We start from the raw sequence: 144,179 nt of genomic DNA, 5'->3' as shown, positions 1-144,179 counted from the left end.
AGGGGGGACAGGAAGGAGATGGGAGGAGGGAGGGTATTGAATGGGGTAAATCTCATTACACTAAGAGGTACAAAATACCTATGTTAATAGAGGGGAAGAAGGGAGGAAATGAGAAACACCTGAATCTTCTTCTCATCAGATTTGGCTTAAAGTCAACTTACACATACTTAGTTAACTTAAAAAACATATAACCTTTAAAGTATTAAAAGGGGAGGGGTGATGGAGAAAGGGAGGGGGGTGGGGATAAAAGGAAAACTAACAAAAGGAAGGGAAGGGAAAGGAAAAGGGAAAAAGAGAAAGGGGAAATAAAGGGGAGGGGTAATATAGGAGGGCAAACACAGTGAAGGGGTGGTATTCAGAAACAAAATATTGGGGAATATGGATAAAGGTAGGGGGAAGGGGGAAAAATACAAACAGAGGGAAGAAAGTATGGAGGGCAATAAAGAATTAGTAATCATAACTTTGAATGTGAATGGGATGAACTCTCCCTTAAAAATGTAAGCAAATAGCAGACTGGATTAAAAACCAGAATCCTACAATATGCTTCTGACAAGAAACATATCTGAAGCAGAGAGATACATATAGAGCCAAGGTAAAAGGTTGGATCAAAATATATTCTGCTTCAGCTGAAGTAAAAAAATCAGGGGTAGCAATCCTTATCACAGGCAAAGCAGCAGCAAAAAATAAATAGCATTAAAAGAGATAAGGAAGGAAGCTTTATCCTCCTAAAAGGTACCATAGACAATAAAGCTATTTCAATAGTGAATATATATGCACCCAATGGGACAGCATCCAGATTCTTAGAGGAGAAGCTGAAAGAACTACAGGAAGACATAGACAGCAAAACTCTACTAGTGGGAGACCTCAACCTCCCACTCTCAGATCTAGATAAATCTAACCATAAAATAAACAAGAAGGAAGGTAAGGAGATAAATAAATTGTTAGAAAAACAAGATATGGTAGACTAGATATAGAGGAAGTTGAATGAGGATAGAAAGGAATATACCTTTTTCTCTGCAATACATGGAATTTATACAAAAATTGACCATGTACTAGGACATAAAAACCTAATGATCAACTGCAGAAAGGCAGAAATAGTGAATACATCTTTCTCAGATCACAATGCAATGAAAGTCATATGCAATATTGGGCCAAGGAGATATAGACGAAGAACCAATTGGAAACTGAATAACCTCAATTTAAAGAATGAGTGGACCAAAAAACAAATTGTAGAAAGAATTAATCATTTTATTCTAGATAATGATAATAATGAAACAACATACCAAAACTTATGGGATTTACTCAAAGTGGCTCTCAGGGGATATATTATAGCTTTAAATACTTACATGAATAAATTGGAGAAAGAGGAAATCAATGAACTAAACATACAACTAAAAAAATTAGGGAAAGAACAAATTAAAAATCCCCAATTAAATACCAAATTAGAAATTCTAAAAATTAAAAGAGAAATTAATAAAATCAAAAGCAAAAAACCTATTGAATTAATAAAGCCAAAAGTTGGTATTATGAAAAAATGAATAAAACTGATAAACCCCCTGGTCAATTTGATTAAAAAAAGAAAGAAGAAAACCAAATTGCTAGTATCATTAATGAAAAAGGTGAGCTCACTACCAGTGAGGAGGAAATTAAATTAATAATCCAAAATTAATTTGCCCAACTCTATGCCAATAAATTTGATAATCTAAGAGAAATGGATGAATATTTACAAAACTATAAGTTGCCCAGGTTAAATGAAGTAGAGATTAAATACCTAAACAACCTTATCTCAGAAAAAGAAATTCAACAAGCCATCATTGAACTACCTGAGAAAAAATCTCCAGGGCCTGATGGATTCACAAGTGAATTCTACCAAATATTTAAGGAAGAATTGGTTCTAATTCTATATAAACTCTTTGGAAAAATAGGGAAAGATGGAACTCTGCCTAACTCTTTCTATGAAACCAATATGGTGCTGTTACCTAAACCAGGAAGAGTTAAAACAGAGAAAGAAAATTATAGGCCTATCTCCCTGATGAATATAGATGCAAAAATCTTAAATAAAATCTTAGCAAAATGATTACAATTTATCACTAGGATAAAACATTATGATCAAATAGGATTTATCCCAGGAATGCAGGGTTGGTTAAATATCAGGAAAACTGTTAGTATACTCAATCATATCAACAACAAACCTATCAGAAATTAGATGATTATATCAATAGATGCTGAAAAAGCTTTTGACAAAATACAGCATCCATTCCTACTAAAAACACTAGAGAGTGTAGGAATAAATGGACTGTTACTTAGAATAATTAGCAGTATCTATCTGAAACCATCAACAAGCATTATATTCAATGAGGAGAGATTAGAGGCATTTCTGATAAGATCAGGGGTGAAACAAGGGTGACCATTATCACCACTACTATTCAATACTGTATTAGAAATGTTAGCTTCAGCAATTAGAGAAGAAAAAGAAATTGAAGGAATTAAAATTGGGAAGGAAGAGACAAAACTCTCACTCTTTAAAATGACATGATGGTTTACCTAGAGAATCCCAAGAAATCATCCAAAAAACTACTGGAAACAATTAGCAATTTTAGCAAAGTTGCAGGTTATAAAATAAACCCTCATAAATCCTCAACTTTTCTATATATGTCTAGCAAGATACAGCAGGAAGATCTAGAAAGAGAAATCCCATTCAAAGTAACCTCAGACAATATAAAATACTTGTGAGTCTATTTGTCTAGACAGACTCAGAAACTTTTTGAAAACAATTATAAAACACTTCTCACACAAATTAAATCAGATTTAAATAACTGGGCAAATATCAACTGCTCATGGATACGTAGAGCTAATATAATCAAAATGACAATTCTACCGTGCCCTTCCAATCAAAATTCCAAAAAATTACTTTAATGAATTAGAAAAAAAAATTGTAAGTAAGTTTATATGGAGAAATAAAAAGTCAAGAATTTCCAGAAGCTTAATGAAAAAAGTGCAAAAGAAGGTGGCTTAGCGCCCCCCCGATCTAAAATTATATTATAAAGCATCAGTCATCAAAACTTATTGGTACTGGCTAAGAAATAGAGTGGTTGACCAGTGGAATAGACTAGGTGCAAAAGCAGGAGATGATTATAGTGATCTGCTGTTTGATAAACCTGAAGAGTCCAGCCACTGGGATAAAAACTCCCTCTTTGATAAAAACTGCTGGGATAATTGGAAGTTAGTATGGAAGAAACATAGATTAGACCAACACCTAACACCCTTTACCAAGATAATCTCCAAATGGTTATGGGATTTAGACATAAAAAAGAATACTATAAGAAAATTGGAAAATCAAGGACTAGTTTACCTGTCAGATCTATGGAAAGGGGAGAAGTTTATGACTAAGGAAGAGTTGGAGAATGTCACCAAAAACCAATTAGTTGATTTCAATTACATTAAATTAAAAAGCTTTTGCACAGATAAAACCACTGTAACTAAGATCAAAAGAAATGTAGTAAATTGGGAAACAATCTTTACAGCTAATGATTCTGACAAAGGACTCATTTCTAAAATATACCAAGAACAGAGTCATATTTTTAAAACAAAAAGCCATCCCCCAATTGACAAATGGTCAAAGGATATGCAAAGGCAATTTACAGATGAGGAGATCAAAGCAATCCACAGCCATATGAAAAATTGTTCTAAATCGTTACTTATTAGAGAAATGTAAATTAAAGTTTCTCTGAGGTACCACCTCACACCTCTCAGATTGGCCAGTATGACCAGAAAACATAATGATCATTGTTGGAAGGGTTGTGGGAAATCTAGGACACTATTACACTGCTGGTGGAACTGTGAACTCATCCAACCTTTCTGGAGAGCTATTTGGAACTATGCCCAAAGGCCACAAAAATGAGCATACCCTTTGACCCAGAAATACCACTACTGGGTCTATACACTGAAGAGATGATGAAAAAGGGTAAAAATATCACTTGTACAAAAATATTTATAGCAGCCCTGTTTGTGGTGGCAAAGAATTGGAAATCAAGTAAATGTCCTTCAATTGGGGAATGGCTTAGCAAACTGTGGTATATGTATGTCATGGAACACTATTGTTCTATTAGAAACCAGGAGGAACGAGATTTCAGGGAAGCCTGGAGGGATTTGCATGAATTGATGCTAAGTGAGATGAGTAGAACCTGAAAAACACTGTACACCCTAACAGCAACATGGGAGTGATGATCAACCTTGAAGAACTCACTTATTCCATCAGTGCAACAATCAGGAGCAATTTTGGGCTGTATGCAAAGTAGAATATCATCTGTATCCAGATAAAGAGCTGTGAAGTTTGAACAAAGTTCAAGGACTATTCCCTTTAATTTAGGGAAAAAACCAGATATCTTATTGTCTGATCTTGTGACCTCTTAGACTTCTTGTCTCTTCCTTAAGGATATGATTTCTCTTTCATCACACTCCATTTGGATCAATGTACAATATGCAAACAAAGTAAATACTGACAGATTGCTTTTCGTGGGGGGGGAGTAAGTTTGGGGGGAAATTGTAAAACTCAAATGATATCTTTAATAAAGAAAAACAAGAAACAAAAAAAAGCATTTTAATCATTCTGGATTCACAAGCCATTTATAACTATTATGCTATAAGAAATGACAAGCAGTCAGATTTCAGAAAGACCTGGAAAGACTAATATGAACTAATGCTGAGTAAAGTGAGCAGAACTCGGAGAACATTATACACAGCAACAGAAACATAGTACAATGATCAGTTGATAATAGACTCCAATGGCACCAAAAGACTCATGGTAGACAATGCTATCCACATCCAGAGATAGAACAATGGAATCTGAATGCAGACTGAAGCATACTTTTTGCATTTTTTTGTTTGTTTTATATTTGTGTTCTTTCCCTTCATTCTATTTCTTTCTTTCATAACATGACAAATATGGAAATAGTTTTAACATGATGGCACATGTGTAACCTATATCAAATTGCTTGCCAATGGGGCAGCTAGGTGGCGTAGTGGATAAAACACTGGCTCTGGAGTCAGGAGTACCTGGGTTTAAATCCGGTCTCAGACACTTAATAATTACCTAGCTGTGTGGCCTTGGGCAAGCCACTTAACCCCATTTGCCTTGCAAAAACCTCAAAAAAAAATTAAAAAATATTGCTTGCCATTATGGGGAGGGGGGCAAAAGAGAGGGAAAATTTTAAACTCAAAATCTTATAAAAATTAATGTTGAAAACTAGTTTTCATGTAATTGGAAAAAATAAATTGCTATTAAAAATGAATGACTTTGAGTGAATAAGTCATTTTGATTATTAAAAATACCGACATTAACTAAAGATAAATGAATAAGGTTGCTGTCTGCATCAAGAAATAATTGATAAGTTGAAATATGTATAGAATAAATTTACCAAAGCATAATATATATGAAAATATATGTTTATATGTGTCTATATACATGCATATGTATGTGTATGCATTTGTATACACACATCTGTTTGTGTTTAATGGCAACCATCTCTGGGGGAAGGGGAAGCTAGGTAGGAAAAAAAGAAAAAAGAAATTTGCATGATAATTTTGTTGTATATATGAAAGAAATGGCAAATAGTAGATTTGCAGTTCCCCTGTGCAACCATCTTTTTATTGTACTGTGTTATGAAAATGCTTCTTTTATTCTATAAATTAAAAATTAAATAAATAAAACAAAGGAATCCAACAGTGAGATACTGAAATTGCTCTATTTTTGATGGCAACCCCAGTCTTGTTTCAAAAATTTATCACACCATATGTTTGTTTAAGTGTACACCTGTTAACAAAGTAGGCCCTAAACAAAACTGTGAAGCACAACTTGGTTCTCAATTCTCCTAACTTCCTTTCTTATATGTCCCCTTAATCCTCTCAGTGCCCTTGTGACTTCCTCCCCAACCCCAAGAATTTCTTGCTCTGCCATGTACCTCTGCCCTCACCCTTGCTTCTCTGCTAGCTAATTCTACAAAGTAATCTTTGTTAAAGTAGTAATGCCTGGTTGTTCTGTCATTGTGGTTGTATTCAACTTTTCTTGATCCCATTTGGGATTTTCTTGGCAAAGATACTGAAGTATTTTGCTCTTTTCTTTTCCAGCTCATCCTACAGGTGAGGAAACTGAGGCAAACAAGATTAATTGATCTGTCCAGAATTACACAGCTAGTAAGTGTGTGAGACCAGATTTGAACTTAGGAAGATAAGTCTTCATGACTCCAGGCCCAGCACTCTAGTTGCTCTACCACCCAGTTGCCCCAATGAATTCAGAAATAAGGACTTATTAAAATATCTTTTCAGTTTTTATATTTTATTGGAGATTTTTTTATGTATATAACCCAACCTGACTAATAGAAAAAATATTAGACCCTGTGACAAGCCTAGGAGAGAGGAGAAAAAGAATGTGGGAAATAGATTCCTAATTTCTTTTAATGAAGAAGATACTAACAACCTCTTGGTCCCACAGGCTCCAAATCTTAATGTCATTCTTTACTCCTTACTATTTCTCAATCCCCTCCAAAATTAATTTGTTGCAAATATTTGTTGATTTTACATCTCTCCTATATACTCCCTTTCTCAATACCCTAGTTCTTTATCACTCCACTTATGGACTTTTGAAATATCCTACTGGTTGATCTTTCTAGCACAAGTCTCTCCCCTCTCCAATCAATCCTCCAGTCAGCTGTCAAAGTGATTCTAAGTCATAGATCGGAATGTGTTATCCCCCTACTCAATAACTTCATTGGTTAACTATCTCCTTTAAGAACAAATATTAATTTTTTTTGGTATTCAAGCTCTCCTTAACATGGTCTGCCCTATCATTACAATTTTTTGTTTCTTCAACTTCCCTATCCCTCCCCTCCCCTTGCACAGACACACAGACTCTTTAATCAAATGACACTGGTTTCCTTATACAGCACACACTTTCCAGAATCTGGGCATTCTCACTGGTTATCTGCCATGACTGGACTGTTCTCTCTCCTCATCTTCATTTCCTGACTTCCAGACATTCATAATGTCACAGCTAAAACTCTATATTTTGCAGGAATCCTTTCTTGTATCACTTGTCAAGATACAATTAGGAGATACCCTGTTTTGAAAGCCAAGGTGAGCAAGCAAATTGTGTCTTGAATTTGGCATAACAACAAACCCCATCACAACAATTCACTTGTAACTGCCAAGTGAACAGAGCCAAATGCCTCTCAGCTACTCCTGGCCTTACTATCCTTGCTTCTGTGCCCTACTGAACAACCACAAAGTTCATTGACCCTTATCAACTTGGAGACTATTTGTTGTAGTCTAGTAATGAACTTAGAAACTGATAACTCAAGATCCAAGAATGCTTGGATTGTGGTCCAATCATTTGTGGTTTCAGCACTTAAAAACTCTGCCCTTGCCATAAATGATTAAACCCCAACTCTTTAGGAAGGAGGATTTCATTTGCTATCTACTTCCTTCATTTTGAAATTTTAAAGTTCTGTTTGATTCCTAGCTATCCTGTCACTAATCTGCTCAGTTTGGCTCTGGTTATGCATAGTTTGAAGGTCATTTCTGTCCGGTTGACAATGTTAATATATTCCTTCTAGCCCTACCAATCAAAATTCCAAAAAGTTACTTTAATGAGTTAGAAAAAATTGTAAGATAATTTATATGGAGAAATAAAAAGTCAAGAATTTCCAGGAACTTAATGAAAAAAAGTACAAAAGAAGGGGGCTTAGCCCTACCTGATCTAAAATTATATTATAAAGCATCAGTCATCAAAACTGTATGGTATTGGCTAAGAAATAGTGGTGGACCAGTGCAATAGACTAGGTGCAAAAGCAGGAGACGATTATAGTAATCTGCTGTTTGATAAACCCGAAGAATCCAACTATTAGGATAAAAACTCTTTCTTTGATTAAAACTGCTGGGAAAATTGGAAGTTAGTATGGAAGAAACTTAGATTACACCAACACTTCACATACTTCACTAAGATAAGATCCAAATGTTTACAGGATTTAGACATAAAAAACAATACTATAAGCAAATTAGAAGATCAAGGACTAGTTTACCTGTCAGATCTATGGAAAGGGGAGCAGTTTATGACTAAGGAAGAGATGGAGAACATCACCAAAAACACACTAGATGACTTCAATTACATTAAATTAAAAAGCTTGTGCACAGATAAAACCACTGTAACTAAGATCAAAAGAAATGTAGTAAACTGGGAAACAATCTTTACAACTAATGATTCTGACAAAGGACTCATTTCTAAAATATACAGAGAACTGAGTCATATTTTTAAAACAAAAAGCCATTCCCCAATTGACAAATGGTCAAAGGATATGCAAAGGCAATTTACAGATGAGGAGATCAAAGCAATCCATAGCCATATGAAAAATTGCTCTAAATCATTAATTATTAGATAAATGCAAATTAAAGCTTCTCTGAGGTACCACCTCACACCTCTCAGATTGGCCAATATGACCAGAAAGGATAATAATCATTGTTGGAAGGGTTGTGGGAAATCTGGGACACTACTACACTGTTGGTGGAGGTGTGAACTCATCCAACCTTTCTGGAGAGCTATTTGGAACTATGCCCAAAGGGCAACAAAAATGAGCATACCCTTTGACCCAGCAATACCACTACTGGGTCTATACCCTGGAGAGATGATGAAAAAGGGCAAAAACATTACTTGTACAAAAATATTTATAACAGCCCTGTTTGTGGTGGCAAAGAATTGGAAATCAAGTAAATGTCCTTTAGTTGGGGAATGGCTTAGCAAATTGTGGTATAGAGATGTCATGGAACACTATTGTTCCATTAGAAACCAGGAGGGACAGGATTTCAGGGAGACCTGGAGGGATTTACATGGAATGATGCTGAGTGAGATGAGCAGAACCAGAAATACACTGTATACCCTAACAGCAACATGGGGGTGATGTTCAACCTTGAAGGACTTGCTTATTCCATCAGGGCAACAATCAAGAACAATTTTGGGCTGTCTTTGATGGAGAATACCATCTGTATCCAGATAAAGAGTCATGGAGTTTGAACAAAGTTCAAGGACTATTCCCTTTAATTTATGGAAAAAACAGATATCTTATTGTCTGATCTTGTTATCTCTTAGACTTTTTGTCTCTTCCTTAAGGATATGATTTCTCTCTCATCATACTCAATTTGGATTGATATACAACATGGAAACAAAGTAAAGACTGACAGATTGCTTTCCGTGGCAGGGTGGGGGGAGGGAAGTAAGATTGGGGGGGAAATTGTAAAACTCAAATAATATCTTTAATAAATAAATAAATGTGTGTGTGTGTGTGTGTGTGTGTGTGTGTGTATTCCTTCTAAAATTATCTTGAATTTTATCCTTCACATATCTTCTTTGTACAGCTGCTGGTTGGTCTTTCTGGCACAAGTCTCTCCCCTCTCCAATACATCCTCCAGGCAGCTATCAAAGTGATTCTAAATCAAAGATCTGATCATGTTATTCCCCCTAATCATTATCTATCTCCTTTAGAATCAAATATACACACATTTTTTTTTTTGGTATTCAAGCTCTCCTTAACATGGTCTCCCCTATCATTACAGCTTTTTGTTCTTTCAAATTCCTCCATCCCACCCCTTCCCTTTCACAGACACACACAGAAACTATAATCAAATGACACTGGTTTCAATGTTCCTTATATAGAGCCACAACATCACTGTTTTTGCATGTTATTGCTCAATTAGACTATGAATGCCTTAAGAGCAGAGACTGCCTTTTTCCTTCCTTTTTATCTCTGGAACTTAGCCTGGCACATAGTAAATGCTTAAGAACTATTTATTTACTGAATGATTGATTAGCAAGATACCATTCTTTTTAGCCCATGTGTAAGACCTGTTAAGGCCAAATTTAGGGAGGATAGGAAATTTAGAGAATAAGACAGTCCATCACAGATAAGTTTTTAAGTTGGAACTTTGTAGTTAACTCATTAGAAGTTCATTGTCTTTTTAAAAGTTAAATCATAATCTTATACATTTTAAAATTAATCCAGTTACATTTAACATAAATTTGTGAAGCCCTACTTGGTACAGGGTAAATAAGATGATGCATTCATGAAGGTGAAGTGATACTCTCTGCAACTCATGCTAACTATAGCATCAAATAAGAATCTAAGAGATTTGGAATATATATGATAAGTTCAATGCCCTCTCCTTTCACCAAATGTTTTAGACTGCAATTGAGTTTGGATATTTTGGGGTTTGGGGGAAAAGGAGGAGCAGGGGATAGTGGGGTTATAGAAAAGGATGGAGTTCATCTTTAAAGAAATTCTATTTTTAGCAACAATAAAGGTCTACCTCAGAGTTAAAGAAGACAGCTCATTGAATAAAATATAAACTCTTGATGTAAGCATTCAACATTCCCCCCCAAAGAATCTGAATTCAACTTAACTCTTCAACCTGTATTATTCTAGCTATATTGGGTCATTTTCCATCCCCTATTTAGCCCTTTCTGGAAGTCAGTCATTCAGTCAATAAGCATTTATTAAATATCTACTATGTATCAGACAAGGTGCCATGCTTATTCATATTTTTGTTCTCTTACCCATACCTAGCATTAGTTCTCCCGATCTCTCCATCTGTATTTTAATACTCCTCATCCTCTCAAGGCCCAATCAAAGTCCTATCTTTTTCATGGATCTTTACTTGACCCTTAAGTCCCTATCCTCTACCACACAAAAGTGATTTCTCCCTCTGCAAATATATTATAGTACTTTGGACATCTCCTTTGCTTCCACATATTTTTATAGCATAATTATTTATTTTTATAACTTCTCTTAATTAAATAACAAATGCATTAAGAAGAGAAAGATCTCTGGCATTTATATACATATACATATATATATATATATATATATGTATATATGTTAACATTCCCAATGCTTAACACAAAATTCTGTAGATATGTCTCTTCATATACTTTTTGTGTGTGAATGAATAAATACATGAATGAACCAATATGGCTAGCCAAGTCAAGGGAATGGAATAACTTAGCAATATAAAGGTTCATTCCCCACTCAATATTCCAAAGAGCAATATAGACCAATTTCCGTTTTCCTCCTAAAATCTATCATTTTGTTCAAATGGAATTCCTGGGAAGATTTATAAAGGGAGGAAAGAAGTTCAATTTAAGATTTACTCACTGATAAAACATTCTATAAACAATTTCCAGGCTTGGCAGATTAATAGAATTGATGGTTCTACATTTAACATTCTTGGCAGCTTTATTCATTGTGTTGATGACTTTTGCAGCTTCTTGAGATTTCATGCACCACAACAGAAACCACACAAGGATTATTTCATAATCACATGACCCCAAAGAAATTGGTTTAAGGACATAAGCAAAAACAGTAGTTAAAAAATATATTCTAGCTGGAGTCAGAAGTAGTTGCACAAAATCAATAGCAGGCTCTATAGACTGCCAGAATGCAGGAGACTGAAAGTTAGATTTAATTTTTTTCCAATATGAAATAAATTATGTTTTAGCCCTGGTCTGACTTATTCCAACTCTATATCCAAAGAGAAAGTTTGCACTATGTATAATTGACCTACCCTATGAAGTTGGAAGCTGTCCAGTAGTTTAGGGAATTTACAAAATCACTGTCCAATCCTTTATGTTGCTAAATTATTCCATTCCCTTGACTTGGCTAGCCATATTGGTTCATTCATGCATTTATTCATTCACTAATACCAAGACATTTATCATGGATACTGTAGGTGGGGTTTGTATTTTGAGTAAGTGCTGGATATGGTAACAACAATGCTAAATCCTCATATTTATATAACCTTGAAGAATCTTTTCCAATCTAAGTCTATGATTCCTAGATTTTCTTCATTGGTTACTAATCCAGAAATATTGACTCCAAAGCACTATTGATAAGAAAATTAAAATAAAAAATAACCCTGAGGTTTTATCTTGCATTCATCAAATTGGTGGGAAAAATCATTGTTAGAGGGGCCATAGAAAGATGGAAACATTACTGATGCATTGTTAAATCAGTCCAACCATTCTGAAAAACAATTTAGAATTATATGAAGAGAATGACAAAAATATCTATATTCTTTGACCCAGAGATGTGACTGCTACCTGTCGTCCCAAGGAGATCAATGATGAAAAGAAAGACTCCATATACATTGTAATATTTATGAGCACCCTTTTGTCCAGACAAAGAACTAGAAATAAAGTGAACTGAGTCAACAAACAGTGGTAAATTAATGTTACAGAATCTTATGGAGTTTAACAATGTAGAAAACAGAGAAGCATGGGAAAGCCTATAGTGTATGAATTAATGCAACATGAAGTATACAGTCCCAAGAAAACAATATACATCATGACAACATTCTTAATGGAAGAACAAAAACAACAAATATTAAAACATTGAAATTTGATTCACAGGGGCAGCTAGGTAACGCAGTGGATAGAGCACAGGCCCTAGAGTCAGAAGGATCTGAGTTCAAATCTGACCTCACTTGATAATTACTTAGCTGTGTGGCTTTGGGCAAGCCACTTAACCCTTGAAAAAACCTAAAAAAAGAAAAAGAAAAGAAAAGAAATTTGATACACTAAAATTATAATGAGCAAGCTAAGCTTTAAAGAAGAAACACAAAAAAAGTCTTCCGTGATTCTTTGCAGAAATGAGTTGCCATAGATATAGAACATTACATATGATGTCATCTCTTTGGAAAAGAAGAGATGAGGTTGACATAAAAGAATAAGGTGTGGGTGGCAAGGAAGGGAGCTTCAGTCTTTGGAGTCAATTAATCAAAATCACAGAGATTTAGAGTAAAATAATATTTTATTACCTCTTCTCTTATTTTTCAAAATAATAAACATCAAATTATTTCATTATCAAGCCTTGAAGAAGTAGAAAATAGGGGGAAGGACAGGGAAGAAGGTGTATATATAGTTCAATACAATTTGTTTGCTTTATCATTTTTTAAAATGTCTCCACCTTTAGACTCTTTTAAACTAATGGTTTATCAGGCTAGTCTTACTTTTCTTGCTTTAGCTGTCCTATTTTCCAGTGACCACATACCAGTTTAATTTTGGAAGAAATAGCCATCCCTGAACAAATATAGTCAAGCTAAGACTGGCAAAGAGAAGAATTACTTTATATGTTCAGACGAGGAGAAAAAAGAGAGAATGAAGAGATAGAGAGGTTGTGCGGTATGGAGAGGAGCTAAGGCCACTCATGACAGATGACCTAAATCTTTTCAGGTCATCAGCTCAGAGATGTCCACATTTATGTGGGAGAATAGCACCAAGGTTTGCAAAAAGAAGAGAAAGTTTGCAAATCCTCACATTTGTCTGAATTAATCTGTGTAACCTGCTTTGGAAGAAAAAAAATTACAATTTTTTTTCTTTCTGACATGAAAAAAGATCTTTTATTCACATATTTCATTTGTTCCAGCCTAACAATGTTTGTGATATGATTTACTGTCCACAGTGAACTTTCAGGTTGCTACTTTTTTTTTTTTTTAATCTTTATTTATTTATTTATTTGAAAGGCAATGGGGTTAAGTGGCTTGCCCAAGGCCATACAGCTAGGTAATTATTAAGTGTCTAAGAATGGATTTGAACTCCGGTCCTCCTGACCCCAAGGCCAAGCTCTATCTACTGCGCCACCTAGCCACCCCTGGGTTGCTACTTTTTGAAAGCAAATCTCTCTCTATAATTTCTCCCTATAATTTCCAAGTCTCTTTGACATTACCACTTTCACAATATTTTCCTTTCTAACTTAATGAGATTACATATTATCTTTTGCCAGATACATTAGTTTGTAATTGTGCAGGTAGGATCCCTGTTGCTTTTTCCCCTGCTCATATTCCTAAACTCTCTACTTTTGTTTATGTGATTTTGCTGCCCTTTCCAATATATGTGGAACCTTCTAATTTGGTACCAACAGAGAATTTAATGAAAATGCTGTCTCCTTTCTCTGCTGGACCATTAATGAAGACATTAAATAAGGTTTCTTTTCTTTTCTGTATCAGGAAATAGGTTACAAACTAATGCAATTCAAAGAGTACTACAATTTTAATGGCATAAATTAAAACAATAAACAAAAAAAAGGGAAGAATCTATACATAGACTTATAATAGATTGTTTTAGGGATTTCAAAATGTTTATTATTCTTCACCCCTCAGATAAAATTTAAAAAGCATTGGTTTGTTTAAAGTTGATAGGTCTAAAATAAATAGATAGGAAAATTATTTTCCTTAATGATTCCAAAGATAGTGAAATAATATCAGTACTTAATAGTTGGCTCTTGTCCTTCATTATCAGAGAAAACCAAAATAACATCACTATGTGTGAGACAAATTAAAGTATGTCCCACTGTGGCCAATCAGACCAATATGAGCACGTAATGTCCTGCCACAGGTTGGGCACATATGAACACCTGGGGTGGGTAGGTGGTTTTCCAAAATTTCAGATATCATGTTTCTTTTGAGCTGTTTCAATTCTGCCTTCCTCACAGAGTTCAGCATCCTCACTGATGAGGGCACACCATACTGGGCAGTTCTGTGTCAGGGTCCCCCCATGCTGTACGATCAATTCTAAAGTTCTTCAATGAGACCTTCAGGGTGTCTTTGTATGGTTTCTTCTGACCCCCTTGTGAGCACTTGCCCTGTATGATTTCTCCATAAAATGGTTTTTTTGGCAAGTGTACATCTGGCATTCTAACAATGTGTCCACCCCATCATTGTTGCATTCTTTGTAGTAATGTTGGAATGCTAGACAGTTTAGCTCATGAAAGGACCTCAGTGTCTGGTGTCTTCTCCTGCCAGGTGATCTTCAGAATCTTCCTAAGACAATTTAAGTGGAAGTAATTCAGTTTCCTGACATAACACTGGTAGACTGCCCAGATTTTGCAGGCATATTGAAATGAAGTCAGCACCAGGGCTCTGTAGACCTTTAGTTTGGTAGTCTAATATTTCTTCTCTTCCACACTTTCTTTCAGAGCCTCCCAAATACTGAGCTAGCTCTGGCAATGTGAGTGTCAACCTCATTGTCAATGTGTACCTTCCTGGAAAGGACAATCCCAAGGTAAATGAACTTGTCCACAGTACTCAGAACTTCTCCATTTACTGTAATTGATGGTTTCACATATGGATGATTTGATGCTGGCTGATGGAGCAGCTGGGTTTTCTTGTTAATTGTTAGGCCAAAACTAGCACAAATAGCAGAGAATACATCCATACTTTGTTGCATCTCAGCTTTAAAGTCTGCATTGAGTGCACATTCATTTACAAACAAAAGATCATGCACCAATACTCTCTCCACTTGTCTCAACTTGTAGTCTTTTCAAGTTGAAGAATTTATTATTGACCTTGATTCTGTGCTCATCCTCAGTGAAAGCATTTGATAACATGGCTGAAAACATCATAAAAAGCATGACAGCAAGGACAAAGTCTTGTTTCACTCCATTGGTGACCGAAAAATCTTGAGAGAATCATCCACTATCCAGAATTCAAGCAAGTACCCCCTCATGAAACTGATGTACAATACTGATTAACTTCTCTGGGCAACAAAATAAATTTCCATAACCTTCATGACTGATGGCATCAAAGGCCTTGATCAGATCTACCAACATTGTTTACAGGACCTCTGTTCTGCTCCTGCCATTTTTCCTGGAGTTGTTGGGCAGCAAACATTGTTTTGACTGTCCCTTAATCTAAAGCCACACTGGCCTTCAGGGTGGTAACCATCTTCCAGAGGAAAGATTGGTCTATTGAGAAGGACTCTGGCATGAATCTTACCAGCAAAGACATTGTCACAGGATAGTCTATTCCCTTTACTTTTATAGAAATGAATGATGGAGTCATCCATGAAATCCTGGGGAATAACCTCTTCATGACATATGACCTAGAAAATTCAGTCAGCTTTTGGATGAGCAATGACCTTGTAGATGTCAGCTGGAATAGAACCAGCACCAAGTACTTTGCCACAGGAAAGAAACTTAATGGCATTCAACCTCTTCTTTAATTGGAACTTCAGCTAGGGATGAATTGACTTTAACTTGAGATAAATGGTAAATAGTATCTGCATTGATTGATGATGGTCTGTTAAGAAAACTTCCTTAGTGTTCAACACATCACTCTAGGAACATGTCCCCTATCATTAATCAAAGTGACTCCATCAGCGCTGTGTAGTTGAAATGTACCATAGGTTTTTGGCCCATAAATAGCTTTCAGGGCATCATAAAAGCACTTTGGATTGTTATTATCTGCATAAAACTGTATTTCATCTGCCTTCATACTGAGTCAAGACACAAGGTGCGTTCATGGAAGTCTAGTACCTCTGATATGAGGACTGTTTTTCATCTTTAATGTTCAACCTGAGCCACCTAATTCTCACCTGTGATTCTAAGAAGTTGAAGTATGTACTGCAGCCACATTCCAGTAAACCATTTTGTCAGATGGGCTAAACCAGACTGAAAGTAACCGAGGGAGTCTCAAACTCATCAGTGAGTTGGGACAAATGAGAACACTTCATTCCAACAGAAAGTATCACAGATTCAAGATAAATAGCTTCCTTTTACCCTGGAAATGTCAACTGATAAATGGTCAAAGGATATGATTAGATAGTTTTCAAATGTATGAATCAAAACTATATATAGTCATATGAAAAGAATGCTTCATATCATTATTGATTAGAGAAATGCAAATTAAAACAGCTATGAGGTATCACCTCATACCTCAGTTTCCTCATCTATAAAAATGAACTGGATAAGAAAATGGCAAATCATTTCAGTATCTCTGCCAAGAAAACCTCAAATGGGACCGTAGAGAGTCGGCCAAGCCTGAAAATAATTGACCAACAACAATCTGACTTCAAGGAGGATAAATCTATCCTTGGAGTTGTATCTGTGATATCTGACTTCAGAGAGATTATATGTGATTAAATCTTGTGGGATCTAGCAATAATCAATCATTTCATGGACTATGAACAACCTTCCTGAAAAATTATTGACTTCATCTGATGGTGAGCCACAAATTGACCTGTTGGTCTCTGTAGGTTTGCCTTTTTCAGCAGTTCTGACTCAGCTCAGAAATGTGGTGGTCGTATTTGTGTAGTTTCCCTTGCAACCAGTACCATTTTCTTGTCCTGGACAATTCAGGCTATTATTGTATAACAGATTGCTGTTCCACAACAAGGAACAAATGGGAAGAAAGGAGAAAACATGAAAGGAATAATCTGATCTTTGTTCCACATCAATAGTAAATTTGAATTATCCTCATGTTCACAATACTCAACTTAGATTCTGAACCAAACACTCATTGTGCTCGGCTGTGCTACCCATATAATCCTGTGTGGACCCATTGTGTTATGGGAGAATGAGCAGAAAGTGAAAAAAGCATCCTCTTATTCCCCTTCCTCATGATTTTCACCAATTTTCTACTCAGAGGGACAGGGGTAGAGCAGATGTACAGTCTGGGATGTCTTCCAGATCTGAATTTAAGGAGAAGTTCAATGCTGGCAATAAATAGGCTTCAGGATTCTGCCACCACCAACTGAGAAGCTCTGCTCCTGGTGACGCATCAGGGACAGTGGAGCCCTCAACTAGTCTGCTGCATTTGAATGAGGCAGTCATAATAGAAGGTTCCATTTTTAGTGAATCAAAGATGTTTGACCCCTCCAACTTCTCTGCTGCCTATCCCAATTTCTATAAATTTTTCCTTTTTCTTTACTCAGATTCTCTCTCTTTGTCTTTGATGACTCCTCCCTAAAATATTTAATGATATCTTTTTTTTTTTTGGCAAGACATTGGGGTTAAGTGACTTGCTCAAAGGCACATAGCTAGTTAATTATTAAGTGTCTGATTCCCAATTTGAACTCAGGTCCTCCTTCAATGACATAGTTCAGTGGCATTAACAAATGACCCTCAGGGCAGAAAAGAAAATAACTAAACTGGAGGACACTCTGCTGGGACCTTTGCAATATTTTTCTTTACTTCTTCCTTTCCTTCCCTCCCTCTGATGCAGGGAGTGGTAAACATGAGGGATATTGTGATTAGAAACAAATTATGTAGAAGGAAAATTATTGTCTATGCCTATCTGGGGAACTCCTTTTGTTCAGAGTGACTCCATTGTTGAATATGAATTCATAAAGATGGGAGAGACTTTGTCTCATTCCCCTTCCTCCAGCTTCTGGTTTCCAATCTACCTATCCTTGGCCATTGATGGGTCAAGTTTGGGCTGGCATGACAGGAAATGATGTATTGTACTTAGAGCTCATGCACCTTGGGACAGGAAAGAACAACAGTATCTTGCCTATTGGAGAATACCAGGTATTTTACATTTTTCTAATTATTTAGATCTGACATTATTTGGGTGATATGTGCTTTAAAATTGTGTTCATACAGTTTCTAGGTTTGTCTTGGGAGGTAGATTACCAAGTATTTAATATTGTCTGTGGTTATTGTAAATGGAATTTCTCTTTCTATCTCTTGCTCTTGGGCTTTGTTGTTCATATATAGAAATGCTGATAATTATGTGGGTTTATTTTATAACCTATTATTTTGCTGCATTTATTAATTGTTTCAAGGAGTTTTTTAGATGACTTTCTCATGTTCTCTAAGTATACCATCATATCATCTGCAAAAAGTGAAAGTTTTGCTTCCTCATTGCCAATTCTGGTTCCTTCAATTTTTTTCCTTCTCTTTTTGCTACTGCTAGCATTTCTACTATACTGAATAGTAACAGTGATAATGGGCATCCTTGATTCACCCCTGATTTTATTGGAAATGCTCTGAGTTTATTCCCTTTACATATAATATTTGTTGATAGTTTTAGATAGATACAATTTATTATTTTAAGGAAAACTCCATTTATTCTTTAAATTTCTAGGTTTTTTTAAAATAGGAATGGATATTATATTTTATCAAAGGCTTTTTCAGCATATATTGAGATAATCATATGATTTCTGTTGGTTTCACTATTGATATGCTTAATTATATTGAGAGTTTTCCTAATGTTGAACCATCCCTACCTGCTTGGTATAAATCCAACCTGATCATAGTGTATCTTCCTGGTAATAACTTGTAGTCTCATTGCTAAAATTTTATTTAAGATTTCTGTATCAATATTCATTAAGGAGATTGGTGTATAATTTTCTTGGTTTTGGTATCAACAACATGTTGGCACCATAAAAGAACACTGGCAGAACTCCTCTCTCTCCTGCTTTTTTAAAAAATGGTTTATATAGAATATAAATTGTTTGGTAGAATCTACCTGTAAGTCCATATGGACCTGGAGACTTTTTCTCAGGGAGTTTATTGATGGCTTCTTCAATTTCTTTTTCTGAAATGGTGCTATTTAAGTAATTTATTTCTTCTTCTGTTAATCTGGGCAGTTTGTATTTTTGTAAATATTCGTCCATTTCACTCAGGTTATCTGATCTAATGGCCTACAGTTTGGTAAAGTAGCTCTGAATTATGTCTGTAATGTCCTCCTCATTGGTGGTTAGTTCATCCTTTTAATTTTTGATACTAGTAATTTGGTGTTCTTCTTTTTTTTATCAGATTAACCAAAGTTTTGTCTATTTTATTGGCTTTTTCATAAAACGAACTCTTAGTATTATGAGATCAATAGTTTTCTTACTTTCAATTTTATTAATCACTCCCTTGATTTTCAGAATTAAATTTTTTTTTATTTTTATTTTTGTAAGGCAATGGGGTTAAGTGACTTGCCCAAGGTCACACAGGTAATTACTAAGTGTCTGGGGTCAAATTTGAACTCAGGTCTTCCTGACTCCAGGGATGGTGCTCTATCCACAGCGCCACTTAGCTGCCCCTAATTTTCAGAATTTCTCATTTGGTTTTTAATTAATTAAATTAATTCTGTTTAATTGGGGACCTTTAATTTTTACTTTTTCTAGCTTTTTTAGTTGCATAACCAATTCATCGATCTCTTTCTCTATTATATTCATAAAGGCATTTAGAGATATAAAGTTTCCCTTTGTATCCCATAAATCGTGGTATGATGTCTCATTATTATCATTTTCTTGGATATAATTATTGATCATTTCTACTATTTGCTTTTTGATCCACCAATTATTTAAGACAAAATTATTTAATTCCCAATTACTGCATGATTATGGATATTAGACAATAATAACCTCCATTTTTGCTAAACATTTTCTTCATTGTAGTAGTTGCAGTAAGTAAAAATAGTGATTAAAACATATTCATAGAGTTGAAGAAAACTTAAGAGGTTATTATGAGGAAAACTTTCCAATAATATGACCTACCCCAATGTAGAATAACTTGCCTTGAGAGTAGTGGGCTCCTTCATTAAAGAGAATCTTCAAGGGTCTTTAGAGATTAATTGACCATTATTTATTAAATATGCTATTAGTGGGGATTCCTTCATGTGAATTAGATGACCACTGATGTCCCTTCCAAATCTCAAATTATGAGAATGTCTGTGTATATGATCTAAAACACAACTTCCTCATTTTACAGGTCAGGAAATGGATGAAGGATATGCTGGTGTCAGCGCATAAGAGCTGATAGTTAAATTTTCAGTGTGAGCATTTATCCACAGATATCAGCAAATGTTACAAATCAATTTTGTTTTGTCAATTTATAGACTTAGAGAAGTAATGGAGAAAAGATCAATAATTTAGTCCATGCTTAAAAGTGTGCCATAGATTTGGGGGTGGGGATATTAAATTGTGGGGTGGTCAGTATGATGCAGAGAACCTTGGGCATTGGCAACATTGAAATTAATTGTAAAGAAAATGTTGTAAATCTTTATTCTTCCACTCTGTTAAACACTCTGTCTTGACCTCCAATCTGACCTTAGCCACATTCTCATTGGTAAAGCAAGCTAGATTATGCAGGCTCTGAAACAACATCCAAAACCACCCAGGCTGAAATTCCAGACCCTCGGAATTAGAGACCCTCACCAAAAGTGAAACTCTCCAATTCAGGAGATGTTTCTTCTTTTTCCCCTGGGGTTAATGAGGGAGAAGGTTAAGAGTTGGTGTGACTTGGGGCCAACAGAGGTGTTCATCCAGATGTGGGGTACAATTGACTCAAGGATTAGCATTCCTGTCAGGGTTTTTGAGCCCACATTAGTGTGGTTTTTGTCTCATATGTTCGAAGAGGTACCGAGTATATGCATAGAAGGATTTTGATTGTAACACACAATCAGTGTGTTATTTGGCTTGGGTATAATCTAAAAAGAGATGAAAAATCAATCTATGGCACTCTTGGGACAGCTAGATGGTACAGTGGACAGAGTACCAGCCCTGGAGTCGGGAGGATCTGAGTTCAAATCCAGTCTCAGACACATAATAATTACCTAGCTGTGTAATCTTGGGCAAATCACTTAACCCCATTGCCTTGCAAAAACCAAAAAAATAATTCATGACATTCTTAAACATGAAGTTATCATAGAATTAGACAAATTTTCATAAAGACAGGGAGAATTACAGAAGCTATTTATTTATATGCTAGTTATGTACAAGCAAACCACCCAAGAACTTGTCAAAAAAGACAAGGTATTAATAACAAAATTCCCTCTAAGTGAGGAAAGCTTAGAACAGAAAGATGTCCTTGATGACCTAATATTACACAAAGTCCCTCCCCCAGCAGCACCCACAACTCCAGCAGTTCCCCAAACTCCTGTGTCTTCCCTAACTCTTAGCTCTGCCAAAACCCTGGAGCATTTCTTCTGGCTTGAAATTCTCAACCCCCCCCCCCCCAACCCAAATCCAAAACACCCTAGCATCAAAATTGAGTGTCCCTTACAACTCAGCCCACGAAGCTTTAGCAGAAGCCTTGGGAACTCCCCCTCCATAAGCTCCTCTCAGACAAAGAAAGACCAAAATCTGCCTAGCTCAGGTTTAGAAATCCCACCTAAAAGGAAGATTGCCTCCAGGCATGAATCTGAGCTGACTCCTAGCCTGGAGAAGGATTTAAAAGGTTTAAATTTTGAATTGAGGCCTTCTTGAACCAGGAGAGGAAGGAACTGTTTACCTCTTACAGCCCCAACAATCACTTTCTCCCATACCTCTGATGCCTTCACCTCCAGCAATCACAGCCCCCGACACCCCCCCATCCCCTCCCCCACATCCTTGGTTCATCCAGCAATCTCTCTACCTTCCTCTTCCTCTAGCTTTCCCAGTCCCTCATCCCATCTCCCCTTCACTCACTCCTTCAACATCCCTTATCCCCCTGAGCCTGCAGCTCCTCCTTTTGACCTCTCTTCCCTAAATAACCCAGACAACCTAATTCCTCTACCTCAAATCAAAAAGAGATTTTTTTCATTCAACTGTACCCTTTGAGAGAAATCCCAGATGCTCAGGGAACTCGAGTCCATGTTCCCTTTGCAGTGATGGATTTGAGCCAGATAAAAGGGAAATTTCACTTTTATTCAAAAGACACTCAAAAGTTTGCTGAAGAGTTCAGAAAAATTTCTCTTCAATATGAATTATCTTGGGGAGACATAAATATTATCTTTTCTTACTGTTGCTCAGATGAAGAGGAAACAGGATCTGGAACCTAGGTCAAAGGGAGGCAGAATCTATCAGTGAGACAGGGGAAAAGAGCTGGATAGGTTCTTCCCTGAGGCTTTAGCAATTCCAGTAGCTGACCCCAGAAGAGATTTCCAGACCAATAGGGATAGTGAAAAGTGAGACCTTATAATATCTTGTTTGATAGAAGGTATAAAAAAAGAAATTTAAAAACCAGTAAACTATGGCAGATTGAAGGAAATAACTCAGGGTTCTGAGAAGAACCCAGCCCTTTTTCATAATAGACATGTGGAAGCAATGAAGAAATATACTAACTCCAATCCCACTTCTTTTGAGGGGAGTGTCATCCTAGGCATGCATTTTATCAGTCAGACTGCACCAGACATATAAATAGGAAATTTAAGAAGTTTGATTTGGGTCCCCAGACACCTATGTCCTAATTGCTGGAGGTGGAGTTTGCAGTGCTCAGTCATAGGAATTCTGCCCTGGCAGAAGAAAGGTCATGCCAAAGAAAAGGCAGAATTGTTAGCAGCTGCCAATCAACAGCAAACTGCCAGATCTTGGCTACCCTAACAGTGACATGGATCAAGCTGGTGATAAGTCCCCCAAGAATATGGTCTTTTTCCGGTGTAATGGCATGGGCCATGGCTACCGGGAGTGTCCCTCTAGACATATCCCAAAGAGGTTTCTTGGTTGCTGCAAAGCTACCATGGAAGGGGTCATTGGCGATATGAGCCTCCTCCACCTGAGTCACAGAGGTTTCAACTCAGTGGCTAGCTCATCCTTCCTCCCCGAGGGCGAATTAACTGGAAGCAGGCTTCATCCTGGACTCCTCCCATATCACCATGGTTGAACCCTGAGTTACACTGGACATTGGAGGTAAGTTAATTAACTTTCTTATTGACACTGGAGCTACCTATTCGGTTTTGCTTCATCATTCCGGTGAACTTCCACCCTCTATTCATACAATTATGGGCATTGAATGTTTACAGATGAGACCTCTCCCCTATCAGTTTGAGGATCTATAGTTTGAACATATCTTCCAAGTTATTCCCTCCTGTTCTGCTGGGAAGAGACCTGATGGTGAAATTGGGAGCTTAATTATCTCTTGTTAAGCTTCTTATTCCACTTTGTCCCCTACTAGACAGACCATCTCATATTCCCTCAGAAGTCTGGGAAGAGATAGCTCCTTAGGTCTGGAATATAAGTGTACATGGAGGGGCAACATATGCCACTCCAGTTTCAATCTGCCTTAAGGACCCTAACTCTTTTCATCACAGACCTCAATAGGTTTAACTGTGATAAGAGAGGGAATACAGCCTCTGACAGTCTTCTGTTATTCTACTTATAATAGTCTAATATTTAGAATTAAGAAGTCTAATGGAGAATTTCACTTAATATAAGATTTGAGAGTTATAAATGAAGCAGTAATCCCAATATACCCCAATTTTCATTCAGATATCAGATACTCAGTGGTTTTACACCCTGGATCTTTAAAATGCATTCTTTTGTGTTCCCCTTCATAAGGATTGCAAAAATATCTTTGTTTTTGAATGGACACCTCTTGGGAGATTGCCTCCACAGAAACTGCTGTGGATTGTACTACCACAAGAATTTAGGGATAGCCCCTAACTTTCTGGTCAAGCATTAGGAAAAGATTTAAAGACTTAAAGTTAGATGACAGCACCATGATCTAGTATGTTGATTATATTCTGATCTGCAATCCAAAACAAGAATCTGCTTTGAGATCTGCTACCCAAACCCTAAATTTTCTAGGATCAAGAGGATAGAGTCTCAAGGAGTAAAGTTCAAATAACCTCTCAAACTGTCAAATTTCTGGGTCAAGAGCTCACCCCAAACTCTCCTCTCACTAGAGAGAAAGCATTCTATTCATCCCTCCCCCTTCACTAAGAAACAGTTGCATGGGTTTTGTATAATCTGAATACTAAATTTTGAGGGAATTGCTAAACCTCTTTATGATGCAATAGAGATCCCTGACAATATGCCCTCCAGATCAGGCAAAGGTTTTTGAGACCTTAAAATGTAAACTGACTCCTTCAGCACTAGCATTACCTAACCTGGATAAGCCCTTCTCTTTGTATGTAGATGAGAGGTAAAGTCAGGATCTAGGAGTCCTTGCTCAGAAAATGGACCCAGATTTGAGACCTGTGACTTCTTTCTCAGAGCAGAAAGATCAGGTAGCTCTGGGATAGCCAGCATGTCTTTGAGCAGTTGCAGCCACAGTCCTTTTGATAAAAGAGGTTACTAAACTCACTCTAGGCCAACATCTGGAATCCTTACTCCCTACAGAGTACAGAGTATCTTGGAGGCAAAAGATCATCATTGGCTCTTGGGTGATAGACTAGCTATCTGATCCTTCTATTGCTCAGGGTCTGCCATAGCCTCAACTGGCACCCCAGCTCCCCAACATCACCAGCTGATGGCTTAATTCATGACTGTGAGGAGACTTTAGATTCAGTGTATTGCAGTCAACCTGACCTAAAAAACATCCCTCTCACTAACCCAAATGAGGAATGGTATATACAGATGGGTCAAGCTTTATTTTAAAGGGAGAGAGAAAATCAGTATATGTAATTGTCAGCCTCCATGATATTATTGAAGTATAATATTAATATTTGTGTAATCCCTGTATAGAAGGAGTCCTTGACACTTTTCTGGGCCCCAGAAAAGTCCTCAGAAATATAAACTTGGCTAGGCACCTTTGAGTCTGAGAATATTCTGACATGACCCAAATGATTGACCCAAGGGTCACAAGGTATACCATGAATTTGTCTGAGATTCACAAAGCACTCTTGTTAACCTAATCATTTTGTTGTATCTGTAAAATTCCTGCTTCCTCCCAAGACTGCCTCCCCTTCCCCTAGATGCAGCTGTTAACTATAAGACAGTAAATTCAACTCCCTTAAACCTGTGGGAAGCCCATGAATATGTGACTCCCTCTGTCTGGGGAAATATGGTCAAACATAATGCAAAGACCCTGACCCTCTTCCATCCTTGTCCAGCCCCCCTATCTATACTAAACCATGTTTGCATATGTTTATAGTAGTCTGACAAGAAAATATACATCTAACCACTATCTCTGCTTCTGTATCCTGCTTGCTCTACCCCTCAAAACACTATAGTGTTTTTATAAAAACCCTATCCTCTGAACACTCAGATACTGTCTGAGGTGGGCTCTTGACCTCCCAGGCAGTCCCTGGGGTAATAAATAATCTCCAATTTAAAATTTATCAAATTTTGGTCTCCATCTCGCTCTTTGTGTTTAACACTTTAGAAGTTAAGCCTCTCCCACTGGGTCTTCTGCTTAGAAAACTGAATTGATTTCACTCACTAGGGCTCTAGAATTAAGGAAAGGAAAAAAAGACAAATATTTTTACTAACTTCGAGTGTGCCTTTCTAATTTTACATACACATAAAGCTATTTGGAAAGAAAGGGGTTATCTCACAGTAAAAAAACTCCTCTATTAAGAACAGTAAGGAAATTCTAGATTTTCTCCAAGCTGTTCAGAAACCCCAAGAGGTAGCAGGCATATTTTGTAGAGGTCATCAGACCTCTACATCAGATATAATTATGGGAAATAGGCTGACTGAAACAGTGGCCAAGCAAGCAGAGCAGCCCGTCAGTTGCTACATTGGCTCCTCTAATTCCGCAATTACCTGAAACCTTTTCTCCTTCCCATAGCCCTCAGGAGCAAGCTTGAGCCAAGGACAGGGGATATACTCTCCCCCATTCTTGTGGGTATCAAGCACTCTCAGACCAACCTCTCATCCCAGGAGAGAGTCAGTGGAAACTCTTCTTTGGATTACACCAGATCACTCACTTGGGAACAGACGCCCTTTATTCTCTATTTCTACAAGCCTCAAGCTAAGGGAGACTGTCAACCAAGTCTGCAGAGCCTACTCCCTTTGTCCTCAAGTAAACCTTGAGGGTAGGATTAAGCCTACTCTCTTAAAACCTGTACAAAGGAGAGGTACTTATCCTGCAGAAGATTGGCAATTGACTTCATCCATATTCCCCCTTGCCAGGCTTTAAGCTCCTCCTTGTCTTGGTGGACACCTTCCATCTCCAGGGTGAACTGAGAGAGCCCAGAAAGTCTCCAAAGTCCTTCTGAAAGGGATAATACCATGCTTTGGCCTGTCATGCTCTTTGCAGAGTGATAATGGTCCTGCTTTTATCTCTCAGATAACTCAGGGAGAAACTAGAACTTTGAATATCACAAGCTTTCTTTGCTCAGCTTGGTATCCTCAAGCATCAGGAAAGATAGAAAAGATGAATGACACTCTCAAATGCACCTTAGCCAAACTGTGCCAAGAGATTAAGGAAAACTGGATTGCACTACTTACAGTCAGATTGTTGAGAGTTTGTATTGCTGCATGGGAAAATATTAAGCTTAGTCCTTTTGAGCTGTTATATGGCAGATCATTCTTGACATCAGATATTCTTGTGGATCCAGAGCAACACTTAGTTACACAGTTTGCCACACAATTGGGTGCTGTCAGAACAGCTTTCCCTGAGCGTGCTAACAAGCATCTCCCCAAACCTGGATTGCTCTGGGGAAGTCTCTCTTATAAATCCAGGGGTTGGTATATTTAAAATCCTGGAAGGTTCAGAAACAGATTCACTGGGGGGGTAAAATGGAAGGGACTATATCCAGCAGTGATCCAGTAATGATCCAGGGACCATTATCCAACAGCAGTGAAATTGGAAGTTCTCCCTAACTGGACACACCTTTCTAGGATTAAACCTGTTCCTCCCCCAGCTTCTCCTCCAGGTGACACCAGGTATTCTTGATAGCTGTTGGAATACTTGAAGTACCTGTTTAAGCAAGCATTCTGAGGAGCTTTGAAGATAACTGTCCTTAGGCTTTACTTTCTACCTAATTCCTGGTCTAGTAAAAGAAAGGGAGTTCACCTTTTGCCTTCTGGATAAGAGGCAAGACATAAAAACCTGAGATGGACTTCAGCTCAGGGCCATAGTCTTTTCTACCAACCTGTGATCCAGTCAATGCTGCTTGGCTGTCCTTTTATCTCTCTCTCTCTCTCTCTCTCTCTCTCCCCCTAGTAAATTTTTGTTTTATTTCTACTCTTGCTTTCCCAAGTCTGAATACTTATCCCTCATAGACAGAACTGAACTCAAGTAGCCAGTGGCTACACAACTACAACCCAGAAGAAATTTTAGGGACAAAAATGTTTATTTAAGTATTGCTGTGATTAGCAGAAACTAGGGAAAGAAAGACAAAGGAAGGAAACCACTGATCTATAAACAACCTAAGCCACCATGAAAAGTTGACCAGTTCCATAAGCTGCCATGAGAGGATGAGCAAATAAGGAAAAGTACAGGATCAAGAGAGATTTCATTATAAATTCCAATCCCCAAGAAAAGATTAGCCTCAAGAAATACAAGAAAATCAACAAATGAGTGAGCTATTAAGGACTTGGGGAGATGTAGGTAGAGGATGAGGTAAGGATAGATGTGTTGATGAGGGGGAAGTAGCTCAAAGACTTAATCCTTTCAGGCTAGGGCAGGGACAATAGTTTTATTAACAATTTCAGGGAAGGACATTGCTCCCATCTCAATGACTTGAACAATGGGATGGGAGTAGGGGAAGACATAAGGTCAGTAAAGAAGACACAGATTAATAATTATAAAACATATTCCCTAATATTTCTTCTACTTCAATAGGATAACTTACAATTAAAAATAAATCAAATTTACTTTTAGGAAAGTTTTTTTAAAATGAGAGCTATAGAGAACCTTAGAGAAAAAGATCTGATTTTCTCATTTTATAGATAAAATCCCTTGACACCAAGGTATTGGACACAGTCTCCATTTGCATGTTAATAGTCCTAGAGAAATTAAATAATTTGCTCCAAGATCCACAGATGATTTGTGGCAAGATCAGGACTAAACCTCACATTTCCCAATGTCTGATTCAGTATTCTTTTTTTTTTTCCCCATACCCTTTTTTTTATACTAATAAGAGCTTGGCAAGAATCAGGAGATAGAATTTTGGGTCAGAGGTAGTTTGGATTTGAGAGCATCTAATTGGTCTCATAACTTTAATAATTTCCCTCTCCAATCTGTCCTCTATGAGTGCTAAACTGATTTTACAGAGGACTCTGAGGTTCAAATAAGTAAAATGACTTGCTTATAAGGTCACAAAAGTAATTAGTGGCATTGTTTAGTTTCAACAAATAGATTCTTTGACTTTGAATCTAGTGCCCTTCCTCCTTGATCACACTGCTCAGTTATAGTCTTTCACGTGCCATAGAGTGATTTTGTGACTATAGGCAAATCCTTTGGACTCTCAGCAACTACATTTCAGAGTTATGTTTGTTGCTGTGAGTTTGGTATTCCCCTGTGAAGAATCACTCTTTGATCCAGGAATTCAGGTGCAAAAAGAAAAATAGAGATTTATTTTAAAAAAGGAAGTTACAACACAAAAGAAAGTGATTGAGAAGTTAAGAAGAGATTAAAGAAAAGCCACTTGGATTGTTAATTAATCTTCTCAGGCCAGTTTTTATGTCTTACCTCTCATCCAGAGGGCAAAAGGTGAACTCCCTTTCTCTTACTGGACCAGGAATTAGGTAGAGGGTAAAGCTAAGGAGATCAGGATACAAATTTTATGTTAAACAATGAATCAATGGTACCTCAAGAATGGGGGAGGGGAGGGGTCTCCACCCAAGCAGCCTTTAACATTACAATTGTTTCTGTTACAATCGTAATTCTCTACTTCTTGTCAAATCAATCTTAAGAGTAGGTGGGAGTCAATTTACATCTCCACCCAATTTCTACATTCACAATTCTCTTCATCTTTCCTCTGCATCAGTTGGTCTTTTACATGAATTCTTTCATGTTCTGTCCAAACCTTTAGCTGACCGCATTTTCCCTGACAATAATATCTGTCTTTTAAAGTTTTCATCTTTTACATTTTACATGATTCTGCCTTTGTTAAAATTTGAGTGGTTCAAACACTTAAATGTGGAACTCCTCTAAGGATATAATAATAACAACAATTATATCTGATATTTATTTAGCAATTTAAGGTTTTCAAAATACTTTATAAATATCTCATTTTATCATGACAAGCACCTTAGGAGGGAGGTGTTATTACTACTTTCATTTTATAAATAAGGTAATTGAGGCAACTTGCCCAGGGATTCATCTATAACTACCAATGAGCTCTCAAAGCAATTATTCAACTGTTGAAGAAGCTTTCTGTAGGAATGTCTCCATGACTATTGGCTATTCTTCAAATTAAATTGAGATTGATTTTCTTGATAATGGGCTAATCCAGGTGAACTCATCTATTTTACTGCCCCTACTTGTGATTCAGGCCTTGTGGGTAGACTGTCTAAGAAATTGTACCACCACTTATCAGAACAGTAGTACCCCAACAAAGTCCCTTTATTTAATGCAGAATCAGGTGATCAGGATGGGTTCTCCTCCCTCTTATTGACCTCATCAGCTTCTATGAAATTTATTATTATCTTTTAACAGATGATGCCCAAGTTTATATCTTGCCTAGTGTTCTTCCTGAGCTTCAGTTGTCAAGTAAGAAGACAGAAATAGAAATAATGAGTAGAAGCTACCAAGGGGCAAGTTTAGATTTTATATAAAGGAAAAAACAAAAACTTTGCTACAGTTAAGATAATTCAAAAGTGGAATGAGCTTACCTGAGAGGTGATATGTTTCCCTTGAAGTTCTTAAAGCAAAAGCTAGATGACTATTGTTTTTATAGTAGTTTTATTTTGGGGGAATGAATTCTGAGTTCCCTTACAACTGAGCTTTTCTGAATCAGTGAACCCATTACATGGTAAAAGGGAACTTCATTGCCTGAATTCATTTTGCAGTGAGGTTTGTTGGTATTCTTTAATAACATCTTTAATAACATCAGGCTAGAAGTGTTCTTTTTTTCCCATTTTAAATTATGTGGCATATTATTCCCCTCCTGTTCCCCAACCATGGTTTAGATTTATGCCTGAATTTTTGGAGTTGAAAGTATTTTAATTAGAAGGAGCCTCAGGGAGAAAAGACCAAATGTTAAAGCTAATTTGGGGGATATAGTTATCAATGTTTATCATAAGAGAAATGAGGAAATCAATCTTTTTGCCATAACTTGAGATTAGAAACAGATCATATAATCTTACTAATGGGAATCAGAACAAGGGATTTTTAAAAAATGAATATAGTAGACTTTATCATTACATCAATGAAAATAGGGTTCTTCTCTCTCTCTCTCTCTCTCTCTCTCTCTCTCTCTCTGCAATAATTGTCATTCCTGTACTTTACCATGCTGTTAGGCAGTGATACTCAAATTTCATTAACTGCTGATTTCACTTATTTATTTTATATTTGTGCCAAAACAAAAATTGACACCAGCAATAACAATTCTGATGGTGATTGATGATGACTATAATGACTGGGAAGATCTTTATGGACTGATAAAGAGTGAATAATGAAGCTGATAGACTACTGGACTTGGAATCAGGAAGATCTGGGTTTAAATCCAGTAGTAGAAACATTATTAATTGTTTCACTTCAGGCAAGTCATGTGTTTGCCTCAGTTTCTTCATCTGTAAAGTGGGAATAATGTAGGACAAAAAAGTCATTATCTTGTAAAGAGATATTTGTATGTAGTGCTTTGTAAACCTGAAAGCAATACATTGATAGTAATTATTTTTTATTTATACGATGACAATAACATTATAAAGAAAAGCAATTTTGAAGGACTTAAGAACTCTAATCAATCATAATGACAAACTACAGTTTGAGAAGATTAATGATGTATAGTCCTTACTTTCTAACAGAGATATGATAAACAATATGCTGAATGAAACTTATTTTTAGAAATGGCTAATGAGAGAATTTGATTCACCTGATTACTCATATTTGTTATAAATGCTTTCTCCCTCCTCTTCCCCCTCCCCTCCCCTCCCCTTCCCTTCCCCCTTCCCTCCCCTCTCCCCCTCTCCCTGTCCCTCTCCCTCCTCCAGTATGGATTAGCATCACTTCTTAATTTTATGAGAGTGGGGATTTGAGGGAGGAGGTAAGACGTTACAGTAGAGTTTTCAGGATGGTAATCAGTAAGGAAACAAGGTGCTTTTTGTTTCTTTAATTCCCATAATTATCCTTTTTGAATTTGGAATATTGTAATTGGTTGAAGGGACAAAGGAGGGAGAAAAAAAAGTGGGAAGAGAATGCCAGTCATTTCATGACTGATTTTGGACCTTTTCTACTTAAAAGCTAAAAGTCTGCTCTTCATGATGATACATACAAAGAACAATTATGTCAAAGTCCATCTGGAAATAAGCTAACATTCACTTAAAGATTTTTGTTCAGTACTTCATATATTGGGGGTGTCTCACATCTGAATTTAGGCTAGCACGAAATTTCAATTTGAATAGGTCCAAACCCAATATGACAATTCATTAAAGAAATAAAAAAAATAAAAGTGATTCTTAATTAGAAAAAAAAGCTCTTCTGCTGCCTGGGGGGGGGGGGGGTAGAGAGGAGAGGGAGAAGTAGAACCAGAGGATACCAGAAATCATATATTCAGACTATATACAAACATTAATTTTACTATAGGTAATGAATTCCATGCACTCCAGGTAGAACCAGACTATATCCTTATTAGTATGCCTGACATAAATGAAATCAGAAGGTATAAAATATTGTTGCTGCCAAATGGATGCCTAAGTACTATATCATGAACTATTAAAAGGAACCAGAAGTTTCCAGAGTGTTGGACAAATCTTCAATAGAAGATTTATGGAAAGATATGGGTAAGCAGCACACAAGATGCTTAATTTATGACCTGAAAGGAGAAAGGGCTATCTACACAAGTGGAATCATGGATCCAATGAGGAATTGAAGAAGGGGAATTCTAGAAAGAGAGAGATATTATTTTTCCCTCTTTTTCTGTATTGTTATTATGTTATTATTCTTTCCTTTTTTTCTGTTATTTGTTCTGTTATCATCTTTCTACGATACAAATATGGTATTGATATCTAATCAAAGAGAGAAAAAACAGATTACTACAACAACATGAGAAAGATAATAAATAATGACCATGAAAGAAACAAGGGACAGAGAATTAATTCAACATAAGGAGGATTTATGTTGAATATAATATTATATAAAATATATATCAATGTCATGCAAATAATATAAATAATAAAATTCATCTTATTCTATCATTAGATACTTAAAAGGATTTGACAAAATTCAACACAATTTCTATTGAAATCTTTAAAGTTTATAAGAATAAATAGATCTTTCCTTAATATAATTATATTAATAATAACTAGTAGTAATAGTAGTATGGTATTAATATTGCCATCTAGTAATAATAATAGCAAAAAAGTTAGAAGTTTTTCTAATAATATCTAAAGATGAGCAAAGATTTCCATTATTCCTACTACTATTTAATAAAATGCTATAATTGCCACCTAAAGTCAATATAATAAATAAGACAATACTTTGTAAATTGATTTGTTTATTCAATAATATATCAGACTTCCAAAGGGATGTTTATAGTGCTAGAAAAAATATTAACAAAATTTATACAGAGGAATAAAGGGTAAAGAATTTCAAGAAAAATAATTTTTTTAAAACTAGAAAATTAGATATCTCAGTTCAGGAACATATATCAAACTGCACTACAAAGAAGTCATCATCAGAATGATTTGATCATTGCTACAAAATAGGGAGATCAGTCATGAAACAAAGAAGTCATGAAACAGAGAAGAAAACAAATAAAATACTGTTCAATAAATCCTCCCTTCCCCCACCAAAAAACCCCCCAATTAAACCAGTTACTGGAAAAGGACACACTATTTGAAAAAAAAACAAACCACTGGGAAAACTGGGCAATAGTCTACCTGAAAATTAGTTTAGACCAACACCCTATATTAGGCATATGTCTTAGATATAAAAGGTTATCTCATAAACAAATTAGAGAAGCAAGGAAAAAAAATACTTTTCAGATCATTAAATAGGTAAAGAATTCATGAACAAGCAAATAATGAGGGAACTACATAAGGTAAAATAGACGATTTTGATATTAAGTTTAAAAAAATTGTGCATGCAAATCAAATATAATTAAAGTAGAGAGACATGTAATAAAGCTATGGGGGAATCTCAGTAGCAAATTTCTCTGATAAATAAAGTTCTCATTTCCAAGCTATAAAAGGAAGCAATGTATTCAAATTCATAAGAATAAGATATATTCTCCAAAGAATAAATGGCCAAAACATATGAAAAGATACTTTTCAAAGAAAGAGCTCTAAGTTATCCATGATCCTATTAAAAATATCCCATATCAGTTACTAAATAGATAAGCTAAAATTAAAAAAAAAATTGAGATTCTACCTCAAATTTATCAGCTTGGCAAAGATGAAAAACAAGGAAAAGGTCAACTATCAGAAGGATTGTGTTAAAACAGTTATGTTTGTGCACTTGTAGTAGAGCTATAAACTGCTCCAATTATTCTAGAAAGTAGTTTAGAACTATTTATGGTTTTCAGTCGTGTTCAGTTCTTTGTGGACCCATTTGGGTTTTTTTTTTTTTGACAAGGATGTTGGGCTAGCTTGCCATTTCCCTCTCTAGTTCATTTGACAGATGAAAAAAGGAGGATTAAGTGATTTGCTCAGAGATGTATGGATACTAAGTGTCTAAGTTGAGATCTGAACTCAGAAAGGAGTCTTTTTTTTATGGTTTTTGCAAGGCAAATAGGAGTTAAGTGGTTTGCCCAAGGCCACACAGCTAGGTAATTATCAAGTGTCTGAGATCTGATTTGAACCCAGGTACTCCTGACTCCAGGGCCAGTGCTTTATCCACTGTGCCACCTAGCCACTCCTAGAGGAGTCTTCATGACACCATATCTAACACTATTTTAACATGCTACTTAGCTACCCTAAATAATAAAGAAGAGTTAGAAGAACTAAAGTTAGTTTGAAACTCTGAATACTTACTAAACTATGCTTAACCTTTGATCCAAATTATGGCGTTACTTGACCTAAATCTTAATGAAATCAAAGAAAACAAAGAAGAACCTATTTTATAGAATTATTCATGGATTATCCTCTGATGGTAGCCAAAAATGGAAAACAAATGGGATATACTTCTATTGAAAAATAGCTAAACAATGGTATATGAATATAAAGGAATATTATTATAAGAAATATTGAAATGAATAGCTTTTTGTGACTTAGAAATCAACATAGTAATATATACAATACATTTTATTATATTATCTCTTCATTCCTACAATAGCTTTGACCAGTTTTGCATTATCAAAATTATAAATATAAATAAATAAATTATTACATGGGGACATAACATATTCATGATAATTTGGGATCTTTTCATTTCTAACTGTCTGTGAAAACTTTCTATTTGAACTTTAATTTTTATTATTATTATTATTATATTTATTTATCTCACGTTACTAGAATAGTCTTGTAAAAGTAATTATAAATCCCTCCCCTCTCACAAAGAAAGAGAAACTTCAAGAAAAATAAAGCGAGAGAAAAAAAGTGTTCTTCTGTATATATTCAAATACCATCTGGATAGCATTCTTTATCATTAGTCCATTAGAGAAATTACTTCAATATTTTTTCTCCCACAATTTCTAATGCTAGTTGTATTTTCATCCATCCTATTCCTCCTCATTCCCATTTATTCTAATCTCTCTCTCCTTTCATCTTGTCCCTCCCCAAAAGCATGTTCTATTTGACTACCCTCTCCCACAATCTTTCCTCTCTTCTATTACCTATACCCCCCCTCCCCTTATTGCCTTTCTTCCATCCCTTTCCTCTTCTATTTTCCTCTAGGGTAAGATAGATTTCTATACCCAACTGAGTGTATATGTTATTCCCTCTCAGAGCCATTTCCAATGAGAGTGAAAGTTCATTTATTCCCTCTCACCTTCCCCACTTCCACTATTTTGCAAAAGCCTTTTCTTGTCTCTTTTGTGTAAAATAACTTAGTCCATTCCAACTCTCCATTCCCTTTCTCCCAGTACATTCCTTTCTTGTCCATTAAATCCATCTTTATAATATATTATACCTTCTTTTCAGCTCCCTCCTGTGCCTTGTCTATATATGCCCCTTCTAACTGTCTTAATAAATGAAAAAGTTCATATGAGTTATTAATATCATCTTCCCATGCAGGAATAAAGGGAGTTCAACATTATTAAATCCCTCATAATTTGCCCTTCCTGTCCACCCTCTCAAAGCTTCACCTGAATCCTACACTTGAAGATCAAACTTTCTGTTCAGTTCTGGTCATTTCAACAGGAATGTTTAAAAGTTCCCTATATCATTGAATGTACAATATTTCCCCTGAAAGAGGATGTTCAGTTTTGCTGGGTGGTTGATTCTTGGTTCTAATCCAAACTCTTTTTCCTTCTGGAATATCATATCCCAAGCTCTATGAGCCCTTATTGTAGAAGCTGCTAAATCCTGTGTAATCCTTATTGTAGCTTCATGATATTTGAATTGTTTCTTTCTGACTGCCTGCAATATTTTCTCCTTGACTTGGGAGTTCTGGAATTTGGCTTTAATATTGCTTTTTTTATTAAAGATTTGATTTATTTTGAGTTTTACAATCCCCCCCAATCTTACTTCCCTCTCTCCACCTCCCACAGAAGGCAATTTATCAGTCTTTATGTTGTTTCCATGTTATACATTGATACAAATTGAGTGTGATGAGAGAGAAATCATATCCTTAAGGAAGAAACAAAGTATAAGAGATAACAAGATCAGACAATATCAGGGTTTTTTTCCTAAATTAAAGGAAATATTCCTTGAACTTTGTTCAAACTCCATGGTTCTTTTTCTGGATACAGATGGTATTCTCCATTGCAGACAGCCCAAAATTGTCCCTGATTGTTGTACTGATGAAATGAGTCCTTCAAGGTTGATCATCACCCCCATATTGCTGTTAGGGTGTACAGTGTTTTTCTGGTTCTGCTTATCTCACTCAGCATCAATTCATGCAAATCCCTCCAGGCTTCCCTGAAATCTCATTCCTCCTGGTTTCTAATAGAACAATAGTGCACCATGACATACATATACCACAGTTTGCTAAGCCATTCCTCAATTGAAGTACATTTACTTGATTTCCAATTCTTTGCCACCACAAACAGGGCTGCTATGAATATTTTAGGACAAGTGATGTTTTTAGCCTTTTTCATCATCTCTTCAGGGTATAGACCCAGTGGTGGTATTTCTGGGTCAAAGGGTATGCTCAGTTTTGTTGCCCTTTGGGCATAGTTCCAAATTTCTCTCCAGAAAGGTTGGATGATTTGACAGCTCCACCAACAGTGTAATAGTGTCCCAGATTTCCACAACCCTTCCAACAATGATCATTATCCTTTTTGGTCATATTGGCCAGTCTGAGAGATGTGAGGTGGTACCTCAGAGAAGCTTTAATTTGCATTTCTCTAATAATTAATGATTTAGAGCAATTTTTCTTATGGTTACGGATTGCTTTGATCTCATCTGTAAATTGGCTTTAATATTCTTAAGAGTTTTTATTGTGGGATCTCTTTCAGGAGGTGATTGGTAAATTCCCTCAATTTCTATTTTATTTCAGGGAAATTTTCCTGGAGAATTTCGGAAAAATGAAGTCTAGGCTCTTTTCATGGTCCTGACTTTCTGGATCTGTTTTCTAGGCCAATTCTTTTTCCAATGAAATATTTCACATTTTCTCATTTTTTTAAAAAAATTTTTTATTTAAAGCAATGGGATTAAGTGACTTGCCCAATATCACACAGCTAGGCAATTATTAAGTGCTGAGGTCTAATTTGAACTCAGGTCCTTCTGACTCCTGGGCCATGTACCTGCCCCAATATTTTTCATTTTCTTCTAATTTTTTATTCTTTTGCCTTTATTTTATTGTTTCGTGATTTCTACATTTGAAGAAATTATTTTCTTCAGAGAGCTTTTGTATTTCCTTTTCCATCTAGTCAATCCTGCTTTTTAAGACTCTCTTCTTCTCATGGATCTTTTGGACTGCTTTTTCCATTTGACCTAAACTGGTTTTTAAGATGTTATTTTCTTCACTAATTTTTGTATTGCCTTCACAAAGCTGCAGACTTGATTTTCATGATTTTCCCACATTGCTCTCATTTCTCTTCCCAAGTTTCCCTCTACTTCCCTTACTTTATTTTCAAAATCTTTTTTGAGTTCTTTCATTGCCTAAAATTCATATTTTTCCTTGGAGGCTTTGGATATAGAAGCTTTGACTTTGTCATATACTGTATGTGTTTTGATACTCTATGGGATCAAAGTAATTATCTATAGACAGATTTTTCTTCTGTTTTTTGCTCTTTCCCCCAACCCATGGTTTGATTTTAACTCTTTGTTAAAGTGGGGCTCTGTTTTCAGAGTGGAGTATGTACTTTCCCAAGTTTTGGAGGGTTTTTTGGCAGCTGTTTTCAGGGACACCCACCAGGGATCTCAATTCCTTCAAGGTCTTTTGAGAGGCTTTGCCTTGTCTGTGCTCTGGTTTGTTGGATACCACAAGTACTCCTCTCTGTCCTGAAACTGTGAGGAGGATCCCTGCTTCACCATGGCAATAAAGTTCTTTCTGAAACTGGGATCTGAGTATGGGTAAAGCAACAAAGTCCTGCCTCAGAGATAGCAGAGAGAACTCTGCAGTCTCCCCAGATGCCCTTACCACTTGTGGGCTAAGTGTTCTGGAAACAGCAGTCAGGTGGCTTCCTGCTGGGTGGCTCCCCAGGCTTGTTTCTGGTTTCTGGGGCTGTGGCTGCATTGAGGACTGTGTGGGTTCTGGGTTTCACACTCACTCTGCTACAGCAGAGTTTTCCTGCTGGCCTTTCAATTGTCCTTGTCTGGAAACCACCCTCACTGCCATAAACCCAGGTGTCCCCAGGGACCCAGGCACCCTGTAGGCTGTTTCTGAATGGCTGAAGCTGGTTCGTTCAGGCATGGTGCAGCCCAGGTTGTGCAGCCCAGGTTGTGCAGTCCAGGTTGTGCTGCAGGCTTTTCAAACCCTGGTGTAACAGACTTTTTCCCACAGATTTTTCCAAGTTGTCTTGGGTGGGAAAACTGTTTCACTCAAGTCTTTCTGTGAGTTCTGCCACCCTAGAATTTGGTTAAACTAATTATTTAAGGATATTTAGAGTGATCTAGGGGAGAACTGCCAGGATTTCCTGCCTTTGCTCCACCATCTTGCATCCTGAATTTTTTTTAATAATATTTTATTTTTTACAATTACATGTAAAGAACATTTTTGACATTCAGTTTTTAAAAAATTTTGAGTTCCAAATTTTCTTCTTCCTTTTCTCCTTAAGACAGCAAACAATTTGATATGTGTCAGTCACATAAAACATATTTCCATAATAGTCATGTGAAAGAAGAAATAGAGCAAAAGGAAAAAAAACACAAAAAGGGAAGTGAAAATAGTTTGATTCAATCTGAATTAATTTTCCATCTGTTCTTTCTTTGGATGTGAATTGCATTTTCCATCATGAGGTTTTTGAAATTGTCTTGTAGCTTTGTAATACTGAGAAGAGCTAAGTCAATTATAATTGATCATTGAACAATGTTCCTGATACTATATATAGTGTTTCCTTGTTCTACTTCACTTTGCATCAATTTATACAAATCTTCCCAGGTTTTTCTCAAATTTGCCTGCTCATCATACCTTATTGCACAATATTACTATTATGTAATGATAATGAAGAAGATCATGACTTCAGGGAGTTGATACCATGACAAGCAAGTGAATGGGATTTGAGTGAGGGAGTGCTGTGCTAAATCACTAGCCTCTCTTTATCCTCTGGAGTCATATGAATCAGGATGCCTGGAGGTGACACTGGATAGTATATTACATATACTACAGCCTGTTTGGTCATTCCCCAACTGATGTGCATGCCCTCAATTTCTAATTCTTTGCCACCTCTAAAAGAGCTACTATGAAGTGAATAGTTTCTAAGGAAACTCAAAAGACCTCTGTGAACTGATGCAGAGTGAGGTAAGAAGAATTAAGAGAACAATTTATACAATTATAGCAACATTATGGAGAAAAACTACTTTGAAAGACTTTTATATCTGTGTTAAATGCTATAAAGATGAAACACACTACTCAGTTCTTGCTAAGTTCAAGTATGTTAAGGAAAAATAATAGGGGTCAGGGGAAGGTAAAGGAAAATGCCCTTGTAGTATTAGATAGTAAACTATAATAATCATTAAAATTACTCAGTGTTTCTTCAAAAATAGAAGAGTTGATCAATCAAACAGATTAAGCATAGACCCAATCGACAAGTAGCATAGTGCTAGAAAATCATGACAGTAACTAATGAGGTAAAGATTTCCTTCCAGAAGCTTAAGTGACTAAAATTTTAACCACTCCATGTGGTCCTTGGGGAGAGAAGAAAGATGGTTTTATCCCCTTTTCTATCCTTCAAAGAATAACAATGGTATAGTTGAGGTAGCCATCTGTGTCTTTCTAATGAGTCATTCATTTCCTGTTGTAGAGATAATTGGGTTCAATATACAGTTGTTTGCTGAAAATGATGCCATATAACACTGGGGAGAGAATATAGTAATCTGACATAGAATAAAAATATGCCTTCCTTTCAAATAAATATTCTCACCATGATTTCCTATAGCTATTATTCAGTTACCAGAAAATAAGCCTACTGAACAGCCCAAAGGAACTATATTTCAGGAATCTAGCATTTCACACTAAAATAGACCTCATCTGCCTTAGGCATGCCCTAGCTACAAAGGTACCATTTGAAAACAAAGCAATCCACAGATACATTTTCTTCTCCTGAGTATGAATAGTAGTGTTAATGAGCAAGAATAAGAAATGAAGTATCAATCACAAGAAAAGAATGTTTGCTATGGAAGCAATTGCATTTTAACCTTCCATGGGAATACTATTTTGCTTTTATGAAACAAAGCTGAATTGGGGTTTTAGAATTGCTATCTTTTCCTTTTTTCCCTTACATTAAATCCATTTTCAATACCTCAAAATGTGATGGTAGAACCTAGGGAAATTTTTATCATTTGATTAAATATCATTATTTTGTAGTACTCCACTTCATTGTTTTATGTTTAATCTTACATTATACTCACCAATATATCTCATATGGAAAACCAGGAGGGAGAAAAGAGGCAAGAAAGGCTAAAAAACTTTTAAAATATTCTTTTCAGCAATGTGTTCAAAAAAGTTGTTTGATAGCTCCTTGAAAAAAATCATTTAAACTTTTACATTATTACCACTTGAACAGATCAGTAGAATCTAGTTAGAGGATCAAAATGACATCACTATGTTGGGGGCAGGGTATATGTCCAATTGTGTCAATCAGACTAATATTAGCTCAGAATATTTTTGTACAGGTTGGGCACAAATAATCCATATGAAAATTTGGAGCAGAGATACTTCTAAATTTGTGCATCTCACTTTTTTTTTTATTAAGGCATTGGGTTAAGATGACTTGACCAAGAACACACAGCTAGTAAGAATCAAGTGTCTAAAGCTGGATTTGAACTCTTGGCCTTTCTGACTCTAGGACCCTGCTGGATCCACTACACCACATCTCACATTTCTTTTGAGCTCATAGAGCTCCCACAACTGTCCCAATATTTCCATGTCTCAAAATCAGTTTCAAAGTTCTTCAGAAAAACCTTGAGAGTGTCCTTGTATTGCTTCTTCTGGCTTCTGTATGAAGGCTTGCCTTGTGTAGAAAACAAAATAAGAATTATTTACCTAATTTAAAGACAGCGTTCCCAGAAACCTTATGTGGCCAGACCAAGACACTAAATAGAGCTGTAATCTGGCATAAGAAACATTTTTCTGCTCTGTGTATGTGCTTCTCAGGAATGAATTGCATAGAATTATCATTTTATTTGAAATCCAATGAAGTATCCCAATGGAACTGCTTAAAGGGCTTACTGGATTTCCCATCTAGAATGTTCTTTCTCTTTCATATTTAAATTGTGCTCCTTCCTCAAGTCCATCTCTGTCATGAAATCTTTTGAGGTTCTGATAGTTCCAAACGCCTGTGATTCTCCTTAGAAACTTTACTCATCTAAGAAATGTGAAGACCAGAAGAAAAAATAATTGTAACAGCAACAGCAAAATTCAACACAGAATGTTAAATGAAGTTTCATCCACGAAGTTTCTTGGCATTTATCAAATGATTCAACAACAAACACTGATATTACTTTATCAGAGAAAATGACAAAAAAGAAGAGGATATTAAGGATATTAAGACTTTTCATATAACTGACAACTGAAATTTTCTATATCTGTTTGTCTTCTATTTGTATTCTCAGCATTTATCATATTGCTTTGTACATAGATGTACTTCATTCATTCATTCATGCCCTGTTTATTTTCCTACCAAAGGCTTTCACCAAATATGTGCCCCTCCCCCCAAAATGATATAACTGATGAAAATGAAAACATATATTCTTCAATTTAAAATGGAGTATGATCAGTTCAAATGGAAGGAATAACTTAGGAAGAAAACTAGGAAAATATAGGTAAAAATGGGAATTTCCATCTTACTCCCATTTAATATAAATAAGAAAGTTCAGACATCTATTGAATTAATAAATCAAATTTTGAAAAATAAGTATTGAATTTCAAAAAATCATAAGAGTTTGGAGTTATTTAATAAAAGCAAAGTGATGCTACAAAAGAAACATCTTTTGAGTGGTTGAATAACACACAACTTTGGTCCTATCATAGCAAAGTAAATCAGTTCAGAATTAGATATTCAAGAAATAGGCCAGTTGAGTGATGTTAGATGTACTAGTTGTTCTTGGTGGGGTGGGAGGGGTGGAATTTTTTCCCCTCTTTCTTCTCCCAATCCCAACCATTAATCAGTTCAGATGAACTTAAGAACTTTCAATTTGGAAAATCTAGAGTTCCCAATAGTGACAGCAGCTGAACCTCTGGAGCAATAATAATGTTCCTAGATCTATAGTGTTTCCATGAGGAGGAAAGGCAGCTCCAAAAATCCTACAAGAAATAGCAGAGAACTGTATCTGATGAAAATGTCATGGTCATTCCATGAAAGGAAAAAAAAAGATTTTCTATTAGGCAGAATCTGTGCATTTGTCTTTTTGGCTATGAATGCTTTCTGAGTTTGAGCACATTCTCTCTAGTGATCTTATATTTTCAGTAGAAAGTAAATTCCTGTATTGGGGAAATATTTCTGTAACAATTCCTCTTTCTATAACTATATGATAAATATCCTTCTTTAAAAGCTAATTAAATTTACTAATAATTACTAGGGAGTATCTTGGTGGGGGCTCAGGAGCATATTGATAGAAACTCAGTCCCTTTGGTGTTACTTCAAAGACTTTGAGGAGAGAAGTAACCAACCTCTGAGAACCTGGTCTATCAATGTGAGTGGGTATTGGTGATTTGATCATATAGGAGTTGTTACACAAATATTCTAAGATGGTGAGGAGAATTTAAACTGGTCTGAGATAGTAAGCAAGTATCTAATTCAAAGGAGTAAGAAACTAGTACTATACAAAAAATATGGAATTCTGTTTCTGGCCTTTATGAAAGAAGGTGAAGGAGAAGATTCAAAGACATGATCTGAATAAGGAGAAGCAAAAGATTTGGTGACTAGTGAAAAATGTCAGAAATTGGCAAAATTTTGGGAAAATTGCAGAAATTTTGAAGGAGGCTTTCCATTTCCAATATAAGCTCTATGCTAGTCTTAGAAAAGTAAAGAAAATGAGGGGGGTTGAAGAATCAAGGACAATTAAGGAGGCTATAATAGTATTAAGGAAGATTAAAGAGGATCAATGAAAATTATGGAATATAAACTGAAGAAATACAGAATAAGGAAGGATAAAGATAAGGTAACTGTTAAGACTAGGCCAGATAAGGGGATCTTTGTGGGTAGGATATATTGCTCCCAAAAGGAGATTGGTTAAAAAAAACAGAAGGGAAGATAGACATGGATGAGTATTCATTCAATTTAATAAAAGAAGGTAAATGAGGATATTGAGAGATAATATTTGGCTATAAAAATATTGAGAGATAAAAATTGGCTATAAAAGTTTTAACTAAGTATGTAAGGTTGTTATATAGACAATCACTTATAGTTGAAAAATAAAAACAAGCCAAGATTGAAAATGAGAAATATTATTGAGTAGGGGGAACTATGCATTAACTTGTATCTTGTATTTCTCCCAGAACCAAATGACATGTTTTAATAAAGCAGGAGATATCTTGAGACAGAAAAATGTTGTAACCATTTTGAATTTGTAATCTTGTAATCTTGTAATTTTCCTGTTTGATTGTGGGGGGGGTTGTTTTCCATTCTGTGTTGGCTCTTTGTGAACTCCATTTTCTAAATCACTTTGGACTTTAACAGTAAGCCTGACCTTGGTCCTGCCCTTTAGGGCAGGAGTATGCCCAGTGGATAATGGACAACACTCACGAGCTGTACTAATGAATGCTGCTTATATGCAATGATTGATACTTCGCCTCAGGTATTAGTCACTCCTTAAGAGCCACCCCTGTGTCATGTGGAAAGACACACCTATACCAGACAGGTGTTTAAAGCACTCTTCAAGTATCACCTTTGCTCCTCCCATCACAAAAAAGTTCTTAAGGAATCATTACTTCCTCAGTGGACTCTTTGCTATTCACCTCCTGGCTGGACTGCCTATCTTCCCTTTCCTCTTCCTTTTTCTAGGCTGAATCCACCTGCTCAAGCAATTGCTGCTGAACTCATGTGTTCCAGCTCTATGTGGTAGAACCACATCTATCCCTTGTTTATCTTCCTTAACAGTCTTTTGTATTCTCCCACAACTGTCTCTTTAAATTATCTTCTTTGCTTTTGTCCCTCAGCCATCTCCTATCTCATTAAAGTACCTAAACTTGATTCCCCACGATTACTCTCTCTCAGAGTTCAGTGGTTTACTGCCTTCACTTTAGCCATTCTATCCCTCAACTTCTGCTACTCACCTTGTCCTTTAAGAAACTCACTATATTGCTGCTTTTCCAAAGAACCTAATTCATAAACTTTTAAGTAAAGAGAATATTTTATAACTTGTGAAACTTTTGTGCAACTTGTAAATAAAAGTCTAAGTCTTTCTTACCTCCCTGAGTCAGTTCTGTGATTTCCTCACAAAATGAACCACAACGGTCCTCCTCTTTGGCAACATCATCTATGTCCCAAGTATAGACTAATCTCCCTATGGAGAAGGTGAAGAAATGGAAGAGTTTCTCATATTCTAAGTGACTGACTAGCAAAAATTAAGTATTTCTAAGAGAAACAGAAGCAAAAGGAACAATGGTGAAAAGACTAAACTAATGTGGAGGAAAAGAGACTTAGTCCATGTTAGAGAGTGGAAAATTGTTAAATAGATGGGAACAAGAAAAAAAAGTACAACTATCAATCAAATCTTGAAAACAGATTTGAGTCTCCCCCTGAAATGGTTAAGTTGGATATTCTGAAGAGGAAGAAGTTTCTTGTCTTTCAAAGAATAATAAAATAGAGCCACAAAAGCTATTAGATGAGTCATCGAGCAGTGGGTATCAAAGGAAGAAGAGATTAATATATTGTAGGGTGATTACCAGTTTAGACACTGAGGCATTTGTTAATCTATTAACAATAGGGAGGGATGTTGTCTTCAGTATCCCTATCAATATTTCCTATTGCTATTATTTAGTTACCTGAAAATATGGTTTCTAAATTGCACCCCACCCAATCGCCATCTCCCATGTATCCAATTTATAAAAGGATTTCCCCAAACTTATCAAAATGGAAGACAACTACCCATTTCTGTGAGCTAAATGAACACTAATTTCACTGCCACAAATAACCTAACATTATAGACAATTATTGTAAAATCTTGGATAGAGATTGAAGCCCAAAGGGGCACAATTTTTCTCATTGGTTTTTCGCTTGAAGGCAAGGGATGAAGTAGAAAAAAATAATTTGGGAAGTAAACAACTAGTTAAAGATGCTATAATTGAGGATGGTATTTATATTTCTGGACCATGGTTTAAAAATCTAAGATGACTAGATTCCAACCCAGAAATGGAATGTGCCTAATAAAGACCTTAACAAATAACCTAACAAAGGGCAATCTAATAAAAAAGAACTTTAAACTAAAATGAAGGAAGAAGAGTGTCTATATATTTTTTCCAAGTTACCTGCCATAGAATGTAGATACAAAGAAAGAAAGACAATTGAAATATTTAGACATTTACAAGACAATATCCAAGAAAAGAGCCAGTAGTCAAGACAACAAGCATTTAAATGCCTACAAGTCATAAGACACTGTGGCAATACAAAAAGGCAAAAAGACAATACCTGAACTCAAGGAGAAAAGTCTAAAAAGGGAGACAATATGAAAACAACTATGTACAACCAAAATGGAGAGGGGGAAGTTAAAGATAATCAACAACACAAAAAAAGTTTCTAATATTAAAGGAGTTTGAAAAAGGCTTCTTTGAAAAAGGTAAAAATTAAATGAGGCTTGAGGAAAGCCAAAGAGAATATTCAAAGCATGTGGAATAGACAGTGAAAAATAATCAGTCAGTAGATGCAATATCTTGGTTGAGGAACAGCAGGACCAGTGTTCCTGGTCACAACTTAGGGGTGAGAGGAAGATATATTCTTGAGAATGAGAGGAGATCAGATTTATGAAAAAGTCAGTAAACTAGACAAACTTTTAATTAATCTGATTTTTTAAAAAAAGAAAGAAAATAACCAAATTACCATATCAAAGCCAGAAAAGGGAGGAGGAAATTAAAGAGATAATTCAGACCTACTTTACTGAACTGTATGCCAATAAATTTAATAACCTGAGTGAAATGGATAAATATTTACAAAAATACAAACTTCCCAGATTAACAGAACAGGAAATAAAATACTTAAATAATCCCATTTCAGAAAAAGAAATTGAAGAAATCATTAATAAACTCCCTGAGAAAAAGTCTCCAGGTTCAGATGTATTTATAAGTGAATTTACCAAACATTTAAGGAATAATTAATTCAAATTTTACATAAACATATTCTGTATAAAAAATAAGAATTCTGCCAAATTCCTTTTATTACACCAAAATGGTCTGATACTTAAACAAGGAAGAATCAAAACAAAGAAAATTATTGACCAATCTCCCTAATGAATATGAATATTGATACAAAAATATTAAATAAAATTTTAGAGACTAAAGCAAGTTATTATTAGGATAATATCCATAATCAGGTAGGATTTATACCAGGTAAGCAGGGATGGTGTAATATTGGAAAAACATTCAACACAATTGAACATATCAATAACAAAACCAATAGAAATCATATGATTATTTCAAAAGATGTTGAAAAAGCCTTTGACAAAATACAATATCCATTCCTATTAAAAAATATAGGGTGGCTAGATGGCGCAGTGGATAGAGTACTGGCCTTGGAGTCAGGAGTACCTGAGTTCAGATTCGGCCTCAGACATTTAACAATTACCTAGCCATGTGGCCTTGGACAAGCCACATAACCCCATTGCCTTGCAAAAAAAAATAAAAATACTAGAAAGTTTAGTAATAAATGGAGTTTTCTTTCAAATAAGTAGTATCTATCCAAAATCATCAACAAATATTATAAGTAAAGGGCATAAATTCAGAACATATCCAATAAAATCAGGAGTGAAATATGGATGCCCATTATTGCCATTACTATACAATATATTAGAAATACTAACTTTAACCTTAAGAGAAGAAAAAAGAAATGAAAGGAATCAGAATTGGCAATGAAGAAGCAAAGTTCTCACACTTTGTAGATGATATAATATACTTAGAGAACCTGAGAAAATCATCTAAAAAATTCCTTGAAATAATTAACAAATTCAGCAAAGTAGCAGGATGTAAAATAAACCCACATAAATCATCAGTATTTCTATATATGAACATCAAAGCCCAAGAGGAAGAGCTAGAAAGAATATTTAAAGACACTAATTACTTAGGAATCTACCTCCCAAGAAAAACCCAGAAACTGTATGACCACAATTATAAAATTCTGCTTACCCAAATGAAGTTAGATCTAAATAACTGGAAAAATGTCAATTGCTCAAAGTTAGATTGAGTTAATATGATAAAAATGACAATTCTACCCAAATTAAATTACTTATTCAGTGCCATACCAAACTACCAAATAACTATTTTACTGAGCTAGAAAAAATGGTAACAAAATTCTTCTGGTGCAACTAAATGTCAAAAATAGCAAGGAAACAGTCAGTAAAGAAGAAGAGACTTAATATAAATGGGAGCATGGGGATGATAGAAGGGGAAATCTGTTAAAAATGAAATGAAACAGGATCAAATATAGGTAAACTTGCCTTGGGAAGGAGCATCATTAGATGAGATGGGTGAAGAAGATCTTGTCAAAAGGTATTTAAGCATTGTGAGATAAGGACAATATAACAGAGCTATTGACAAATGTCCTTGGGGTTTTTTTCCAGTGAAATATGAGACAAGGTTCTCATCTTAGTGTGTGAAGGAAACATAGGAGGTTTTAGGAGAGAAAAAGTTTTGGAAAAATCACCATGGTGAATGGGATAATGAGACAATTAAAGAAATATAAAAGCCAACTGGACTTTGATTTCTGGGAACATTCTAGAACACATTATTTTATTACATTAATTTGTTTTTATTTTGATACAGAAAACATATTAAGAAAAACTATCTTGCAACATTTTCTTTTTGTGCCTCATAGGTTTCAGAGTAGTGGGCAATTAGAAATTGAGACAAGGGAAGAAAAGTGTTAATGCTTTTGATGTGGACCAAATGAATGGGAGTATGTAGTAAAATACAACAATCATTTCTAATAATAAAAACTATAGTATAATTTTTAGTGTATAAACTTGATATAACTGAGGACATCTATTGTTTCTTGTAGTTTAGTGCCTGTGGGAACTTCATCTGTGGGAAGAAAGGATTTCTTAGACTTCTATTTATGGGCATCCATGAAGTAAAAATCATTGCCTTAATTCTCAAGAACATGGACACAACTTTAAAGATAGTCATAAAACATCAAGAAAAGATGCTGTGCTTACAAAGAATAAATAAGGCTTCATTAAGAATAACTCATGGCAGGGACAGCTAGGTGGTGCAGTGGATAAAACACCGGCCCTGGAGTCAGGAGTACCTTGGTTCATATCTGGTCTCAGACACTTAATAAGTACCTAGCCATGTGGCCTTGGGCAAGCCACTTAACCCCATTTGCCTTGCAAAAAAGCAAACAAACAAACAAAAAAAGAATAACTCATGGCAAGCTACTTTCATTTCCTGTTTTGATAGGAATTAATTAACTAGTAGATGAGAATTCTGTGAATATATTTTACCTGAGTTTTAGAAAAGTTTTTGATAAACTATCTCATAGTATTCTTGTGGAGAAGGTACAAAGATGGATTAAATGAGGTTACAATTAGATAGATTCAGAATGGGTTGGATAGATGGACGAGATACATTCTTTAAGGTTTAATGTGTATATCAGTATATGGCAGAATGTCTCCAGAGAGACTTGGTGGATAAGAAATAAGCATTTATATTGAACTTACTATGCACCAGGAACCATGCTAATATGCTTTTACAAATAATTATCAAATGAGATAACAATCTTATAAGAGAGGAGCTTTTATTATCCCATTTTTATAATTGAGGAAATTGAGGTAGATGGTCCAGGGACACAGCTAGTAAGTATCCAACCAAATCTGAAATCAGATCTTCTGACTCTAAGCCCAGGCCTCTATACAATGTAAACATTACATAAAATCTGTGCTAATACCAGAGCTGTTTAATATTTTTTATCAGTTACCTAATAAAAGTATAAGTATCCTCATGTTCTTCAAATCTGCAAATTACAGAAAACTTGTAGGGCCAAATAATAAGATGGATGACAGGATTTGAAAGGATCTTGACTGATATCTAACAAGATGAAACTCAATAGGGAACAATGTAAAATCCTTGATATTGAGTGCAAAAGCTCAGCTTCACAAGTATAGTATAAGATGGAGAATGATTTGACAGCATTTGTTTTTTTAAAAAGGCTGGATTTGAACTCATGTCCTCTTGACTCCGGGGTAAGTGCTCTATTTATTACATAGTTGCCTTTCACAAATATATATATACATATATATATATATATATACACACATATATATAAATATATATAATTATATATATAAATATATATATATATACATATATAAATAAATATATATACATATATATGTATATGTAGTTTTATTATTACTAGCTGGTTAAGATAAGGGTGGGGAGAGAATTGGGGTGAGGTGACTTGTCCAGGGTCACACAGCTAATAAGTAACTAAGGTCACATTTGAATTCAGATCTTCCTGACTCCAGGGCCAGCACTCTACCTAAGGTTTAGTAAAGCCATTGGATACCACCCCTTTGTTCTTTTAAAAAAAAAATTCTAAACTTAAGAAATAAAGTAAGCATTTCCTTAATGCAGTGGAATAGAAAAAAAAAGATTTCTTCTGATCATTATTACCACCAAAGGATACTTCACTTTCCATGTGACCTTGGACCAGACACTAAACTGCTCTGAGTCTCAGATTCCTTATTGACACGTGATAGAGTTGTATTATATGTCTTCTGAGGTGCCTTCAATTCTAGATGTATGACCGCATGATCCTAAGACATCAAAAGTGTATCTCTGCTGGCTCTGAAAGTCCTATATAGAAAACTGAATATGTGAAGGGACAGATACTGTTTTTATTTCTTCTTTTAACTTCTGTTTCTTTTGAAAAGAAAGAAGGATATGAGAGGAGTACAAGCTATCTAAACAGATCATTTCAAAAGTCAGCATTCAGTTTTCTGGATCATGGCTTAATGATACCAAAGTGGTGAGCTCCTGGGAAGAAACAGGGTGTGTTCCTCATTAGTAACTGAGAAGCACTTGTTGATTTGATCATTAGGGTTTTAAATGGAAAATAGAGAGGGAGGGAAAATGTCAAGATAAAGGTCTCAAACAAGATATTTTAGAAGATACCTACTATGATACAGAAGTTTATCATATCTGGGAATAAAATGAGACTATAAGGAAACTAATGACTCCTGTTTAGAGCTTTGAAATTTGAATTGACTTGATTTTTTGCCTGAACCTATGATTTTATCCATGTAGGGATCCTCTCAAGGAGAAAATTTTCTCTGTCAAAGCAGATTGTCAATTTGTAGTCTTAGAGTGTTGCCTGGGACTTCACCTCATAGCCATGATATATCAGAGACAGTTCAGGTTATCTTCAATTAAAGACCAGCTTCCTATACACTATCCCACTCTGCCTCTTAACTCCCAAATATATTATTGTTACATATAACAACATATTTCCATGTCACTCAACAGTTTTCTGATTCATAGCAATTGATGAGGACTGAAATTCACATAGCACCTTATTTTTTTATTAACTATTCAATTGTGATCCTCCCATTTGATCTTCACAAAATCTCTGTGAAGTAAGTAATACAAGTGGTCATGTCTATTTTATAGATGAAAAAATTGGGGCTCACAAAGTTTAAACACTTGTTCAAAATCTCAAAGCTAGTATGTGACAGAGCTGCAACTCAAATTCATACTTTCTGAGGATAAGTCCAGTTCTTTACTTATTATGCCATATTGCCTCTTTTGATGATACCATACTTTTTGAGTATGAGCAGTAAACAAAGTAAACCTAATATTTTATCACAAGGAGATAAAAACATATAGGTAACAGTAAAATTTAGTAGATTGGGATTCCTAACTTGAATGTGGAAATAGGCAAGCTAATTTTGTTTAAAAGAAAAAAAGGTAGGGGCAGCTAGGTGGCATAGTGGAGAAAGCATTGACCCTAGAGTCAGGAGTACCTGGGTTCAAATCCGTCTCAGACATTTAATAATTACCTAGCTGTGTGGCCTTGGGCAAGCCACTTAACCCCGTTTGCCTTTCAAAAACCTAAAAAAAAAAAAGAAAAAGAAACAAAGGTAGTGATATGATGCAATGGATTCAGTGCTGGTTCTGAAGTCAGGAAGACCACAATTCAAATCGTGCCTCAAACATTGACTACTTGTGTGACCCTGCTCAAGTGACTTAACCACTATCTCAGTTTTTTCATCTGTAAATGAGGAATAATAATGACACCTATCTCCCAGGGTTTTGGTGAGAATAAAATGAGATAATATTTTCAAATTACTTTGTGAAATTGAAAGTACTACATAAAAGCTAATTATTATAAAAGAAACATCTAGTTAAAAGAACAGGAATTAAGTACATTGTATGTCAACATATTATATAGTTACATGGAAAGATACAAATCTGAAAGTGAGGTCCTGGTGGAGATTATTGGATGAGAATAAGAGCTTTTTGTTATGGAGAGCTAATCATATCAAACTCAAATAGAAATGGTATACATATTGACTTGGAAACCACAAATTAAAATTATTCATGTTATATTGAATTTGTATTTATTTCGTTAAATATTTCCTGATTTTATTTTTAATCTGGTTTGGACTGTTCTCCATGGCTTGCTATAGACTAATGATGCTTCCTTAATATAAATGATGAAATGAACACAGTGGCAAGATACGACAGTCATCTGAGGTTTTGATCCTCTTGGGAATCTCATTTTATTCCTAGACAGCATCTGATAAATTCTTGACTTTCATTACTGACAATTTTATTTTGCAGAAGTCAGAAGGCACAAGGAACTGCTATGCTAGAATTAATTATAAGCAACTAAGATAGAATCTTGAAAGAAAGTGGCCATGTCATCATAGCATTCATAATATACAAAAAAGGAAACATTGGGAATTAACATACTGTAATGGAAATTAACATTGGATTTGTAGTCAAAAGATTTGAATTCAGGAGGCAGCTAGGTGGTGCAGTAGATATAGCACTAGCCCTGGAGTCAGGAGTACCTGAGTTCAAATGGCCTCAGACACTTAATAATTACCTAGCTGTGTGGCTGTTGGAAAGCCACTTAACCCCATTTGTCTTGCAAAAACCTAAAAAAAAAAAAAAGATATGAGTCAATTCTTGGTCTAGTGAGTTTGGCCAAATAACCACTCAGCATTTTTTTCTTTCATTTATAAATTGAGATGATAATACTAATTTTGGTGGTGATGTTCAGTCATTTCAGTCATGTCTGATTCTTTGTGATCCCATTTGGGATTTTCTTGGTACATACATTGGAGCAGTTTTCCATTTCCTTCATTTTACAGATGAGGCAAAGAGAATTGTGACTTGTCCAGTATCACACAGCTAGTAAATGGGTTCTTGCCACCAAACCTGGCACTCTATCCACTGTACATTTCATAAGAATGAAGTTTTTTAAGCAAGGATTCAGCCTCTTCAGACCAATGCTGTAAGAATATCAATTTGGCAGCTGGGAAGAAGATGAATGAATGATCAGAGAGACTGGAAGCAAGGCAATCTGTTTGGAGGCTATGACAGTAGTCCAGGGGAGAAATAAGGAGAGCCTGAACTAGGGTCTTGGCTGCTCTGAGAGGAGAGAAGGCTTCAGATGTGTGAGATAATGTTGAGATAAAAGAAGAGAGACAGAAACAAAGAGAAATACACACACACACACACACACACACACACACACACACAGAAACACACAGAGAGACAGAGAGACAGAAAGGAGAGAGTGACAGAAACAGAGAGAGAGAGAGAGGGAACTCACAGATTATACAACTTGCAATTCTGGATGAATGGAAGGATAGAAATGTCTTCAATGGAAATATGTAATTTAGGAGCAATCAATTTATGGATAAATATTATGAATTCTATTTTGGAAATGTTAAATTTGAGATACTACAATAGAATCAAATGGAAGTGAATAGAAAGTAGCTAATGATGAAAGACTCGGGAACTCATGTGAGCTAATAAGATCACAGAGAGAGTATATATATAGAAAAGAAAAAGATTGCATTGGGTCCCTAGATTTGGCAATTAAAAGATAATTGATGATTTTGAAGAGAGCATTTTTTATCAAATGATAATATCTAAAACTAAATTGGGGTTTTGAAGCATCTTCCTTATGATCTCTGGATCCTATTCATAAACTTGAATCAGGATCTCAAACTGAAATGGACACTTATGAACAAATTCAATAATCTGATGATATGTGACAGTAAATTTCCCAACCTCATATCCATAATAAAGGCAATATTTTAGAACCAGGGATTATGGATGCATGAATTCCACTTTTGTTTCTTACTTTCCTCATTCCCTTTCATTAAATGAAGCCAGAGGAACTTGAGGTTGAGAAAATTATAGGGTTTGAGATCCTTATAATTCTTATGTAGCTTCTTTATTTCCATTCTGCAATGAATTTGCAAGAACAACAACCCATGAGAGACTTAAGTAAGACTTTCTAACCCTAAGTTTTCTTGGCAAAGATACTGGAGCAGTTTGCCATTTCCTTCTCCAGATCATTTTACAGATGAAAAAAATGGAGACAATGTTAAGCGACTTAGCTAGTAAGCCTAGATTTGAAGTTGTTTTCTTGACTCCTTGTCTGGTGCTCTTTCCATTATACTACCTAGCTATTCTGATTGGATTGAGTGATATTTAAATCCCTTCTAAGTTCAAATTGCCAGTAGTATAATACTATCAATTTTTCTCAAACTGATTGTCTTATAATAACATTTCTTTGAATTTACCTTCTTAGAAAATGAAATCTTACTGTTCTTTGGAAATTATGAAAAAACATTTTTAAAATGGAGTACATCTATCAGGCATTTCACTCCATGGTAAAGGTTGTTTAATTACACAAAGAAAAACATAATTCTAAAATATAAACTCATTTGTAATTGATTAGTGGAAGATTATGATCATTATCACCTCAAAAACAGTAAGTGGTAGTGGAAAGGAATAAAATGTTTACAGAAAATTTGGTGAGGAACTCAATCATTATAGATCATTCTTTTTTATGTTTTTGACTTTTTTTAGGTTTTTGCAAGGCAATGGGGTTAAGTGACTTGTCCAAGGTCACACAGCTAGGTAATTAAGTGTCTGAGGTAGGATTTGAACTCAGGTACTCCTGGCTCCAGGTCCGGCGCTCTATATAGCCACATTTTTGAGGTCATTTAAGAAGGACAATGGAGACATGAAAAAATAAAATAGTCGTGATTTTTTGGGGGGAGGGAAAATTCTTTTCTCCATCAGTGTCAAGGTAGCTACCACTTTTGGGCTCTACCATCATAGACACACTGTGATGTATAAGGAAGAGAAAACTACTTCAGCAAACAAAAGCTGAGAATAAAAGTTGAACTGGGGAGAGGGGAAGGGGAAATGACTAATCCTTTATATAGTACCTATATAGCCAGACACTATCCCAAGCACTTTTACAAATATTATCTCATAGGATCCTCACAATAACCCTGCAAGATAGGTGCTATAACTATCTCCATTTTATAAATGAGGAAAGTGAGACAGTAGAGGTTGTAACTTATCCAGGATCACACAGCTAGAAAGTATCTGAGAAAGGATTTGAGCTCAGGACTATTGATCTAGCTTCTCCTACTGCTCATTTTGGCAGGGAAATTACCAAGGCTTACACTTTCTAATAAAATGGAAGCCCTCCAGGTCTATTTGCATACCCTGCCTGTTTCTGGGTATTTCTATTTATCTGACTCCACTGAAAAAAGTATTGAGATCTCTGGGTGTTTCTCCTATACCATTTCTCTGAAATATCCGTGTAAAATTAAATTATTTCAGAACAAAATACAAAGTGATTTGAAGATTGTGGTACACAAAAGATAGAACTCCTCAATGCCAATTTCCTGTCTGTTTCATGAAAAAATTCCCCTAAGAAAACTTACTTCTCTCAAAATCCAACTAGACTGTTGCTACACCAGAAACCACCATTTAATTGATGATCCACTCCTGGGTATTGCCGTGCACTCTTCTGACCTTTAAGAAATTTTTTCCATTTACCCCTCAGTTGAACTCTGTTACATGCACCATATCCCTAAATTAAAGTGTGTGCTACTTGAAAGCAGGGACTGCCTTAATTTTCTATTTGTATCACCAGAACTTAGCACAGGGCTTGGAGCATTTTAAGCATTTAATAAATAAATGTGTTTCCATTCTTCCAGAGAAATTGCAAATCCAACAAAATAGCAAGCATTTATTTACATGACACTGAAGTTATCTTTTAAACCTGAAGTACTGTAGAGCAAAACCTACTTGCCTATTCATCAGAATCCAATGTCATCTTTTAAAGCAAAAGATTTTTTTTTGAAAATCCAAAAATGATAAGGAAAAACTCTGTGCTTTGAGTAGATATTACAAAATGGCATGGACCATTTTAAACATATAATTGTATGCTAGGTTGGCCATTCAATTTTTTTTTTAGGCTTTTGCAAGGCAAATGGGGTTAAGTGGCTTTTCCAAGGCCACACAGCTAGGTAATTAATAAGTGTCAAGGCTGGATTTGAACTCAGCCACTCCTGACTCCAGGGCTGGTGTTCTATCCACTGCACCACCTAGTCACCCCCATTCAATTTTTAAGTTCTGATAAAAGCTTATGTTCTTCCAAATACCCAGGACATTTTGAAAAATTAAATGACTTAATAAAATCAGGTAAAATTATTTGTCTGAACAAGTCTTTTGTTCATACAGCAAAACCAGTAGCGCCTAGCAGGACTTAACAAGTTGAATTTTCAGTCTGACAGTAAAGAAACCTTTATTAAGTGCTAAGTTTGGTTGGAACAACCACTGTACTAATTATCAATACAAATCAATAGAAAGACAGCTCATTCCATCAAGGAATGTGCCTTCTGAGGAGGCAAAGATGATATAAAAGGGGGACTGAAAAGCAGGAAGGGTTAGGTAAAGGGCACGATAGTGGAATCTGAGAATCAAAACTACATCCAAAGAAAAATGAGGGATGGTCCATTTAGGCCCCTTCTCAAGATGAAGGCCCTTGAATAGGAGAAGACAATGGGACATAGTGGTAAAGATCAGTCAGAAGCAAGAATCAGGAGAGGAACTGAGGAATTTTTTAAAATTATAGTTTATTTATTCTTACAATTACGTGAAAGAACAATCTTTAGCATTTAAAAAATTTTTTGAGTTCCAAATTTTCTCCCTCTTCCCCTCCCCTTTTTTTAAGCTTTGTTACCTTCAGGAAAGCTAGTTTGTAAAAAAGACTCTCTTTGGCAGTTTAGGTAACAAAGCCTCTCTCCTTTGGTACCTACAAGAACAGAAAGATGGGTATAAGGCTAGCAATCTGATATAAATTACACATGTAGTACTAATGTTTTTCAGATACTCTTCCCCTCAGAAATGGATGGAGGGAATTACAAGCAGCAACAGCAACTGTGGAAAAATATGGAAGTTACTTCTCTAATGGACTTACAATAAAGAATGCAATCCACCCCAGAGACAGAGCTGATGGTATGGAAACACAGACTGAAGCATATTGTTTTTCTTTCACTTTTACTTGTGAGATTTTTAATTTTTGTGGGATTATGTTCACTCACAACAAGACTATTTTAGTAATGTGTAAATAAATTAAAAAATTAAAAATTAAAAAAAAGAAATTTCTCCCCTCTTCCAAATTGAAATTTTAAAATTTTACATAAATTGCAGTGGTTCTCCCAGTGTTTCTCCCAATCTATCAGTAGACTTTGTCACGCTATGGAGGATCTCTAGATCAGCGGGGTTTGTGCCATTACTACAACTTCAGGAATTAGCAAGTCTGGATGCAGCAAAGGAAGGAGTATTGATCACAGAGCATGGTGATACCACCAAATGCTACCCTTCTTCAAGCTGATATATTTTGGGTATCTAAGCCAAGCTTTTTGTATTTTTCCCAACAGCTCCATTAAAGAGAAGATGAAGATCATAAGCCAAGGTGGAAGTTTTCCAGTCTTTATATTCATCAGGCTTATTTCCAAAACAAGAACTTGAAAGGCTCTTTCTACTTCTGAGAAGCTGTGATGGTATTTCTGGTCCTCAATATTCCCTTTCTGAGGTCTGCCTGGTAATATACCCAGATACAGATACCCAGGATAGAGCTCTAGAAACCACTCTAGTCCCCAAAACATAGGTAGGTTCTTGCTTCCAGTAGCTTCAACATGACCACTGATCAAGTTTTTAGGAACACAAAATAAATGCTCTTCTGAAAATATTGGTTTTTTTTACTCTCCTCTGGATTAGTTTAGAGCCTTGAATCCATTTTCCTTTTTGTAGGTCTTTTAAAACCAAAGTAGTGAGACTACTTACCTAAATCTGCATCTATTTACAAACTAGCTTCCTTGAAAGCAACAAAGAATCAGGTGTCTTCTCAGTGGCTAAATCATTATTATTATCAATTTGCTTCCTAGGGCCATCTTTCATGTAATTCAATTTTGGTACTTTTACCTCAGGTGATTTATTGCCTTTAGACGCTTTATTCCAACTACCCTTTTGAGCTACCTCTAACCCAAACTGGAACTCTTTATTCTCTGTGTATTTTTTGAGATGTTTCTCTATTCCTCTGGTTTGGAGAGTTTTAAACAAAGATTTACATAATTGTCTGAGAAGCATGATCCTATATTTCTTCTTTGGGTTTCAGAGTTATTGTGTGAGGTTTATGAGTTTTAGGGCTTCTGTCGTTGCTCTGTAAAGTTTCATAAGGATTCTGACTCCTATCAAGACTTGGAAAACTCTCAGAGATAATGAAAGGGAAGTCTAATGTTTTTGTCAGTAACTTCTGTCCTGGAAGCTCAAAACTGCTATTATTTAACAAGCACGAATAATGTTTTTTTTTATCTTCATTGGTAGAAGAATGCTTAAAACGGTTGCCCCCCAAAATTTCTGAAAGATTCTTGATCTCAATTTCTCCTTATTTAGGTAAATATATTATAAATTTTGCTTTTGAATATTTTTTTTTTGCTGCAGAAAGCAAATGCCCATTCTTAGCTGGAAATATCACCCTCTTTGGTCTAGGGTGCTTCTGTGTCATTTGGGGGTAATTTTAATTTGCTTTTTCATATCTTTCATTTGTCTTCACATTGGTTCTCATTTCTATGTTAGTACTCTGTCTGGCCTTTATAAGGTTTCCATTTCTTTTACATAAATTTTAATTATTTAAGGCAATGGGGTTAAAAGACCCCTCCAATGTCACACAGCTAGGCAATTAAGTGTCTGAGGTCAAACTTGACCTCCTGGGTCAGTACTCTATCCACTGCACAACCTAGCTGCCCTTCTCTTGCTTATTTTATGTGTGTCTTCATCATCACATTTTTACAGTTTTTCCTTTGATTTTGGGGCTTGGAACAAAGCTTCCTTGGAATCAGTGATGTCTGAATTCAAAGGAAGAATGACTTCTATCTTCTTACACTTAGGTAAATGAGACTTTAATCATTTAAATTGTTTCTTACAGTGGGGAAATGTAAGTTGGGGTAAGATGTCTGCCATCTTCCTGCATGTAGTTCTTGAACTTCTTGTTGCTTCCCCCTTTTTTCTAACATCCTTTTCTTTTCCCTCTTTAGGTTTCATTTCATCTTCTATTGATTACTTGGAGAGCCCCCTGCTTCTCCTCCAGAAACAGAGAACTTGGGAAACTCTCAGAGGAATTTTTTTTAAGTAAAATAAAAAAACCTTCCTATAAACATTCATCTAAATGAAGGAGCTAGGTTCTGTAATGAGATACTATTCAAACCTATCAGATACCTATTGACAATGTTATTCAAGTGGAGTAGCTTGACATAAAGTCAAAATATATTTCCACTATATATTTGTACATCATATACTTGAATGAAAAGAAGAAAAGCACAAACTTTCTGTCTAAAAAGATCTCTGTGGAGAAAGGTCATTATAAAATAAATGAAACTGCTGTTCAGTCATGTCCAATTCTTTGTGACCCCATGGATGATAGTGCACCAAGTCCTTCCATTTTCACTATCTCTTGAAGTCTTATCCAAGTTAATTTTCATTGTTTCCATGATACTATTTATCCATCTCATTTTTTGCCATCTCTTTTTTTACCTTTATTCTTTCCCAAATTAGAGTCTTATCCAATGAGTAATGTCTTATTATATGGTCAAAAGTTTTTAAGTTTCAACTTCAGTAGTTGACCTTCCAGTGAATAGTCTGAATTGATTTCTTAAAGAATCTTAAAGATTACCTTTTAAATTTTCTATGCTGGGTACCCTTGGAGATAGTACTTGGTAACTTGATTTCATTAACTAAAATTGACATTCCCTGCTGTCATCTATAATTATTATACAACCTCAATCCACCAGAGAAGTAAAATATAATTATTAATTTAGAGTAAAATTTTTAAAATGTTTTTAAGATCTAGACCTAATGAAATATAGAATTCCTGAATACCAATTTCTTGTCTGTTTTGTGAAAAAAAAATCTCAAGACAATTTTACCTTCTTTCTTTTGGTGGGTAGAAGGGGGATGCAATCTCATTTCAAAAAGTTTCATCAGAAGTATAAAATGTATTTTCCAGGGAGAAATTGCTGTTCTGTTTATGAAAACAGAACCATCACAGTAACACCGGTGCTGGAAGAAGCTGAGAAATGAAGGTCAAAGAGTAAAGAGTCTGTCTGGCAAGGCAGGTTTCTGAATGATGAATCAATACTCATATAATCAGAACCACATCACTTACTGGAGGCTGGACATGAGGGAGGAGAGAGGCACTGTGAAAAATTCACTGTCTTAAAAGAATAGCTTACTTCTTGCTATTTTTTTCTGTTTGTATTTATGGAGTTTGGGTGAAAAGTGATTATTGCTTTGTTCTCTTTTTTGATTTGAAGAAGTCCAGAGGGATGAGGGATGGAAATATGGGAAAGACAGACAAGAGAAGGTTGGAGAACTGACTCTAAATCATTAAGGGGACCAAAAAGAAAACTAAATGAGAACTAAGTAAAAAACAAAATTAATATCATAGATTTCAGTAGTGGAAGAGACTTCAAGGTCACCTAACTCAGCCCTATATTCTAGATAGGGAAAAAAGAAGGATCAAAGAAGCTATATAACTTGCCAAGGTCATAAGTTTCATGAGTAGTAGAACTGGAACTACCAATCAGGTTCTCTGTTTCTAAATAAAGGGCTCTTTTCACTAAAGACCAGGACTTCTCAGACTTTTTTTGATCTTAACATTTCTTTACATTCTCTAAAATTATTGATGTCTACTCCATTTCATGCTATTTTCCAGGCAAAAGAACACTTGTTTATGTGTAACCAGTGGTGTACTGTTAAATGTTTAAGAATTGATTCTCAAAAAAATTAAAATGAAGATGCATAATGCACTGTTGAATTTAATACATCACTTCCTTAAATCTAGATAATCACCAAAACCAAATAATAAATCAAGCCTAGATTTGTAGCAGTTGCCAATTTGTGATACACACACACACACACACACACACACACACACACATACAAATATGTATTCATACCAAAACCTTAACAATATTCTCATGAGCTAGTTACAAATTAGCTCGTGGTTATATCTGGTGATGCTATATTAAAAACAGATACATCTTAGTATTATAATAAAAATAATTTTGAGCACATGAACAGATCATGTTTTCATAATTGTTTGGCACACTAGATTAATCTGTTTCTAATTATTGAGATAAACTACTCTGATGTGTACAGGATTTTTGAAATCTTTCACTCCTTCATTCTACATTTAAGGAAACTGAAGCCAAAAGAAAGATTTGTCTAAATTTAAAATTTACAAGATTTTGTTCGAGTGTAAACCAGAACTATGTTAGATTCAAAGAATCACAGACTTGGGGTTGCAAATTCATGGGGGTCCATCTAGAACAAGGGTTCTTAACCTAGAGTTTGTGGACTGGCTTTAGGAACACTGGATAAGAATAAATTGGACGGCAATAAAAAAAAGATTACATCTCTTTTTTCCCTATCTTCTTATTGAAATTTAGCAGTTCTTGTAATCATCAATGTAGGCACACACAAAAATCTACAGTAAAGTAATATCAATGCTGGAACTTTGTTGCTTAAAGAAATTATTGATGTTTTCATTTCATATTAATTCAAAACTGATAAAATAGCCAACATAATATGAGTATAGTCTTATCAAAGACTACTCACAACTTAATGTTCTTTCTCATTAAACAACAATAAACTTCATGATGATGTCTTTAAAAAATAAAATTTAATCTAAACCTTCCTATATTTTAAATACCCTTAATACATTACATTAAAAGACATATATCACCATATCATAACTATATTTGTGATGGCAAAAATTTTTGCTAACTGAATTTTGAAATAATGAACTTAATTAATAATTCCATATATTTTCTTTTATTCATCATGACCAAAAATAATTAAGAACTGCTGCTTCTAGAGCAACCCTTACTTTAAACGTGAATTGCCTTTATATTTTCTCATCATTCATTTGGAGACCTCCTTACAGGTACTTCTGAAATAGGATTTAACCACTGAAGGGTACTAGAACTTCTCCAAGACAAACAGAGGCCTACATCCTACCCTACATTCATAAAAAATTCAAGAATTCTTGGAACCTGATGCTATTCATGAATATTGTGAGCATTTATTTTCTATACCATCTTTGCTTTACAGCTAGGAGCATGCTCATTATCTTATCAAGCTAATGGCACCTACAACAGGGGCTTGGTTAACTGTAGAACTAGTCTTTCCAAATTACTGGGTAACATGAGAAGACAGGTAATCTACGACCATGAAGGGACAGCCCCAGTTACCATATCCTCATATTTCTACTCTCTTAATTAAAAAAAACAACATAGTATTAAGAGCAGGATGCCCTTGTAAAGATTGCCTTGCTTATCCCTTCAACTTACTAAGCTTCCATTTGTCACCCATTTGCTTTTGTATTCCCTTTCAAGGAATGTGATCTTTGGATGAAAAATGAAAATACTAAATTATTATCAGAGAATTGAAACAAGGTGAATAAATGGATCACAAGAGTGTTTAGTTATCTAATGTATTCAAATCACCTGACCCAAATTAACAACATTCCAGAATATCAAAAGAATTTACAGATGTGATCACTGAACCATTTTTGAAAATCTTTAAGGAATTCTGGGGAATTTTTTACAGAACTGGAGATGGGCAAATAGCTTAATTTTTCAAGAAGAAGTAGAAAGTAGAATCTGTAAACTAATAACTGATGGAAAAAAATTCTAAAATATATAATTCAAAGAATGACTATTAAGCACTTTTAAAAGAAAGGTGAGATTCCCCCATGAGTTTATTAATTTAGAATAAGTCATGGTTAACTAAGTATTTCCTTTTCTGACAGGCTTACTAGACTGGTAGATCAGGATAATGACAATATATAATTTACATGATCTTTTCAAAGCTTAAAGATACCTCTTCTCTTTGGAATTCTATGGAGAGAGGTAAGCTGGATAAGAGTACAGTTGGAACTGGTTGTAAGACAACCCAAAGAGTGTTGTTGAATGCATTAAACTAACATGGAAAGGGATTTTTCTTTAGTGAAGTACATCAAGTCATTTATCAATAACTTGTGTGAAGGCATATATATATGTTTATCAAATTTACAAGTGACATGAAACATCATGGGATAACTAATATTTGGGTATAGAATTCCAAAAGAAATCTATAAGCTAAAATATAAAATTATAAGATTTAGAATTGTCTTAGACATCATCTTGTCTAATATCCTTACAATGGTCCAAGTCTAAGAATTTAAATTTTCAAGTATGTCATGTAAATATTAATCAACTTCATAAATAGAAGATAGGGGAAGCATTGATAGACCATATCACATATGACAAAAACCTAGGACTGAAAATTTTTGTTTTTCCACTTCATTTAAATTCAGGAAACATTCATCAAATGCTTATTATGTGCCATTTTTTGTTGTTGTTATTGTTCAGTCATTTTTTTCAGTTGTGTCTGGCTCCTTGTGACCCCATTTGGAGTTTTGTTGCAAAGATACCAGTATGATTTGCCATTTCCTTCTCCAGCTTATTTTATAGGTGAAGAAGCTGAGGCAAACTGGGTTACTGACTTTGCGCAGGATCACACAGCTAATAAGTATCTGAGGCCAGATTTGAACCAGGAAGATGAGTCTTACTCCCTTCATTTCAGTTTGCAGTACAGATATCAATATTCCCAATTGACAGATAAGAAAAATGAAATTGAGAGAGGTCAACATTTAACAAATTGCTAAAACATATGGCACTCTGATTCAAAGGCTACTGACTACTCTTTCCATGAAATCACTTTGCTTATAAACTTTAAATAAATTCAAAGTCATTTATTCTTCAAAAATCTAAATCCTTTCTAGAGGCAATTAGGTGACACTGGGTCTGGAGTCAGGAAGAACTGAGTTCAAATTTGACTTCAAATACTTAACCTGTGAGATCTTAGGCAAATCATTTAATCTCTGTTTCAGTTTTCTGATTTGTGAAGCGGGGATAATAATGGCATCTACCTCTCAGACAGTATTTATAAAATGCTTATCAAACTGTCTGATCCATAGCCAGTGTTTAATAAATCCTTATATCCTACATATCCTCTAGAAATAATTTTTTTAAATTTTACTGACTTCAGAGTGGCTTTATCTATGGGCAAGATGGGATTGTTAGAGCCATAGGAGGCAGAGTAATGTGGTGAATTAATAATATCATCTAACATTTTATATAACAATAGCAACTGATATTTATATAGAATTCAACATTATAATTCCCATTTTATAGATAAGGAAACTGAGGCAAACAGCAATTACTGGCTTTTCCAGCATCATACAGCTAAGTGTCTAAGCAGGATTTTGAAATTAGGTCTTCCTGATTCTAGGCCTAATACTTTTACTCTCAGTCACTTAACCTGCCTCTAACTGAAACTGAATTGAAAGTTTACCTCTTAAGTTTTCATTTCTTCATCTGAAAAATAAGGAAATTTTATTTTCTTAGTGGATGCCCAAATTAGAATTAGCTTGACTTCCAAAGTGAAAATGCTATAATTCTGAGTGAACAAAATTAAAAACAAAGCAAAAGAAAAATTTCCAGCAGTTTTGATTAATTTATTTATTTGAATTTCTTCTCTTTCTAAATGTATAGGTGTCAGTGAGACAACAGCACACAAATTCTCCCTAATCTCTATCTCTGCATATTCTTCCTGAATGCTATCCAGTTAGAAAGATGTTTTACAAAGATTCATAGGTCCCAGATAATGATTTGAGCATGGATATTTGTTCATTTTGATAGAAACCCATCTAATAGGGGATTGGAAATATCTTGGGGGCATGTTGAAAACTTAATGCTAAACATTCTTAGATACTGCTTTGGAAGTCCTATGGTATTAAATTGTTAAACTCTGGAAGCTAGTGCCTACTAACCTTGCTAAATTTCAAAGAAAGACCCTATTATTAGTTGATTGATAAATAAATGATTCAATCAATCATCAAGCATTTGTTAAAGATTACTATGTGCCAAATTCTGAAGTAGGTGCTGGGAAAACAGACAAAAGTAATGTAGAGAATGCATAGAGTTGAACTTTCTAATATATTGAACCTCCAAAATGAGATTCTGAGAAAGGTAAGCTATGAAAAACTAGGGGAAAAGGTCATGTGGGAAAGCTTCTTAAAATCTAAATGCCAAAAGATTCAACTACAGCTAGGGTTGTGAATATGTGGATGAATTGTACAACCTTTTCTTCACTTCTGTAAATAGAAAGTTCACATTTCACTGATTAAGATCCTCAAGATGAGATTTCAATATTTCAGTCAGCTACTGACTACTCACATGAACTTAGCAATAGTTTTTTTTTATAAGTATTGGACTTCCAATTAAAATGGATGTCAAGGGTCATAGAGAAGCCAAACTCTCCCATAGAAACCACAACAGATATCTTTTTTTAAAAAAAAGAAAGGACCTAGAAAGGCCAATAACAAAGAAAAGAAATTTCTCCATCTAGTTCAAGATTGCACAAAACACATTCAGGAGAAGGTGTAGGCTGGTAGAAAGGTCACAAACAGCATTACAGAAAGAGCCTGGGTAAATGAGGAAACAGAAGAGAACAGGAGGAAAGTCCCACCAAGGAAACAATACACTTTCTGGGAGCCAATTCGGGAAAATCAAACTTGAGGAGCTGAGTCAGAGTGAACTCCCATGAGTAACCTCAAGTCCATCAGAGCTCTGAACAGGTACATCATAAACCAATACCCAATTATCAGGTACTTAAAACCTGATTTGTTATCTCCTTCTGCCAAGCACATTATGGGCAAGTAGCTATTTATTGGAATTGAATGGGATTATAGCACACAATTAACCAATAATTTGGTGTAATCATAATATCATTTATATGAATTCCTCCTATATTTATCAAAATTGCAATCCATCCATAGCTAATTGTCCAGGGCCATTGCAGAATCCTGCATAATTAGTACTTTTTAAAAGAGAAAAGTAGCCCTGGTCTGTCATAGCATAAGCAAGAGGACAAGAACTTGTTCATATTTATCCCTTTGCAAAGAAATAGGGTCTTGTAACATACTCCTCAGAACACGGAGAACCATGTCAAGAGACAGTTAAATGTATAGATACCAGTGCTGAGCTATTGACCTAGGAACAGTTTAAGCAACAAATGATAATACAGGGCTCTTTCAAGATCCTATAATTGGAATGAGTTCACTTTAAATCCTTCAACAAAGATCTATTGGAGGGCAAGTCTGGTTCCTGCAGTTGTGGTAATTCCAGTGTATATTGAAGTTGTTACAGTTAAAAAGCTTGTGATTGGATCTTGGAATTGAGCTGGCAGTCAGTCACAAGACTGGCCACTGAATGCCCCAGCCCCTGCCTCTGGGAACCCCCTCAATAATCTTAAGTTGAAAAAATTAGAGTATTTAAAGCAGGGATACCCCAATTAGTAATAATGGAATAGGATCCCAGTTCTATTTTATTGGTTTTCAGAACTGGGGTCATAATTAAGAGGGATGGCTAGGGGCATTCTTATTGTGCCACTAGAAATTCTTTGACCTGCATAAGCTGGACCAGAGCAAAAGCATTTGCCAAAAATATTTTCACTAATCAAGAATGAAAGTTGGAGGTTCAAAGATAATCAGAAACCAACATAGTTCTGAAAATGAAAGAATCAGAGAAGTTGACATTATTCCCATGATCCACTGGGCACTTCTGGGAAACCTAAGTTTTTGGGTTCTAGAGGGAGTATGGTTTGTGAAGCTGAGTATCATAGACCATCAAATAACAGGGTAGGTTTGTCCTACTGTTGAAAAGTTGTTGCTGTAAAAATTATCATACAGGCCATTAGACCATCAAGAGACAGGTTAGCTTTACCATACTGTATAAACTTGTTATCATAAAGACACCATACTGTCATTCTGCAAGATACTCTAGCTCCATGGTGCCTTGATTACATGGGAAACACCTACATCTAAAAGGTCTTGGTCTCCCATTGTATCCAGACCCACACCAGAAATCCTGTTTCCTAGACTGTCAGGCCATTGAATTAATTGTTTGTCCTTCATTCTCAAAGAAGACCATGATATCAGGGAAGTGATGTCATGATGAGCACATGAATTGTATTTGAGGGAGGGGGTGCTGTGCTAAGGCACCAATATCACATTCTCCTCTAGCATCATCTGGGTTCAGCGACCAGATATGAATCAGGATGACTAGAGATGGCTCTGGATATGAGACAATCAGGATTAACATGACTTGTCTAGGGTCTAGGGTCACAGTGTCTGAGGTCAGATTTGAACTCAAGTCTTTCTGACTCCTAGGGTCAGTATTCTATCCACTGGACCACTTAGCTAGCCTTCACTAGGTTAACTAAGCTAGTTCTGGAAGAGGCAGAGAGGATAAAATTTTACAAAATACCTCCCTCACTTTAATCAATATAAAGTGGATGTCTTATCTTCATTCACTTGATGTCATGGTCTTCTTTGATTAAAAAGGATTACAGTCATCAATTGACAACATCCCAGTAGGGTTTGTTGGAAATATAGCAAGGGCCCAAGTCCTAATTGATCATCATGGAAAGAAGGCAAGAAAGTGACCAGCTTCAGTGGACCTAAGACAGAAGTCAGAGATTGAGACAAAGGGTAAAGTCTAATATTGGCTATCCAATACAGATTAGTCATGGCAGAAATAGCCACAATAGAGAGAGCACAGGACTGAATAAGGCTTACACAATCAAACCAAGGATATTGGATGGGATTGGTCTAGACACAAAATCCCAGTCCAAGAAATTAGACTGAAAAAACAAAGAAAAAATGATATCAAACAGAATGAAGAAATTCTAGTATCTGCATTGTATAGATTAAAAAAAACAATGCTCACAAAAGTAAAAGTATTCTCCAAAGATCATACAAATGTTAATAGTCAGGGGAACAGCTAGAATTCAGGTCTCTAAGAATTTAATCCATTATTCTACCTTATGTCATACCATCTTAGTCATCTTCAAGCCACTTTCAACAAGGGTCTTACTTGAACCATATAGGAGTCATCCTAGGTGCAGCTAGGTGGTATAATGGATAAAGTATCAGGCCTGGGGGCAGGAAGACTCATCTTCCTGATTTTGAATTTGGCCTCAGTTTATCTGTATGACCCTGGGCAAGTGACATAACCCAGTTTGCCTCGGTTTCCTCATCTATAAAATAAGTTTGAGTAGGAAATGGCAAATCACTCCGGTATCTTTGCCAAGAAAATCCCAAATGGAGTCATGAAGTGTCAGACATAACTAAAATGATTGAACAATAGCAACAATAAAAGTTGTTACCTTGTGTTAAAAATCTTTCTTCCTCTTAATTTAGATATGATTTTTTGGAATTACCCCCAAATCATTTCAGAAGTGATTATAGTATAGCATAATAGATGGGATACTGATTTGGACTTGGAACAGGGTTCAAATTCTATCTCTAACACTATATGACCAAATCACTTAACTTCTCTACATCTCAGTTTCCTCAGCTATAAATTGAAGGATTGGACTCAGCTCTCTTTCATAATCACATAATCTTATGATAAAAATGAATGATCAGATTGGGTAATCTGAGTCAGGTGAGAAAGCAGCTATGACTAGTAAGTAACAAGACTATCTCATATGTAGCTTGTCAGTTGACTTTTATGGCATTTCCCAACTTCAGTGAAGTTCCCCAAAATAATCTGAATCTTGCTGGTTTCACAGTAATAAATTTATCCTTTCCCAAGTTGATGGTTTTAAATATTTATTGAATGGTGTAAAAAGGTTCAATCAAATTAACAAACATCAAGTCAGTATGTCATATGTGAAATGTTTACCGCAGAAGTATAAACTAGATTTAGTCTTAAAATACTCCTGATGAAATAACAAGTATTTTTGACTTAAGATCTGCAAAGGACTCATTTGATACTAAAAAGGGGGTCTATGTGAACCTATCAGCTATGTGATCCTAAATAAATTACCTAACCGTTTTCTTACTCAGTTTTCTCATATGTAAAATGAAGGTAATAATAACATCACCCAGGCTTGCCATGAGGATACCATAAATTAATATTTGTAAATTAAAAGTGCTATGTAAATGCTAGTTATTATCATTATCAATCATTATTATTACTATTACTTGTAACATAGTTGAGCCAAGTGTGTTTTCAAATGAAATAATACTGAACATCACAACAGTAGTAAAAGCTATGTGATGTGATCCTGGCTTATAAATGCACTGAAACTTTTGGAAAAACCTATATAAATGGCAATTTATTACTGCTATTCTTAATAATAGTCTTGCTCTTTATACCTCTCACTGTCTCATATAGAACCTTACACTTGGTCAGTGCTCAATAAGCATTTGATATCTGATGAATTTACATTAGCTAATGTCTTTCATACTGAGAAATTAAATCCACAGTAGTAAATTAATTTTTCTATTTGCTAATTAGATATTTTCTTGACTTAATTTGGCCTGTATGCACAAAATCAACTATGTTTGAGTAGAAACACTACCTTGAATTTACTTTAGATATCTAATTAATGGATTTAGAATGACTGTTGAACTTAATACTACAGAATTCATTACCAGATTAAATGTTGTAGTTATATAAAATTAGGGAGTTAGGATGGATGCTTTCTAAAATTTCTTTAAATCTAAAACCAATTCTCTTTATTTATTAACTTCCTATTTTGCATTTACCAAAGGTTCTTCTCTATTTTTAATCTCTCTCTCTCTCTCTCTCTCTTAAGATACTCTATTATTCCAGAGTGCTACTGTGGGGGGGACCACTTGTCTCAGAGTCGAGATGTATGTTATAGAGTCAAAAGATCTATGTTCTGGGGCCAGCTGTGCTAACAAGAAACCTTGGAAAAGTCATTTGATTTTTCCGAGTCTCATTGTACTCATGTGTAAACTAATAATAGCATTTGAGCTAAATGTTATAAAATTTCCCTTGCAAGTCTTGCAATCTATAGTAATATTGTTTCTTACCATTTAGGATTTTAAATTTCACTTCTAAATCTTATAAATCATTGTAATAATACATCTCTTAGGAGTTTGTCATTTTCTTTAAAAGGGCATGAAGCTACTGTTGACTGCTTCATTTTCTTTCTCTTTATTCCCTCTTAGACTACTCTGGCATTTCCTATCTGCACCTCATTGTGCCTATTTCCTCAATTGATAAAATGATAGGTTGTATGATCTTTTGACCTTTAACATTCCATTACTGTGTTCAACATCAGCTTCTCCCAAGTCTTCCATTTGTAGTATTTCTTCTACTTGAAAACACATATTTAATTTGATTCCTTAGGATCAGAGGATTTGTGACTGGAAGGAACTTTGCAATTAATGCAATTCAGCTCCTTCCTCTTTAAAAAGAGGAAACCAAGACCCATTTAGTTTAAGTGACTTTCCCAGGGTTCTCAGGAGAACAAAATTCACATTCAGTTCAATGACTAAAATATGGCTCTGAGAGGTTATGCTTTATTTGATGGGGGGGGGGGAATGAATAAAAGAGGCCAACATTAAGTTGAAAAGATATATTTTTGGAAAGAAATCTAGAAACAGTTTCATGGTGAGAGCAGAAGGGCAATGTAAGGTCAAAAGCTTAAAGCTGGAAAGAGCTTCTCTTATTTGGGTTCAAATTCTCTTTTGTCTTCTCCATTGAAAAAGCAAGAAATATGTTACCCATATGAAATCATGTAAAATAGTTCTGCATTAGAGATGTTTTTTTGGGAAAAACATAGAAAAAGATATTTTAATATTTATTCTTAGTTATTAGTTCTGTATTTGGAAACTATTTTTCATCATCAGTCCTTTGGAATATCATTGTATTGGTCATAATACTAAGTCTTTCACAACTGATTATTTATACAATGTTGTTTTTACTGTGTAAATAGCTCTCCTTGTTCTGCTCATTTCACTTGCATCAGTTCATGTATGTAAGTCTTTCCAGGTTTTTCTGAAATCTATACCTTCATCATCTCTTACAGTATAATAATATTCTAGTAAATTCTTGTATCATAATTTGTTCAGTTCATTGATGGGCATCCTTACCAGTTGGATGGAAGTTTAGAACTCATCTAATGCAACTCTCTCATTTTACAAATGAGAAAGCAATATCACACAGGAAATTAGTAGCAGAGCCAGAATTTTAACTTAGTACTACGAGAGTATTAGTGTAAGAATAAATGAAGAGAGAACCAAAAGAGATTTTTGCAGTGAGAATACCTAGAAAGAAAAGGAAATCAGAGAGGGGGTTTAGGAACCCAATAAAACCCCTTTGATAGAAGCATGACATGTGTAGTAATGAGACTTCAATAATGTAGATATTTGATAAGAGGAGTTTTTCTTTGTCAAAAGAGGAGTTGAGAAATGTATGAGTTATAGTAATGATAATCATATCCCTCGTAAGTTAGAAGTGATAAAGGTTTTTCTGGGCCTGGTTCAGATTAACAAGGTGGATATGGTTGCTGGAAGAGAACTAATAGTAACCTTGGGGGTGAGTGACTTTCACTTCATCATAGTTTGTGATAGAAAAGAGAAAAAAATTGATCAAAATTTAATGCTTTGTAGAATTCCGAAAAAGCTATTTTCAAAGGGTTCAGAGAAAGGATAGACAGGATACAATGACCAATTATTCTTTCAAGAGAAATGAAAGACTCTTAAGAATGACAATCTGAAAACACATAGAAATGATTCTAATAAGGAGGAAAGGGGGAAACTAGCAACAAAGATGGATTTGACTGTACAAAAAGTTCATTAACTCAGTTTTGTGCTATAGAAATGGAAAGCAAGGGTGAATGACTGAGGATAAATGAGGATAATAGCAAGATTTGCTAAGAATGGTGTCACAAGGACTTAAGCCTAGCAGCAAAGATTAAAGATAACAAAAATATTGTTTTAGTTATTTTGGGTACAAAAAAGGGGAAAAGAAGGAATGTATTGTCATTAGGAATGAGATGAATGAGAGTATATAATGATTTTGAGATGGCTAAACTTTTCCATTCTCATTTTGACATGTGTTTTCTCTCAAGAAGTGACCTATGACCTAAGCAGTATAGTAATAAAATGGTTGACAGAGACTCAGAATTAAAGATAAATGAGAACATGATAGTAGAGCCTCTGGATGTTTTAAATGAATCTAATTCACAGAGCCTGGGATCATCTATCTCCTAGAGTACTGCACTAAAATAAATGGCAGATGTGATTATTGAGCCACTGTCAGTGATCTCAAATATTGTGAATGAATAAATGATACATTAAGATTTAACCAGGTGAGAATTAGTTCATACACTTCTCACAGCCATGGGGAGAAGATGTATTTTTAACCAAATAAGAGAAAAAAGTAATTACAAGATTTAAAATAGATAACTTTGATTCTGTGAAAGTGAATGGTTTCTACAGACAAAAACAGTGCACAAAAATAAGAAGGGAATTGATCAAAAAAAAATTTGTTATCAGATTTCTGTTATCAGAGTTTGGTTTCCAAGATATCTAAATATAATATATCTAGATCCAAGATATCTAAATTATATATATACATACATATATATATAAAACTAATAAATATTCCCCAATAAATAAGTAGTCAAAAGATATGACCAAATAATTCTCAAAGGAATTGCACCACCTGAATGTTCCAAATTACTAATAATAAGAGAAGTACAAATCCTAAGCCTGAGATTTCACCTCACATACTGCAAATTGGTAAAATGACAAAAAAAATGGAAATATTCACCACTGAAACAGTTTTGGAATAGTAAGCACATTAAATCATTATTGGTGGAGCTCTAAAATGATACAAATATTTTGGAAAGCAATTTGAAATTATGCAAATAAAGAGACTAACCAGTGAACCAATGATTCTATTACTGGGATTATACCCTAAGGAAGTCATTAATAAGAATATAATTACCAGACATACCAATATATTTAGAGCAGTACATTTTTGTGATAGCAAAGAACTGGAAACAAAGATATTTGAGGAATGGCTAACCAAATTGTAATACATGAGTATAATGAAATGAATTTTCAAAAGATTTACATAAACTAATGCAGAATGATACAAGCAAGCCAAGAAAACAATATACACAGTAACTACATGAATATAAATTGGAAGAACACATACCAAAAAACCCCACAATGAATGCAATAAAATTATAAACATTAAGATTGACTTGAACAGTCACTGGAAAAGAACTTGATGTTGGAAAAGATAAAAAGCAAAAAAGAGAATGAAATGCAGATAAGATGGATAGATTGTGTCATGGAAGCAATGAACATGAACTTGGACAGACTTTGGGAGATAGTAGAGGATAGAAGAGTTTGGTATGCAAGGCCTGTGGGGGTCACAAACAGTAGAACATGCCCAAACAACTGAACACAACACAACAATGACTAGGATGGAGAGATAAAGAAGACAGCTACAACATATCCCCTTGTGGGAAGATATAGGAGCTCCAAAGTTGTTATACATTGCAAGTTTTTGATTTTGTTTTGTTTTGTTAAGCATCAGTTAAGCTGTTTTTTGTCTCTTTAAAAAATACTGTCATGAAATGGAATGTTTCCTTGTGAGGGGGAGGGGAAAGGATACTGGGATAAATATAATGATATATGAAACAGAAAACATCAATAAAAACTTATTTAAAAAGAAGCTAGCCAGATACTGTGTTGAGTGTTTGGAGATACAAATATACAAAGGAAGACAATGTCTGTACACAAGGAACTAAGTCTAATAGAAAAAGACAGTATATATCTATATTCCTAGGTGGTACAGTGGATAAAGCACTGGCCTTGAAGTCAGGAGGATGGGAATTTGAATTCAGTCTCAGACACTTCCCACTTACTAGCTATGTGACCTTGGGCAAGTCATTTAACCTTGACTGCATTGCATCCAATGTCATTTCCAGTTGTTTTAATTCATATCTGGCCACTGAACCAGATGACTCTGGAGAAGAAAGTGAGACTGGTGACTTAGCACAGCACCTTCTCACTCAAATCCAATTCATGTGTTTGTTACAGCATCACTTCTCTGATGTCATGGTCTTCAAGAATGAAGGACAAACCTAGCTGTGTGGCCTTCTGCAAGCCACTTCACCTCATTGCCTTGAAAAAACCCTAAAAAATTAAAACAATGGAGGATAAACATCTAAAAATATTTATAACTATACATATATGCACATGCATATTATATATATATATATAAATATATACATACTTAAATTTTTATAAGTAATTAGATATATTTCTGTATATATATATATATAAAATCATATATCTGTGCATATACATTTACTCATTTACACATGTATAGATGTGTATTATGTATTGTATATAGTGGTATATGCATTTGTGAATATATATACATATAAATGTTTACATGTAAATACATCCATATATTATGTATATTGCATGTATATTGCATGTGTGTATAAATATGTATGTGCACACACATATATGGGATGGTAGCCCCATGTATATGTATGAATAGGGAGGGAGGGGATATTTTGATCTGGGAGATCACAGGGATCTGTGTCAGTATTTGATTAGGTTCCCAGATCAGAAGGGAGAAAGGAGGAAAGGGACCAGAGAATTGTTTCCTTGAGTTGAAACCAGGCTCTTGGAAACTTCTTTCAATTGTTTCTAGTTCTACTTATGTAAAACAGAAGCAAATATTCCATGATTGTCCTTCAAAGGAAGACAGTAATAATGCTCCTTTTAATCTTTGTTAGGTTTTCCAATTTCCTCATCATTCTGGTTGCTTCTTTCGAATGTTTTCTTCTTTGTTCATTGCTACTTGTCCTGACTTATGTCTTACCCCTGGACTCAGATGACATGGAGAAGAGGGTAAATCTAATGATTTTGCATAGCTTTGTTTCACTTAAATTCAATTCACTTGCAAGTCAAGACATCAGTCTCCTGATATCTTTGGTCCTCTTCGAGAATGAAGGATAAACAAAAACAATCTCCCTTTTCTCAATATTCTTCTGAAAATCGTGTCTATAGAATGACTACAGTATTCCAAATGTGGTCTATTGCGTTTTCCAAACCCCCACACCACCCCCAACCCCCATACATGATAACACAGGAATCTCTCAAACACACTTTTTTTTTATTACATCTTCTGCTGTTCCTTCTGTTAATTATGGATTTAGAACTTTGAGGCCAACAAGTTCAATACTTTCATTTTGCTGATTGACCAAGGGCTTACTCTAGCATGAAAAATCATACAACAGAGTTAGAGAGGCTGATAAAGTTTTCTGTCAGTTGAAAAGTGAACAATATTCAGTAAATATATATACATATATATATGCATATATATATATGCATATAGATAGATAGATAGATAGATAGATAGATAGATAGATAGATAGATAGATAGATAAAAGCTGAGGACATCCCTAGCCCATTGCTTTGGCCCTGAAGGAATGAAATGATATAATTAGACTATTTCTTTTAACTTTACCTCTTTAAATTTCCAACAGAAATCTGATCTCAATTCTACAGGTTGAAAAGTTTTGGCCATGCCAAGGATAATTTTCTTCTTTCTTAATATTATCTTTTAGAAATCCAAAAATCATTTCTAGGTCCTCTATTCTTTTAGATTGCCATACTAAATATCTCTCTCTCCTGAACTACAACAACATTTTCTCCCTTCTGAGACATTTTCCAATGTTGCATTAAGGAGGAAAAAAAAGTGAAATCTGTTGGATCTCAGAGACATGCTGTTTTGTAGATAATGAAAACAAATGAAGCATGAAAGTTAATTTTGTTCTTTGTTTCATAGGCAAAGTCTCCTGTTAAAGACATCTCTCAATCAAATGAATACTTCCCTATGACACTGAAGATCCAGAGAATGGGTAGATTAATTTAAATATGGTCCTGATACTGCCTTATTGTCCTGCAATGTAGCAATAATAATAATAATAATAATAATCAGCAGCAGCATGTATAAGTATATTAGTTATTATATATGTGCATATATATAAATGTATGTATTTGGTATGTATGTAAAGATGTATGTATATATACACCTATACATATGTGTGCCTGTATGTGTTTGTAATTTCCAAAGCACTTTCCAAATATTATTTAATTTGTTCCTGCCACAACCATGAGAGATGGATGCTTTTATCATCCCCATTTTACAAATAATGAAACAGAGGTCATGACTAGTCTGGGATCACACAACTACTATGTGTGTGAGGCCAAATTTGAACTCAATTCCAACCACTGTGTCACCTAGAATAGTAATTGAGAAGGATCCACAATAGTGATCTACAATTCCTTCATTTTCCCATTGTGTGGTTGAGGAAGAAAAGAAAGAAATGGAAACAAATTCATGCAAATGGCACAAAGTAACCCAGATCAAGAATTAAGACAAATTCAAGAACAAGAAAGTCCCTAGGTGAGAGATGTGATAGGAAACAGAATATGCATTAAAAATGAGAATGTCTACATAGCCTCTAGAGTAAGCAGAACATTTTATCTATCTGGTTCTTTTTTTTTAGCATTGTGCCTGATCACTAATAAGAACTTATTAAAGCTTGATGAATGACCTATAACATCACTTTTAAACCTCACACAACCCTCTGAGATAGGTGTCATTATTAATCCCATTTTTCAGGCAAGGAAACTGATGCTATGAAAGGTCATATAGGTGGGAAGTATCTGAAACAAATTTCAAACAGATCTATTTTGATATTGGTATCCATGTTTCTATTCACAATGTGCCCTAGTTCCCTCTAAAAAGAGGAAAAGGATTGAGGGGGTAGATGTCAGATCTGGGGCTTTGGCTACAATGATTTAAGTTAGATAAAAATATCATCTCAATGAGTTGGCAAATAGTTCTAAAAATGGTTGTGTTTGACTGGAGTGTGGTCTCCAGTTTACCCAGTTGAAAATGCCTTTCAACTTTGGGCATTTTGTTTGTGATTATCTGTGTACATATTGTTTCCCCTGATAACTTTAGAAACTCTTAATTCATTAATTTCTGAATTAGAAACTTTTGTCTACAAAATAAAAATATAAAAATAATTTTAAAATAAGGATTTTTTTGTAACCATGTTGGACCTCACTGTGATGGTTTCAATAAAAACAAAAAGAAATTCTGCACCCCCACCCCTGGCAAAATGTTCTTTTAAGAAGCAAAACATTTTCAAAACATATTTTACAATGGACTAAGACCTGTGATTTCACTACAATAGGGAACTCTCAGATAGGGAAGTTCTCTTTCCAAATGCAAGTACCTTGGAAACCTCTATTCAGCTTAGAACTTTGGAGAGTTTCCTAAAATACCAAAAGATTATACTGCAAGTAGTCAAGATGTACCCCAAGAACCTAGGTCTTTTTTTAAGGTCAACTCTCTATGCACCATACTGGTCTCTCCTTTATAAGGAAATTTAAACTTCAAACTTAAAAACATATTTTATTCACAATTTGTTTCAATGATTCATTGGTCCCTTCACATGATACTATTTACACTCACAGGAGAAACCACAAGGATGCAAGACCACAGACATGATTGACCCTTAACACTCTCTCATGCCTAGATGTAGCCACACAATAGATAAAAGGATTATAAATGATGAGTCAGTTGGAACATCAGAAGGTATACAGTCCAAGCTCCTCATTTTGCAAATCTGTAAATGAAAGCTCAAGGAAGAGGGAAGTGTTTTAAATGGCAAAAAGATTTTAAATGGTATAGCTAGAATTCAAATCCGGGTTCTTTGGAACCAAATCCACTGTTTTTCCTGATGTAACATATTTCCTCTCCTGCATTTTATCCAGCTGAGAAGCAGAAAGTCTGTTGCTATATAAAGAAACTAAAGATTCCTCCATGCTGGTGATTCTAAGTAGCAGAGGGAATAAGGTTTCTATCTGCTACATAGCTCAGATATTAGTACTCAGAGGTCTTGGGAACCTTATGATATTACAAAATATCAACTCTCTTTCTATCTATTTATATGTATATATACAAATATACATACATATGCCCTTGTATATATGCACATGTATACATCTATGTTTATACAATACTAGATTTTTATGATGACAATTTCTGTCTCCAGAAATTCAACAAAAATAAAGTTCCATAGAAGCATTTTTTCCTGCTTGTATTCTACCTTTAGAGAATAGGAAGAACCAGATCATTTATCTGACATGACCATATTATGCAAAGTGGAGTATATCCTGATGAGAACAGATCATAACCTATGTTAGCTAGGCTCATGTATGAGACTGTTGTTGAGTTTCCTCCCTCTTGGTTCTTAACAGTGAGAGAGAGGTTTTGTAGAAAAGTCAGCATCATCACAACTTTTTCTGGTTTTTAAATTGCAGAGTACATCAAAGGGACATTGAATTTGTGTTTCTTGAAAACAGCGTTACTAATACTTTCAGTTGCCATATTATAGGGATATCAACTTATTCTATGTTTTAACGTATCTGATACATACTAAGTTGTGTATACAGCATTAACTCAGGTTGAAATTTGGTCTTTTTCAACCTGGAAAATCCTTAATCTAGTTCATCTTTAATAATCGAACCAAATAAATAATCACCACAACTCTATTTTACATAGTTTAATTAGCTACAGCCTAACAGTTTTTACAAAATTCAACTCAGTTGATTTGTAACTTCATTTCCTTTCTGTTGATCAGTTAAGTTTAATCTTTTCATAGATTTCCATCTGTAGACTGAGGGCAACAAGAATAATATTTGGACATTTATATAATTCTTTGAGTTTTCAAAGTGTCCTAGATAATATCATTTCGGTTGACCCTTACAATAGTGCTGTGAATTAGGAGCTATTATTATCCATTTTTATAGGTTAAGTGACTTTCTCAGAAACATTTGTTATTGTTGTTCAGTTGTTTTTTCAGTCATGCCCAACTCTTGGTGACCCAATTTGAGATTTTCTTAGCAAATGTTCTAAAGTGATTTGCCATTTGCCTCTCCAGTTCATTCTATAGATGAGGAACTGAAGCAAACAGTAGTAACTTTCCCCAGAATCATATAGCTGATAAATGTTTGAAACCAGATTTAAACTCAGGAAGATGAGTCTTCCTGACTACAGACCAGCAGTCTAGCCATATGTACCACCTACCTGTCCTTCTCAGGATCATGAAACTAAGCAAGTATCTAAGATGGGGCTCAAAATAAATTCAGGTTAATTATTCTATCCATTCTGCACACTGCAGAAGCTAAAATTTATATGATACCCGTAAATAAGAACTTTACATATCTCATTTGATCAAATAAGATGATAATGATAATTGCTCATATTTATATAGTGATCTAAAGTTTGAAAAGATATAAATGTATCATCTTTTCTGAGAATAAAGTAAGAAAACTATTTTCAAATGAAAGGTCATCTTTTATACAGGAAGCCCCAAAATCTCAGTGCAATTTTGTTAATTTAAATTTGAATAAGATGAAAACTATACTAAGACATTTAGGACATTCTGTATGTGACATGGACTTGTGATTGCCTTTAGGTGAATTTTGTAATATCCTTTGAAGTTTTCAAATAACATGTTCTGAAAATTTTAGAAAGTATGATTAACATTAGATTTGAAATTAAGGTTATCACTATAGTATGGACCTCACACAATAAGGCAACCAGTTAGTGCTAATTATAATACTAGACCTAATTAATATTTTTTTTTCCATTGGAAGCTAAACAGGTTACCCAGTAACTTTCAAGAAAAGGAATGTATTTGTCAAGCAGAACTCCACAGCTCATGTCAATATTAGATTATTTGTTCATGTAAGAGATAAAAATAGCCATCATATCAAGGGAATTGGTCTTTCTACAATGTTTCTCTAGAAATACAAAACCTGATGTTCTCCTTCAGAGGTATTAAACACACTGCCCATTACATACCCAAGTGGAACCCAAAACATATTAACATGTAATTGGGAATATTTAAGAAAATAAATAAAATACAATAAAAATAGATAATATTACATTTAAAAACTGTCAATGTGGGGCGGAGCCAAGATGGCGACAAGAAGGGATAGAGTCTTAGGAGCTCTCTGATAAAACTCATCAGCTAAGGACTCTAACTAAACTTTCGAGAGACAGAACCCCCAAAGGGACCCAATGAGGCAGTTCTCCTACTCAAGGTAACCTGGAAAAGAGCAGAAAGGCTCTGCTCCCCCGGGTCGGAGGGGGGCCCGCCAGAGGGGTGGCCCGCCAGAGCCAAAGAAGTTCAGCATCCAGGAGGCAGCCCCAGGGCACTGGGGGTGAGCCACAGCTCACAGCAGCAGGGGAGTCTCCTGAACTGCACCCCAAGGAGCACCAGGCACAAAGTGGGGGAACAGCGGGGGACCTCTGCCAGAGTGAGCATGTGGAGCCCAGCCCTCAGGGCACACAGGGAGCAGCTTGGTCTTTCTGCAGCCCAGAGCCCAAAACAGAAGAAGGCGGAGCCGGTAAGCAGAAGCCCCCAGGGCATGAGCCCATTGAGCTGAGGGAGGGGAGTGAAGAGAAACTGGGAGCTCTATCCTCTGCCCCTGGAGCAGGACTCTGGGGCTCTGACCACATTCAGATCCTGATCACAGTCTAGGCCCCCCCATAGAACAGCAGGGACCCCCTGGGGATGTGGCAGAGGGGGATGCTTATGATCATTCACAGACCAGGAGGGAGGACAGAGCCTCACACACTGAGACCCTTGTGGGAGTGTCCCAAAAGCTCAGAAAGCACCCCAAACCAGGCCCAGGCTGGGAAAATGAGCAAGCAGAGAAACAAAAGGAACACTATTGAGAAATATTTTGCAAATGAGCCCAAGAAGGATCAAAATACTCAGTCTGAAGATGAGGAAGCACAAGCTCCTGCATCTAAAGACTCCAAGAAAAACAGAAATTGGGCTCAGGCTATGACAGAGCTCAAAAAAGACTTTGAAAATCAAATGAGGGAGTTGGAAGAAAAATTGGGAAAAGAAAGGAGATAGATGCAGGAAAAACATGAAAATAAAGTCAGCAGCTTAGTCAAGGAAATCCAAAAAAATGCTGAAGAAAATAGCATGCTAAAAACCAGCTTAGGTCAAATGGATAAAACAGTTCAAAAAGTTATTGAGGAGAAGAATCCTTTAAAAAGCAAAATTGGCCAGATGGAAAAAGAGATAAGAAAACTCTCTGAGAACAAATCCTTCAGACAAAGAATAAAATTCAGGGAGATTGATGAATTTACCAGAGATCAGGAATCAATACTTCAAAACAAAAAAATGAAAAATTAGAAGAAAATATGAAATAGCTCATTGACAAAACAACTGATATGGAAAACAGACTTAGGAAAGATAATTTAAAAATTATTGGAATACCTAAAAGTCATGATCAGGAAAAGAGCCTTGACATCATTTTCAAAGAATTACTACAGGAAAATTGCCCTGATATTCTAGAAGCAGAGGGCAAAATAGAAATGGAGAGAATCCACCGATCCCCCAGAGAAAGAGATCCCAAAAAACAAACCCCTAGGAATATTATAGCTAAGTTCCAGAACTCCTAAGTCAAAGAGAAAATATTACAAGCAGCCAGAAGGACACAGTTCAAATATCGTGGAGTTGCAGTCAGGATCACACAGGACTTAGCAGCAACTACATTGGAAGCTTGTAGGGCTTGGAATACAATATACCGGAAGGCAAAAGAGCTTAGAATGCAGCCAAGAATGAACTACCCAGCAAGGCTGAATGTCCTCTTCCAGGGACAAAGATGGACTTTCAATGAACCAGGGGAATTTCAAAGGTTCCTTTTGGAATGGCCAGAGCTGAACAGAAGGTTTGATCTTTAGATACAGGACTCAGGTGAAGCATGGAGATTGGAGGAGAGGGGGGAAATATGAGGGACTTAATGAGGATGAACTGCATGTATCCCTGCACAGAAAAATGACACTGATAATACTCATATGAACCTTCTCAGTTAATAGAGCAGGTAGAGAGAGCTTTTATAGTTGAAGCACAGGAGAAAGCTGAATTCGAAGATAAAATATGGTGTAAAAATGGAGTCAATAGAAAAAAGGGAAATGGAATGGGAGAAAGAAAAAGGAGAGGGGGAATAGTCCAAGATATTTCACATAAGATTTTTTTTATTACAGTGAGCTATTGCAATGATATGGAAGGGGGGAGGCAAGGGGGAATGAGGGAACCTTTGCTCTCATCAGAGATGGCTAGGAGAGGAAACAGCATATATACTCAATGGGGTATAGACATCTGGAGTAAGAAGGAGGGCGGAGCAGGGGGAAGGGGTGGGGATGTGAATAAAGGAGGAGATGATGGACCATGGGGGGAGAGTGGCCAGATATAACACATTCTCTTTCTTACTTCATGCAAGGGGCTGGGATTGGAAGGCCTGCCCAGGACCATAGGGCCAGGTGGATGCTGGGCCTAAGGGGTGGTATGGGGGCTCAGGGCTTCTTGGCCCCAGGACTAGGGATCTGTCTGCTGAGCCAGTCAATGACCCTACAGCAGAGTCAGAGTGAAAGGAGAGAGAAAATAGAGTACATGGTAGTGGAGAAATAAGAAAGGAGGGACTTGCGATCAGCAATGGCAACAGTGGAAAAATAGGGAAGTAACTCCTGTGATGGACTTATCATAAAGAATGAGATCCACCTATGGCAGAGTTGTTGGTGTTGGAAGAAAGACTCAAGCACATTTTTTGTTATTATTATTTGGGGGGAGGGTGCAGGGCAAGTGGGGCTGGATGGCCTGCCTGGGGCCACATAGCAGGGTGATCTTTGGGTGTCTGGGGCCGGATTTGGACCCAGGTACTCCTGGCTAAAGGGCCAATGCTATGTCTTCCACCCAGCCACCCCTACTATCATTACTATTTTATTTTATTTTGGGTCTTTTTTTTTTTCTTCTTTTTGGTTTTTGCAGGGTAGTGGGGATCGGGTGACTTGCATGTCACATGGCTGGGTGATGGTTAGGTTTACAATGCTGGATATGGGCTCGGGTGCTTGTGGCTCCAGGGCTGGTGCTTTGTCCATTGTGCCACCTGGCCATACCTACAATTATTACTATTATTTTTTTTTATTTTAATTTTTTTTCTCTCCCCTTTACTTTTTTTCACCCAAGTAAGTCTATCTATATTCATGGGGGGAGGAGGGGTATTTTGTTTACTTGTAAACAAGAATATTTTATTAATGTAAAAAAAACATTTGTACAAAATGAAAATAAAAAAATAAATTTAAAAAAAAACTGTCAATATGCAACCAACAGGGATATTTTTGTATGGATCAGAGGTTATGTCTGTGCATTTATAGCTATACATCTTTGATATATGACTCCTCAGATGATAATCAATGTTGCAATAATATAATAAAAAAACAGTCTTTGCCTCTTAATTTAAGGACTTTTAATGAAAAAGAAAGCAACAGACAAGAATCTTAAAACTGGTTAAATAGTAGAACCAAATTCCCTTGACCCCCTTTCTAAATATCACAGAGTTGATTGGGTTGTGGCAATATGTGCAAACTGCTTTGCCCTTGGGTGAGGGAACTAATTAGATGCTCTAGTGTAAGCATGTCTTTCTTACTTGAGTAACCTTCATAATTAGGGCTATTTTTATATTCTAAAGATATAACATAATAAGGCAAATAATAAACCTATGAGAGTATTAGGTTAGCCTTAAGAATTGAATTTATGTAGGATTAAAGTAAATGATGTTCTGGTATCATGATTAAAAATGACTTTGAAGTTGAAATTGTCTTTACTATGTGCATCCCTTTCTCAAGAACATTTGTACCTAGACCAAGAGTGAGAAAGATAAGGATTTCATTGGTAGAGAAAACTGATTAGGGATATGTTGCTAAATATCTAATAAATGGTTCTTTGAAAAAATTGTTTAAAATATATATATACCAAAGGAAACTAAATAGTAAAATGGATAGGGCACTGGCTCTGTAGTCATTCAAATCCAGCCTCAGACACTTATCTGTGTGACCCTGGGCAAATCACTTAAAGTATAATCTATTAAGTTTATATTAATTATTTATATTAATATATTAATATGATATCAATAAGTTTTTGTTAATAATATTAATGTTTAGTAAGTTTAATGATTTTCTTAATTATTAGACAATCAAAAAATAATAAACCAAACCCTGATTTATAGTAGTTGCTGATTTTTGAGATGTAAACGTTGATTCTGAAAATTCAATAATCAGCTTCTGAAAATCAGTATTATATTGCTTTAACCCTCTTTTAGCAAAATTCCCAGATATGGAGACTTTAGTTCTCCTTGGCAATACAGATCAGCATCTTCTCTCAATTTTACACATTTAAAGAATGGCTTAGAGCAGCAAGCAATTAAGGGACTTGTGGGTCACAAAGCTACAGCATATGTTAGAAGCAGGGCTTAAATGGGTTTCCTATGTCAAAAGATCTTTTTTCTCTCCATTGTGTAATACTACCTCAATTGGCCAAAGGGTTTAAGTCAAATGATTTTACATTAAATATTTTTAAACAAATTTATTTTTTATTTATTTTTAATATTCTTTCGTAAACACATTTTGAGTTCTGAATTCTCACTCTCTTGATTCCTTCCCCACCCATTGTGAAAGCAGAAAATATGATACTAATTATATATATAAAATCATGTAATATATTTCATGTTGCAAAAAAATAAAGAATGTGGAAAAATTATTCTTCAATCTGTGCTCAGATTCAGAGCATCATCTTTCATCATAAATTCTTTGGAATTGTCTTGGATTTTTGCCTTGATCAGAATAATCAAGTCACTCAGAGATGATCATTAAACAAAACTGTACAATGTTCTTTTGGTTCTGCTCACTTCCTTCTGTTTTAAATCATATAAGTTCTCTCAGATCTTTATGGAAATATCCTGCACATCATTTTTTAATGATAGTGTTCTATCACAATAATATACCACAACTTGGTAGATAGACATCCCCTCAATTTCCAATCCTTTACTAGTAGAAAAAGAGCTACTATAAAAATTTTTGTACATAGAAGTCCTTTTCCTTTTTCTCTGATCATTTTGGGATATAGATCTAGAAGTACTATTGCTGGATCAAAGAGAGTATACAGCTTTATAGGCCTTTTGGAATACTTACAAATTATTCTTCAAAATAACTGGACCAGTTCACAACCCCATCAACAGTGGATCAGTGTCACAATATTGACACATTCCTCCAAAATTTACCATTTTTCTTTTCTATCATGTTAACCAATCTGAGAGGTGTGAAGTGGTACCTCAATTTTAATTTGCACTTCTCCAATTAATAGTGATTTAGAGCATTTTTGTAAGACTAGATAACTTTGATTCCGTCATATGAAAACTGCCAGTTCATATCCTTTGATAATTTATTAAATGGAGGACTCAGATTTTTTTACTCTATTTTCCTATATATTTGAGAAATGGGACCTTAATCAGAATAACTTGCTATAAAAATAATTTTCCAGTTTCCTTCTTTCCTTTTAATCTTGGCTACATTATTTTAGTTTAAAAATTATCTATTTTTTCCTGATGTAATTGTTAGTCATAAATTCATCTCTTATCCATAGGTGGATAAGGTAAAATTTTCCATAGTCCTCTAATTTGCTTTAAATATTACAATTTATTAATTTGCTTTAGATATTACAATTTACTAATTGTAATATCTAAAGCAAATTAGAGGACTATTTCATAGTGTGCATTGAGATAAGTTTAATGTACCCATTTTAAACTTATCTCAATGCACACTATGAAATATTGGTCTATGCCTAGTGAGTTCTTGTCCCAAAAGCTTGTATCTCTGGATTTATCAAACATTTTCACTTACTACTCCAACTTCTATACTTAATCTATTACATTGATCCACCATACTATTTCTTAGTCAGTACAAATAGTTTTGCTGATTACTACTTTATAATATAGTTTGAGACCTGGTATGAGTAAACCATATTCTTTTGCTTTTTTCCCATTAATTCCCTTGATATCCTTTACCTTTTGTTGTTACTTTTCTAGCTCTGTAATTAATTTTTTTGGTAGTTGGATTGGAATGGCATTGAATAATTTAAGTATAATTGTCATTGTTATTATATTGACCTGGTTTACTAGGTCTGTCTTTATTTGTGTGAAAAGCATTTTGTGATTACATTTTTAGAGTCCCCTGCCTGGGGAAAGATAAAGGGGTCTGGAAGGGACTCAACAATCTTCTTCCCTTCTTTCTATTTATTTTATGATTATATTTATCTAGCTCTGAAAGAGGAAAATTCAAGTATTCCTACTTCTCCTGTAATTCATTTCCCTTGAGAATTTGGAATTACACCATTTTGTATGTTTGGTCTTGACATTATTTCATTCAGTACAATGCATTTTCCCTTCTTATCTCATTTAATTTGGTCTATTTTTGTTTTTGTTTTTGAGTTGTCTAAGATCGTGATTTCTAGCTGTTTTTTTTTATCTCAACTGAATAATGATAAATTCTGCTCTAGTCTCTTATTTTAACTCTGTGCATGTCTTTCTGTTTCAAATGTGTTTCTTGCAAACAATAGATTATGAGTTTCTGATTTATAATATATTTTGCTTTCTAGTTCCATTTTATGAGTAAATTCATCACAGTTATGACTGTGTTTCTCTCCATCCTATTATCTCTCCACTTATCCTTTCTTTCACCATGTCCATCCACTATCTACTATCTTACCCTCTTATTTTATTGAATTCCTTTCCAGTTTCCCTGTTGCATAAGATAGATTTCTATAGCCAACTGAGTATGCATGCTATTTTCTCTTTGAATCAATTCTGATGAGTGTAAGGTCCAATGTTGTCTGTCACTCCCCCATTTCATTTTCCCCTCCCTTGTAAAAACTATTGCTGGTAAACCACCTTTATATGAGATAATTTCCCACATTCTTCCTCTCCTCCTTCTTCCAGGGCATCCCTCTTTCTCACTCAATTATATTTTTGTGATTTTCCTACTACAGTCAACTTATGCTCATGTCCCCTGTATTCTTTCAACTGTCCTAATAATGATAAAGTTCTTAAGAATCTTTCCATATAGGTATATAAAGTTTGACTGTATTAGGTGCCTTAAGATTTCTCTTTTGTCATTATGTTTTTATGCTTCTCTTGAGTTTTATGTTTGAATGTCAAATTTTCTACTTGGCTGCAACCATAAGAAGTAGTATGCCTCATCGCCCTGAACTGAGACCTGGGACTGTGTACAGGCAATACAAGAGGGTCCTGCACCTAGTGAAAGCAAAGTGTCATAACTTTATGACTTAACCAGGTGTCTGATTCCTTTACCATCACTAGTCTGAGAGCCTCTGTAGCTTCTGCAGCTGTTGCAGAGCTCTCCTGCCAATTCCTAAGTTGTCTTGGGTTGGAAAAATGTCCCAATCTGACCATTTATTGGCACTGTTGCTGTAGAATTCTGAGGTGTTAATTTTAAGTTGTTTGGAGGGGAATATTGAAAGAGCTCAATTGAGTTCTTGCCTCTACCCTGCCATCTTGCCTTTTACTCTAAATATTTTTTTAATTAGATAATTCCTAGCCCTCTCTAGTACCAGTACACATAAAAAGTGATTTAAGACAGCTCTCAAAGAGGAACCTCATGCTTATAATCATGTGAAAAAAGTTGCAAATTATTAATCATTAGAGAAATGAACATATTCCTTTTCTATTTTTTTATTTTGCCTCATGAGCTGATTAATAAAAATAACCTAAAAGCACAAGAATTGATTTTGATGAGGCAGCTAGGTGGTGTAGTAGATAGAGCACTGGTCTGGAGTCAGGAGTTCAAATCCAGCCTCAGACATTCAACACTTACTTAAATGTGTGATCTTGGGCAAGTCACTTAACCCCATTACCTTGCAAAAACCAAAAAAAAAAAACCCAATTGATTTAGTTGCTTGTTCTTCTTGACAGTTATAACTTTTTTGTATGATATTTTCTAGGTGAAGAATCACCTTCATTTTCTCTGAAAGAAATGCTCTCTTATTGAAGGATCATTGAAGCCATGTTTTATGGCTCTTAGGTTCAACTTTGTGTAATATGCTATTTTAGGTACTTTTTGATGTAGGGAATAATACTGGTTCTGGAGTCAGGAGCCCTATGTTAAAATTCTACTTTTGATAATGAGTATGTGATTTTGAGTTACTTGGACTCTCACCAAACTTATTAATGATAATTTAACTAACAAATCTAATAGCTTCTTCTCAATATCAAAATTGCTCTGACTATTAAAATTTAAACAATTTCATTTGTTTGCATGTTAGTATTCACCATGTTTATCACCTCCCAATTCCTTTCTTAAATGAGTAAATTATTAAATTAAATGAATAAAAAAATTAAATATCTCTTATGTTCAAGATATGGTGCTACAAATAAGAAAGTAAAACTATTCTCAAGGAATGAACATTTTAATGGAAAAGCCAACAGATAAGAATTTTTTGACTGCAAACTAAATGAAAAGATTCCTTGATCCTTAGGATACAGCAATAAATTAAATGGTGATATCTTCTTTTTAATGTTATTTATATTGATAAAATCATATCAGATTCTGAAGTAGAGTCTTTAAAAACTTTAAAAAACAACAAGTATAGGCATAAGACTGCTGTGAACTCTATAAGACTTTTAATTCAGTTCTCTGCAATTTGACTGGGATCTCATTTGAGAAATGGGATTTTATCAGAGTAATTGCTGTAATTTTTTTCATAGTTTTGATTACTAACTGCATTTCCCCTTCAACCTGTTTCCTTTAATTTATTCTACTTTCTCTCCTTTCACCCTGTCTATTCTCAAAAGTATTTTGCTTCCAATACCCCATCTTCTCTCCTTTCTAACAGCTTCTCCCCTTCTTTGATTCTCTTTCCATTACTCTCCTGTAGGGTAAGATAGATTTCTTTACTCAACTAAGTGTGATTGTAATTCCTTCTCTGAACCAATTTTGATTGGAGTAAGATTAAGAACACATCCCCACCCCCAACTCCTCCATTTTCCCCTCCACTGTAAAAGCCTTTTCTTGCCTCTTCTATGTGAAATAATTTACTCCTAGTCTACCTCCCTCTTTCCCCTTCTCCCCATTCATTCCTTTTCCTTATCCATTATTTTTAAAATTTTTTAGATATCATTCCAACATATTTAGCTCACAATTATGCCCTCTGTCTATATACATTCCCTCTAATTACCCTGATAATAAGAATAATTTTAGGAGTTATAGATATAATCTTCCCATATAAGAATGTAAACAATTTAACCTTATTAAGGACTTTTTGATTTCTCTTTCCTGCTTACCTTTTTTTGTTTCTATTTAATCTTGTATTTGGAAGTGAAATTTTCTATGCATCAGGAATGTTGGAAAGTTCTCAGTTTCATGAATATTTATTTTTTCCCCAGAAGGATTATATTCAGTTTTACTAGGTGATTTTTATTTTTAATTTAGCTCCTTTGCCTTCTAGAATATCATATTCCAATACTTCTGATTCTTTAATGTAGAAGTTGCTAAATTTTGTGTTATCATGACAATGACTGCTCCATATTTGAATTGTTTCTTTCACTGCTTGCACTATTCTCTCTTTGATCTGAGAGCTCTAGAATTTGGCTATACTATTCCTGGGAGTTTTCATTTTGGGATCTTTTTAAGGAGGTGACTGGTGGATAGTTTTAATTTCTATTTTATCTTCTGGTTCTAGAGTATCAATTTTTATATTATAAATTAGATATTTATTATGTAGATTATTTATAATATAATATAGATATTTCTAATATCTAGAATATCAGTTTTCCTCAACAATTTCTTAAAAGGAGGCTAGGTGGCTGCCCTGTAGTACCAGCCCTGGAATAAGGAGAACCTGAGTTCAAATCTTATTTCAGACACTTAGTACTTACCTAGCTGTGTGATCTTGGGCAAGTCACCTAACCCCATTGCCTTCCAAAAACCAAAAAATTAATAATTTCTTGAATGATGATGTCAAAGTTTCTCTTTTTTTGATCATGACTTTTCAGGTAATTCAATAATTCTTTGATTATCTTTCCAGTATCTGTTTTATGGGTCAGCTGCTTTTCTAATGAGATATTTCACATTTTCTTTTATTTTTTCTTTCTTTTGATTTTTCTTTATTGTTTTTTGATGTCTTATGGAGTCATTAACTTCCACTTTCCGATTCTAAGTTTTAAAATTGTTTTCTTCATTGATCCTTTGTACCTCTTTTTGGCTATTTTCAGAGCTAGTGTGGGGGGGGTGTTGTAAGCTTCCAATTTCCAAGGTGGTATGATCTAAGGAGAGGTGTGCTTATTACTGTCCTGGCCTGTGCCCTGGTCTGAGAGCAACTTCAAAGACTCTTCTGTTCTGGAACTATGACCAGAATCCCATTTCCACTGTGTCTGCAAGTTCTAATGCACTAGTGCTCCATCTTGCCCTAGGGCTGTAACCCAGAATTCTGACCCATATCTGAATATGGTCAATGCAACAGAGTCCTGCAGCCAGTGCCACCAAGGGTGGCACTTGTAATCTCCTTCTTCCCAATGCCCTACCCATTATTGTCTGTGGGGAAAGAGCTCATAGAAGTAAGTAGCCATTGCCTCTACTGATTCAATTGTCCTCAGAGCCTGCTCTTGGGATACCACCTATGCTGGTGAAGCCTGTATAATAGATCTTTTTCTGTTAATGTTCAGAGTTGTTTTAGATTGGAAAATTTTCATCACATCTTTTATGGTTCTGCTGCTCCAGAATTTGTTCTGAGACATTATTGAAAGTCGTTTGGAAAACTCAGGTGAATTCCTGCCTTTTCTCTACCATCTTGGCTCAGACAAAATTATTTTTGTATATTTTAATATTCTGCAAACTATTATGCATCTAGAGCCCATGAGGTGGTACAGGACAGAGCCCTGAATCTGAAATCAGAAAGACTTGAATTCAAACCTGACCTCAAACATTAACTATCTCAGAGATCCCAATCAAATCATTAAACCTCATGCCTCAGTTTTATCATCTATAAAATAGCACCTAACTCCCAAGTGGTGATGAAGATCAAATAAGATAATATTTGGAAAGTGCAAATCTGTTTGCCTCAGTTTCCTCAATTGTAAAATGGACATGATGATAATAAAAGCACCAACTTATCAAAATTGTTGCAAGAATCAAATGAAATAATTGCAAAGCACTTAAAACAACACCTATAACAGAATAGAAGCCATAAAAATATTTATTCCCCTTTCTCCTTCCTTTTTCCATTTATCAGATGGATCAAATGACTGATTTTAGGAATGGAATTAGGATTGGAATGTAGCTTGTCTTCCATAAACTTCTTTAAAGCATCTTCAAAACAGTAGTAGTAGTATGCAGAATGGGACAGGGAAAGCATACCCTTATTTATGTTCCCCTAGGGTTTTAATTTTTTTCTCTAGACATATTTTGAAAATTTTTGTCTCTCACATACTTTGAAGAATATGTATTTGCCATATCAACATTTTTTATAATTAAAGATTTTATTTATTTTAAGTTTTATAATTTTCCCCAATCTTACTTCCCTCCCCCCACCCCCACAGAAAGCAATTTGTCAGTCTTTACATTGTTTCCATGTTGTACATTGATCCAAATTGAGTGTGATGAGAGAGAAATCATATCCTTAAAGAAGAAACATAAAGTTTAAGAGATAACAAGATCAGACAATAATATATGAGGGTTTTTTCCCCCTAAATTAAAGGGAATAGTCCTTGGAATTTGTTCAAACTCCACAGTTCATTATTTGGATACAAATGGTATTCTCCATTGCAGACAGCCCCAAATTGTACCTGATTGTTGCACTGAAGGAATGAGCAAGTTCATCAAGGCTGATCATCACCCCCATGTTGCTGTTAGGGTATGCAGTGTTTTTCTGGTTCTGCTCATCTCACTCAGCATCAGTTAATACAAATCCCTCCAGGCTTCCCTGAATTGCGATTCCTTCTCATTTCTAATAGAACAATAGTGTTCCAAGACATACATATATCACAGTTTACTAAGCCATTCCCCAACTGAAGGATATTTACATGATTTCCAATTCTTTGCCACCACAAATAGGGCTGCTATGAATACTTTTGTACAAGTGATGTTTTTAAACTTTTTCATCATCTCTTCAGGGTAAAGACCCAGTAGTGGTATGCTGGATCAAAGGGTATGCACATTTTTGTTGCCATTTGGGTGTAGTTCCAAATTTCTCTCCAGAAAGGATGGTTGAGTTCACAGCTCCACCAACAGTGTAATAGTGTGCCAGATTTCCCGCAACCCTTCCAACAATGATCGTTATCCTTTCTGGTCATATTGGCCAGTCTGAGAGGTGTGAGGTCGTACCTCAGAGAAGCTTTAATTTGCATTTCTCTAATAATTAATGATTTAGAGCAATTTTTCATATGACTATGGATTGCTTTGATCTCCTCTTCTGGAAATTGCCTTTGCATATCCTTTGACCATTTGTCAATTGGGGAATGGCTTTTTGTTTTAAATAATATGACTCAGTTCTCTGAATATTTTAGAAATAAGTCCTTTTGCCAGAAACATTAGTTGTAAAGATTGCTTACATTTCTTTTGATCTTGGTTACATGGGTTTTATCTGTGCAAAAGATTTTTAATTTAATGTAATAGAAATCATCTAGTTTGTTTTTAGTGATATTCTCCATTTCTTCTTTAGTCATATTCCCTTTTCATAGATGTGACTGGTAAACTAGTCCTTGATCTTCTAGTTTGCTTATATATATTTTTTATGTCTAGATCCTGTATCCATTTTGATCTTATCTTGGTATAGGGTGTGAGGTGTTGGTCTAAACTAAGTTTCTTCCATACTAACTTCCAATTTTCCTAGAAATTTTTATCAAAGAGAGAGTTTTTATCTGAATAGCTAGACTCTTTGGGCTTATCAAACAGCAAATTACTATAATCGCTTCCTGCTATTGCAACTAGTCTGTTCCACTGATCCACCACACCATTTCTTAGCCAATACCAGACAGTTTTGATGACTGATACTTTATAATATAATTTTAGATCAGGTAGGGCTAAGCCCCCTTCTTTTGCACTTTTTTCATTAAATCCCTGGAAATTCTTGACTTTTTATTTCTCCATATGAATTTACTTACAACTTTTTCTAACTTATTATTTTTTTGGAATTTTGATTGGTAGGGCACTAAACAATTAATTTAGTTTTCATAGAATTTCCATTTCCATTATATTATCTTGATTTATCCATGAACAGTTGATGTTTACCCAGGTATTTAAATATGATTTTATTTGTGTGAGAATTATTTTGTAATTGTTTTCAAAAAGTTTTTGAGTCTGCCTTGGCAGGTAGACTTCCCGATATTTTATATTGCCTGAGGTTACTTTGAATAGGATTTCTCTTTCTAACTCTTCCTGCTGTATCTTGCTAGTTATATATAGAAAAGCTGAGGATTTATGAAGGTTTATTTTATGTCCTGCAACTCTGCTAAAATTGCTAATTGTTTCCAGTAGCTTTTTGAATGATTTCTTGGGATTCTCTAGGTATACCATCATGTTATCTGTAAAGAGTGAGAGTTTTGTCTCTTCCTTCCCAATTCTAATTCCTTGAATTTCTTTTTCTTCTCTAATTGCTAAAGCTAACATTTCTAGCAGTGGTTATAATGGAAATCCCTGTTTCACCCTTGATCCTATTAGGAATGCTTCAAGCCTCTCACCATTGAATATAATGCTTGTTGATGGTTTCAGATAGATACTGCTAATTATTCTAAGGAACAGTCCTTTTATTCCTACACTCTCTACTGTTTTTAGTAAGAATAGGTGCTGTATTTTGTCAAAAGCTTTTTCAGCATCTATTGATATGATCATATGGTTTCTGATAGGTTTGTTGTTGATATGATTGAGTATACTAATTTTCCCCCCAATCTTACTTCCCCCCCCCCCACGGAAAGCAATCTGTCAGTCTTTACTTTGTTTCCATGTTCTACCTAGATCCAAATTGTGTGTGACAAGAGAGAAATCATATCCTTAAAGCAGAGAAGAGAAGTCTAAGAGGTAACAAGATCAGACAAAAATATATCTTTTTTTTTCTAAATTAAAGGGAATAGTCCTTGTACTTTGTTCAAACTCCACAGCTCTTTATCTGGATACAGATGGCACTGTCCTTTGCAGACAGCACAAAATTGTTCCTGATTGTTGTGCTGATGGAATGAGCAAGTCCCTCAAGAATGAACATCACTCCCATGTTGCTGTTAGGGTGTACAGTGTTTTTCTGGTTCTGTTCATCTCACTTAGCATCAGTTCATGCAAATCCCTCTAGGCTTCCCTGAAATCTCGTCCCTCCTGGTTTACAATAGTGTTCCATGACATACATATACCACAATCTGCTAAGCCATTCCCCAATTGAAGGACATTTACTTGATTTCGAATTCTTTCCCACCACAAACAGGGCTGCTATGAATACTTTTGTACAAGTGATGTTTTTACCCTTTTTCATCATCTCTTCAGGGTATATACGCAGTAGTGGTATTGCTGGGTCAAAGGGTATGCACATTTTTGTTGCCCTTTGGGCATAGTTCCAAATAGCTCTCCAGAAGGGCAGGATGAGTTCACAGCTCCACCAACAGTGTAATAGTGTCCCAGATTTCCCACAACCCTTCCAACAATGATCATTATCCTTCCTGGTCATATTGGCCAATCTGAGAGGTGTGAGGTGGTACCTCAGAAAAGCTTTAATTTGCATTTCTCTAATAATTAATGATTTAGAGCATTTTTTCATATGGCCATGGATTGCTTTGATGTCCTTATCTGTAATATCCTTTGACCATTTGTCACTTGGGGAATGGCTTTTTGTTTTAAAAATATGACTCAGAGGGCGGCCAAGATGGCAGAGAGAAGACAGGCACAGTTCTAAAGTCTCCTGATCTCTTCCCCATCTATCACATGAAACAAACCTCTTAAAAGAAATCTGAACCAGGAAACCCAGAAAGAAAAGCCAGGAGAGGAAAATTTACCTCAGGATTTGTCTCCCACAGCAGCCTTGGCTGAGTACCGGCAGGTGAGTCTGAGCTCCTAGGGAAGATCAGCCAGATCAACAGCTGAATTGGAACCGGGAGTCTGAGGGCCCAAGAGCCGGACCTGCTGGATCAGCTGTGGGGCTGGACAAAGGGGGCTTGGGTCCACGGGGAAGCACAGGTGCTGGTGTTGGTGCTGTCCCCCTGGAGCTTGGGGAAGGGGCTGCGGGGAGAGGTCTGGTGCAGGAGAGCTGTGGACACCATCCCTGGGCTCCTCAGGTCTGAGAAACTCTGAGCCCACGCCTCCATTTCACTGAGGCCTCCTCCCAGACAAATGCAAATTACTTCTGCCTCAGGCCCAGGTGTGTGAGCAAAAGAACCAGCCCAGCTGAGGAATCACCTCAGGCCACGGTAAAGCCCACCATAGATTGAAGGCAAAAGAATTCAATAGCTCCAATTCCCTCCCTCAAGCAAAGGGAGAAGGCCTCCCAACCAAGGTCACAGACACCCCAGAGAAGGCAACCAGCACCTCCTACTGGCCAGCCAGAGAAACTGCACTCAGTAAAGCCTTTAGAGATCCCAAGGCCAGGTGAACCAGCCCCACCCAACTCAAGGTCTTAGCATAATGAAGAAGGGTCAGCGGAAAGGTGGATCCATAGAAAAATTCCTGGAAGGGAAAGACCCCAACCCAGAGAGACCTGGAACATCTGAGGAGAATACAATCTGGTCTCCAGCACAGAAAGACTGCCTTGAAGAAATAAGGAAGGAGTTTAAAAATCAACTGGAAAATTTGGGGGAGACAATTAATACCTTGCAACAAGAAAACAAAACCTTAGAAAGTACAATTGGACAAACACAAAAGGAGAATAAATCTCTCAGATCATCAATTGGACAATTACAAAATGAGAATAATTCTCTCAGATCCTCAAATGAGCAAATGCAAAAAGAAATTAATTCTCTCAAAACCTCAATTGGTCAAATGGAAAGCTCTTTCAAAAGTAGAATTGACCAATTGGAAAAGTTAATGAAGAAAACTCCTCCCCCCCAAAAATAATGGAGTCTACAGAAACTAATGACTCCACGAGACAGCAAGAGTCAGTTAAACAAAATCAAAAAATAGAAAAAATAGAAGCAAATGCGAAATACCTCATCAACAAAATCATTGACCTCGAGAATAGATCGAGGAGGGGAAACCTGAAAATTATAGGACTTCCTGAAAACATTGAAGAGAAAAAAAGCCTGGACTTAATATTACAGGATCTAGTGATGGAAAACTGCCCTGACATCATCGAATCAGAGGGCAAAGTAGTTATTGAATGAGTACATCGATCCCCACCAAAAAAAGATCCTAAAATGAAAACACCAAGGAATGTTGTGGCCAAACTCCAGAACTATCAGATAAAAGAGAAAATCCTGCAAGCAGCCAGAAAGAAACAATTTAAATATCAAGGAGCCACAGTAAGGATCATGCAGGACCTGGCTGGATCAACATTAAGAGATTGAAGGGCCTAGAACGATATATTTCAAAGAGCAAGGGAGGTTGGAATGCAGCCAAGAATCTACTTTCCTGTAAAGCTGAGCCTTCTCTTCCAGGGAAAAAGATGGACATTTAATGAAATGGAAGAATTCCAAAAATTTCTGATGAAAAGACCAGAGCTAAACAGAAAATTTGGATATCAAACAGGAGGTTCAAGAGACACATGAAAAGGTTTAAAAGGGGGGGGGGGTAAAAGGAAAAAAAATGCAATCCAGCAAGTTGAAACTGGCTATATCCCAGCATGGGGTGGGGGGGTAGAGACTCTCATAAATCCTGAGAAATGCAACTCTAACAGAGAGAATATACTTAGCCAGAAATGATGGACATCCATGACCTATCCATGAGACTGATATCTAATGGGATGTACCTGGCTTTAACTCCACTGGGGAGAAAGACTCTAATAACTCTCAGGAATTTTGACTCTACTCAACAGAATATACTGAACTAGAAGGGACAGACACTCAGAATTTTCTATGACTTAGATAGAATGATCTAAAAAAATACACTACCTCCCTAAAAATGGGGACAGGAAAGAGATGGGAGGAGGGAGGGGATTGAATGGGACAAATCTCATTACACTAAGAGGTACAAAAAAACTATGGTAATAGAGGGGAAGAAGGGAGGGGACAAGAAACACCTGAATCTTCTTTTCATCAGACTTGGCTTCAAGTCAACCTACACATACTCAGTTAAATTATAAAACATCTAACCTTTCAAGAAGTAAAAGGGGAAAAGGTGACGGGGGACAGAGAAAGGGAAGTGGAGTGGAGGAAATAAGGGTAAATGAGAAAAGGAAGGGAAGGGAACAGGGAAAGGGGAAAGAAAGGGGAGGGTGTGATATAGGAGGGCAAACACACTGAAGGGGGTTGTATTCAAAAACAAAATACTGGGGAATATGGATAAAAGGGGGGGAAAGGGGGAAAAATACAAACAGAGGGAAGATAGCACAGAGGGCAATAAAGAATTAGTAATAATAACCTTGAACGTGAATGGGATGAACACTCCCTTAAAACGTAAGCAAATAGCAGAGTGGATTAAAACCAGAATCCTACAATATGCTGCTTACAAGAAACTCTTTTGAAGCAGAGTGATACATATAGAGTAAAGGTAAAAGGTTGGAGCAAAATATATTTTGCTTCAGCTGAAGTAAAAAAAGCAGGAGTAGCAATCCTTATCTAAGACAATGTAGCAGCAAAAAATAGATAGCCTTAAAAGAGATAAGGAAGGAAACTTTATCCTCCTAAAAGGTACCATAGACAATAGTCATTTTAATATTGAATATATATGCACCCAGTGGGACAGCACCCAAATTCTTAGAGGAGAAGCTGAGAGAATTACAGGAAGACATAGACAGCAAAACTCTACTCCTGGGAGACCTCAACCTCCCGCTATCAGATCTAGATAAATCGAATCATAAAAAAAAACAAGAAAGAAATTAGGGAGGTAGATTGTTAGAAAAATTAGATATGGTAGACTTATGGAGGAAACTCAATGTGGATAGGAAGGAATATACCTTTTTCTCTGCAGTACATGGAACTTATACAAAAATTGATCATGTACTAGGACATAAAAACCTAATGATCAACTGCAGAAAGGCAGAAATAGTGAATACATCTTTCTCAGATCACAATGCAATAAAAGTTATATGCAATACAGGGCCAAGGAGATATAGACCCAGAACAAATTGGAAACTGAATAACCTCATTTTAAAAAATGAGTGGACCAAAAAACAAATTATAGAAAGAATTAACCATTTTATCCTATATAAGGATAATAATGAAACAACATACCAAAACCTATGGGATTCATTCAAAGCAACTCTCAGGGGATATATTATAGCTCTAAATGCTTATATGAATAAATTGGAGAAAGAAGAAATCAATGAACTAAACATGCAACTAAAAAAATTAGAGAAAGAACAAATCAAAAATCCCCAATCAAATACCAAATTAGAAATTTTAAAAATTAAAGGAGAAATTAATAAAATTGAAAGCAAAAAAAACTATTGACTTAATAAATAAAACCAAAAGTTGGTATTATGAAAAAAACCAATAAAATTGATAAACCTCTCATCAATTTGATTAAAAAAAGAAAGAAGAAAACCAAATTGCTAGTATTATAAATGAAAAAGGTGAACTCACCACCAATGAGGAGGAAATTAAAGTAATAATTCAAAATTATTTTGCCCAACTTTATGCCTATAAATTTGATAATCTAAGTGAAATGGATGAATATTTACAAAAATATAAGTTGCCCAGGTGAAATGAAGAAGACATTAAATACCTGAACAACCCTATCTCAGAAATAGAAATTCAACAAGCCATTATTGAACTCCCTAAAAAAAAAATCTCCAGGGCCTGATGGATTCACAAGTGAATTCTACCAAACATTTAAGGAACAATTGGTTCCAATCCTATATAAACTCTTTGGAAAAATAGGGAAAGATGGCACTCTGCCTGACTCTTTCTATGAAACCAATATGGTACTGTTACCTAAACCAGGAAGTGTTAAGACAGAGAAAGAAAATTATAGACCTATTTCCCTGATGAATATAGATGCAAAAATCCTAAATAAAAGCTTAGCAAAATGACTACAACAAGTCATCACCAGGATAATACATTATGATCAAGTAGGATTTATTCCAGGAATGCAGCGTTGGTTCAATATTAGGAAAACTGTTAGTATACTCAATTATATCAATAACAAACCTATCAGAAACCATATGATCATATCAATAGATGCTGAAAAAGCTTTTGACAAAATACAGCATCCATTCCTATTGAAAACACTAGAGAGTGTAGGAATAAATGGACTGTTCCTTAAAATAATTAGCAGTATCTATCTGAAACCATCAACAAGCATTATACTCAATGGGGAGAGGCTAGAGGCATTCCCAATAAGATCAGGGGTTAAACAAGGGTGCCCATTATCACCACTACTATTCAATATTGTATTAGAAATGTTAGCATCAGCAATTAGAGAAGAAAAAGAAATTAAAGGAAGTAGAATTGGGAAGAAAGAGACAAAACTCCACTATTTGCAGATGACATGATGGTCTACCTAGAGAATCCCAAGAGATCATCTAAAAAACTACTGGAAACAATTAGCAATTTTAGCAAAGTTGCGGGTTATAAAATAAACCCCCATAAATCCTCAACTTTCCTATATATGACTAGCAAGAAACAGCAGAAAGAGCTAGAAAGAGAAATTCCATTCAAAGTAATCTCAGACAGTGTAAAATATTTGGGAGTCTATTTGCCAAGACAGACTCAGAATCTTTTTGAAAACAATTATAAACCACTTCTCACAGAAATTAAATCAGATTTAAATAACTGGGCAAATATCATCTGCTCATGGATAGATAGAGCTAATATAATAAAAATGACAATTCTACCAAAACTAAACTATCTGTTTAGTGCCCTACCAATAAAAATTCCAAAAAAATTACTTTAATGAGCTAGAAAAAATTGTAAGTAAATTCATATGGAGAAATAAAAAGTCAAGAATTGCCAGGAGCTTAATGAAAAAAAGAGCAACCGAAGGTGACTTAGCACTACCCGATCTAAAATTATATTATAAAGCATCAGTCATCAAAACTGTTTGGTATTGGCTAAGAAATAGAGTGGTGGACCAGTGGAATAGACTAGGTGTAAAAGCAGGAGATGATTATAGTAATCTGCTGTTTGATAAACCCAAAGAGTCAGTCCACAAGGATAAAAACTCCCTCTTTGTTAAAAACTGCTGGGATAATTGGAAGTTAGTATGGAAGAAACTTAGATTAGACCAACACCTCACACCCTTTACCAAGATAAGATCCAAATGTTTACAGGACATAGACATAAAAAACAATACTATAAGCAAATTAGAAGATCAAGGACTAGTTTACCTGTCAGATCTATGGAAAGGGGAGCAGTTTATGACTAAGGAAGAGTTGGAGAACATCACTAAAAACGAATTAGATGATTTCGATTACATTAAATTAAAAAGTTTTTGCACAGATAAAACCAATGTAATCAAGACCAAAAGAAAAGTAGTAAATTAGGAAACAATCTTTACAACTAATGATTCTGCCAAAGGACTCATTTCTAAAATATACAGAGAACTGAGTCATATTTTTAAAACAAAAAGCCATTCCCTATTTGACAAATGGTCAAAGGATATGCAAAGGCAATTTACAGATGAGGAGATCAAAGCAATCCATAGCCATATGAAAAAATGCTCTAAATCATTAATTATTAGAGAAATGCAAATTAAAGCTTCGCTGAGGTACCACCTCACACCTCTCAGATTGGCCAGTATGACCAGGAGGATAATGATAATTGTTGGAAGGGATGTGGGACATCTGGGACACTATTACACTGTTGGTGGAGCTGTGAATTCGTCAAACCCTTCTGGAGAGCTATTTGGAACAATGCCCAAAGGGCAACAAAAATGTGCATGCCCTTTGACCCAGCAATACCACTACTGGGTCTATACCCTGAAGAGATGAGGAAAAAGGGTAAAAACATTACTTGTACAAAAATATTTATAGCAGCCCTGTTTGTGGTGGCAAAGAATTGGAAATCCAGTAAATGTCCTTCAACTGGGGAATGATTTAGCAAACTGTGGTATATATATGTCATGGACCACTATTTTTCTATTAAAAACCCAGAGGGATGGGATTTCAGGGAAATCTGGAGGGATTTGCATGAACTGATGCTGAGCGAGATGAGCAGAACCAGAAAAACACTGTACGCCCTAATAGCAACATGGGAATGATGTTCAACCTTGAAGGACTTGCTCATTCCATCAGCACAACAATTGGGAACAATTTTAGGCTGTCTGCAAAGGAGAGTCCCATCTGTATCCAGATAAGGAGCTGTGGAGTTTGAACAAAGTACAAGGACTATTCCCTTTAATTTGGAAAAAAAACCCAGATGTCTTATGGTTTGATCTGGTTACCTTTGAGAATTCTGTTCTCTTTTCAGGATATGATTTCTCTCTCATCACACCCAATTTGGATCAAGGTATAACATGGAATCAAAGTAAAGACTGACAGAGTGCTATCTGTGGGGTGGGGGTGGGGGGAGGGAAGCAAGATAGGGGGAAAACTGTAAAACTCAAATAATATCTTTATAAAAATTAAAAAAATATGACTCAGTTCTCTGTATATTTCAGAAATGAGTCCTTTGTCAGAATCATGAGTTGTAAAGATTGTTTCACAATTTACTACATTTCTTTTGATCTTGGTTACAGTGGTTTTATCTGTGCAAAAGCCTCTTAATTTAATGTAATCAAAATCATCTAATTGGGTTTTGGTGATGTTCTCCAACTCTTCCTTAGTTATAAACTGCTCCCCTTTCCAAAGATCTGACAGGTAAACTAGTCCTTCATCTTCTCATTTGCTTATGGCATTGTTTCCTATGTCTAAATCCTGTAACCATTTGTATCTTATCTTAGTAAATGGTGTTATGTGTTTGTCTAATCTAAGTTTCTTCCAAATATCCAAGCAGTTTTTATCAAAGAGGGAGTTTTTATCCCAGTGGCTGGACTCTTTGGGTTTATCAAACAGTAGATTACTCTACTCATCTCCTGCTTTTATACCTAGTCTATTCCACTGGTCCATCACTCTATTTCTTAGCCAATACCAAACAGTTTTGATGACTGATGCTTTATAATATAATTTTAGATCAGGTAGGGCTAAGCAACCTTCTTTTGCACTTTTTTTTCCATTAAGATACTGGCAATTCTTGACTTTTTATTACTCCATATGAATTTACTTACAATTATTTCTAACTCGTTAAAGTAATTTTTTGGAATTTTGATTGGTAGGGCACTAAACAGACAGTTTAGTTTTGGTAGAATTGTCATTTTGATTATATTAGCTCTACGTATCCATGAGCAGTTGATATTTGCCCAGTTATTTAAATCTGATTTAATTCGTATAACAAGTGTTTTATAATTGTTTTCAAAAAGATTCTGAGTCTTTCTTGGCAAATAGACTCCCAGGTATTTTATATTGTCTGATGTTAATCTGAATGGGATTTCTCTTTCTAGCTCTTCCTGCTGTTTCTTGCTAGACATATATAGAAAAGTTGAGGATCTGTGAGGGTTTATTTTATAACCTGCAACTTTGCTAAAATTGCTAATTGTTTCCAGTAATTTTTTGGATGATTTCTTGGCATTCTCTAGGTAGAACATCATCATGTCATCTGCAAAGAGTGAGAGTTTTATCTCTTCCTTCCCAATTCTAATTCGTTTAATTTCTTTTTCTTCTCTAATTGCTGATGCTAACATTTCTAATACAATATTGAATAGTAGTGGTGATAATGGGCACCCTTGTTTCACCCCTGATCTTATTGGGAATGTCTCTAGCCTCTCCCCATTGAATATATTGTTTGTTGATGGTTTCAGATAGATACTGCTAATTATTTTAAGGAACAGTCCATTTCTTCCTATACTCTCTGGTGTTTTTAATAGGAATGGATGCTGTATTTTGTCAGAAGCTTTTTCAGCATCTATTGATATGATCATATGATTTCTGATAGTTTTATTTTTGATATAATTGAGTATATTAACAGTTTTCCTAATATTGAACCTACCCTGCATTCCTGAAATAAATCCTACTTGATCATAATGTATTATCCTAGTGGTAAATTGTTGTAATTGTTTTGCTAAGAATTTATTTAAGATTTTGGTATCTATATTCATCAGGGAAATAGGTCTATTATTTTCTTTCTCTGTTTCAACTCTTCCTGGTTTAAGTAACAACACCATATTCATTTCATAGAAAGAGTTAGGCAGAGTTCCATATTTCCCTATTTTTCCAAAGAGTTTATGTAGAATTGGAACCAATTATTACTCAAATGTTTGGTAGAATTCACTTGTGAATCCATCAGGCCCTGGAGATTTTTTCTTAGGGAGTTCAATGATAGCTTGTTGAATTTCTTTTTCTGAGATAGGGTTGTTTAGGTATTTAATCTCTACTTCATTTAACCTGGGCAACTTATAGTTTTGTAAATATTCATCCATTTCTCTTAGATTATCAAATTTATTGGCATAGAGTTGGGCAAAATAATTTTTGACTATTAATTTAGTTTCCTCCTCATTGGTGGTGAGTTCACCTGTTTCATTTATGATACTAGCAATTTGGTTTTCTTCTTTCTTTTTTTTAATCAAATTGACCAGAGGTTTATCAATTTTATTGTTTTTTTCATATTACCAGCTTCTGGTTTTATTTATTTATTTATTTTTTAGATTTTTTTTTTATTCTCATTTTGTACAAATGTTTTTTTTACATTAATAAAATATACTTGTTTACAAGTAAACAAAATACCCTTCCCCCAATGAATATAGATAGACTTGCTTGGGCAAAAAAGTAAAGGGGAAAGAAAAAAAATTAAAATTAAAAAAAAAATAGTAATAATTGTAGGTATGGCCAGGTGGTGCAATGGACGAAGCACCAGCCCTGGAGCCACGAGCACCCAAGTCCATATCCAGCCTTGTAAACCCAATAATCACCCAGCCATGTGACATGCAAGCCACCCGATTCCCACTGCCCTGCAAAAACCAAAATGAAAAAAAAAGAACAAAAAAGACCCAAAATAAAATAAAATAGTAATAATAGTAGGGGTGGCTGGGTGGAAGACAGAGCATTGGCCCTTGAGCTAGGAGCACCTGGGTCCGAATCCAGCCCCAGACACCCAAAGATCACCCTGCTATGTGGCCCCAATCAGGCCACCCAGCCCCACTTGCCCTGCGCCCTCCCCCAAATAATAACAATAAATGTGCTTCAGTCTTTGTTCCAACACTATCACCTCTGTCGTGAGTGGATCACATTATTTATGATAAGTCCATCACAAAAGTTACTTCCATATTTTTCCAACGTTGCCATTGCTGATCGCAACTCCCTCCTTTCTTATTTTTCCACTACCATGTACTATATTTTCTCTCTCCTTTCACTCTGATTCTGCTGTAGGGTCACTGAGTGGCCTAGCAGACAGATCCGTGGTCCTGGGGCCAAGAAGCCCTGAGCCCCCATACCACCCCTTAGGCCCAGAATCCACCTGGCCCTGTGGTCCTGGGCAGGCCTTCCAATCCCAGCCCCTTGCAAGAAGTAAAAAAAGAAAATGTGTTATATCTCACCACTGTCCCCCCATGGTCCATCCTCTCCTCCTTTATTCACATCCCCACCCCTTCCCCCTGCTCCCCCCTCCTTCTTACTCCAGTTATCTATACCCCATTGAGTATATTTGCTGTTTCCTCTCCTAGCCATCTCTGATGACAGCAAAGCTTCCCTCATTCCCCCTTGCCTCCCCCTTCCATATCATTGCAATAGCTCATTGTAATAAAAAAAAATCTTATTATGTGAAATATCTTAGACTATTCCCCCTCTCCTTTTTCTTTCTCCCATTCCATTTCCCGTTTTTTCCCTATTGACTCCATTTTTACACCATATTTTATCTTCGAATTCAGCTTTCTCCTGTGCTTCAAATATAAAAGCTCTCTCTACCTGCTCTATTAACTGAGATGGTTCATATGAATATTATCAGTATCATTTTTCTATACATGCAGTTCATCCTCATTAAGTCCCTCATATTTCCCCCCTCTTCTGCAATCTCCATGCTTTACCTGAGTCCTGTATCTGAAGATCAAACCTTCTGTTCAGCTCTGGCCATTCCAAAAGGAACCTTTGAAATTCCCCTGGTTCATTGAAAGTCCATCTTTTTCCCTGGAAGAGGACATTCAGCCTTGCTGGGTAGTTCATTCTTGGCTGCATTCTAAGCTCTTTTGCCTTCTGGTATATTGTATTCCAAGCCCTACGAGCTTCCAATGTAGCTGCTCCTAAGTCCGTGTGATCCTGACTGCAGATCCACGATATTTGAACTGTGTCCTTCTGGCTGCTTGTAATATTTTCTCTTTGACTTAGGAGTTCTGGAACTTAGCTATAATATTCCTAGGGGTTGTTTTCTCAGTTGTGTTTTTAATGAGACATTTCACATTTTTCAATGAGATATTTCACATTTTCTTCTAATTTTTCATTTTTTTGGTTTTGAAGTATTGATTCCTGATTTCTGGTAAATTCATCAATCTCCCTGAATTCTATTCTTTGTCTGAAGTATTTGTTCTCCTCAGAGAGTTTTCTTATCTCTTTTTCCATCTGGCCAATTTTGCTTTTTAAAGCATTCTTCTCCTCAATAACTTTTTGAACTGTTTTATCCATTTGACCTAAGCTGGTTTTTAGCAACGCTATTTTCTTCAGCACTTTTTTGGATTTTCTTGACTAAACTGCTGACTTCATTTTCATGTTTTTCCTGCATCTCTCTCCTTTATTTTCTCAGTTTTTCTTCCAACTCCCTCATTTTATTTTCAAAGTCTTTTTTGAGCTCTATCATAGCCTGAGCCCAATTTCTGTTTTTCTTGGAGTCTTTAGATGCAGGAGCTTGTGCTTCCTCATCTTCAGACTGAGTATTTTGATCCTTCTTGGGCTCATTTGCAAAATATTTCTCAATGGTCTTCCTCTTGTTTCTTTCTTTGTTCATTTTCCCAGCCTAAGCCTGTTTTTTCTGGTGCTTCCTGAGCTTTTGGGACACTCCCACAAGGGTCTCAGTGTGTGAGGTTCTGTCCTCCCTCCTGGTCTGTGAATGAACATAACCACCCCCCTCTGCCACGGGGCGAGGTGGCAGGGCCCTGTTGTTCTATGGGGGGGCCTAGACTGGGTTCAGGATCTGAATGTGGTCAGAGCCCCAGAGTCCTGTTCCAGGGGCAGAGGACAGAGCTTGTCAGTCTCTCTCTCTTCACTCCCCTCCCTCAGCTCAATGGGCTCATGCCCTGGGGGCTCCTGCTTACCGGCTCCACCTGCTTCTGTTTCCAGGTCTAGGCTGGAAAGACCAAGATGCTTGCTTGTGCCCTGAGGGCTGGGCTCCACGTGCTTGCTCTGGCAGAGGATCCCCGCTGTTCCCCCACTTCGTGCCGGTGCTCCCCCGGGGTGCAGCTCAGGAGACTCCCCCGCTGCTGTGAGCCGTGGCTCCCAGCACCCTGGGGCTGCCTCCCGGAGGCTGAAGTTCTTTGGCTCTGGTGGGCCACCCCTCCAACACCAGGGAACAGACCCTTTCTGCTCTTTTCCAGGTTACCTTGAGTAGGAGAATTGCCTCACTGGGTCCCTTTGTGGGTTCTGTCTCTCGAAAGTTTAGTTAGAGTCCTTAGTTTATGAGTTTTTATCAGAGAGCTCTTAAGACTCAATCCTTTCATGTCGCCATCTTCGACTCAAAGGCGGTTTTATTTATTAATTCAATAGTTTTTTGCTTTCAATTTTATTATTTTCTCCTTTAATTTTTAGAATTTCAAATTTGGTATTTAATTGGGGAGTTTTGATTTGTTCTATCTCTAATTTTTTTAGTTGCATGTTTAGTTCATTGATTTCCTCTTTCTCCAATTTATTCCTGAAAGCATTTGGAGCTATAATATATCTCCTGAGAATTGCTTTGAATGAATCCCATATGTTCTGGTATGTTATTTCATTATTTTCATTATCTAGGATAAAATGGTTAATTCTTTCTATAATTTGTTTTTTGGTTCACTCACTTTTTAAAATGAAGTTATTCAGTTTCCAATTTGTTCTGGGTATATATCCCCTTGGCCCAGTATTGCATATGACTTTTATTGCATTGTGATCTGAGAAAGATGTATTCACTATTTCTGCCTTTCTGCAGTTTATCATTAGGTTTTTATGTCCTAGTACATGGTCAATTTTTGTATAAGTTCCATGTACTGCAGAGAAAAAGGTATATTCCTTTCTATCCCCATTCATTTTCCTCCATAAGTCTACCATATGTAATTTTTGTAACAATCTATTTACCTCCTTAACTTCTTTCTTGTTTATTTTATGATTCGATTTATCTAGATCTGAGAATGGGAGGCCGAGGCCTCCCCCCAGTAGAGTTTTGCTGTCTATGTCTTCCTGTAATTCTTTCAGCTTCTTCTCTAAGAATTTGGGTGCTGTCCCACTGCATTCATATATATTCAGTATTGAAATAACTTTATTGTCTATTGTACCTTTTAGGAGGATAAAGTTTCCTTCCTTATCTCTTTCAAAGCTATCTATTTTTGCTGCTGCTTTGTCTGAGATAAGGATTGCTACCCCTGATTATTTTACTTCAGCTGAAGCAAAACATATTTTGCTCCAACCTTTTACCTTTACTCTATATGTATCTCTCTGCTTCAAATGAGTTTCTTGTAAGCAGCATATTGTAGGATTCTGTTTTTTTTTAATCCACTCTCCTATTTGCTTACGTTTTCAGGGAGAGTGCATCCCATTCACATTCAAAGTTATGATTACTAAATCTTTATTGCCCTCCTTGCTATCTTCCCTCTGTTTGTATTTTCCTCCTCTCCCCCCTTTATCCATATTCCCCAGTACTTTGTTTCTGAATACCACCCCTTTCAGTGTGTTTTCCCTCCTATATCACTCCTATATCACACCTTCCCCTTTCTTTCCCCTTTCCCTTTTTCCCTTTTCCCTCCCCTTCCTTTTGTTATTTCCCCTTTTCCCACCACTCCCCTTCCCTTTCTCCATTCCCCCCTCCCCTTTTCCCCTTTTAAAACTTGAAAGGTTAGATGTTTTATAATTTAGCTGAGTATGTGTAGGTTGACTTGAAGCCAAGTCTGATGAGAAGAAGATTCAGGTGTTTCTTGTCCCCTCCCTTCTTCCCCTCTATTACCATAGTTTTTTTTTGTACCTCTTAGTGTAATGAGAGTTACCCCATTCAATCCCCTTCCTATTCCTGTCTCTTTCCTGTCCCCCTTTTTAAGAAGGTAGTGTTTTTTAGATCATTCTATCTTAGTTATAGAAAATTCTGAGTGTCTGTCACTTCTAGTTCCATATATTCTATCTAATAGAATTAAATTTCTTGAGAGTTATTAGAGTCTTTTTCCCAAATGGGGTTAAATCCAGTTACATCTCTTTAGATAACAGTATCATGGATAGGTCATGAATGTCCATCATTTCTGGCTAGGTATATTCTCTCTGTTAGAGTTACATTTCTCAAATTTATAGAATTTTTTTCCCCATGCTGGGATATAGCCAGTTTCATCTTACTGGATAGCAGTTTTTTTTTTCCTTTTACCGCCCCCCCCCTTTTTTTTTTTTTACCTTTTCATGTGTCTCTTGAACCTCCTGTTTGATGTCCATATTTTCTATTTAGCTCTGGTCTTTTTATCAGGAATTTTTGGAATTCTTCCACTTTGTTAAATGTCCATCTTTTTCCCTGGAAGAGAAGGCTCAGCTTTGCAGGAAAGTAGATTCTTGGCTGCATTCCAAGCTCCCTTGCTCTTTGAAATATATCATTCTAGGCCCTTCAATCCCTTAATGTTGATGCAGCCAGGTCCTGCATGATCCTTACTGTGGCTCCTTGATATTTAAATTGTTTCTTTCTGGCTGCTTGTAGGCTTTTCTCTTTTATCTTATATTTCTGTAATTTGGCCAAAACATTTCTTGGTGTTTTCATTTTAGTATCTTTTTCTGGAGGGGATTGATATATTCTTTCAATAACTACTTTGCCCTCCACTTCCATGATATCTGGGCAGTTTTCCATCACTACATCCTGTAATATTAAGTCCAGGCTTTTTTTCTTGTCAATGTTTTCAGGAAGTTCTATAATTTTCAGGTTGCCCCTCCTTGATCTATTCGCGAGGTCAGTGGTTTTGTTGATGAGATATTTTAGATTTTCTTCTATTTTTTCTATTTTTTGATTTTGTTTAACTGACTCTTGCTGTCTCATGGAGTCAATAGTTTCTTTCAACTCCATTCTTTTTTGGGGGGAGGAAATTTCTTCATTAACCTTTTGCAACTCCTTTTCCAAATGGTCAATTCTACTTTTGAAAGAGCTTTCCATTTGACCAATTGAGGTTTTGAGAGAATTATTTTCTTTTTGCATTTGCCTAATTGAGGATCTGAGAGAATTATTCTCATTTTGTATTTGTTCAACTGAGGATCTGAGAGATTTATTCTCCTTTTGTATTTGTCCAATTGTACTTTCTAAGGATTTGTTTTCTTGTGGCAAGGTATTAATTGTCTCTTCCAAATTTTTAAGCTCCTTCCTCATTTCTTCAAGGAAGTCTTTCTGTGCTGAAGAGTAGTTCATATTTTCCTCAGAGGCTCTAGGTCTTTCTGAGTTAGGGTCTTTCCCTTCCAAGTATTTTTCTATGGATCCATCTTTCCGCTGACCCTTCTTCATTTTGCTAAGACCTTGAGTTGGGGTAGGGCTGGTTCACAGGGGCTTGGGATCACTAAAGCCTTTACTCACTGAGTGCAATTTCTCTGGCTGGCCAGTAGGAGGTGTTGGTTGCTTTCTCTGGAGTGTCTGTGACCTTGATTGAGGCCTTCTCCCTTTGCTTGAAGGGAGGAGTTGGAGCTATTGAATTCTTTTGCCTTCAATCAATGGTGCTCTTTACCCTGGCCTGAGGTCATTCTTCAGCTGGGCTAGTTCTTCTGCTCACACACCTGGGCCTGAGGCAGAAGTCATTTGCAATTGTTTGTTCTGGGAATAGGTCTGAGCTCTAATGGGGGCATGAACTCTAAGGTCCTCAGACCAGAGGAGCCCAGGGATGGTGTCCACAGCTATCCTGCACCAGAACTCTCCCCCCAGTCCTGTCCGCAAGCTCCCAGGGGACAGTACCAATACCAGTGCCTCTGCTCCCTAGTTGACTCAAGCCCCTGCTGTCTAGTCCCACCACTGATCCATTAGGTCCAGCTCTCAGGCCCTCAAACTCCCGGGTTCTGATTCAGCTGTTAATCTGGTTGACCCGGGGCTGATTGATCCTCCCTCTGAGCCCAGACTCACCCCCCCCCCCCCCCCCCCGAATGCCCGAATTGATCCAGTGCTGCTGGGGGAGAAAAATCCTGAGGTAGATTTTGTTTCTCCTGGCTTTTCTTTCTGGGTTTTGTGCATTGCGGGGGTCCACCCTGCGTGGGGTCCTTGGAACTTGAAAGGAGGGATAGAGTTGGCGAAAATGAGTTGAGTCAACAAGTGGGTAAAGGCAGGAACAGTTTGACTGACTGTCAGCTGCTTAGATTTATTTTTATAGTCTTAGAATCATATGAAACAAGCAAACTAAAATCATTTCCTTGGTTACAAAAGTATACAATTTTCATCATTAATCACATAGTTCATATGGTTACAAGTTTGATCATGTAGTGGTTACAAGTGTGATTATCAATCATGTAATTAATTTTCTTGTCCCTGCTCAGACCGTGATGACCTCAACCTGCCTGTTGCCTAGTTTGTTGCTGCATAGTAAAGTTATTGATTAAACAGAACTTTCCTTAGAATAATCTTTGATATAATTTGTTTAATGGAATGCTTCTATGTTTTTGTACCGCATATGTAATGTTTTCAATATGCTCCCTTAACAACCTATAGTGAGGGTAGCTATGCTTGTCCACCTGTCCGTTAACTCTTTCAATAACTAATTTTCCTTTCAGCCCTTGTTGGTAGATGCTACGGTTTCTATGACTTTTTATTCTTTGCCAATTAACTAAGGCTGTTAAGAGTTCACATATTGGTTACCTATACTAACTATTCTCTCACCATCTTTATCATATATTCCTGTGCATGATAAGGGGGGCAAAACTTAATTTCCCTGGAATTCTATCTGACCCATCTTGCATCTGGTTTCCCTATATATATTCTGACATCTCCCTGGAACTCCCAGTGCTGTGTCTTCTAAAGATTTCATAATGCTGAAGCCTTTTGTATGTCTCAGGGAGAGGCAGTCCTGTTAAATTTGGACAGAGTTCACAATTTGTTTTATTCAAGGAATTTCTCCAAAATCCTTCCTTTATAGTCATTCCACTATTAGGATGAGTAAGTTTTGCAATCAATAATAGACCTACAAATGTGGGTATACATGGAATCCCTATATATATTGAAGAAGGAAATGTTGTTCCATCAGGCAGTGTGACTGCCCTGAGTCTTCTTGCCGTGACTGTGTCAAACAGCTTAGAGACCCTGGCTCCCAACAGTGCGTCTGATTTCTTTTAAGAGGTTTGTTTCATATGCTAGATGGGGAAAGATCAGGAGACTTTAGAACTATGCCTGTCTTCTCTCCGCCATTTTGGCCGGAAGATCTATCCCCCTTTTAAAGGAGGTAGTTTTTTTAAATCATTCTGAGTCATAGAAAATTCTGAGTATCCATCACTTCTAGCTATGTACATTCTATCTAATAGAGTTACAATTCTTGAGAGTTATTATAGTCTTTCTCCCAAGTATTGTTATAGCCAGTTTCATCACATTGGATAGAAGTCTTGTGGATAAGTCATAAGTGTCCATCACTTCTGGCTCGGTATATTCTCTCTGTTAGAGTTACAACTCTCAAGAGTTATGAGAATCTTTTTCCCTGTGCTGGGATATAGCCAGGTTCAACTTATTGGATAGCAGTTTTTTCTTTAACCCTCCCTTTTTTTTAACCTTTTCATGTATGTCTTGGACCTCCTGTTTGATGCCCAAATTTTCTATTTAACTCTGGTCTTTTCATCAGGAATTTTTGGAATTGTTCCATTTCATTAAATGTCCATCTTTTCCCCTGAAAAAGAAGGCTCAGCTTTGCTGGATAGTGGATTCTTAGTTACATTCCAAGCTCCCTTGCTCTTTAGAATATCTCGTTCCAGGCCCTTCAATCCCTTAATGTTGATGCAGCCAGGTCCTGCGTAATCCTTACTGTGGCTCCTTGGTATTTAAATTGTTTCTTTCTGGCTGCTTAAAGGATTTTCTCTTTTATCTGATAGTTCTGGAATGTGGCCACAACATTCCTTGGTGCTTTCATTTTAGGATCTCTTTCTGGAGGGGATCTATGTATTCGTTCAATAACTATTTTGCCCTCTGGTTCCATGATATCAGGGCAATTTTCCATCACTGGATCCTGTAATATTAAGTCCAGACTTTTTTTTTCTCTTCAATGCTTTCAGGAAGTCCAATAATTCTCAGGTTGCCCCTCCTCAATCTCTTCTTGAGGTCAGTGGTTTTGCTGATGAGGTATTTTACATTTTCTTCTATTTTTTCTATTTTTTGGTCTCTTGCTCTCTCATGAAGTCTTTAGGTTCTTCAGACTCCATTCTTTTTTTTTTAGAGAGACGTTTTCTTCATTTACCTTTTGTAACTCCTTTTCCAATTGGTCAATTTACTTTTGAAAGAGCTTTTCATTTGACCATTTTAGGTTTTGAGAGAATTATTTTCTTTTTGTGTTTTCCCAATTGATGATCTGAGAAATTTATTCTCATTTTGTATTTGTCCAATTGAAGATCTGAGAGATTTATTCTCATTTTGTATTTGTCCAATTATATTTTCCAATGATTTGTTTTCTTATTGAAATGCCTTAATTGACTCTCCCAAATTTTCCAGTTGATTTTTAAACTCAATCCTCATTTCTTCAAGGAAGTCTTTCTTTGCTGGAGACCAGATCATGTTCTCCTCAGAGGTTCTAGGTCTTTCTGAATTAGGGTCTTTTCCTTCCAAGAATTTTTCTATGGATCTATCTTTCTGCTGACCTTTCTTCATTTTGCTACGACCTGGAGTTGGGGAGGGGCTGGTTCATAGAGGTTTGGTGTTGGGATCCCTAGAGGCTTTACTCACTGAGTGCAATTTCTCTAGATGGCCAGTAGGAGGTGCTGGTTGCTTTCTCTGGAGTGTCTGTGACCTTGATTGTGGCCTTCTTCCTTAGCCTGAAGGGAGCAATTGAAGCTGTTGAATACTTTTGCTTTCAATCAATGGTGGGGTTTACCCTGGGGTGAGGTCATTCCTCTCTCTGTTGTCAGCTGGACTGGTTCTTCTGCTCACACCCCTGTGCCTAAGGCAGAAGTAGTCTGCATTTGTGTTTGTTCTGGGAAGAGGCCTCAACTGCAGTGGAGGCATGGACTCAGATTTCCTTAGACCAGAGGAGCCCAGGGATGGTGTCCACAAGCTCTCCTCCAGCAGAACTCTCCCCCAGGTCCTATAGGCAAGATCCAGAGGGTCAACGCCAACATCAGTGCCTCTGCTCCCTAGTTGACCCAAGTCCTTGTTAGACCAGGCACTAGCCCTGCTGATCAAGCAGGTCTTGCTCTCAGGACCTCAGGCTCCCGGGGCTCCAACCCTGCTGCTAAGCAGGCTGATCCATGGCTGCTCCACCTTCTGCGCCTGGGCTCACTCAGGACCAAGGAGAACAAATCCTGAGATAGATGGTTTTTCTCCTGGCTTTTCTTTCTGGGTTTTTGTGGATCAGATTTCTGTTAAGAGGTTTATTTCATATTATAGATGGGGAAAGATCAAGAGACTTTAGAACTGTGCCTGTCTTCTCTCTGCCATCTTGGCTGGAAGTCTCGCCAAATCAACATATTAAAATTTTTGTTCTTAATTTTCAGTTGACTTTAGATCTAGCAAATGATGTGCTCTTTCTGCAATAATATTCTATATCTAGCAGCCCATTTGTTTAATTCTCAAGGACACTTTAGGGTCTGCCATTGTATTATAGAGATTATTCTTTGTTCCTTGATAAAGAAGAGGTTGTGGTATATAACTCTAGGCTTTTTATCCCATTTCTCTAAGAATCAATAGAAGCTCATTTTGTTTTGTTTTGTTTTGTTTTTGCCACTTGCACCAAATACTACTCAGTTTTCACTGTCACCTGGCATTATCTGCTTTAATCAATGAATCCAATTTTCTTTTTTTTTCTTTTTAATTTAAATTTATTTTTATTAAAGATATTATTTGAGTTTTACATTTTCCCCCAATCTTGCTCCCCCCCCCCCCACAGAGAGAGCACTCTGTCAGTCTTTACTTTGTTTCCATGTTGTACCTACTGGAAATCATCTAAGAAATCATCTGAATCCAATTTTCTTAAAGATAACCTTTATGTAATTTCTGGAGACAATGATTTGATCTTAAATTACTATCATAAACCTAAATAAATAAACCTATCATAAACATTTGCATGTCCCGGTTCCAGGTATAACATGAAGAGCCTTTTGATTCAATTATTGGATTATAGTCATTTAATAATCTATGGAGAGAGAGAGATAAATCACTTTTAGCAATGTTCAACATATTCAATGGCATTTAACCATTTTCAGTCTTTACTATTTACTTTATGGAGTGAGTTCTGTTTCTTGAAAAAAAGTTCTTCATAACCTAGTATAATCTTCACAATTTCCTACCTTTATAATCTTCATGCATCTTACTCAGTGCCACATATTCTTTGATCCACTAACATTAGCCTTCTGGTGATTGCATGTACAAATACTCCATCTCTCAGCTCTAGGTATTTTCTCTAGTTGTCTTCCCATGCCTAGAATTCTCTGCTTTCTAAACTTTACATACTGGCTTCTTTGACTTCCTACAAATCCTAATTAAAATTCTGTTTTCTATAAGAAACCTTTCCCAATTCCACTTTATCCCAAAGGTTTTTTTCTTTAATTTCCCTGAATATTTTAATCAATTAGTTTTCATTTAGCAAAGCTCACTTACAAGCATTCATTTGTTTATTATCTCTCCCATTAGATTGTGAGTTCTTTGAGGGCAGGGACTGTCTTTTACTTCTTTTTGCAACCTCAACCCTTAGCACAGTAGGTATTTAATAAATATTTATTGACTGACAAAGTATTTCCATTCATTTTCAAGCTGTTTAATACTGATTTTCATCCACCTTTGTAACATATCATCTTGTAGTGATACATCCTGAATTTGGTTAACATTATATGGAATTTTGCTTGGATGAATTCTAGATTCATTTTTATCTACTTTTCTTTACCAAAAGTAAACATCAAGACTTCAATTGAATAGGTGTTAATTGTCCTAAATGTATTATTTCCACTAAGGCTTCATTTTGGGATGCCATTCTCTTAAGACTCTTAAATAATTTCAGCTTTCTCTTTCATGGTTTAATGCCCAATATATCTTACATGTAAGTATTGCTTTTATTTGGGTTAGAGCTCAAAAACTTGACTATCTATTCTTCCTTGGTACTCCTTTAAAATTTTACATTTAAGAAATCTAAATTATACTTTTTAAAACTTTTATTTATTTATGTTAGGTAACTTGCTCAAGGTCACACAGCTAGGCAATTACTAAATGTCTTGAGTCTGGATTTGAACTCGGGTTCTCCTGACTCCAGGATTGGTATTCTATCCACTGCACCACCTAACTGTCCTTGATATTTTTATATTATTGAAGAAAATTTCCATGAGAAAAAGTGAAATGAACTTTTCAGTGGAGTCATATAACTTAAGATCATAGAAAAATAGGTATAGATACACATATACATATGTCATTAGTATATTTTTATAACAACCTCCTCTTGAACCTGAAATTTATTTTGATAATTAATTATAATAATGAATTTAGGACTAGGTATTCTCTCTATGGAGACGATCACTTTTTATATCAAATGTGGTTCACATTTTGGTGGCATATTTTAAATAAAGAACAACAAATGATCTAGGATTCTTACTATATTTTGATCCATTTTGCATATATACTTGTTCATACAGTACATAAGCAAGCCAAGAATGCATAAATGAGTCAGAATCCTTGTGATAATTAAAAGTAGTATAAATGTCACATGTCTTTAGGTGGTGTGTTCAAGGATCATTGAACGTTATATCCTTAGAACTTTTGAGCACACCCTCTTTGCTCCTCAGTTAATATATTGTTTTAGTAAACATTTATTATGGTTAGAGAAAATTAGTTCTCATGTTGTTCAATGAACTTCAGATAGAAAAGGTCCTTAGAAAAGTTGCTTTCTTGACTAATAAGGAAATTATATTCAACATGATTATGTATGACCCATATTAGATTGTTTGATGTCTTGGGAAGGGGGGAGAAGAAATTGAATTCAAAAATCTTATAAAAATGAATGTAGAAAACTCTCTTCACATGTTATTTGAAAAAATACTATAAGTATTTTTAAAAAGAAAAGTTATTTTTCTCATTTTTACTTAATGTACTGTGAAATGTTACTTAAGTGGCTCTAATAATTTATTGTTTCTCTGAATCATTAAGTAAACATATGTGCTAAGCACTTGGGATACAAAGAAAAAGCAAAATAATCCTTATCTTCAAGTTGACATTCTATTGAGAGAAAGAAAACATACAAAGTATACACTGAGTAAGATAGTTTTACAGCAGAAAACACTAGTGCCTATGGGAAGACCACTGTGATAAGTTAAAATCCCCCAGAGACAGTCTGAGTGATTAATAATTAATAATTAATTAGGCTAGTTGGCAATCAATAAATTGATGGACAGTGGTTACTCTCAGTAACTAAAGACAAAAACACAGGGAAACCGGAGTGCCCCTAACAAGTGAAAAATCAACCCTGTTTAATGGACAATGAGGAGATTGGCTAGAAGTCTTTCATTCCTTCTGCTGAGAATTTGACTTAATCTTTTTATTTATTTTCTTCTTGTTTTTTTTTAAGGCAATAGAGTTAAGTGACCTGCCCAAGGTCACACAGCTAAAGTAATTATTAAGTGTTTGAGTCCAAATTTGAACTCAGGTCCTCCTGACTCAAGCATTGGTGCTCTAACCAATGAGCAACCCAGCTGTGCCTAAGAATGTGACTTACTTTTGAGCCTCAATACCTTTCAGTAATCTAAACCAGGGAATTCATCTTCCATCCAGATCACACTGGGCTGTGATTGGTGTTTTGTTCCATGTGCTGGAGTCACCCAAAATTCTAAGGATAGGGCCTCTTTTTCTTAGAGTAAAAACTTGCCTAGACCAGATTCAGTTTGTACCCTGAGCAGAAGTAAGATCTCCAATGGGGGGAGGGGGTTGACCCATTCAAGAATTGAGAACAGTTTTCCTGAAGGCCTAGGAAAACCTCATCCATTAGTCATGTCCTTCAGAGACTGAATTTTTTTTTTTACTGGAGTTGAATCTTCAATGATGAAATAAAGGGAAATAAATCTCTAGAGTCCAACCTTTTAATTGATTATAAAGAAAATAGTAAAATCATTTTTATTACTGGAAAAGTCTTCCTACAGCAAGAGGAAATTGAAGTAAGTCTTGAAGGAAGCCAGGAATTCTAAGAGGAGGAAGTAAGGTAGAAGAGCATTCTAGAAATGAAGAGCAGGCAGTAAAATGGTAAGAAGAAAGGAGCTGCAGCGTTTTGGGTCATGAGCAACAAGTAGACCTGAGTCCGGAACATGAATAGGAGTGATATTTTAAGAAGACTTAAAAGATATGAAGGAGTTAGGTTATGAAGAGATTTAAATACCAAACAAAAGGGTTTAATTTTGATACTGCAGAATAGGACAGAGTCATTGTAGATAAGTCAGACTTCTACTTTAACAAAAATCACTTGGGCAGCTTTTGGAAAATGAATTGGAATGGGTCAAGATTAAAGCAAAAGTCAATTAGGAGACTATTGAAATAGTTGAGTCAAGAATGATGGGAATCTGACCTAGGTTGCTAGCTATGTAAATGGAAGGAAGGGGTGAATATAAGAAATGTTAAAAAAAAAAAAAAAGAAATTGCAAGATCTGGAAATTGATTGGATACCTAGGAAACCAAGAGTAAGGAGTTGAAAATGACAATGAAGAGGTAAACATGGGTGATTGGGTAGATATTGGTGCCCTTAAGTCACAGGGAAATTCAGAAAAGGGGTGAGTTTTGGGGAGAAGATGGTTTTGTTTGGGATATATTGGGTGGAAATCCAGTTCAAAATGTCCAATAGACACTTGTCAATGCAGATTAGAATTCAGGAGACAGGCAAGAGTGAGAAGCAAAAAAAAGACAAGGGATAAATAGATCTGGGAATCATCTGTTTAGAGAGAAATATTAAACCCAATGGACTTGAACAGATCATTAACAGAATCTTGTGGGTCTCATATAATTAGAGCATAAACTAAATGAAATCCAACAAAGATGGAGAAACAACGGTTAGACAGGCAAGAGGCAAATCCAAAGGGAGCACAGGCCAAAAGGCCCAGTATGGAAAAGAGTATAATTTTCAGGAAAAGATAAAATAGACAACAGTGTTAAATACTGCAAGAAATCAAGAAGGACCAGAATTGGGGAAAGGCCATTAGATATGACAATTTAAGAAAGTATAGTATCCTTGAAGAAAACAATTTCAGTCTTATTCTATAGGCTGCTTCAATGGTTAGATATTTAAATTACATGTCAGACACATTACCCATACATTTCATTTTAACAAATGCAAATCTACAGTACACAAACAAGTAAGAATTCATCACAACAACCGCAAAAACCAAATAAACAATAATATCACTTGTCCTCCATAATGATCAGTATACTAAGCATTACCGGGAATAAAAAAGCAATAAAATATGCATAACTGACAGATAAATATAGCTGGAATATTTTAATATTAATACACAAGCAAATAAACATCAAGAAATACACTTAGTAAATCTACCCAGTAAACAATGCAAGTATCAATAAATATATGTAATTAAATGTAAGGTACAGTTTATAAGGATAAAAGTATGAAAATCTAACTCTCTCTCTCTCTCTCTCTCTCTCTCTATATATATATATATATATATATATATATATATACATATATATTTATATATAATGACAGCTTCTTCAGTTTTGGGTTTTTTAATAATATCATAAGCTAGCCAGGTCACAGGTTGGATGGACCTCATGTGTCCTATGATCTGTTGATCTATATACTCCTGTATCTGAAATAGGGCAGTGAAGTGGTGCTGTGGTTAGAATGCTGGTCTGAAGTCAGCAATACCTAAATTCAGATCTGATAAAAGGCATCAGCTGTGTAAACTTGGGCAAGCCACTTAACCCTGTTGGCCTCAGTTTCCTCATCTGTGAAATCAATTGGAGAAAGAAATGGCAAACCACTCCAGTAACTTTGCTAAAAACTTCCAAATTGGGTCATGAAGAGTCTGAAATGAGTGAATAACAATAATGAAAATATGAAGTGCATGATGATATAAACTAATCAATATTATCTTCTTTTCAAATGTCCTGGAGCCATCCCAAGCTCAGTATATTCAAAACAAAAGATTTTCCCTTAAATGTAGACATCTTCTCAACTTCTCTATTTCTGTAACAGGTAACTTCATTCTTCTAATCTCCCAGGTTCATACTTCAATGCTGTCATCAATTCTTCACTTTCCCAGATCCCACAAACCTGACCAAATCTTACTACTTCTAACTAACAACAGATAGGACCATCACAGCAACTACTTCTTTATCTTCACCCAGTCACCACCATGGTCCTTTTCTTTGTTCTTTCATTTTCAGATGAGAAAATTGAGGCAAGGAGGGTTAAGTGACTTGCTTGGGATCACACATGTAGTATGTGTCTCATGCTGAATTTGATCTCAAGTCCTCTGGATTCTAGACAATGCACTCTATTCACTATGCCATCTCATTGCCCTTATACTGTAGGATATAGATTTAGATTTAAGGCTAGAAAGGACCTTATTGGCCATTGAGAAACCTCAAGGTTTTTACCCATGAGGAAAATGATAAGTGTTCAAATGACTTTCCTAGGGTCACACAGTTAGTAGGTATTTATGGTAGAATTTGAATGCAAGTCAACCTTACTCCACATTGATAAAAATATTCACCTCTCCACCCCTAGGGTGGAATTGAAGTTCTAAGCTGGAAAGGTGTGAATCACTGTGCAAGACCTCTCCCAGTATTTGAACTGAGATTCTGTACAGTTTGAGGCAAGATTGTTGGATTGAAATATGAAGAGTATTGTTTGAACTATCCCCTTCTAAGTCAATACCTGGTTTGGACAATGTGTGCACCACTGGTGGGTAGCCCTTGTATTCAGTTCCATGAAATGATATCTGCTTATGCTGAATATTTCTGGAGGCTTTGACTTCTTAATCTTATGCTCCAATAATGTGCTATCACATTATTTTTTCCTTTAAGGTGACAACATATCTATCTTTCTATAGCTGCCTTCAGAAAACCTTTGTTTTCTTAATATTGCACAGCTTTTTTTTAGAATGCTAACCAAAAAGTCTCATTTTATAGTCCAGAGTGTACATTGTTAGGATTATGTAGGTGGACTAAATATATAATTCCCATTCAGTTTGATTCATGGATGCCAGTAATTCTCTTAACATATTCATCCAAAGCTTTCTCCTTGAAAGCTTTATGTGATCTTGCAAAAGGAGACCAAGGTATTTATAAGTATTTCCTTCATTCATTGGTTTAATGTATTGGTAAAATCTATGTGAAATAATTGGTGTATGTTATGCTTTCCCCTGTGGATATTATTAATTTTACAGTTATCAAGTGCAAATGATATTTTGATAATATTTGAGAAAGATTTCATAAAATTAAAAAGCTTTATGAGATTTAAGACATTTTATTATATATATCTGCATGTTTGTGTGTGTGTGTGTGTGTGTGTGTGTGTGTGTGTGTGTGTGTGTGTGTGTGCAGATTCTGGTGAACCCATATTGTTAGATTCATATACAACAAGATGTTTTGATTTAACTTCTTTCATTTGGGATGATATTTAGTTCTATTTATGAGAGATGCTAATTGATTTCAGGCTAAACAGAGTCATAATGGGCTTAAGTTCCATCAAAAAATATCTAATTTGTTCTTGGAATATTTATGGTTATATTATGTTCTAATTAGACCACAGTTTTCCATAAACTCACCAGATATTGTAGTACTTTCACTATCATTAGGTCTATTTTATATATCTGAGATATATGAATAAGTCATGAGTATAAAATTGTCAGAGATTTTGCAATAATAAAAAAAGGCAAGCATATATGTATTGTATGCTTTCAGGTAACTTTCTCAATAATACTGATTCAATCATGAATCAATAATCTATTATTTTTTTGTACCTTAGGTCTTATTGGTAGGTCTTTTTGGTTCTCAGTTATTATATTGGTTTTTGTGTGTTTATAGATTTTTTTAAAAAAATCTATAAGCTGTGAATGCTTTTGCATGAAGTTGATTATTTGTCCTTTGTTCTCAAAGAGAGCCCAATGTAAATCCAATTGTGGCTAATTCAACCAATATGAGCTTGGAAGGCTCTACTTAGGTTGGACACAAATAGTCCATATGAATAGTTGGAGTGGAAATATCTAAATTTGTGCATCTTTTATTTCTTTTGAGTTACTGCAATTTTGCTTTGCTCTTGAGAACCTTCTTTGATGTAGGCATGCTATGATAGAAGGTCCTGGGCCAATGTCTCCCATGTCTCACTCTTGATTCCATTGTTCTTCAGAGAGACTTTGTGAGAATGTTTGAATTGCTTCTTCTGACCTCCATGTGAACACTTACCTTGTTTTCTAAAAACTGATGCTTTAGGAATTTTGGCATTTAAACAATGTGGTCAGCCTAAGAGATCACATTCTTTAGAGTTTAAACTGCTTGATAGTTCAGCTTGAGGAAGGACCTCAGGGTCCAGTACCTTTTCTTGACAGGTGATCTTCAGACTCTTCCTAAGGCAATTCAAATGGAAATAATTGTAAATGGCCTGTATTTGGTGCCTCACTGATGTTATCATCATTAGGAAAAATGGGATCTTGATTTTGTCTGAGAGGAAAAGTACTTTATGAAGCATTTGAATGAGGGGTTCAGAGAGTAAATGTTTAACAACTGACTTTCCAAAATGCGCAATATCTTTTTAAGCTTAATCTAGATTATTAACAAATTCTCAAAATACTTTCTTTTTTAACAAATTTTATTTATTTAAGGCAATGGAGCTAAGTGACTTGCCCAAGGTCACACAGCTAGGCAATTATTAAATGCCTGAAGCCAGATTGAATCTAGGTCCTCTTGACTCCAAGGCCAGTGCTCTCTATCTACTGTACCTAGCTACCCCTCAATTACTTTCTTAAGTTGACACAATAAAAAAACAAAAAATAAAGCTTTGATTTGTAGTACTTACCTATTTCTGTGTACAAATGCTTACACTGACAATTTAACAATCAACTCTCACAAGCCATCAAGCTGGTTCCAACATTCCTTTGATTTTAGCCAGAAATTATGGCTCTTACCAAGTCACATTATATTTATAGAGCTGCTAGACTTTCATTCATCTCTCTTGACATCATCATTTTGTGATTGATTATCAACAGTAAAGAAGCTTCTTATTGGAACCAACTTTTTTTTTTATTGTGAACTTATAGATGGTCAGAAATTTTCCACATCTTCTTCATGAGTTCTCTCTTGCACCTGATTTATCTACTTCCCCAAACTCTACAACAGAATTTTTTAAATTAACATTGAATTATTGATTTTGTTCTTCGTGTTGCTTTAACTTTTTGTCTAATTTTAAATTTTTGACTTTTACTTCCAATTTAAAATTAATGGAAGTGATATAGTTCCATTAATCTGATATACTTTTGCTTACTAGATTCCTGTTGGTATATTTCTTTTTTTATTATTTTAGTTGGGCAACATGGCATTCAACTTTTTCTACTTTACACAACCAGGAGCTAGAAACTGATGTAATCTCCCAGTGCTTCTCTCCGATCTTCAATATTCTCTCCAATCTTCAATCCTAAATCACTTCTAATATAATGGTCTTTAATCATATCCTTGAAAATATTCCTTGAGAGTTCCACTTTTCTTACTAAGCTTCTTTCCATTGTAAACTGTTGTCCTAAAATGCCCTGAAATGTTTTTACACTTTCTGTCAAATGTTGTAGAGGATGCATTTATTTGTGATGAATATAGCAAATGTCAGCTTTTTTTTTTTAGTTACTCAGTTTTGGTATAATTGGACTGATAGTTAAATTCACATTATCAAATTCAAAAGGGACTTTTTGGAATTCCAGTGTAAGTATGTTCATATCCTTCTGAAATTTGAGCTATCAGATTGGTTTTGTCATTCTTTTCATCACTTAATGCAATTTCTAGAGTTTTCTTTGAGTGAAGATTTTTAATGACCTAAGACTCATTAACTTTTTCTTCAGCAAATTTCATCTTTCACTTTGTCTAATCTAGGGTTAATGATGAAGTTTTCCATTTATGATTTCTCTGTAGTAGTTGGAAACACATTACTATAAGAACTGGAGCTGAGTATCACTCCAAAATCTTTACCAAGAAAATCTCAAATGGTGTAATGAAATGTAACATACCACTGAAACAAATGAACAACAAAAGATGCACTTAATAAATACTGATTGATTAATGTCATTGATTTCTATGACCTATGATCATATCACCATGTGGTCAACCAATAGAGGACTCTCTCTATACTTAACTGGACTTATCCATGGAAAGCAAATCCAGTTTGTTGTTGAGATGGTACTAGAAGTTTTTCCAGTTTGATAGAACATTTTAGTGTATGTTCTCTAATGAAATACAACTTCCGTGAACCCAGAAGGAGGTCACCTCAAGATAACAATGAAGCTAGAGAAACACTTTTTGAATATGTTACTGAAGGACTTCCTTTTTCATACAGACTGAGCCAACTGTACCCTGGGATCCCTTATAATTCTGAAATGCGTTATTTGGTTTTGATATGTTAATGTCTTGTGTATAAACTTTTTTGTTGAAAGAGTACATAGATTGTTTTAAGTCATATATATATGTATACACATGTACATATATATCATGTATAGTAAGCCATACAAATATATGATGTGTTACATGTAATATATGTTCATATCCATAAATATGTATGTATGAATATACTATATACATAGTTTAAACACCTACACACACATTTGTGTTTAGTTTCAGTTTTAGTCCTTCCATCTCTGCATGATCCCATTTGAGGTTTTCTTGGCAAAGATGCTAGAGGTTTGCCATTCCGTTCTCCAGTCCATTTTACAGATGAGAAAACAGGCAAATCTGGATAAGAGTCTTGTCTGTGATCACCCAGCTAGTATCTGAAACTGAATTTGAAAATCGTATCTTCCTGACTTCAGATCCACTCCCTATCTACTACATCAAAAACTGCAAAAATTAAGGATTGTTAAGTCCTTCTTCAGTTTTGTCTGACTTTATGCAACTCCCAGTTGGGGTTCTCTTGGCAGAGATATGAATGGTTTGCCTTTTTTTTCCCAGTTCATTTTACAGATAAGAAAACTGAGGCAAATAGGGTTAAATTAGTTGCCCAGGGTCATATAGCTAGTAGGTGTCTAAGGCTAGATTTCAACTCACAAAAATGAATCTTCCTGACTGAGAATTTGGGGTTCTTTCCATATATACAAATACATGTATATGCATATAGTATTGATCTTTGTTCTTTGAGGTGGGATTTTTTTTTTTGCCTTTTTTCATTGAAAATTTGTTAGTATGGTTGTTATTTTCTTTTTATCTCTGACTTTTATCCTTTTACCTAGGGATAATTTTGTTGTTGTTGTTGTTAAATAAGTTGAAGCTAGAAAAGATGTTTTTTCTATTATTATAGGCCTACTCTCTCAAATATGTACAGGTAGAGGATGTGTCAGAGTGAATTTGTGTAACATCTTAAGAGCATTAAGGATTTCAAATATATTTTCTGTATTTTGGGTTTTTCATTTGAAAATGCTTCTGTCTCTCATGTTTAGGGAATAGCCTACCATCTCAGAGAAGTCTGTCATCCTTCTTTCTTTAGTCCCATTATTCTTAGTTATTTGCTAGCAGAGGCTGCAGGGCTTTTTCTTGTATTTACATATTATAAATAATGTGGTTGTAATTTATTATGTCTTTTAATATTACTTCTTACATATTTAGGTTAGTTGGATTTGTTTTGAGATTAGAAGTTTCTATCTCACCCAGGCTGGAAGGGCTTCTCCCCAGGAGTTTTGACTTGTTCCATTTTATGATCTGGGCTGGTATATCCCTCCTCTGGCATCTGGTTCCCTGCCCCAGAAGTCCTAGGACTCACCATTTTGGTAACAAATAGTCAAAAGATTAAGATAGTATAAATGGTCAAAGCAGCACAAAGAAGAAAAATCAATAATTTTTTTTTGTTTTTGCAAGGCAATAGGGTTAAGTGACTTGCCCAAAGTCACTAGGTGGGTCTGAGGCAGGATTTGACTCCAGGGCCTGTGCTCTATCCACTGCTCCACCCAGCTGCCCCAACAATTCACTGCTAATCAAAAATTTAATTTCAAAGACTCGAGAAGCAAAAAAAAAAAAATAGAAATGAGAGAAGACCCATGAAAGAAACCTAATTTCCTTTAACCCTCCTGTAGCTCATAACTCCCAAACTCAGCTAATCTCCAGTCTCAGCCTCCTCTACTAGCAGGTTTGATAAGGATCTACCACCACAACTGGCCCTTAACATTTCCTTTATTGCTGTTGTTGCCATCTTGAGTTTGTTTGTTTCTTTTTTAACAGTGAATACCCTCAAATGTATAGCTTTGGTCTGCAGAAGAAAAAAACAACAAACCCAGAGTAAAATGTCATGGATTCAAATTCTTGCTCCACTGCTCCTGTAGTTAATAGTAGCCTCTTTACCATTTTGTGTCAGTTTCTTCATCTGAGATAGCATGAGATTAGACTCAATGATCACTTAGGTTCATTCAATAACTCCTATGAATCTCTGGGGCATTAGAACAGGATTTCTAAATTAAAAAAAGACATAATATATTTAAAATATATCAGGAGCCTATCTTTAAATTTTCCTTCCTAATTCTCCAAAGACTTATCACATTACTCCATGATTTAACCATTCTAAGGATTATTTTCCTAACCAAAAACCTACTAATTTGGGTGGAGGGTGTCCCTTAAGTTCATCAAGGTGCTCACAATCATACAACTCACATCTTTGAATAATATTTGTGCATGGCTGACCCATGATTCAAAACATCTCATTAATCCTATGGCTTTCCCAATGAATGTAGAGAATGTATCAGTCTAATCCACTGTGTTGTAATCACCTTAGACCACAAACTCATCTGATACCTAGTGAATTTCAGAGTCAAATACATGCATCTTGAAGCAGCCGTAAACCGGCTCTCCTAGGCCCATCTTGCTCCCCCACCCTAAGTCTCCCTAAGTTTCGATTTTCTATAACAGTGTCAGTTCTCGATAAACGAAACCTAAGGACCAAGTGGTTGGGAAACATCCTGTTAGACAAACAACTCTAGACCACGGGGAACTCAGCTGCTGCGAACGTGTCCCCACTCAGCAACTCGTTAAACCACAAAGAAAAATCCCCCTTGCGGTTTTCAGACATAAAAAGACTGTGCTGAGAGCAGTTCAGGGCCAGTTCTTGACTGAGCCCCAGCGCGCTGGTTAATAAATCCTCCTGCTTTTGCATCAAGTCTGGCCTTCTGTGGTGATTGGGGGTCCCTGTCGGTCCTGAGGGGCTTTTCGGCCCTAACATCTTATGGGTGGGAAAACATACTCAGGATGAACTAGAGGACAGTTTCATGAGCTTTACTTTGCCATGGCCAACACTAGAGTCATTAGTTTATGGATTAGGTAGAACTTGGACATGTGCCTCTTGAAAGTTTCTAGAACTATTGCAGGTCATTTTGGCAGGGTCAGGGAATTTTTTTAAAAATTTTGACCTTTTAAAAAAATTCTTCCCCTACAAAATCTTTTTCTATTTGCCCTTTCTACTTATATGATCAATACCCTCCTTCAGGCTCTCATCACCTCTTTTCTGGCCTATTCTATAGCTTTCTAATTTATCTCTTCACTAACACTCTATGAGGGCAGGTATGTGGGACACTTAGGAAGACCTGGGGTTAAAATCCAGCCTCAGACACTAGCTGTGTAACCCTGGGAAAGTTCACTTAACATTCTTTGCCTCAATTCCTCATCTTTAAAATGTACTGAAGAAGGAAAAGACAAACCACTGCAGAATCTGCCAAGAAAACACTAAATGGGGTGCTGAAGAATCAGACATGATTGAAACGATTAAATAATAACTAACATTGTCTCCCATTGCCAATGCATCTTTTACCAATTGTCAAACTAATCCTGAGGCATAATCTGAATGTCACCCCCTGAAGGAATTTTCAATGACTCCCCATTGTCTTTAGGATAAAATACAAATTTCGCGGCCTGCTATTCAAAGTTCTCCAAAATCTGCTTCTAATCTATTTTTCTAAAAAACATTTAATATTACTCCATTTCATGCACTTGAAATTTCAGCCAAATGGGCTGTTTCCAAACTCAGCATTTCCCATGGTTGGGAAATATTGTCCCTATGACAGTAAATGACATTGCTATTTCTGATGTCCCTTCCTCTCCAAGAGAAGTTGTGATTTTGCTCTGTAGGTAACAAGAAGAGCGCCTTGGAAGAATGCTTGCTCCTTCCCTTTCCTATTTCCAAGTAGGAGTATTTGGATAGAATTATATTTATTCATCATTTTTTTGAAGGACACACAGTGAGATGCAAACTTTTGAATGGCTATCAAAGACCTTTACATTCTGGTGAAAGAAGATAACCCACAGAGCTAAGTTGGAAGGGAGAGAAGGACTTTGCAGATATAGTGGCTTAGTTTAAAAGTCCTGAAATGAGCAAAACATGAGCCAAGCTGGCTTAATAAAGCCCTGATGGTTCCAAGTACAATTCTCCTGTAGAGAGGAAGCTAAGATTTGAGGAAGGACCTTAGAAGGCATCTAATTCAATCCTTTGAGTTTCAAAATAAAAAAATATATAGAAATGTTTGTTTTGTTCCATGGAACAATCACCCACACACATAGAGCATCTAAAATTCAACAAATTTTATAAAAAAATTTTTCCTAACTTTATTCCTTTTCCAAATTTTTCTATTTTGATGGGGTACTCCAACCCATTCAGTCACCTAGGTTTGTAAGCTCAGTGTTCTTCACATTTGCCTCTCCAAAACTCCAATTTCTAATTGTACACTTAAAAAATATTAGGGCTGGATAAGAAGTCATCTTGTATACCTCTTCATATTTATGCTGATATCAAGAAAAATGTTCTGAGTTGCTTGAGGTTATAGCCAGAAGAGAGTCAAGTTAAAACTTTAATCCAAGTATTGATCCATTTCTAGTGGTCTTACTAATAATACCTTGTTTTCTCCCAAGTTAGTTATGAAGCTTTTTAAAAAAATAAACAGAATAAGAGGGTGGTTGACATTGTTGATGTCCTCTCTAAAAACATTACACCCAGAAATGAAAAAAAGCACTTTAGATGTGGTCTGATTAAGAGAGATCATTGGAGGGCTATTATTTCCATTGTTTGAGACATTAATCTATTAAGATTAAATTGTCCCTTTTGGGGGAGGAGACAGTCATAGCACACGACTGACTCCTATTAAGATAATACTCCACCAAGCTAAACTTTTTCTAGCTAAGTCTTCTCCATGCTATACTGACTGCTTTCCAGACTCCATTTACAAGAGAAACTTGGATTCTCACTCCTGTTGTTCCTTGTTCTCTGAATGGTGAATATGATCTTAACTTTTTCAGTCTCAGGAAGCTTTCCACTCTCACCTACATTTCCAATAATTTCCAATTGCTGTTCTGAAAACAGCAATCAATTCAACAACACTCTCATTTCCTAGAAAGTACATTTGTCCTGTGGCTTCCATCACCATTCCCCTCTTATTTTCCTTTCCCAAATATTCCCCTAGTCAACATTTCCCTACTTTTCTTATCTTCCCTTTTAGAATGCTAAACTCAATGAGGGCAGGGAACATTTGCTTGGAATGCCTAGCTTAGAATTTAGCAAATTTTTAATAATTTTTGTTCATTATTTATTTCTTGTTTCATGTGATTGAACTTTTGAATGCAAGTATAGGACTTTATTCTATTTTTATATTTGTGCCAATCAAATATAATTTGGTTCATTTTATGAAAGTTGCAAAGTTACTATTTGTTCATATATCTGTATTCACTGTGAGAAGAATACTATAAGGGTAGCAGCTCCACCACTAATATGCCTCCTAGCAAAGTCCAAATGGAAAGGGGTGAGAGATGAAGAGAAAAGAAGTAATAGGCTCCTGTTATTCTTTAGACAGTTTAATTCAATTCTTTCATTTCCGAGAAGCTGTAAATCTCTCCAGATTGTTCCTTCAAAATTCTCTGTCAACCATCCCTTATACATCTCTTCATTTCACTAATTGCTTTGAGTGAGAAGCAATCAGTACCATTTTTTCTAGGGATGAGTAAAGTGGGAGGTTTCAAGTGATCATTCTCAATGCCCTTTGACCTAAATCTACATAGGCTTATCTATGTTAGGGATGTCCCTTCCACCTCAGGTTTAGAATATTATATTTCTTCTCTTCATCTACCTTTATCTTCATGTCTATTCTATTCCCCCAACCCTTCTCACTTTGGAGAGAAGAGATCATTTTACAGTACTCCAGTTTAATAGAATTCTTTTTTAAAAAAAGCACATTTAATCTTTAGAAGTCATCTGCTTTAGGCTGATAAAAAATGTACAAAGCCTTAATGCAATTTTTTCTATTAATCTGTAGCAAAGCATGAAATTTAATATCTTCAATATAACCAACCTATGACTGACTAGTCAAGCCTGACCATGATTTTCATGGAGCCATGTAATAAGACATATGACTCTAAGACCTCATTACTATACATGAAAGGTTTTATAGTAATTTATGAAATATTTGACTTAATGTTCTTTCATTAAGAAATCTTAATGAATTCACAGTGTTTGATTCAATAGCCTTTGATTAAGTATCTACCCTATGCAGAACACTATTCTAGATACTAGATAATATACATGATATGGCCTATGTCCTCATGGAGCTTACAGTAAAGTAGAGGAAGATCTTATATACATACAAAACATTTTCATGTAAAATCACGTGAAAAGTACGTAAGAGAGAAAAAAGGTCATTACCAGTTGAAGAGATAGATAAAAGAAAGATTAATAGAAAAAAGTGACAGGCCTTGAATAGACAAGTAAGAATTTTAATAGGCAGAGAGGAGGAGAAGAAGGGCATTTTTGGCAAAAAGAGTAAGTATGAGCAACTGTAGTGAAGGAGAAAGGTTCAAGGCATGAACAGAGAAGGTCAGGGGCTTTAATCTGCATATAACATATATGAAATAGAGAAGTCTGAGATGACTGGAAAAAGTAAGATGGCATCATTTTATAAAAGACCTTGAATCTTGGGCAATTTTTCTGTTAAAATGTAGCAAAGTATGACATCAAATATTTTGGGTTTGATTAACCTATGAAAGTCTTCACTTTCATGGAAGGGTACAATGAGACTCTAATGGATTTTCCTCATTACCTTATTTAGGGGAATATGGCATTTAAAAGGAATATGAATTAAACACACAAATACAAAAAACTAATTCAAAATAATTTAGCATAGGTAAATGGGATGTACAAACCAAATATAACATTAAACTCTTTTTTTTTTTTTGCGAGGCAAATGGGGTTAAGTGGCTTGCCCAAGGCCACACAGCTAGGTAAGTATTAAGTGTCTGATACTGGATTTGAACCCAGGTACTCCTGACTCCAGGGCCAGTGCTTTATCCACTGCACCATCTAGCCACCCCAGGAGAAGAGATGTTGCAGAAAATCTTTTAATTGTGAATTGCTTATTAATAATTACAGGCAATTCAGGACTTCATATCATTTTGTTACACTAATAGTCATCCCCTTCTATTTCTTCATATGGCCATCCACTAAGGACAAACCTTAATTGACTTTTGTCCAGATTATAATGCTCTCAATTAGTTTCTCTAAGCCTCTCCCTGCTCTAACCTAGTCTCTGACCATTCCAAATGAATACTGAATATTTCTAAAGTACAGGTCTAACCATGCTAAACAGTGACAATAATAAATAAGTTTATATAGCTCTTATAATATTCAGATTCTGTGTTAAATACTTTATAATTATGATCTCATTTGAGCCTCATAACCACCCTTTGGGCAGGGGCTATTATTATCACTATTTTACCAATGAAGAAACTGAAGCAAACAAAGGTTAAGTGATTTGTCCAGGGTCATGCAACGAATAAGTGACTGAGATTAGATGTGAATTCAGGTCTTCTTGATTTCATGCTTGGAATTCTATCTGTAGTGCCACCTAGCTGCTTAAGGTACTCTTCAATTCAATAAACTCCACTCACTCCCAATCAAATAAATCCCACTGTTAGCCATTTAAAACCCTTTAACAAGCAGGCTCTAACCTACCATCCCAACCTTCCTATGAGTTTCTTCCCTTCTTGCTCTTCCATCTAGTCAGCCTTCTCTTATAAATAATATGCTCTAGATCTGGAATGCTCTTCAAGTCCAGTGTCCACTTCTAAGAATCCCTTCAAAGTTCTGGTCAAGGTGCCTCCTATAAGAGATCTTTTGGATCCTCTCAGTGGTTAGTGCTTCCCACAACAAATTCCCTTGTATTAATTTAGTATAATTAGATTAGTGCTAGAAACATATTAATGAATGTTATGTGTATACATACACATACATTCTGCATATATATATTCTAAAGAACTATATATCTACATGATTACATATACTACATGTCACTTAATATATATCAGGTACTGGATTTAACTACATGTGTAATATGTCAAATTTATTTCTATTTATAACAATAGTTTGGGTCAGAGTTGATTAGGGCTTGTCCTAAGTGGATGGCCCATGTGAATGAGGATACAGCTATGAGACCAACAAAATTTATATATATATACACATATATGTGTGTATATATATGTGTGTGTACCCTTTTACTGTGTGTATATTCACTATATATATGTACATGTCCATATATTTACATATATAAATAGAAATATAGATAGATACAGATAGACATGATGTCTCTCACAATTGAATGTAGCCTCATTGAGGTTAGGAACTTTTTCATATTTTCGTCTATATTCCTAGGGTTTAGCAAGTTCATGGAATATAATGAGTACTTAAAGATTTATGAATTGAAAAGAACATTGGATTTGAAGTCAGAAGACCTGAAGTGAATCTTGAATAAGTCACTTAATTTCTCTTTGGTCTCAGATTTCTCCTTTGCAAAAAAGAGGGAGGGGAGGAATTGGACTGGTTATGTCCCTTTCAGATTTAAACCTCTATATTGATGAATCTCTTATTGATGCTTTTTAGAACTATGATATTTCATGAAAGTGGGCACTTTCATCTCAAAATGTCAAAACCCTCTCAATTTTCCCATCCTGTAAGATTCTTGACATTTACTTGTTAATTCTCTCTAAGGTATCTATGAAATTCATTAGAAATCATTCTTCTTACAGCACCCATTCCTAATGAAAACACTAGAGAGTGTAGGAATGAATGGACTGTTCCTTAGAATTTTAAGCAGTTATCTATCTGAAACCATCAACAAGCATTATATTCAAAGGGGGGAAGCTAGAGGCATTTCCAATAAGATCAGGGTGAAACAAGGATACCCATTATTACCACTACTATTCAATATCATATTAGAAATGTTAGCTTCAGTAATAAGAGAAGAAAAAGAAATTGAAGGAATTAGAATTGGGAAGGAAAAGACAAAATTCTCACTCTTTGCAGAGGACATGATGGTCTCCCTAGAGAATCCCAAGTAATCATCCAAAAAAACTACTGGAAACAATTAGCAACTTTAGCAAAGTTTCAGGATAGAAAATAAACCCTCATAAATCCTCAACTTTTCTATATATGACTAGCAAGATACAGCAGGAAGAGCTAGAAAGAGAAATCCCATTCAAAGTAACCTCAAACAATTTAAAATACCTGGGAGTCTATTTGCCAAGACAGACTTGGAAACATTTTGAAAATAATTACAAAACACTTCTCATACAAATAAAAACAGATTTAAATAACTGGGCAAGCATCAATTGCTCATGGATAGACTGAGCTAATATAATAAAAGTGACAATTCTACCAAAACTCAACTACCTGTTTAGTGCCCTACCAATCAAAATTCCAAAAAATTACTTGAATGAGTTAGAAAAAGTTGTAAGTAAATTCATATGGATAAATAAAAAGTCAAGAGTTTCCAGGGATTCAATGAAAAAAGAAGTGCAAAAGAAGGTGGCTTAGCCTTACCCGATCTAAAATTATATTATAAAGTATCAGTCATCAAAACTGTCTGGTATTGGCTAGGAAATAGAGTGGTGGACCAGTGGGATAGACTAGGTGCAATAGCAGGAAATTATTGTAGAAATCTGCTGTTTGATAAACCCAAAGAGTCCAGCTATTGGGACAAAAACTCTCTCTTCAGTAAAAAACTGTTGGGAAAATTGCAAGCTAGTATGGAAGAAACTTGGATTAGACCAACAACTCACACCCTATACAAAGATAAGATCCAAATGGATACAGAATTTAAACATAAAAACAATATTATAAGTAAACTAGAAGATCAAGGAGTAGTAGTTTACCTGTCAGATATATGGAAAGAAAAGCAGTTTATGGAGAAGGAAGAAATGGAGAACATCACTAAAAACAAACTAGATTATTTTGATTGCATTAAATTAAAAAGCTTTTGCACAGACAAAGCCACTGTAACCAAGATCAAAAGAAATGTAGGAAACTGGGAAACAATCTTTTCAACTAGTATTTCTGACAAAGGACTCACTTCTAAAATATACAGAGAACTGAGTCAAATTAAAAAAAAAAGCCATTCCCCAATTGGCAAATGGTCAAAGGATATGCAAAGGCAATTTCCAGAGGAGGAGATCAAAGCAATCCATAGTCATATGAAAAATTGCTCTAAATCATTAATTATTAGAGAAATGCAAATTAAAGCTTCTCTGAAGGTACCACCTCACACTTCTCAGACTGGCAAATATGACCAGAAAGGACAATGATCATTGTTGGAAAGGTTGTGGGAAATCTGGGAAACTTAATACATTGTTGGTGGAGATGTGAACTCATCCAGCCTTTCTGGAGAGCAATTTGGAACTATGCCCAAAGGGAAACAAAAATGAGCATACCCTTTGACCCAGCAATACCACTACTGGGTCTACCCAGAAGAGATGATGAAAAAGAGTAAAAACATCATTTATTCAAAAATATTCATAACAGCCCTGTTTGTGGTGACAAAGAATTGGAAATCAAATAAATGTCCTTCAATTGGGGAATGACTTAGCAAACTGTGGTATATGTATGTCATGGAACAATATTGTTCTATTAGAAACCAGGAAGGGAGGGGCGACTAGGTGGCGTAGTGGATAAAGCACCAGCCTTGGAGTCAGGAGTACCTGGGTTCAAATCCGGTCTCAGACACTTAATAACTACCTAGCTGTGTGGCCTTGGGTAAGCCACTTAACCCCATTTGCCTTGCAAAAACCTAAAAAAAAAAAAGAAACCAGGAAGGATGGGAATTCAGGGAAGCCTGGAGGGATCTGCATGAACTGATGCTGACTGAGATGAGCAGAACCAGAAAAACATTGTACCCTCCTAACAGCAACATGGGGGTGATGATCAACCGTGATGGACTTGCTCATTCCATTAGTGCAACAATCAGGGACAATTTGGGACTGACTGTAATGGAGAATGCCATCTGTATCCAGAGAGAGAGCTGTGGAGTTTGAACAAAGACCAAAGAATATTAATTTTAATTTAGAAAAAACTGATATCTTATTGTCTGATCTTGCTATCTCTTATACTTTATTTTTCTTCCTTAAAGATATGATTTCTCTCTCATCACATTCAATTTTGATCAATGTATACCATGGAAACAATGTAAAGACTGGCAAATTGGCTTCTGTGGGAGGTGGGGGGAAGGAAGTAAGGTTATAGGAAAAATTGTAAAACTCAAAATAAATAAAATCTTTAAAAAAAACATTCTTCTTCATTTATTATTTGAGAGTACCAATGTAGCATTCTCTCTATCCAGATATAGCTACTCTCATCAACATGATTCAAAACTGCTTTGTTAAAATAATTCAAAACATATTCAGGTATCAACATTTAATAATAAATTTTGCTTTTAGGGAAACACTTTAGATTTTAGGAGTAATGTCAAAAATAGTTTTCACTAAAGCCTTATTCTCCTATATCGTCACAGTATGGAGGTGATCTTGGGTTGAATGAAAAGCTATGCCAATAGGAGCACAATGTTGAGCAGATGCTACTAATATGGAAAAATTCGAAGAACAGGGATGAATTATAAGACTGTCATTTAAAGAACAGTGCTTACAAATTTACCTTATTTACCAATTTATCTTTTTATTTTGTTTATAGAGTTTACAAATAAGAGTTGTATAGCATACCACACCTGATGTATTCACAGTTAAAATAATAACTATATTTCTTCAAACATTTCTACAGCCATTTTGCATCAATGGTTATAGAAGAGATTTATGCCATTAGATTATAAACTCTTTGAGTGCAAGGCTTAAATTTTGCCTCTTTTTATATCCCCAGAGACTAACACAGTGTCTATTACATGGTAGATGCTTAATAAATTTTTATTGATTGACAACTACAGAAAGTCTCTTCCAAAGAAGATAACTGTTAGGCAATGATTGTCTTTGACCAAGGGAACTAACAATGGTTTGCCAGCAGTTTGGACAAATTTGCATCAGTGGAAGGAAGTGAGCACAGATGAAGTCACAGACACTTTGAAATATGTGAGAAAAAATAAATCTGGAGGGGACTTTGTAGATTATTTTTTGATCTCCTCATGGTAAGCAATTAGGTATGGTAGATAGAGTGCTAGTGGAGTAAGGAAAAATAAGTTAAAATCCTCTTTCAGATACTTATTAGCTATATGACCCAGGGTAAGTCAATTAATTCTCTCAGACTCAGTTGTGAAATGGGGATAATATTAGTTTTTACCTCATAGAGTTGTTTAGAAGATGACATGCATTAATGTGTAAAGTGTTTTGTAAACTTTAAAGTGATGCATAAATGCTGAATATTATTATTGTCATCATCATTATTATTATGGTGCATCATGCATATGAGGTTTAGAGAGGAAAATAGTTACCTCTAGGGCATACAGGTAGACTCAAACACAAGATTCTTAAGTCCAAGTTCAATGTTCATGAAGTTGAAGCTTCCAAAAATGAACTATTTTATTTAAGATGTATAGTTTTGAAGTCAGGTCAATAATCAATAAAATCTATCAATTAATAAACATTTATTAAACTCCTAGGTGCCAGTCACTGTGCTAAGCACTGGAAATACAAAAAGAGGCAAAAGATAATGCCTGCCTTCAGTGAGGTTACTATGTAATGGCAGAAATCACTTCTACAATCATTGCTCCAAAACAACTGTGGAGATGTTTGAAATGATATTATTTTAACTGGGAACATCTAGCCTAGGTCTGCTATTCAATACAGTTCTTACTAGAAAATTTCTGTTTGGTTTTTAAAACCCTTCATAAACTGGTATTTTCTTACCTTTTTTCTGGTTTCTTACATATCGCTCTCTCCTAAGTCTTATTATCTCCCTACATATACCCTGTAATCTAGTGATTATATGAAAATACAAAATAAAAAAATGAGTTGGTAAATAAAGGAGATTTTATTTTTGATAGACATATTTAATGTAGTTACCAAACATGCCCAATATAGTTTATTAATGGTTCTGATACACTTCTTACAGTAGTTCTGAATTAAAATATTTTGAAAATTCCCTTCAATTCATCTTTATTATTGGATGTCCTTTAAATATGTGGCATATAATAAAACTAAAAGTGCCTAGCAGTGTGGCATGTAATAGCATGACCATATTCAGTGTGTTGGAGGAAATTAAAAAGGGATTCATGAACCCTTGAAACAAAGGAAACATTAAACAGCATCAAACTAGGAGGAACTCATTCTTATGCATAGCTTCACTTGCTTCTAGCTACATAAATTGTCAGTCAGCCAACATCTGTTCTGAGTACCTACATAATGAAAAGCAATGAGGTAGGCTAGTTAGAGAGAATCTAAATGAATTGCCATGCAATGCCCCTGACCTTAAACAATTTTCAGTCTAACTGGGAGGGCAGATCACACTTCTCAGATCTTTCTGTCCAGCTCTGAAATGGACTGACTTTCAGTCACTGGAATTTCTGGATAACATCTTAAACTCAACATATGCAGAACTGAACTTCTCTTCTTTCCATCCAAACCCTCCCTTATTCTCAATTTCTCTATTACTATCAAGGGGACTTAAATTCTCTGTCACCCTGGCTCACAACATAAGAGCCATTCTCAACTTCTTGGTCTCTCTCATCTACCATATCCCATTTGTCATAATTTTACCTCCATAATTTATCTCATAATTGGAATTTGAGGTGGTGCCCATCACTTGAGAAATGGTTGAACAAGTTGTGATTTGTGACTGTAATGGAATACTATTGTTTTATAAGAAATGATGATCAGATTTCAGGAAAAAGCAAGAAAGACTTATATGAACTGATGCTGAGTGAAGTAAGTAGAAGATTGTACACAGTAGAAGCAACATTATGTGATGATCAACTGTGAATGACATAGCAATTTAATGATCCAATGATTCAATGATCTCAGCAATATAATGATCCAAGATAATTCCAACATACTCATGATGGAAAATATCACCCACCTCCAGGCAAAGATGGACTCAGAATGCAGATCAAAGAATACTATTTTCACTTTTTTTTTGCTTTTTTCATTTTTTTTTCTTTTTGACTGTTTCTTCTTTCACAACATGCCTAATATGAAAGATGATTTATATGACTTAACATATATAATCTATATAAAATTGCTTACCATTTTAGTAATGGGGAAGCTAGAAAGGGAGGAAGTGAAAAAATGTGGAACTCAGCTTTTTAAATGAATGTTAAAAATTATCTTTACATGGAATTGGAAAAATAAAATACTGTTTAAGCACAAAAATACATTTTATCTATCATATACCCCCTTCTCTCCTCTGACACTGCTTTGAACCCAGGTTGGCTCAAACATCCTCAATCTGAACTATTCAATAGTCTGCTGGCTGATCAGCCTGCCACTGAGTTGTCAAAGTGATCTTCCTAAAATACAAATGTGACCCTCCTCAATAAACTAGTACTCCCTATTACCTCCAGGATTAAATATAAAATCCTGTTTGGTTTTTTAAAACCTTTCATTAAAATGTTATTTTCCTATTTTTTTCCCAGCTTCTTAAATTTTACTCTCTCCTCAGTCTCATTACCTCCCTACATATAATCTAGTGATTATTTGTACAAGACAATACATTTTCCAACTCCTAATAATTTCACTAGCTGTCCTCCTTGCTGGAACTGTCTCTCTTCATCTCCCCTTCTTGGCTTCCCCTGCTCCCTTCAAGCCTCGGCTTAAACATCACCTTCTTCAAGAAACCTTTCTCATCCCTCTTAATCTTAGTACCTTCTGAGAGTCTCTCCAGTTTACCCTGTAACATATCTTGTTTGTACAACATTGTTTGCATATTTTCTCATCCACTGAGCTCTTTGAGAACAGATTTTTTTTGTTTGTTTTGTTACATCACCAACACATAAGACAATAACTAACAACAGATAGTAGATATTGAATAAATGCTCCTTAATTGACATGAAAACACTATAAAAACACAAAAACAACAGGCACTGAGTAAATGATTGGAGATTATGAAGGCTGGAAGAAGCATTAAAATTTATCTAGTCCTGGATTCTACTGCAGTAAGAAATCACTTCTGCAAAATATCTGATTAATGGGTATCCAGGCATTTTATTGGAATTGTTCTGGTAAATCTGAGTTCAACCTTCTCAAATAGTATCTTCCATTTTCAAATTATTCTATTTTTATTTCTTTATATGAATACTGAATCTATTTGCAATTTCCATTGATTGTATTGATGCTACCTTGTGGAGTACCACAAAACAAATTATTTTTTCTTCTAATTGATAGAAAGTATATGAAGAAAGCAATCATTTTTCTCTTAGGTTTTCTCTTCTCAAGACCAACATCTCCAGGTTCTTTAATCACTCTTCATAGAAAGTGTTTTGTATTCTATCTTGAACATCACCTCAGTCATCTCTTTAATAAAAATTCATTGATCAATGTCCCTCCTAAAATTTACTGCCAAGAATAATAGCACTTTAATATTTCATTAAATGTTTTTCTTGGCATTGCTATGTGTGCTACTGCAGAAAAAGCTTGGTGTTATAGGGCTGGGTTTGACCAGTTCTGTGACCCTAGATAAGTCATTTCTGATCTTTGGGCCTCTCTAAAATGAGAAGATGGGACTAGATGAAGTCTGTGGTCTCTTTAGCACTAAATGTATTATCCTAGCTAGGGGGATTCAAATACCACCATTTTTTTGATGACTCAAAATTCTCAAATGACTTGTCTACATTGGGGTAAATGGAACACAGTACTCCATATGTGGCCCCATAAACACAAAATAGAATGGGATGATTGGTTTGTTCTATTTGGACAGCTTGATTTTATTGATGCAGTCTAATTTGCAATGAGAGGTGATGTAGCAAAATGGGCAGAACAATTGCTTTGGAGTCAGAATGACCTTGTTTTAAATTCTATTTCAAACCATTCTTCTTAGTGACCTAGGCAATTCTCTAGACTATAATTACAGAGGAGTTGCCAGTGGGGTGAATTTTCACATGGAAAATTCCATATAACAATGAAATCACAGATCTGGATTCCCAAAAGTTTTCATTTTTTTTTATTATGATTTGTTTAGCAGTCACACCATACTTTTGATTCATGTTAAATATATGATACAAAGAAATTCATGGATCTCTATTTGACATAAAATTTCTTCTGATTCATGTCACCATCATACAAAAGTTGATTTTCTCTTTAGTCCAAATGCCAAATTTTAGACATACAGAATTCATAGAATTCATTGAATTTCATCTTATGTTTCTAGCTTTTTTCAGTGTTCCAACTGGTTGAGGTTTAAATCTTTATTCTCCAATTTTTGGAAAAGAAAATGCCTTCAGTGTCCTCATCAGTTGACTGATAAAAATGTTGAATAAACCCAAGGCTAAAGCACACTCCTTCAGGGTACCACCACTAGAGAGAGAGATTCCCTCATTTGAAAAAAGCACTGATAATCACTGGGTTATTTTTCAAATAGCTATGTATGAGTCTTTCTAATAGTTCTACCCTGAGCTCATATTTTATCATCTTTTCAAAAGGATATCATACACCATTATATCAAATACTTTGCTGAAATCAAGATAGACTCAAAGAAGGTTGGAGTTTTAAGGGACATAGAAATCCACTGAATGCCCTTAATGTATTGATGAAATTCTGACTAATAGTAGGAATCCTCATGGATTAGGAATCATCCAAGTTTTGAAGTAATTTTAAAGAATGTGAGGAGGAAATGAGGGGAGGTAGAGTGATCAGAAACAAAACAAAAAAATGAAGCTAGGAAAAAAAAAATCTAATTTTGTTTAGAGGCAATCACATGAGGAAGTGGAGGAGAGATGTGAAGATTGAAGATATATATATATAGAGAGAAAGAGAAAATAAGAAGTAGGGGAGTTTGAGGCACTATAATATATGGAAGAATAATGAATTGAGTAGCAAGGAGATCTGGTTTCTAGTATGTTTTCTTCATCATTCATTGTATAATCTTGGGCAAATAAGATTTAGTTTTCTTTTTTTTTTGTTTTTTTATTTTAGGTTTTTTGCAAGGCAAATGGGGGTTAAGTGGCTTGCCCAAGGCCACAAAGCTAGGTAATTATTAAGTGTCTGAGATGGATTTGAACCCAGGTACTCCTGGACTCCAAGGCCGGTACTTTATCTACTACGCCACCTAGCCGCCCTGAGATTTAGTTTTCTTTAAGCCTCAGTTAATCCCTCTGTAAAATTAAGCAATTGGATGAAATTTTACGATTCTCTATGAACAGTTTTCTCTGTAAGAGTGATTTTTTTGGGGGGGGAACTAGCATAAGCATGAAATTACTAGGGGTTGATAAACCAATTGCCTTCATTGGAGAAGAGATTCTGAGAGAAAAAAATGGTTATCAAGATTTACATAGTATTAGAGTAGCAGAACATGAAAGTAACCATGGAGGTCACTGAACCCAACTCTCCATCTTTTGACAGATGAGGTTGGAATGCACAAGAAGGCCAAGGGACAGGGAGTCTGTGCTTGATTGAGAATTTCAAAAACCAGACTGCTGAATCAGGTATTACAATTTTTTTTCTGTCTTTTCCAAGATGATTATATTGAAAGTGCTGTTATTCACTAGTGTGGGTGGCTAGACACTAAAAACAAAGTAAAAGTTGGATGACCAGGTCTGTCATTCCAACATTCCATAACTAGGAGGATGATAAGACTGCTTGCTTGACTCCTTTAAGTAAGTAGTTGTAATCACTGGGACAATTAAGAGTCTTGGAAATGTGTTTGGAATCAGTACCAGGGGGCTCAGAGACAGACAGGTAAAGGGTGGGCCTGTCAAGGGGAACACCAGACATCTAAGCAGAGACAGGAAATAGAGTGTGATATCACTTAGCTTGGATTCTGCTCTGCTAATGTGAAAGCTCATTTATTTTCAAAATCCAAGAGAAAAAGAAGCCAGAATCTTTGGGTGCTAAATCTTGCTTGTTCTACCCATGAAGGAAACAGTGGGCCTTGATTGCTGAATCAAACACTTGCCTTCCCATTTCCTTTCAGGGAAGTGAGGAGGTGAAAAAGAATGACTCAGAAACTCAAAAATAGGAGTCAGCTAATATTTAATCAGTTAGGGGAACCCCTGTTTTCAGACTGTCTCTATTACCATCCATATTAAAGAAAGGATAATGATTGCTGTCTCCCTATCTAAAACTTTTTTGTTTCCATTCTATTTTTGCCTCCTTTTGACCAGTTTAAACAGTCAATGCATGACTTTTGAACAGACAGAGGAAACTGTGGGTACAGAATTACAGGGAGAGATGGATGGGAGTACATTAGAAATATCTAGTCTAACTCAGCATTTTAAAGATGAGGAAACTGAAGCCCAAAGAATTTAAATAATTTGCACATATAAGGATCAGTGTTTTTTTTTTTCATTTTTCTTTGCTGCCACCATATCAACATGTATACCAAGCAGGGGCCCTTCAAAATATCGACACAATAGAAATGATAACTTTGAGATCAGACATTTAAAAAAAATCTTTATAATCTGATACCTAGTACATAATATTTAATTTGATCAAGGAAATATTTAGGATCATAGATCTAGAAGTTAGAGATAATCTAAACCAGCCCTCTTATTTTATAGATGAAGTTACTGAGTCCTGGAAAGGATAAGTTACTTGTCCAAGTTCACACAGATTGGCACCTTCTCTACAAATTATAATCTTGGAGAATTGCCAGGAACTCTGAGAAGTTAAGGTGACCACACAGAGGGAGAACTTGAACTCAAGTCTTTCTGTCTTTGGGGTCATCTTTCTAAGCAATAGACCAAAAGGGAGACAACATAGTACAATGAGAAAAATCTTATTCTCAAGTCAGAGGACTTGGTTTTTGATCTAGGCTCTTCTACACAAGGTGACCCTGGACAACTCATCTGGCCTCTCTATGGCTCATTATCCTCATTTATAAAATGAGATAGTTGAACTAGATTATTTCCAAGATACCTTCTAGATCTATGATCCTAAATATTTGTTGGATCAAATTAAATATTATTTCATATCATCTTACCATTATATTTTTATTTAATTGGATCATGAAAAGTTTTTGGTACAAAAAAGTGACCTCTTAAAATGTAATTATGCCTGAGTATTATTAAATTTCATTAGATAACATTTTGACTGACAGCCAACTGAAGGAAAAAATAATGTGACAATCTCTCATAAGAGAAGAATAGGGGTGAGTGGAGGGAAATGGTGGAAGGAGAATTGGAGTCACAAAGGAAAATGTCACTGATTTTAGAATTTTGCCTAGGCCTGATCCTATAGCTAATCAACCAGAAAACTAAAATCCCACCAGGGTTTGAATCTTCTCTGATATATCTGATAGAAATTGAGGGATTTGATATGGTTTTTGAAACCAAGCATGGTTTAACGAAAAACCCTTGAGTAGATACCAGGAGATCTGTAATCAAAAACTAGCTCTGCTCCCAACTAGCTATGTGTTACCTTAGACAAAGACTATGGAGTCACAGTTTCCTTATTTGTTAAATGAGGATTGGAACTAGATGATCTCAAAAGTCCCTTCCATTTCTGAAATCCTCTGATTTTATCTTATAGTCTCTGTTTAATGAAAAGAAAACTGACCTGGTATCAGAAGGTCATCATTAGAATTTTAGCTTTCCTCTTCATAAACTGTGTAATTTTTCAAAGCTTCATAAAATGTCTTTCAAAACTTCCACAGCTTCCAATGATGTGTTTCTTCCTAATCAAGGCTTACTGTTCAAGCAAGCCCTTCTCCTTGGAACTGCCTTCCTACCACCCCTAAAACTACATGAAAATCTTCAAAACAAAGCCCACAATCCAACTGCAACATCATATCTCTCATCAAATTGAGTCTGTCATGTCTAAGGGATGGCAACTCTCTCTAAAACACTCTCTCAATCACTGATTTTACTGTTGAGTCATCTCAGTCATGTCCAAAACTTGTGATGCCAAATGGGTCATTTCTTGCCATTTCCTTCTTCTGCTCATTTTACAGATTAGGAAAATGAGGCAAACAGGATTAAGTGATTTACCCATAGTTAGTAAATGTTTGAGTTTAGATTTGAATTCAGCTCTTTCTGATTCCAACATTGGTATTCTATTCACTGTACCACCTAGTATTCTTCAAACTGATTAGAGATGAGGTTGCATCTCTCAGTGGCAATTAAAATATATGTGATTTTGAGCAATTTTTCTCAAGTCATTTGAGATAAGAAGGGTAGAGGTAATGTTGGAGAGAAGTATAGAATTCATCTGAGACAGATTATATTTGTGTGGGCATATTTGCTTCCTAAATATATACTTAAAGAAATTTAACTGATAGCAAACAGTGACCACAATTAAGAGACTTGAAAGAA

At 35.6% G+C, this 144,179-nt stretch overlaps 1 pseudogene; it reads right to left on the bottom strand.

The window, feature by feature from the left end:
• Positions 1-57,818: 57,818 nt before the first annotated feature.
• LOC141492359 (uncharacterized) lies at positions 57,819-125,254 on the bottom strand (annotated as a pseudogene).
• Between the last annotated feature and the right edge of the window lie 18,925 nt (positions 125,255-144,179).

This window comes from Macrotis lagotis, chromosome 6, assembly GCF_037893015.1.
Source record: "Macrotis lagotis isolate mMagLag1 chromosome 6, bilby.v1.9.chrom.fasta, whole genome shotgun sequence".
NCBI lineage: Eukaryota > Metazoa > Chordata > Mammalia > Peramelemorphia > Peramelidae > Macrotis > Macrotis lagotis.
Note: the sequence above shows the minus strand (reverse complement) of the source record. Positions and strands in the feature narration are given on the sequence as shown.